Below are 141520 nucleotides of genomic sequence, written 5' to 3'. Positions count from 1 at the left end.
TCTTGGCAGAGCCAAAATTCTTGTCTGCACTCGAACCCTGGCTTCTTCCCTGGAATCCAGTCCTACGGTGCCACTCCCCCCCGGAGCCTATCTTCTGAGAAGCCCCACTTCGCTGATCAGCACATCCAATTGGAGGAAGGTACTGCTGACCTGATAGCATTGGCTGTTGAGTCTTCGATGAAGGGCCTGAAGTCCGACTGCCAGTTGTTGTGCCAGTTTCCCCGATACTGCTGCTCTCACTGCCACCAGTAACAGTAGTTCTTGTTGAGGTTTTGGTAGTGTTTGACACTTCCCTATTGTTGCCACTTGCAGGGTTGTATGAAGGCCCAACGGTTTGGGCATTGGAATTACTGGAAGTCGGTTGTTCCACCAGACCCAACTCGCCTGAGAATTCTGAGGTGGTAGAACTTTGAACTGGGATGTTCCTAGTGCCATCATCCAGCATTGATGAGCGAGGCTCATGAAACTTGTTATTTCCGTTAGATGCCTCAACTGGCAAACTATGGTTATACTGCAAAGGCAACCCACCCTCTACATGATGCAGCTGTAGCGGCATGGACAGTGGAACAGAGTGGAGTGGTGGAGCAGGTACATGAGACCAGCGAGCTTGCATTGGTATGTCGGCAGATGGCTGGAAAGACGACATGTTTAATTCAAAGTCAAATTCATGCAACCTAAAAAAAATAATTAACAGAGAATACAACACACTGACAAATGATGGGAAAAAAAAAAGATTCTAGTCATCGGCATTATTAAATTGATGGTACAGATACCTAAAAAATGGCAGCATTATGATTTGACTCCTTAACATCCCTAGTATATATAACATGTGTTTTCTTCTTTAACCCTGCATTAAGGAATGATACATAATCCTTGTGAAACATGCTACACGTCCACTCTAGACTGTTTATGTTATGACTGTGTGCATTGTGCGTGTGTATGTTGGGAGAGTCACTGCTATCAGAATATGGAAGTACATATATGAAACAATTATAAGTCTCATCAGTCTCTTAACTCTCAATCCAAACCTCTTAACCCATATACCAACGCTCATATCACAAGCTTAATTTCATCCACCTTGAGTTGGCTTTTAGTACTTCCCTTGGATATACTTACTTGATAGAGGTTCATATTCTCCATCATTACACGCATTTCTCAAATCCGTTCTCAGCACTTCCACTCACAACTTCCTTGATCTCTAGCTTCTTAGACCTAATCGAGATACTAACCCCCCATACGTGCCTCAATGACAATGATCTCACCACATTGCACCATTGAGCAATGCTACCTAGAAAAAGTTCATGATATGGAACGTGTATACTTCTGTCCACCTCACTCCATCTTTCTACAATTAACTTGATAGCAAATAGCTAGCCAAAAATGATTTACATCCCTTTCACAGCTATAATAGCTACAGTTTTGCTTTTTCTTTAGAAAAACATACCTGAAATGGGGTGATGTCGAACATAGTCAAAGGAGAAGCCATTGGCATGAGAGGTGATCCTGGGCCCAGATGCTGAAGAGGAGTAGGCATGCTGTGTGAGGTGCACTGACCAGAAACAAAACTCAGATTATTCAGGTTGCCCTCAGAATCACCAACTGTGGAAGATGCTGGGTTGTGCTTCCAGTCGGGTTGTTTTCCAGTAGGAATATAAGTAGTACCCATAAAACTTAGGCCTACTTGCCCAAACTGTCCAACTGGAGCAAAATGGTTGTAGACAACCATATGAGGAGGGCCTTGAACACCAGGGATTCCTCCAGGACTGATGAAAGGACCAGCAAACCCTGCTGGAGGGCCATAAAAGGAATCCACACCAGAAGGGCATTGCGGCCAAGGCCCAACTGGACCAGAACCTAATGCAGTACTTCTTTGTGATTGTCCCTGGGTGCCACCCAACTCATCATGGGATCCAAAGGCAAAAATACGCCCCCCCAACATTGGGTTCATCTCTAAGCAAGGGAAATGAGAAGGTGGAGCTCCAGGGAAATGTGAAAGCATCGGTCCAGAACTTTGTGGGCTGGGTAAAGGAGGCCACAACGAGAGTGGAGTATCAACAGAAAGATCTGCTGGCAGAGCAACAGTCAAGGACTCTTCGCCAGCTGATTGACCAGTTACTTCTCGATTCATTGTCACACCTGTTGCAAAGTTTAATGCTCAATCATTATTGTGCAAAAGTGTGGACACTTTATATAATGCACAATTTTGGATTGAGAAGCAAAAAGATTGATTTATCACCTCCTGCAGCTAATCCAGTGATATCTGCACTACTGAAGCTTTTGGTGTCTGAAGCAGAAGCTGAGCATGCACCGATCCCAGATCCAACCATCTCATCATTAGTGATAGCAGCCACAGCAACTGCAGAAGCAGCTGCTTCAGCTTCAGCCTCCGGATCTTCTAAATTTGGACAATGTTCGTTAGGATGCTTCTCTTCATCAAAGAACATGTTGCAATCATTGTTAGCTGCAGGTAAGTTGCGATCAATGTTCACGTCCAACCTACATGAACCTGGAGGCCTAAGTCCATTAGAGATAGTTCTGCTCCCAGGAGGTAGAATGGTTGGTGATGTAACAGCTCCTGAACTCAGTGGAAATATGCTTTGAAAGTCAAACAGCATGACCAACAAAATTATATATAAGTGAAAATTCAACAGAAAATTGCTTACCAAATTGAATTTTCTCCCCTGCAAGGAGGGAGTTAATGGGACTTGTCGATGAACACACAGGTTTTTCTTGAGTCATGACAGATGCTGTGGGTTTATGTGGCTCTAGAACCATGCTAGAAGCCACATGTGAATCAAATTGAGCTGGCTTCATAGCTTCATCAAGTTGAGTCTGGGTCAAGGCCATCACCTGAAAAACTTGATATCGATAGGTTAGAAAGTGCATGACCACAGAAATCATAAGACATCAAACATTAGCTAAACCACATAAAAAACTTAATATGCCAACTTCTGAAAGTAAAATCTATTTAAATATGGCTAGATATCAAAATCGGCCAGCCCAAACACCTATCCAGGCCTAATTTTGTATTGTTTTGGGATGGGTTTTCAAGATGGGCCTATTGAAAATTTTTTATCAGACTTGGCATCTGTAAATACAGACAAAAATAAATGCTCCCCTTCTACATGATCATCTCTTAAAGCTTGTCTCATGACAGACCCAATTCCATCCAACCAGACCAATAGGCTAAAGTTTTTAAACAAGCTTTTAGTTACAAAGGCTAAAGGCAACAAAATGTAGAAAATCTAGGTGATGCATCATTAGCAGAATAACCAGTTTTCTCATAGCAGCCAGCAGAGCTGCAATTATTGCAGCTACCCTGGTAAAACTCAAGTTTAACCAAATGCAGATGGTCAAACTTGAATCCGTTAAACATGTGCCATATTCATGTGAGATATTTAACAGACAAATAAACATTTGTTTGTGCATATAATCATTAAGGCTGACAAATACTAAAAATGGATGGCTCGTGGCCTTCCACAAATAGTAAAATCATTCAAATCATACAATTTCTCTCTCTTTTCTTCTCTTTCTTTCTCCTCCTCCTCCGGTGACGGCATTTCGGTTTCTTTGTTGGAACCGTCCTAGTAAGCCGTCGGTACGGCTCGAGACACCCCGAACCAGGCGGTTCCGCCAACCTTGACTGAGACCATTTAAGTGAGACACATTGTCATTGGAAACGAGGGTTGTTCCACCTTGCAACCCAACACCATATCCATATCTTCCAATCCCTTTCAACTCTCCATAGTGGTAGCCTAGTGGGAGCGTGGCCTTACTTCCAACCAAGTGGTTCCGAGTTCGAAACGCACGGGCGTCGATTAAATTGTGGAGATCGGATGCTCCTTGCTCGGACACGGGGTCTGGAAGGGCGTATCGCTCTGCTGATAACCTCTGTGGTGCCAAGTGTGACGTACTCACACGTGGTATTCGTGCCGGAGCCCAGAGGGATAACCGAGCCGGGCCCACGGGTGGGGAGGGTATGAGTAAAACCGGCCGGGGTGCCCAACACACGGTCATTTCTGCCCGCATCGAACATTCTCCAGGCGGGGTGGGGGCTGCTACGCGGGGGTGGGCTTGTCCCTTCCTCCCTCCCTTCCTCTTTTGTTTAGCAAAAAAAAATAAAAATAAAGCAAGCACAAATATCAAATCCAAGCATTAGCTGCGAAAATATCCAACCCCTTAATGATTTAACTAACTTGTGCCCCAGTTGTGTGACAGGACCACAAGAATATCTGCAGCTATGAGGCCGCTCTATCAAACCTAACTATCCAAAAAGGAAGAAATGATTTAATCAGAAAGCCACATTCCATACCAATCAGAAAACAATTTAGCAAAAAACTCCATCATGGAATAAATCTTATGTTACTAGCACTGTCTCTGCATTCTCCAGTATACAGTGCCAGCCATTTCGAAAACTACAAACATTATTGGTACTACACCTATTCCACAAATCCATAACTAAGTGGTTGCAATTGGCAGCACAAAGTTAGGGAGAAACCAATCAAACTGAATATGCCATGATTATGTTACAAATATTTTTCGCTATTGCTGATAACATACAAAACTTATCCTGGATACTTGGATTAGCTTGCAAACTGCTGTTCTCTCGCGAACCCTTAGTCGCCAGTTTTAATAGCAAATCATTCCGATTAAAGCTTTTTCTTCAATATTTTTCTTCAAAGTTTCATACAAGTTATACAAGATCTTGGCTCCTGTTTTCTAAATCCTAACCCTTCAGTACAAGGCCAAACCTGTGTTTTAACTATCAAAATGAGTATATTAATATGCAGAAACTGTATATAATGATGATAAACTGATAGGAATCAACTGACACAGATGTAGACATGCTCATCAAAGATTTGAGGGTCAATTACAGCCTTTATGTCATCAAATCAAACCCACCAGTTGTCAAGAAATTTACAATTCCAAATTCATGTGCCTAATGAATGCAGAATCATGTAACAAAGGAAATCACTCAAGCATGACATAAAAACTGCCCGTGCACAACTCCAGCTACTGTTGGATATACAAGCACTATTGCTACCACACTTACCTCAGAAATATGCACGAAGATGCTAAATAAATTGTTGCAACTGATAGCGAACATGTAGAGAATTTTCTCAAACTGAAAATGGATTTTTTTTGTAAGAATTATCTGACAGCATTAGCAATGATACAGAAGGTCACAAGTCTCAACCCATATACTTGGATTAGTTCCATGAACCTCCTTTGACATTATTCCTATTAATAGTCAATACTATAAAGGCAGGTCTACTCATTTTTCTTCTCACAACCTCCATTCCACTCTTCCTAATTCCTAAACCTTCGGAACAAAGTCAAAGATCATACTAATTGAGTTTCAAGAATGTGCAATAATTGCATCTAATGAGGATATGGTGACGCTACCATCGCATACAGTAGACATGTTCGACAAAGATTCGAGGAATCACTTATATATTCAACTTTCAGGACATGAAATCAAAACTAGTTTCTATATTTGCCAATATACCGTTCCAGCCATCTTTGAAGTTGCAAATAAGCCCAATTCAGATGTTAGCACTAAATAATGTGCCACAGAAACAGCTGCAATCAACATCAAACAGTTATAGTGAGTCTGCTATAGTGTAATCATATTTGCAGACATGTCAGTATTAACAACAATACAGAAATCTTAGCCAAAAACATACGGATTCAAACTAAGAAACATCCTTCTCTAACTATTCCTATTAATAGTTACCTCTGCAGATGCAAGTTCATCTCCATTTTTTCTCACAAATTCCATCAAAATAAGTCACCCGTATTTTAACGTATCAAGATGAGTATATTAAAAACTGTGCAGGAATAGTATTTAATGAGGACAAGCAGTGGAGACCAAATGAGATGGTATGGCTATGCGCATCTAAAATTTGAAGGAGCCCAAATAAGAAGTGGCACCTGTCTTCCAGAAGATCAACCAGAAAGATGAAATGGCAAGGAAAAAGTCATGTTCAAAAGCTGAGGAATAGAAGATCTAGCAAGGGAAGATAAAAGAATGAAGTTAAATTTTGGGAAGAAGGATCAAAAACTGTAGGATTTGCAGCAATTAAGGTGTAAATGTGCAGAATTTACTGGGATTGCATGCTCAAGTACAACAAGAACATCTGAATGTTAGTATATGATTGGATAAAGCAAGACACAGAAACATTTAGGTGCAAGGAGGCAAAGTCTAACAAAAGATGATAGAAGGTGCCTCAGACACAATTTTATGCCTGAGAGCATTTTTTTTAAAAAAAAATATTAGTTTTTTAAACAGATTTCAAATAACTATGCTGAAAAGGTAGCAATAATAGAAGTAGCTATTTGACTTTAGATTCTTGATGGAGCGGTAGTAGCAGTGGCAAGCGGTAAAACCATTACAAAAATGAAAAACAACTGGAAATTACAAACAGGCAAGTTGCAAGAAAATAACAAGGATTCATTATTTTACGAAATAGAATAACTCATTATCTAAGTGCAATAAATATAACAAGGATCTGTAGAATAAATGTTTCTTTGGAAAAAGGAAAGAATATCTGATGAAAATGATCAACAAAAAGAAAATGTCGGTTTCTGTCCATGAATAGATCCATTGTTACAAATTCATGATATAAGTAGCTATTGGAAAATTGAGCTTTTCCAGAGCATAATAGCAACATGCTTATGAGCAACTATCATCAGCAGGTTTCAAACAAAACCATATCCAATATTTACAACATCCTGATAGCTCAGAAACCAAACAGAATTTACCTCAAAATTAACACCATCACGAAGAAATTAACACCATATCCAATTGTATGAAGTAACTATATAAAAAAACAAAAATATAAAATAGAAATACAAAGATAGAGAAATGGTAGACACCCAATCACGAAAGAACAAAGTAAGAATTAAGTCAAACCTTATTTAAGTTTGCACTGTCCCAGGAACCCAAAGGCAATGAAGCATTGTCTGGAGCTACATTCTTGCTAGCAAAGAGCAAGCCTGGAACAAGATTTGCCCCAGCACTAGATATGACAGGGGCAGGGACTGTCTGATTAGACCTGTGAAAGACTATGTGAATAAAGGCCCTAACATGCATAAGTGAAAACATAAATTGTCCAAGTAACAAGGAATACTTCAAAATTGTTGGACCTTGTTTCGGAATCAATATTCACTGAAGGAGTGCCAATTGGTGGTAGAGCCTGAGATGCTGTGCTGGCCATGAATACAAGTGATGGCTCAACACTAGCAAATCCCCTTCCTTCTGTGACAACAAGGTCAGACCGAACACTGTCTGCAGCATCTCCGCCCAAAGAGGCTGCTGCTTTATTTGAGTTGGATGTCGCGGCGCTATTTTGAGGAATGGAATGTTGTTTGCGAGGCGCCTTGTATTAGATCATGCAAAAGAAACAAACATGAAGCATATTTTTCAGCAGCATGTGAAGGATAACAGTGAGATGAAATCATGAATATAAGGAAATCTCAGAATCGAACATTACCTTCTGCACCCTAGACCGGGACTTAATTTCTTTTTCCCTCTGTTCTCGCCTGTCATTCAACATCTGCCTCTTGGACCTTACCTCAATAAAGTTATCCTCATCACTAGGAGCTTCAATGCCTGGCTGCTTGAAAATGCGGACAACTCCACTCTGCATAGGAGCATCAACATCCTCCCCGGAAGTCCCATTTGTCTTCAAAGTTCCTTTTGGACCATGAGACTTGTCAGCAAAAGTTATACTCTTTGGCACAGCTTCTTTTCCGGTGGCCTTATCTGTCTTGCTCTCAGAATTCACAACTTGTGAACTGGAAGCACCTGAGTTTAAGTTATCTGCTTCATTCATCATCCTGGTCAACCTATTGGACATAACATCTTTCTTACCTGCATTCCTTACAGAAATCCCTGAGGCCCTCCCATTAAGAGATGGCCTCTCATCCTGCCTGGCATGGTAAAATGACTCTGTGCCCTGTGCTTGCTTCCTCTGAAAATTCTCTCTAACTCTAAACTCAGTTCTCCTGTTGTTCCTCCGGTTCCTCTGAAAGCCACCTGCATCAGTGTCTAAGGTTTCTGCTCCTGAAAATGATAATTTTGAACCGGCATTCTTCACAGAATAGGCAAATCTTCTGCCTCTGCCACCTGATACATTTCCAGGAGCCTTTGACACAGTGGAAGCCTTCCCTCCTGAAGGGAACCTGGAAGATTGTGGTTCAGTATTTAGCTGATTTTGAGATTCTCTATTAGCAATTGGTCTATAATTCTTCTTTGAAGTGCCATCTTGATTACTATGACGGTCAATTTGGGAAGCTGATTCACCTGTAGCTTTCTTGCCAACATAGGACAATCGATCTGTATGATTCATTAGTGCTAGTACTCCTTTCTTTGGAGAATCTGACAAAGCATTCAGCTGCTCAGAATTTAAGGTCCCTGGAGATGGATCAAGAATCTTTTGTGCAAGACTAGCCTGGTTATCTACAGAAGGCATTCCGTCCCCTAAGTTGTTCTGGGAAGAGTTTTGAGGCCCTTGGTTGAGTAGATGGCCTGAAGGATTCTGGTTCAAAGAATAGGATTCTGGAGTAGGAAGCTGAACAAAGGGCAAAGTCTGAGGGCCAAGAGGTAAAACACTCTGAGAAATAGGTGGTGAATACCTCAGCTGGCCAAATTGGAATACTGGAGACTGTGAAGGGTGTATTGGAGCTAGAGAATGGCCAACCTGAGTATGTAGATGGATTGGCATCTGAATAGAACCAATTTGAATGGCTGGAACAGGAGATGGTATTAAAGAAGGGCCAGAAAACAGACCAAACTGAAGTTTGACAGGTACTTCATCCTGAGTAGCAACAGTAGATGCTGAGGGCAAGACTGGTGGGATTATGGATGTAGACGGCATTGGCAAGCTTAAAGGAGATATTATTGGATTTTGAGCTGGCATTCCGGAGCTACTAGATGCCTCAACACTCTCATGAGGATAAACGGAGGATGCTACTGGATCAAGAATCAAATCTTGCAGTGCCTTCTCTGTTTCATTTATGATTTTTGAAGAGTTGCTTGCAGACACCTCCAGAAGAGCATTGTCTGTCTTTAATCTATCTACACCATTACTAATCATTTCTTCCATAGAACCTGGGTAATCCACCTGTTTGGTTGCCTTTTCACTGTTCCTAGGAGTCATTTCAAACTCATCATTACTAGCAATTTTAACTTCGACACCTTCATTGAAACCTAGAATAACCTGGTCCATCTCCCCAGATTTATTCTGCACACCTGATTGCAAATGTTTGAACTCCTGGCCCAAGTCAAGATTTTCATTATCACCTTCAGCGACTTCATCTATTTCCTGGTAATTATTATCTTCCTCATACTCTTCTTGCTCCTGCATTTCTTCATTGTTTTCAATAGCCCATTCATCATCTTCTCCACGAGAGACTGAACTCGAAGTTGTCGTTGTATTAAGATTACCTGCCTCCAGTGCTGATTCAATGTGCTCATTGTCAGATGACACAGTCCGTTCCCCATCAGCAGATGGTGGCAATGCTGGAGAATCTCCAGAAACATCCATTTCATCATGTGAAGGATGCATTGGCGAAGCAAGTGGACTTGAAACAGAAAGAGAGGATTGTGAGTCACATCTTGGGCCATTATTGTCCTCATTATGATCTAAATGGATACCATTCTCTTCAACTAATACTGTTGTTCCAGGTTCTCTAATGTTTTCCTGATAGACTCTGTCATATCCTGTCTGCCTACTTTGTTGCTCAATTCTACTTGCATGGTGGTAGCATGTTTCTCTGTCCATAAATGATGATGAGCCAGGGTGATCTGCGGGTCTGTAGGAACTTCTGCGCATTGATGTCATAGATGGAGGTGGGGGCACATGGGGCTGTTTCAAAGAATGACGAACTCTTGTGAAGGAGGACAAGCCATCAATCTCAGAATTCTGAAACACTCGTTCTTCTGCATACGGAGAATGCGGACGTCCATGAGAATTACTAGGTCCCCATCCAACATCACCAAACTTATCATTATCAAGAAAATCAGCATCAACATCCGAGCTCCTGTTGAAATGATCACCATCTTTGCTACTGCTCCATCGTTGCCCTCTTGCATGGCGGAAATCGTCTTGCATCTGTGAATGTTCGACATTCCCCCCTTTAGAAGAAGGCCTCACAGACATTATCCCAGAACCACCATTAAGCTCTTTCTTAGGGAAGCCCCTCCTAGGACCAAATGAATCTCGTTTTGGACTTCTGTAAATATTCTCTTGATTATGAAAAGGAAGTGATGAGCTGTTTCCACAATTCCAGTGATATGCATGTTTTCCTCTATCTGTAAATGCAGGATTTCCATCACTCGATGAGTCAGGCCTAGAAACTGGATCAAAATATCTGTTCATACTTGAGGAATCAGACGATGCAAAGCTAGTAATGCATTCAACCATTCTCTCACCTTCCTCCCAGTCCCCAACATCTGCAACCCTTGGAGCATCTCTCTCCTTCACCAGGCCAGGCACCCGTTCATCAGCAGCAGCAGAGGGAAGTCTATCATCATTTGGATTAGCTTCAGACTGCCTTCTTGCAATCCTGGCCTCCAATTCCAAGAGCTTCTGCCGTGCAGCTTCTTTCCTTCTTTCCTCCTCCACAAGAATTCTCCTCTTTTCCTCTTCTCTCGCAATCCTTTGATCCTCTGCTGTTCTCGCAGCCTCAAGCCTCTCTTGCTCTGCCCTCCGAGCAGCCTCCCTTGCCTCTTCTTCAAGCAACCGCCTCCTTTCTTCCTCCTCCCTGGCCAGCCTCTCTCTCTCCTCTTCTTCCTTCCGAGCAAGCTCAAGTGTTCTAGCTTGCTCTTCCATTACACGTTCACGCTCCTGCTCTTGCATCCTCAGAATCCTCTCCAGCTCCGCTTCAAATGATTCCCTGACAGGGTCATGGAAATCAGCCTGATTTGGTGCGTCTTTCTTCCTCTTGAATAATTTAACATTTACATCTCCAATGCCCCCAGAAAATGGATCCTTGCTGTCAAGACCAGCATGATCAATGTATTCCTTCCCGCTGTTCACAGCCAGCCGTTTCTCTCTTCCAAGATTCCGTATTGGATCATTCAAAGAAAGCCCTTTACCCCCAGAAGAGAACGAGCTCTTAGGAATCAGGTTATTCTGAAATGAATTTCCTCTGTTCCAGTTGCTGGGAAAATCACCCTGCCAGCCACGAGTATTCTGCTCCGTACTCTTTCCACTGAAAGCTTCTGCTACACTTCTCCCATTTCGAGTGTTTATTCCTGAGCCCTGATCCTTCCTAGCGTACCAAGAATCCAGAGTCCCGCCATCTCGAGCATCATCCCTGAAATGCGACCGGCCATTATTAGTATCTCTACCCATTTCTCTGCTTGCGCTAAAAGGCCTGATATCAGCTCTATCTCCATCAACTCCCAATTCCTGGGTACCCAACCTATCTCTCTGCTGCAGTGGTGCCCTCCATGAGCCAACATCCCGACCTTCTTTATTAGAAGGCACTACGTCCCTCCCCAAAGAAACCCCTCTGAAAAAGTCCCTTGATGAAGCACCACCAGCTTCGGCATCACGTGGCCCCCTTCCATCATATAGGTCATGGACCTGAACCGACTCCAACCTTGAATTCCCACGATCCCTGTCCCTTTCAGGAATACTGAGGCCCGTGTCTCGCTCATCATCAGCCCAATCAGATGTGTGATGCAGCCGGACAAGCGGGAGCAACCCAGGCAAGTACCTATCTTGCTTCCGAGACTGTTCCGAAGAAGCACCGGACGGCCGGCTCAAGCCCCCATCACCATCCAACACAATATTGGTACTGGCACGAGAGGATCTCATCTGGGGGCGCATTTCAAGAGGTACCTGTGACTCGAATCTCTCCGCCCGCCCCTCCAAATGTTCCTCGCCCGCTTGCTTCTGCCTCTGCTTCTGATTCAAGGCCTCCCTCTGTTTTGGAACCGACATGGCAGTGGCTTGCAGGGAAGGGAAATCCTCGCCTCTCAAGATTACAGCTTTCTCGGAAAAACCTTGAGCTGGAGAGACCGGTACCGGCTGCCCGGCAGACCGGGAACTAGGAGGCATGTAAGGGCTGCCGGCCCGCTGATCCCCAGTCATCACTGATCTGCCAGACTGAGCCTGGCCTCCGGCGCCGATTTCCTTGTCTTGGAAAGCCGGCGGGAGGGCCGGCTTGCTCCACCCCGTCGTGGAAGGGCCCGACCCAGATCTGAGCCCGGAGATCCCATGGGCGGCGGAGGTCCCGGAGGAGGAGGGCTCGAAGCGCTCGTGCTCCTTCCTCAGGGACGGAAGGTTCAGGGGGGCCGGAACGGACAACCTCGGCGTCGTCTTCTGCCCCGCCGAAGCCGAGCTCCGGGACCGGGAAAGGACCACCATCCCACCACCGCCGGAGCGAGGCCGGCCATGGCCGGCGACGGAAGAGGAGGAAGGCTGACCGTAGGACTTATTGAGATTAACAGAGACAAATTTGCTTTGATGGGTCATCGCTAGAGGAGTTTCCAGCCGACGCCGAGCTCCCAAACCGCATGAAGAAACCCTAACCCTAGGATCGATCGATCGCCAGAGCTCTCTCTCGCTCTAGGGTTAGGGTTTTCAACGGGGGGGGGGGGGGGGAGGAGAGAGGTGGCGGTGAGGAAGCGGGTCGAGCTAAGGGCGGTTACCTCTTGACGGGGAGCGGCGGACGGGGAGTAAGCGGGCGCCGCGGAGAAGCGGAAACGGGAAGCCCTAACACAAGCCAGCAAAAGCTCCGAGAGAGGAAGAGTACGATCACAGAGAATCCTTTTTTGCCATGTGTTTGCTGGGGCTAAGCCAAACGGCAAGGCTGAAATCCCAAATCTAGAGGATTTGAGCATGCCAATTTCACGTGCTGTTTGCATTTGGATCCATGAATGGTTTGTGATGAAACTGTAATTTGACAAGAATGTTCATGGTTATGTGATGGGTCATGTGATGTTATTCATCTAATCGATCTTGTTGCTGGTTAAATTTATAAAGAGAGATCACAAGGATAAAATCTGACAATAATACAAAGTGTATGTAGTTCAAAGAAAAATGAGAAATTACTAGAATTTTAGCATATATTCGAAATTGAAAAAATAATATATATATATATATATTATAAAATAAATATAGAAGAGTAAGGGAAAAATAAAAGTAGCAATATTATCATAAACAACAGCAGATAACATCAATAAATATAATATGTGAGTGTTTCATGAGTAATGTACAAAAATAATGCGAAATACACAAATCACTGAATTTTTTTTTATTATTATTATAACAAGCAGCAGAGAATAACTTAAATTTGATTATTGGCTACAAAACAATTGGTATTATGAATGTTATTAAGTGAAATATCATTTTAACTATGGAAAAGCCTTTAATGCTGACGGTTTTAGATAAGAAAGACTGTAGAGATTTTTCGATAGCACTATCATTATAAATTGGTCAACTATTTTGGTGTGCAGCTCAAGTCCATTTGATGAGCCAAAATTAAATTAAAACCATCACAAACCCCCTTAGATCGATGTTAAGTGTTATTAAACTAGTAGTTGGATATTGATTTATTTGAAAACAAATAATGTCTTGAAAACTATAGATCTTTTGTTGAGCTAAAAATCTCTCTCTTATATGTTTATATAAGGGCATTATGTACTATTTTCTTCGTATGGACAGCAATTGATATCGAGCATCTTGGTGATAAAGTTAAGAGGAAAAGCAAACAAAACAAAGACTACTTGAAATTATAAAACTAAATTATATGTTATAACTTTAACAAACAACTCCCTTGCCTTGTAGATATAGGCTCTTGGGAGCTTGACATAGTTTGCATCTTCGTTTTTCATGTCTTTATGACACCAACAACTATCCTCGTATGTTGTCCAAAAATGTTACATATCATGCTATTTATACCTAATATTTTTCTTTTGACACTCTTTCTAATTATCTGAACTTATTTAGGCAAATTTGAACAACTATATCTTCTTCAAGAACATTTAATTTCTTTTTTCTTTCCAACTATATTTTTTTTACATGCGTTCATGTATATACATACATACATACACACACACACACACACACACACACACACACACACACATATATATATATATATGCACGAATTGATATGTTTATATAAATAAAATAACGGTAAGCTAACTTAAAATCTATTGTGGAGTGTTTGTTATGAAAATTAGTCATAGTTTTATTTGTCATCGGCGAATATTCACAAAGACATCCATGTTTAATTTGGACTCGGGTTATTTCTTTCACATCAAAGAAAGATTCATATTTCGTTGTGTTAATCCACTGTTGGATCATCCACATATGCTTTAAGATTTATACAAGTAGATAAATGATGAAGTCCAGAGTATTTTGAGATTTGCATGGTGGGCGATCCAATGATGGATTCACATGAAAGACGGTGAATCCTTCTTTTGCATGAATGATACAACCCGAATCCATTTAACTTCAAGTTTTTAGCAATTTTGATGCCCTATGATCAATTATTTTATTTTTTATTTTTATTGGGCATAGTTTAATACATATATTGCAATTTCATGTGCTTGAATACTTGTTCTGAAGATGGCTTTGACTTAAACTTTCAGTAAAAGATTAGAGTTGAATTTCAATCAACTTGGTAAAAGCTTTTTGTGGCTTCAAGGTGGATTGAAGAATTTTATATAGTATATTTGAGTTGAATTTCAATCAAATTGGTAAAATCTTTTTGTGGCTTCGAGGTGTATTGAAGAATATTATATAGTATATTTTAGTTGAGAAGTGCTTTAGAGACATCATATTTGGTTCATGACTCATTCCAGTAGAAAAGTCGTGAATCCTAATTTACTATATTGTTGTTTTTTATTCTTCAATAAAAATATATCGTTGACTGGGATCCCGACATCCCCATTAATTTATGAGGCCTTTGTTCTCCCCCCACATGTGAGAAATTTCCACGGCAAATTTTTTCCTTTCCACCGCCGTCCCATCCACTCCTTCGCATACAAATTTCTGTACAGATAGATAGATCCACCGTCCGTTTCCCCTGATACCAAGACTCTAAACGGCAGATTCTTAACGCATAAAAATATTACGCGGACAGTTAGAGATCGGTTGGGATTTGGGTTTTTGAGAGGAAGCGGTGAGGCGGCGCCTCCGCCACCCCCTGTCACATTTGTCAGCCTTCACTTTCATTTCTTTTATAAATTTTTTTCTACATATCGAGAAAAAAAACTGAAGCCTATATTTTTGAAGTAACAAAAGATGGTGTAAGAATTATTTTGTTGTAAAGATATAAATAAAAATCAAATGAGGAAGGGTGGGGTGGCGGGGGTCAGAGCTTACTGAAGGGAGACATGGTTCGGGACTGTGAAGAGGTCCGGTCCTCGCGCACGTGCATCGCTGCTATCTCGCTCTCTCGGCCCCAAAAAGTCTTTGCAATCCTTCGTTTTCTCGGAGGGATAGAGGTCTTCTGGAGGGCTTGGCTCAGAAAGAATTACGAGTAAGTATTGCTTTTATTTCTTCTTTCTGAGAAAATACTTTGATTTATATTTCTTTCATCTGCATGGATTCAGTTAAGAATTGTTGATGAATATTAGGGAAATTGAACTTGAAAGATACGGCCTTTTTTCTTTTTGTGTGTGTGTGAATTGACTGGTTGCTTGAAGCTTAGATGCTTAGATTCGATGTGAATCTGCGGATTAAAGTTTGGGTTTCCTTCTTAATTGTGGAATCTGTGGGTGGTAAAGCATAGGTCTTGCTTAAAAATTTCGAAGAAAACCCATTTTGTTGCATCGCTATTTCTTCCTTCCTTATTTTCTTCCTTTTATATTTTTTTTTTGTGGTTAGAATTTCCTCTGAAGAAGCTGGCATCAAGAGTTGAGGTAACTTGAATTTGCTGTTAGTAGTGTTTCTTTAGTGTTCTCTCTGATTTGGAGATAGATGATGAAACGATTAGTACGTTCCTTGTTTCCTGCTGCAGTTTGAACTTTTAGTTCAATCCTATATATAGGCTTCTTTTGGTGAATGGTGATTTGCATCCCTCATTCTCGAGCCTTATTTCTTTTTTGTCGTTCTAATTGGGTTGTGGATTTGGGTTGGCATCCTCCTCTCTTTAGATTTGCTCTACTGATTCCAAAGGTACAATTTCTTAAGAGTCTTCTTTTTTTTGAATTTTTCTCACTGCAGACTGCCAATATCAGTGGCATATCTGCAAATATCTTTCAATTTATGATGTAACTTGATACATATCTGCAGTAAGAAGCTAAGCATCCGATGTCTCTCTCTTTTTCCTCCTTTGTTAAGTGATTTGTCTTAGTCTGAATGGAGACTGTAGACTGTTTTGTTCTCATACTAGCTAAGCAAGATCGCAAGTTAATATCAAGAACAAAGTTTGAATGGATATTAAAAAAAATTTAGGATACTTCACAAGCCATACTTCTATGCTAGTCTCTTCTTTTCACTGTAAATTATACATTGTTTGTTCTCCCATCAGCTTTGATTTGTTTATAGTTTAAAATATTATATGCTTTTGGTATATTTCTATCCTTACTCCTGCTTTTTCTCATTTCAACCATTTGGTTCTCTTTGTGCATCGATTTTCACTTTACTTCCTTTCTGTTGCTGCATCAGTTTGTGCTTACACCTGCTTTTCCTGTATATATGAGAGAATGCAAATGCCAATTATCTGTTAGATTAGAATAGTTGGACAAATTAGATAGTTTTTTCATATTTTCCAACCATAATACTTTCAATTATAACCTGCTTGCAAAGTGAATTTATTGAAAATATGGCAAAGACGACAGTGACACAGGTCAAAAGCAGAAATATTATGGGAACAAAATTTGTGCAAAGTAAAGAGCCACTAGAATTGGAATAAGGAAATATTTGATATAAATAACGCTTCTAATTTCTGTGACATGCATGCATACATGTCTTTATATATGTAGGCTAACAATGGTAAGGTCAACTATTTGAGACCAGATCCGATTAGGACACAATTATAGATGGGGCTTTAAAAGGAAAACCTAAACCATAAGATATGATCTACTTCTTCTAAAGCAACGATTAAATGCCTTTGACGTGAGGCTTGCTGGCCAGTAATTGGTACAGCATGTGTTATTCTAAGCTGAAACAAAAACAAGGACTTAGGAGCCCCTTTGGCTGTATCAACCCATGCCGAGTTGTCATTGGTCAAATATGGGCGAACAACACCAACTAGTTCAACTGGTATGTAGAATCAACTGAATGTTGAGTGCTAGTACTGGCCTAGTATAGGCTGACACTTGGAACAATGGTTGAATTACCTTTAAACTAGAAACTTATATTTTCCAGACCCCTCGTCCCTGTATCATCTAGAAATGGGCAGTTCAAATAGCACAAATGTAATATATAGGCAGACCAAGATTCGTTGTTTCGGTACCGGACCTCGTACCGATGCCACACTAGCAAAGTGTCGGTATTGTATGGTACGAAATTTTTTTGGTGTACCGAGTATTGGTACGCCACCCGTATCAGGTACCGATATCGAACATGTATGGTATGGTATGCCCCGTACTGCTTTGCTCGGGCTGGTACGGCATACTATGAGGCAGACTATGATAAGGCTAACCAGCTTTGTCCACATATCAAGTCAAATTCAAAGATGGAGGTTTTTAAAGTGAAGAATTGAATGGCTGGATATGATATACTACGTCTAGAATGCCTATAAATAGAAAATTATTTTTGTTGGAGGCCTCTTGCCTGTGCATAAAGTTGTTTGACATGAACGATTTAAATAGCACACCACTATGTTTTGATTTGATTCATCTCAAACGCATCAAAAACAGTTGAAATTTGGTTTCCATATGTTTTAAGACCTCTAGATCAAATCAAAACAGGGTGCAAAGGGAGGGGCTCAAAACCGCTGAATGAGCTAAAAAACCTTTATCTCCCTATACTTGAAATTTGAAAAATAATGATGGTATTCTTATAATCTAATTGGGCATTAACATTAAAAATGCCATCATGTACCATGTAAGTGACTTCTTTAGCTGCATTTAATTCTTAGTTGAATTACAAGAATGGTCTTATCCTTTTTCAAGTGCTTGAAAATAGAAGAAAGATCGTTGACTTATTTGGCGGCATGTATAAAATCTTTCTTCTCACCTTTTTTGTATGCTAACCCTTCCTTCTATGTTTGTGTGCGTGTGCATGCTGTCTATGCATGTGTATTCATGTAAACACATTCATATTAGGAATGCTTTAATTTTATTGGCACATAACTATTTTGGTAACATCTCGTGCCAACATGTATGGTGAGTCATCCAAGTCAACGATTCTCACAATTCAATGAACTCTACATACTTTAAGTTACTTGTGGACCAAAATTTGATTGGTTCAGTGGTCCTAGTTATAGATGAAACAAGTCTGTTATTCAATGTTTGGTAAACCTTCCATTTAGTGAATTCTTGATAATAGGTCAGGTCTCCAAAAAAATTTTGTTCAAGTACTTTGGTTGTATAGGATCATGATGAACAATGTTCAAGTACTTTGGACAGGTACTGCATTTCAGATGTTGTAGAGCATGTCTAATGATACGTCTTTCTAATTTAGATGTTCCCTTCTTGATCTTGCCCTAATAAAATTGAGCCTTCAATCCTCATGCTATGATTTTGGTTCAACTGTATCTATCTACATGCATACGCATGTATAGTGAGTATACATAACATACCATTACCATAACCATAACCATTAAGCCTTGTCCCAACGGTTGGAGGTTGACTTTTTGAATTGTCCCAACGGTTGGAGGTTGACTTATTATGGGCTATCTGTGGTGTTATTCAAAGTTTTTCAAATCCTTTGTCGGAACATTCGTCCATGTTGCCTTAGGTCTTTCCATCCTTGCCAATATGCTTTGACACATGCTAATATCTCAACTTATGAGAGCCACAGAATCTTCTGCCCTGTATGTTTGCACCATCACAATGTGTTCTCTGTTTGTCCTCAGTCAATGTAAGTCCTGAATCATATATGCAAATGCATATAAATGCATGCATCCATACAAAATAAAAGGTCTAGACCTAGAGTATAGTTGAAAGTCTCAACTAAAATTTTCAGATTTTCAAGTAAAAGAATTGACTTCAAAATTGGACTGTTTTGAGGTCATCTCAGGCATTTCATGCGGTTGTATTGTGTTTCTCTCAAAGGTTCTATTTTGCGCTAAGCATCACTGGTTTTGCAAAATGCGATATGAAATGAATATTTTGGTTTTGTCCAATTTTGGCTATTTGGGTTTTGAACTGAAGCTAACTAACAGACTTTGGGTCACCTCTGACCAAAACATAGACTATCAAAGTGACATGTCAATTGTTTGAGTTAAATAATCTGAACAACTGTTTGATTTTGGCTAGTTTCAGCAGTTCTCCTTTTGTCCAAAGCTTATATTTTGGTTACAGCCTATCGAACATAACAAAAGCTGAACCTTGGTTGCAAAGGAACCAAAGGTTATATAGGATAAAATTGGCATACTCTAAAATTAAGGGATAAGGGTTACATGTAATTTTGATGGTAAAGTGTCCATATGCTCCTTTTTCTCAAGTTTAGTTTCCTTTTGGGGAATATATCAGTAAGATGCTCATCTTTATTAAAATTTGTTCAGTTCTATAAATGTTGTTAGTGTACTCAACTACTAATGTATATTGTTTGAGAAATCATCTTTCTTTCTTGTTTCTATAGATCTTACAGTTTCATTTGCCACCTATAGTTCCAAAAATAAAAAGAAATAAATGAAACATGTTGATCTTTGAACTAAACATGCAAGGTTTGCCCCAGTATGAGGGGCGTACCAAGTCTCAGTATTCCAATCATAACATCCCATACTGGGGCTACTCTAGACGAGGCTCACCATATCGGTGCATACTGCCCCATGCTGGGTGTATTGTACCGTACCAGTACTGAACTAAGACTCAATATGAGGGGCGTACCAAGTCTTAGTATGCCGAACCAACCCCTATGCTGGGAGTTCGACACTGTATCAACATGGTACCGATATGAGGTCTAGTATTGAGATTGCAAACTTTAACGGAAACAATTGGTAACAATAAGAATAAAAAGGAAAAAATAAAAACAATCATGTCATGGGTTTTCTCGATCCTTCCCGACCATCTTGGTGCGTCCCAAGTGTCAGGATGCAAGAGGGATGGTTTGGATACCCTGGTTCAAGAGAGAATTGGTGTCCCACACCCCTCAGGGTCCTATTTTCTTGTCGAAATGGCATGACCAAGGATGCCATCCTATTCCATTAGGATCTAAATCCTTGGTATGTGGCGTTACTAATATCATTTTAAGCTTAATTGTTCTCTATGAATTTGTAAAAGATCTATGATGTAAGTATTGCCTAAGACCCCAAGAAAAATCCCTGTTCATCTTCCCTTTTCTTTGGAATTGTTACATGTATACCTTGTGCATCTTCAACAGCCTTGACTTGCAAAAGTAAATCTTTAAATAACTTCCCTTGTTAGTATCCTTTACCACCTTTCATCTATATCTTTCTTTCGTCATATTAGAGTTACTAGATTAAGCTATCATTCATAAGTTGCTTTTTCTTTTTATGCCAGATGTTTTTATTTTTTTTGCCTCTTGTATCCCTTTTCTGACTTATGTTTTGCTGAAGCACTGAAGTTAATGACTATGGTGAATGGATCTTGTATGTTTTGATGTCGGGTGTTGGTTGCTGCTTGTTATAATTCAAATTATTTAGTGATACTAGGAGGCTACTTGACCATGCAATTGGAGGAAACCCTGTGAGCTTGAAATTTTAACCTGATAGAAATGTAGTTATTTGGAGCCTTAATTTGAATTCTGCTTCCTAATAGATTAACATGAGGCGACTTACCTAAGTTTTTGATGAACTAATTTTGATTAACTTTTCTAACTCATTGGTGCCCATCTTATCTTAGATTATCTTAGATGAAATGAGTGGAGGTTTGATGCTAGATTGTTATACAATTTTTAGAGAAGAACTAACTCTACAATTAGTCATAGGTTGCAACTTTTTTTTTAAAAAAAAATAGATATTGAAATTTTTAGTTATGTACTTGGTTGAAAAAAGAAAAAAATTACCTGAAGGAATAATTGAAGATGGACGAGAGTGAAGACCTTGTGTACTGAATTTTTTATTGAAAGTAAAATGTTTCAATGTCATCACTGTAGGCATTTTATCATTTTTTTACAATATTTTGTACAAAAAATAAAAACATGTAATTCCAGAGAATTAACATAAACATAAAATATCATGATTTTATAATACATCCAAAGTTCTTTTCCTTTAAGGTTTTGCTTGCTAGATAGATTAAAAGTTTGTGATAAAAACTTTCAAGACAAAGACTTCTCTAGTTGACATGTGTGCAAGAGATATTTGGTGTTGGTCCATTGTATAATTTGTTAATGGATGGTAATAGTCATTAGCCAGGTGTGGGTTGAGAAATGTTTGGTGGGTGGTTTTGATTATCACGGTATAGAGGTGGTTTTGCATTGATGACTATGATATCATGCTATATCATGTGCAGGGTGCGGGTTAGGTGTCTGTTTGGTAGTTGTGGATGGCAGTTATCACCAGAGCACAAAAATAATGGTGAGATGGTTGTTAGCGGGAAATTGCAAATATTACTTGAGAGCAAGAAGAGCATGGATATGTGATCACTTATGAACAATCAGTGCTTGAGTCTCTTCGCCTATGATGAAATGGGTAGTTGTCATTTGTAGACTTGCAGAAGAGATAGAGATAAGTGGAGGGAATTCTTTTTGGACTGCAGAAACACCAATACCTGTAATGACGTGAATTGAGGAATTTAAAGTTGGAGTCGTATGAATGGTAATTGGATGCATTTTTGCTCACCATTTTTGGTTTAAGCATAGGTTGAAAGAAGAAAAAGGTGAAGACTAGATGTTTGGTAGCGCTCAGCAAAAGATAAAATTAATTCCAAGAAAATTATAATTATTCTCCTTGCTACTTGTTTACTCAAGGACAGAGTTCCCATGCTTGGTGAAATAATGGTTGTTGGATATGGTTACAGGATGAGGGTGGGCGTGATGTCTGAGCATGAGAGATATCTTGTCCGAGCCCTACATGAAACTAAATGAATGGATGTTCATTTTCTGCATTAAGGCACAGGAGAATGAGCGTGATGGGGGTTTATGTCTGATTATGACAAGGGAATTTGTGTCCTATGAGATTGGTGCATTAGTATGTGGACAACTGTAACTATAATATGAGATGAGATATGATATTTCTGATCTTGTGATCTTTCTAAAAGAGAGGGTGGATGGATGGTTATATTCACATAAAATAGAAGCTGTGAAGTGGATGAATATCCTTTCGTGGTGGTGATCTAAATAACTGGGAAGGAAAAGTAATCATGTTAGTTAAGGTCATTCTCTAAGACTGGTGAAAGTATTAGCATGAGTTTGAGGCACTGCCTGAACCATTGCTGTTTGTGTAATACGCTGGTATAACAGGTTTAGAGAGCTCAACGGAGTTCTGTTTCTAACTTTAAAGCAAGACTGCTAGAGTGCCGGCATATAATTGGATTTACTGTTCATCCATCTCTTTTATGCATACTCAAAATTCCTCATCCTATCTTTCTACTTTTCCCTACCCATTAGTCAAAGTGAGAGCTCTTTGGCTTCTATATTATGCACTCAATCAATCTGGCCTACTTGTATCTAGGGGTGGCAAAATCTAACCCGGACCTGCCTGCACAAACTCACCTGACACAAATGGGTTTTGATGGGCCTTTTTGTAATCAGGTTGATTTCGGGTCGATCCAATACCAACCCAGTTAGAAATGTGTGGGTTGGGTGATGGATCACCTAGGGTGATCTGGTCAGGAACCGGACCTAACATAGTTGATTGTCTCTAATTTTTCTCATATAGTTTGGCTCACATAAAAAAAAAGTTATAGTGAGTGACGGACAAGGTGGCCACGGGATTTTAGGATGTGTGGCTATATTTTTGCTAGTTTTAGCCTTAATTAGTTCACGATTGTCATATACTATAAATTTCTAAATTTATTATGATTATGATGATATACTTGAAGTTCAATTTACTTTTTTTGTTTATGATCTTTGAATACCATGCTTTGCTTTATTTTTTAATTTTATATATATATATATATATATATATATATATATATATATATATGATTGATGAGAAAAACTTAAATGGGTTGGTGGGTGGGTATGGATTTATGTCAAATAAATTAGTTGGGTATGAGGTTGCAATTTCCGACCCAGTTAGAAATGGGTTGGGCATGGATTGAGAGTTTTTTTGACTTGGACCCAGTGCACCCTGACCCAAGCCCAATCTGACCGGACCCATTGCCAACCCTACCTGTATCAAACCATCGTATAGGGGCACTGTACACACAGTTGAATTTGGATGGGTACCTCTTTTATCTAAAAAGTTGTTCTTTACTCTGTGAGATGCACTAGATGTTCAATTGACAATCTGAGTATTAATTGATATAAAAGGATCATGCAGGTTTGTAGTAGTTTTGATAAGATAGCAATTTATCTTGTAAATGAATGTTAAATGGTCTTTACAATCTGCAGATAATATTAGCATAAAAAAAAAAGATTAGGTAAAGCAAATATTTTGAAACATTAATTGGGCACTAATTGTAAATGCTGTAATGGATTGTATATGACCTTAGTATCAGTACACAGTGTTTGCCTATGTATATGGAATTATGGATGGGTGAATTTTATTTTATTTTTTTTGAAACATCTTTACCTTTTTTCGGAAGTGGACTATAGTTTTGAGGGTTGTATGATACACTGCTCACTCTATGAAATTTTGTGCTGTTTTTTGTGTTCTTTTGTTTTTTTTTTTGGTATATAGAGAGAGGGTATTGAAGTCAAGAACCTACTAATTGTGGGATGCAAGAATCAAAGGCCAATGAAGACAATCACTGTGGAGAATCCTCTCTGACCACATCGTTGCCTTCACCAGAATGTCTGCCAACTTCCCTGCAATCCCTGACTTCCCCAGTTATTGATGAAAAAACTGACACTGATCATCAGCAGAGAATGATGGTAAAGGATCCTGAGACTCTAGTTCAGCAAGATGTTCCTAATTGCTCATCATTGGATCACAATACACCAAATTCATTGGAGAAGTCAAATGTATCAGGGGCTACCAGCTACGATGCTGCAGTTGTGTCATCAGAAGTGCTTAGTCATCCAGTACCTCATTCATTGGATATGTTGGGAGAACTGGAAGACATACCACATCAGCTTGAAGATAGGGTTTCTGATAGAGTTGCCGATGTTCAGAACAGTCTTGACTCTAGTGCCACAGTTGAAATAAAGAAGGCAGAAGAGATGCCCCATGTTGTGCAGAACAACCATGATTCTACTGCATCTATTGAAATGAAAAATACTCAAGAGATGCCCCCTGATGTGATCACTCATGATTTTAAGACTCCCCATGATGTTCAACCCAGTCATGATTCTACAGCCACTGTTGCAATAAAAAATACTGAAGAGATGCCCCAAGATAGTCAGATCATCCATGATTCTACTGTCACGATTGAAATAAAAAGGACAGAAGAGACAAACCATGATGCTCAGAGCAACAATTATTCTACTCCTTCTGTTGAAATGGAAAAGACAAAAGAGAGGCCTGATGTGCTGCACGATATGCTTGATCACCATGTGGAGATTGGAAGTACACACAAGATGTCAGAATCAGCTAATTCTTCTAAACATGTAAAACATGAGTATGCAAACAGAGGCCTTGTCGACACTGCAGCACCTTTTGAATCTGTCAAGGAGGCTGTTGCCAAGTTTGGAGGAATTGTTGATTGGAAAGCTCACAAAGCACAGAATTTAGAGGTAATACAGATTCTCTTTGAAGACTTATTCCTCCCTTCTAAGAAGCATATGATATGCTTTGCGTCCTTCATGCCCTATGTGGTCATATATTTCTTCACATTTCCTTCCATTTTATTTCCTTTTTCCTTTTCCTGTCAAGGTTACTGTTGCCTTTAAGAGCCAAAGCACATTTGAGTTGTCGTTGTGCTTTTCGTGCAGGTGGAAGCTGGACAATTTCATTTGAACTCAAATGGAAGAAAAGAATATTATGTAACATGTTTTCCAAAAATAGTATTATCATTATTTATTTCATAAATACTCCCAATTTGGATTTCATAAAAGCTTGGTAGGTCTTTTTAGCTGACTTCCATTTGGTCTCTTTATTCCTGGCTTGGCTTACAGTTTTCAGAACAAGAATCTTCCTCCTACAACCTAGAGTGTGAACTTCTAATATTGCTTCAAAAGAATCTGTGTTCATGACTTCAGATAGTTTCTCCAATTCTTATGAGATCTCATGACATCTCAATTTTTGTAGAGAGGTTTCTAAATTTATTGATTTGGTTAATGCAGCGAGGACAGCATGTCCAACTGGAGCTTGAGAAGGTACAAGAAGAAATTCCAGAATACAAAAACCAATCAGAAGTTGCAGAGGAGGCTAAAGCACAAGTACTGAAGGAGCTAGACAGCACTAAGAGACTTGTAGAAGAACTAAAGCTGAACATGGAGAAGGCGCAAACTGAAGAGGCCCAGGGGAGACAGGACTTGGAACTTGCCCAACTCAGGGTCAAAGAAATGGAGCAAGGAATTGCTGATGGAGCTAGTGTTGCAGCCAAGGCACAAATAGGGGTTGCCAAAGCAAGGCATGAAGCAGCAGTTGCAGAATTGAAGTCTGTGAAATCGGAGTTGAAAATACTGCAAGAAGAGTATGTTATATTAATTAGTGAAAGGGACATGGCAATCAAAAAGGCTGAAGAGGCTGTTTCTGCATCCAAGGGGATTGAGAAGACTGTTGAGGAACTGACTCTAGAACTGATAGTAACAAAGGAATCACTAGAATCAGCTCACGCCGCACATCTTGAAGCAGAAGAACATAGAATTGGTGTGGCCTTGGCAAGAGAACAAGATTGTCTTACTTGGGAGAAAGAATTGAAGCAAGCTGAATTGGAGGTGCAACAGCTAAATGAACAGCTTTTGTTGGCAAAGGATCTCAAGTCAAAATTAGATACAGCGTCAACTCTCTTTCTCAATCTCAAGGCTGAACTAGCAGCATATATGGAAGCAAAGCTGAGCCAAGAGTCCAAGGGAATAGAGGAAGAGAAACTGACAGATGATGCAGAAGAAACAAAGAACATTGGGAGATCCACTCAAGAAGCATTAGCTTCTACAAGAGAGCTTGAGGAAGTAAAAGCAAAGATTGAGAAAGCTAAGGATGAAGTTAATCGTTTAAGAGTTGCAGCTTCATCCCTCAAGTCGAAGCTTGAAAATGAAAAAGCAGCCCTCACCAACTTGCAACAGAGGGAGGGGATGGCATCTATAGCAGTGTCTTCTCTTGAAGCTGAGCTCGATAGAACAAAACAAGAAATAGAAATAATTCGGACGAAGGAGAAAAAAGCCAGAGAGAAGATGGTGGAGATACCCAAGTGTCTGCAGCAAGCAGCTCAGGAAGCGGATCATGCTAAGTCAGTTGCTCAGTTGGCAGGAGAAGAGCTAAGAAAGGTCAAGGAAGAAGCAGAACAAGCCAAGGCTGGTGCAAGCACCACAGAGATCAGATTGAATGCAGCTTTGAAGGAAATAGAGGCAGCTAAAGCATCAGAAAGGCTGGCGCTTGCAGCAGTCAAAGCATTGCAAGAGAGTGAGCAGGCTGCAGGTGTTGGGAGTGATGACTCTCCTAGCGGAGTGACTCTTGCATTGGATGAATACCTCATTCTTACTAGGAGAGCTCATGAAGCCGAGGAGCTTTCCCACGAGCGGGTGACATCTGCCATTGCTCAAATTGAGGTGGCTAAGGAGTCTGAGTCAAGGAATTTAGCAAAACTGGAGGAAGCATATAGGGTGATGGGTGAAAGGAAGCAAGCAAAGAGAGTTGCAATGGAGAGGGCTGAGAAGGCCAAGGAAGGGAAACTGGCTGTGGAACAGGAGTTGAGGAAATGGAGAGCCATACATGAACAGCAAAGGAGAGCTAATGATGCTGCCAAAGGTGCTGTTAATCCTTCAAGGATTCCCCCCAGAGGTTTTGAGCATAGCGAACCAAAAAGCTTTAGTAAGGAAGAAGCTGATGTTCTGGTCCATCCCGTGTCCGTTCCGAGGGTATACATGTCAGATGATAGCCCCGAGAACTCTGTGCCAGGGTCCAAGGTAAGGAAGAAGAAAAAATCTCTTCTTCCTCGAATTGTCACGTCCCTTGCCAGAAGAAGTGCTCAATAGCTCAGCTTGTATCTACAAATTTTCATTCATCTTTGTTGAACATGTATAATAAGATAATTTGTTCTTAATAAGCTGATATGATGCAAATTTGTAATTTATTTGTATAGGCTTTTGGGGAACAGGTCGAGTATGTTTATATGAATTTTGCTATGGTTGAAGTCTAAAATGGTAAATTGTGTTGGCATTGCATGGTAAAATACGTGCATATAGTCATTTTGATTACAGAGGGATGATATCGGCAATTATTTGCAATCTCCATAGTCCATTAGTATTTGTTGTATGGTTTCATTTAGTATGTAGTTTGTTCTTGAATCTATCTCGCAGAACTGTATCAAAATACTGCAGTAATGCCTAAAAAATCCCATGGCTTGGGACTCTATCATGGCCTTTATTCTGGCAATGACCCTCCATCGGGTTTTGGTTGAACCGAGATTGTACTTAAGATCTGTATATCGCTTTAGTAGAGGTCTAATATATGTCTTCGGAATGTGATTGATGGTGCATATCATGATTCATGCTGCTGCCCTTGGTTTATCAGGAATAGCACAGATACAGATATACTTCAAAGCCACTTACTGCAGGAAGTGGAATCGCTAATGCGAAGAAAACAGGTGCGGCAGAGACTTGAGACTCTGCGCCGAAGGTGATTGCCAAGCCTCCGGCGATGGGCAGTCTCTAGCGTCTGAAACTGGGGCCTAATAGCTTGTTAACTCGAATGTAGTATGAAGTGTCAAAAACATGTTCAATTAGCTGTTTGGTCCGGTTCAAGTTTGAGCACTGAATGTAGGGGTGGCAATCGGGTCGGGTCAGGCATAAACAGATTAGGTCAGATACAAATCGGATCAAAAAATAATAAATCTGAACCCGACCTGTTTATTAAACAGATCAGGAATTACAACCTAAATCCGACCTGTTTAATAAACAGGTCACCTGACCCGACCCATTTAAGACCCGTTTAAGAGAAGAAAAAAGAAGATGGGGGCCGACGGGATGGGAGGGGAAGAGACGAGAGAGAGAGAGAGAGAGAGAGAGAGAGAGAGAGAGAGGCAGAAAAGTAAAGGAGAAAAAAAATATTAACTGCTCATCTTCTTCCCCGATCGGCCTCCCTCGCCACGGCTGCGCCCGAGCCGCCACCCCGCACCGCCCGCGGCCTCCCTCGCCATGGCTGCGCCCGAGCCATGGGATTGGCGAGTCGGGTCATATTTTGCTACCCCTAACTGAATGTGATAAGTATTTGATTTTTGACCATTATTGAGTTCACATTTGGACATGGATATCGTGCCACCCTTTGGGCAGACTTTTCTGCAATACAGACCTGTACTGATAAATGTCATTGCCACATCCAAGGATTTGAGCAGCGTAGTGATCCAAATTACAGAACTAGCAGAAAGGTTGGAGATTATGAATCGTCTCACACCATACTCCTGGATGAATTATCAAATTTCAGGCATTTAGTTGATCATGGAACATATAGTGCGAACGTAGGTTAATAATAACAAACAGCACAAAAAAGAACTAAAACAAAACTCAACAGTTTAACATGAATTTACCATGATGGTCAAATTTCGAAGAGGGATATATTTTATTTCTATATCAAATTTAAAGAATACATATTTTATTTTTATTTTATTTCTAAAACTCTAAGCCCTAAACCCTAAGTGGCACTAAGGATGATTTCTTGAGTTGAAAGACCAATTTGAACTTAATTCCACTATTTACGAGGAAAAGAATTATAGAACCAGAAAGCAGAAATTAAAAAGTTGAGAACAAGAGGGCTAACCGTTCGAGTTGGTAAAGGTCATTGGGTGTTGGATGGTAATGATCTAAGTTGAAGCCTATTGTCACTCAATTTCAATTGGGTTTGTCCTGTCCTAGCTCTCAAATTGTTCTTAAGTTTCAAAAGATTGGAATGCCTTACCTTTACGTATAAGTGCCATGATGACATGAAACCCGAAAAAAACCTAGATTTAATTTGAAACATTAATTCAGCCATTGAACTAAAATCCGATAAAAGAAAAGGAAAAAGAAAAGAAAAAGAAGGTCCTGGCCAACTAGATCCAATCTTGAGGTGCTCGGGCTCCAGGGTTTGATCACAGAACCAAGCTATTTGATTTGACGTATATTAGGTTTCAAAGGCGGTGGCCCTGGGTGCCGGGGAATGTAATCCCTGCTCCTTCCAGAGCCCGGCCGGCTTCTCTTTGTGCGAGGCGAGGGCGAGGAGCCATGAGGGGAACGGCGATAGACCTCCCGGAAGTGCTCCCCTCTCCATCCCCTCCTTCTTCTTCCTCCCATTTCAGGTCTCTCTCTCTCACCCTCCCCCTCCCTCCCTATGTTGTCTCTATTTTACTGATTCTATGTACAAAATTAACAGCCCTGGGCGCCATTACTACGTCGCTGTCGATCGGCTTCAGTTCAAGATGGTAACCTTCTTCAAGTTCTTGGTCGTAGTTACGATATTGATCAATTTGAGTGAACAAAAGGGGGTGATTTCTGATTGTAGGAGACACTAGTGGATCTGCTGGGGGTGGCGGGACGGCGCCGGTCGCTGCCGATGGTGATATGCTGCAGCTCGCGAGACGAGCTAGACGCCGTCTGCGCCTCGGTCTCCAACCTTTCCTTCATCTCGCTTTCCTCCCTGGTGGGTGGCTTTGACTACTCTCTTTCTATATGCTCAATTATGTTATTGTTTTAGGGACAAATGTTGGATCTTGGGGGTGTTTTATAGGATGAAGAAAGGCTTGTGAACTCTTGGTGTGGGACTGACTCCGTGGTAATATAATTCAGTTTTTCCCCAATCAATTCCTTCATGCATATATAAAAGGGCATTCAGAATTAGGTTGTGCAAATGTTCTACATATTTGTGGCTGGGAAAGGAAGTGCAAGTTGAGAGATGCTTTCCTCCTCTCTGTGTGTGAGGGTGTTTACATTCATCTGTTGAATGCTTTATGCAATCAAGAACTTGGGAACCACTCAAACTAGGGCAATGGATTCATTAGGTTTGTTCGTCGTGGAAACAAGTGATGCAACTGAGCTAATCTCTTGTTTTGGGGTCACTCAACTTTAAGGGAAGAATCATTAACCTTTTCATATGCTGATGAGGATGTCAGAATGCTGATATTAAATATAAAGAGTATCTGCTTTTTATTTCTCATGCCACAAAGGCAGTAGAGGAAAACCTGGAAGGCTCACTTTATTGTAAATTGCAAAATAATTTTTTGTGGTTTTCCAAAGGATTTATTGAGAAAATTGTTACATGATTGACCTTTAGACTTTCCAAAAGATTTAATTTTTAATTATTGACTATTGTGGAGGAAAACAAAGTTCAAAAGACTATAGACCGCCCTTAGAGTTGAGCAGGGAAGTGAGAAGCCAGAGTATGTGCAAATGTAGAAGTCATATGAGACCATTTGTTGGATGAGGAAGGTTGGGTATATGGGTTAGGTAATTGTAAAATTGCACCTGCATTATCTTCAATGCATTGGCTTTGTGATTTATCCTTTGTATCATATTTTACAAGGATGCAATTCTCCTATCTCGTTCTTGCATTTATATTCTGCTAATTTGTCGTCCTAAGATAGTAGAAGAGCTCTAATAGTTGACTGAAGGTAAGGACTAATAATATTTTAGGTAGATTGGACAAGGCTTCTTGGTTTAGACAAATGTTTCACCCTGTTCTTTCTGGGAAACAGATGGCTGGTAAGGGTGAGAGATTTCTTTCCCTGCTAACGTGGTGTAGTTTGGGTCATCATCATGGATTGGCTGCTGATGCAGAGTACTTAGTCTACTACATGGATTCAAATGCTGGCTAGTAATGGTTCATGCCTGCAGGTCCAATGGTTCCTAGTGAACCAGTACCTTTTAGGTACACTGAGAGAGCTTATATGCACCAGGTCATTACCCGTTGAATCAACCTCTGACTGGGTATTTTTTGTGAGCTTATATCATCGTGGACTATTATAATTTTGTTGCTGTTAGCCTTATAGTTCATCTTGAAGCTGGAATTCTGCAAGTAAACTGCCTTTGTTCATCATATTTTATATATACTTTCGATTTCACCCGAAATTGTCCTCTTTTAGTGACCTGTTCTTTGCTAGTTCTATTTTTAACTGCTCTTTTAGTATATAGTTTACAATTATCCCTTTTTGTGCAGTACAGTGACCTGGCTGAATCTGAACGTGTGCTGGTACTAGAAAAGTTCCGTCAGTCAACAGCAGAATGGAGTCAAATCAATAATGCTTGTCCTGGTGATGACCTTGAATGTGGAAATGTAGCTCACAAGTCATGGATGATAGTTGTAACAGATGCCTGTCTGCCACTTGTTGCTTCAGGAGAGGCACCTCTTTTAGCTCGTGTTTTAATAAACTATGAGTTACCAACAAAGAAGGTGCATCTATGTACTTGACAACTCAAATATTCTCTTTCCATTTTTCTTTTGCTCTCTCTAATCTAATTGTAGTTTGAAATGTCTCATGGTTCAATATTGAATCGGATTGAAATTGATTTAGCCTATTCTGATGCAACTGTTGATATATATTTGGGCAAAAATCTAATTTTGTTTTATATTTTATTTTCAATTTCTTTGATAAATTATTATTTGTAATTTTGTGACTTTATGTGGCAATTCTAAGTAAGGAGACATACAAAATTCAGGTTAAAGGCTCTGCCCTGGAACCCCTAGATGGGTTCAGGCCTTCCATGATGATACTTCAGGTGTAATGCGGTGCAGCCCTTGCAGTGGGCCACAGCCTCTGAACTGGAGGCCTGAAGAGATGCCCCATGCCTATATACCCTCTAATACAAGACGCAGCATCACAAGACATTCAAACCCTTGGATTGCTAAAATACATATATTGTGGCTGTGGAATTTAACAAACAGTGAAGGGAGAGACAAGTGTGGTGAAAGAAGAAGCGTGAGTTGGCATGACAACTGAAATTTTACATCAGTCTCATACACCTTCACATTATAGTTATGCAATACAACCCAAGAAGACTATTACTTTCTAAACCTACGCCGAGGCTAGGAGCTTTTACCTCCTTAATATTTTAGTTGATAATTTGATCTATTAAAACTTTGAAATATCATCTGGGTACTCTTGTTAGAAGTGTTGACATTAAGGGCTTGTTTGGGTTAATCTTGCAGGATCTGGTGGGATTGCTGGAGAGGGAGGGGGAGAGAGTGTGAGCTCGCTCGGGGGGTTGGGGGTTGGGGGGGAGAGAGCAGGGGAGGAAGGGATATTGAGAGAGAGCATGGGATTGTGGAGCCCGATTACCACGGGATTAAGAAAATGACCTCTCTCCAGCCCATGACACCGGATACTACAGGATTAACCCAAACAGCCTTAATAGGAGATCAAAACTAGGGAAAGTTGTTTTACTTCTGGTTGTGTGAGTATGCCTTCACGTATGTTGACTACATGTTTACTTGGACTCTGCTGATGCAATAAACATATGTTCAACATGGAGCTATCACAGTCTTTGGTGTGATCTTCTACATGGAACTATATGTGATCTTTGGGATCGTACTCTCATTTGCTACTTCAAACTTTTTGGACCTAGGTACAGACCCAGGATGCTTGATAAAGAAGAGTAGTAGTAAATGAAGATACACTCTGCAGGATGTCTTAGCATTTCGTTAGCTTTTCGGGTTCAAATAGGGTTAATGTAATATTTGTGGTTGTTATGCATCATGTATATTTCTTCCTTATTTTTTGTTTTGCACTTCAGCTGCCTTGTAAAGCTAGAGGCTGTTCCTTCTTTTATGGGTGTAAAAGAGGCCACATCATATGCCATATTCACAACTTTGAGCTTTCAAACGAAAAAAATAAAGGTGTTGATGTTTAACAACATGATTTCCAGCTGTTAATATATTTCTTACTCTTCAATTTTGAAATTGAACTTCTTTGTATGCTATTTAGAGACAATTATCTCCTTCCCCATCAACTACCATGTTTCAAAATTTACCTATATAATTAAATGTGTACGACACTAATAGCATGAAGGGCTTCTTCTTATCAAACTATGTTATCTTCATCACAAGTTGGATTCTTATTTTTTTGTAAGACTGCCATCTGCAGCAAGATTGCACCTACTTGGGAGGAGAGGATGCAGTACGTTCAACCTTACTACCAAAAATTTAGGTTGTGAATTGGCTCTCTTTTGGATGCTATGAGCTTCATAACTTTTTGATTTGTTTGTGGTATATACATAATATGCCACCATCTCAGCAACTGGAAACCTTCAAACTTGCCCAATGAAACATCTCTAAACACAAACATCTGTTTAACTTTTCAAGTCAAAGTTTCTCATGATACTCATTGCTTGGTCAATTCCTTGGTGAGGTTGGTGGGGTTCATTAAAAAGAGATTTAGCTTGATCCAGAACTACGTACAGAATTGGAGGTTCTGTTTTGGAAATGCAATTTGTTAGACGTCATGATTTGTCTTAACAATTCTATCTTAAATTTGTTCCCTGGATATAGTCATAGTGAGGCAATAGGTTCAAGCAGGATAGTCAGCAGTTCTGAGATGCACTTGTCCGCAGTTAGGATTTCATTGTAATTGCATAATTTCTCAATGTAATCTCACCAAGCAAAAGGGACCTTCTATTGATGTTACAATTTGCTTTCAGGAAACATACTTGAGGCGCATGTCAACTTGTTTAGCAGCAGGTTCTCTTTTACCATCCACTTAAACTTTCGAGATATGCTACCCAGCTTCATACAAATGATTATATGATGATGTCCTGCAGATGGAATTGTGATAAACATGGTTGTTGGAGGTGAAGTGGTGGCCCTGAAAGGACTTGAGGAGAGCAGTGGTCTTGTCATTGCAGAGATGCCCATCAATGTGAGTTTAATGTTATATTTGTACTGTTGATCGTGTATGGAGTTTGACTGACTTGCAGCGGATCATGATGCAGATCTCTGAAATCTTATGAAGATATTATTGTCATCTGCATCTATGGAAGGATTCGTTTGTAGAATTTACTAGAACTGGTGATCTGTTGGCTGCACCATGGAAGACCCCACCAGTTTAAACATATTCAGACAATGATAGTTTGAATCATTATGCCTGGTATCGCTATTACACTCTTGGGAAATATTTTTCTATGTGAATTTGAGTATACTTCGACCGAACTGGGAAAAAAAGTGGTTTCTCCTAGATACCTTAGCAGATAATAATTTTGCTTACTCAAATAATTTTTAATAATAATCAAGGGTGAGTTGATAAATTTTCACCTTGATTATCATTTATTTTACATCCTTATGTCATTCATAATTTATATTATGCTTCCCGTTGGAGCAAAATATTGATATTCTTGATAATCTCTTGCCAGAAGGCTGTGCTGTTAAATTTGATGTTTAACAAAGCATATACTAATCCAGATTCATGCTTTATTATCTGCTACCTTAGCTAATATTCTCTATGAAATCTATGTATGTTTGGAGAATCGTGGCCTAAACTTTGTAGGTCCAATTGCTTTTAGGTTGTTCCTGCTGCTCTTTGAGGTACAGGGGGACCCTTAGCTTGCATCACTTGACATTTTTTAGCTTAAGATGTTTTTTATATCCTACAAAACCGTCGAGGGCCAGATAGGCTCACTGCACACTGAAGATGTCAATGCCAGGATTAGCTGGAGAAAGATTAAACACAGTCAAGTAACATCTAGTATCTCAAAGCAAAATTGACATCACTACATAGTTTCACTGCCTAACCCAAAACAAGATTCCTGACAACTCCCATTCTAGCACCCCATGTACTTTAAAGCCCAAATACTAGACTGCCAACAACATTAACCCACCCTCCAACGAGCTGCAACTAAGAAATCTATGGCAAGATGCTCTAGCACTCCAATGCCACCTTATTACCATGATACCTCCAGTGATCATCCAGGAACCCTCCAAACACCATATTAAACATTTTCTCCTAGCTTTGCAACTCTGGAGCTCGGTCTCAAGCCTCCTGTTCCTTCTGAAAACTCTATTGTTGACCTCTAAGATGCATGGTCATGCCAAGTGAAGGAGCCACATCCCAAATAAGATAAAACTAGAACACTAAAACTGAGACTGGAAAGCATAGTGAGGTCTTCAACGTACCCATATATGGAGCAACCAAAGAAGCACCAACCTTGGTTTGCAACCATCTACAAAGGCTAGGGTGGAGCTCTTCTTCCACGGTAGCATAGATGGACGAGATTGCTTGAGGACGCAATGCTGATAACAATAGGAAATGCAAACAAGGTTGATCTTTTTATCTATTAAAAAATTTCCCTCTGAAATCAATATCTTAAATATAAATACATCAACCTGCATCTTTGTGGTGGTTCACTTCCCTGAAAAGAAAAAAATATAACTGTTGCAGGATTCAATTGTCATATAGGGTCTATGCCCGTTTTTTTTTTTGGCTGATGATTCATATAATTCTAGCATAGACACAACAAAAAAAGGTCAAAAGACAACAAATTCTGCATCCTTTTAGGCAGCTCCTTCTTCGTAACCCAAAGGCAATCTCCGAAGTGGTTGGTCATATACGATGTCACTCAGTCTAGAGCTCCATTGGCCTCTCTGTACACACGCTTGGCCTGTAAGGTTACATCGTCACAGATCATGATCCAGATATCTCGAAGCAAGGTGGGGCACCTACACATACCGCCGATGCTACTCTGGATCCAGCCAATAACCGTAGCCAATTACCCTCAAGCCGTACTGCTCTAGCCTGCAACACACGGTGAGCATGACCCAATCTGGCCCATGCCGTCCTTAGCTCAGCCTCCAAGACTAAGATGTTGAAGATCTGACAACCACCAGCCACAACCATCTTGAAATCTAGGCCTCTAAGATAAAGCCCACCTCTCTCCTATAGAGTCTATGCGTTTGCTGAGCAATGGATGAGCGAACAAGATGGCAGATGCACAAAAGGCGGTGATTCCAATTGAAACAATTTCTTTTACCTCATCATGTAATGTTTGATCGCTGATCTCCAGGTCCATTATCTCTCATGAACGATCAGCGATGCTCCACAAATGATTGCTACCATGTTCCCTGTTTCTCTGCAGACTATGTATCATCACAAATTCCAATCATTGTTGATCTCCAGGTCCATTGTCTCTCATGAACGGTCATCGATGCTCCATAAAGGATTGCTACCATGTTGCCCGTTTCTCTGCAAACTATATATGTATCATCACAAATTCCAACCATTTGATATAACAGCATCATGCAATGTAAATTCCTCTTGCTTATATCCTTGTGCACGCATGCCACATTCTTCTTTTTCCTGTATGAGACGCACATGTCCATTCTCTTGGTAACGTTTAAAGGCTTGCTGCATTTGAACTCTTTCCTTCATTCCTTGTCATTTATAGCCTAGTAGTTGCGACGTGCGTTTCATGGCAAGAGGCTGTGGGAGGCACAACTTTGGACCGCTCTATGATGGTCGACATATGTTATACATGAACGAAATGCTGAGGCTTAGAGTCATCCCATGGGGGTTGAAAGATGAGTTTCGGTGCTCGTTTTGTTCTTATTTTTGGGTGAGGGAGAGGGACAAATCGATTCCAAAAGCATCAGCTGTAGCCACTTTCCGTGCTCATTTGAAAACCCCAACTGCATCTAGTTTTGTTCCTCTGTCGCTCTTAAAGACCAACCATGGATGATAATGATAATGATTCCAAATTTTTTGTAGTGGAATGATGCTTTACCTCCCAACAACTTGTCACCATGAATATGTAATGGCTAGCTAGTTGGCAATCCAATAGCTACTGCGACAATTGCGTCACACTGAATGTGCAATGGTAAGATGCCTTATATGCATGATAGCCCTTGGGTTGCACTCACTTGCTGGACACTACACTCATGACGGCTACAGTATTGCAGCTTCCTACAACCTAAAACACCGAACAATTTCCTTAGCTATAATGGTTTGTCGGACATTATAAGTTTTAATGAACCAGATCCTCTACGGTGCGATCCATGCACCAAAAAGTGCTGTGCATCTTTGGATGGTTGATTGCCTTAGCTATGATAGTTTGTCAGTTGCTACAATTTTTAATCAACCAAATCCTCCGCGGTGCGGTCCATGCACCGCAGAGTGCTGTGCATCCTTAGATGGTTGCCATCAGAAGATATTTATGGCATGGCACACACCTGTGGAGTACCTTATTTGATAGTTGTTTAATTATCTCTTGATGTCGGCTGCACAAGACTCTTCAGTGCTGTGCGTGCACCATAGAGGATCTGTGCTCATTTTCAATCACTAATACTAAAAGAATACCTAGCAACCCTAGATGGTAACATTGCAAAAACAATGCCTGCATGTCTTAAAAATTCACTAGAAATAACCTGTAATATCTCATCTACAATAGATAAGCCAGCTGCCTCATTTAGGTAACTCTTAAAAGAATTCTTTGATTCTGCAAACATGTCATATCTTCCCACCACTAGTAGAAGTTATATATATAAATACACACACACACACACTTCTAACAAAACAATTAAGGGAGTATTATTGGTTAGAATTATTGGAATGAAATACTTGGAAGAAAGTCTTCTAGTTTAAAGTCAAAATTGGCAAAACAAGAAGAGAATATCTCACCATATTTTATTGCAAGAAAACAAGATAGAAATATGATGTAGTAACCCTTTCTTTGAAATTAGATGGGGCTAATCTCCACCTTTCTATCCTACACCCACCCTACCACTCAAGGGTTGACCACAACCAGAATCAAATCTTTATTATTCTATCTAAGTAGCAAGAGGTGATACAGTTCACAAACACTAGCTAATGAGTGGTAATACGCCCTTATAGAATTGTAGCTCCCTAAATAATTAAATATTATCTTTTCAAGGAGCCATTAGGTGCCAACCAAGGCCTTGACTTTCATCTGCCTTCCAATGTAAAAGGCATAAGGAAACCAGCTAGAATGTATCTTTTTGTGGATTTGCAAATGAGCTGCTTGCCATATTACAGGGTGATCATATGACAAAATTAACTAGGCACATCATATCAACGTGTTCCACGATATAAGGTAGATAAAATGGACGAGACAGCCACTTGATTGATGAACTATCACCCATTCCGTTATTGAAAGTCTCTAACACGTCTCACAAGATCGAGATTGAACGATTCAGCAGTCGTGATCATCTATCAATCGATGCTTCAAGGACCAGTTGATTCCAAGTAGGAATCCGAAGGAGACAATACACCAAATTGCTACACCAAATGCTTGTGTGGCGACTTATCAAGCTTCCTCTTGCCTAACTAAAAGGCAAGATCGTATTAAATTTGGTAGGTTGTGATATCTAATGAAGCATTTAGCACAATAAAGAAGCTAGCAAGGTAGTTGTAGGGGTTGCTCTCACGTCTTGGTGGTCACAAAGTTGGCTCCCTCTTCTCTCTATATCTTTTTTAATTTTTTCTCTGGAGGATTTGGACTCTGCACCCAACTTGGATGGGCATCAAAGCCAAATGACCATGGTGAGTTCCTCCGTGGAATATATTTCTAGAATGCCCTTCCATCATATGTAATTAGATTCCGCGTCTATATATCTGACAGATATACAGAGTTAAGAAAGAAGTATGAGTACACATGGTCCTGTTACATTCCATGAAACCATGCATTGTATTCTCTTTGCATCTTCATTTGCTTCGTAATTAATGACAATCTTTGTTTCTGTAGATGAAATCATTGGTCGTCAAGTGATTACATGGATGAAGATGAATAGTAAATAATTGATAAGAGCTGATAGAAGAGAGAGAGAGAGCGCTATTATTATTATTTTTTTGCTATAACAGATGGCTCATATACTTCTATTATGGATACACGTTACGGAGTGCTTCAGGCAACTTTCTTTTCTCAACCCATAGGAAGAAAGCTATTATCTAGTAGTGAGATTTAGAAATTATTTTTTTAATGGCAAGAATAGAACTTTTATGTATTTTGATGTTAACCTTACAGACCTAGGTATTTGCAACTACAAATATGAACTTCTATGCATTTTTCTCTCGGGCACCAAAATATATGACCTATGCAGTTTTAGGACGGCCAATATAACATTGTATATGGGAAAAAATTACAATACTGTCATTCTTTAATATAATGATGCAATACTTATTTTTTGTTGGAATACAATGATGTAGTATAGTTCCTCACAAAAGGGCACCCGGTAGCAATTCCACCAACAGTATTATGAGAGCAAATAATGGGAAAGAAACCTCCTAAGGACAAAGCGCAGCAGCAAGCTAGGGAAAGAAGCCTTACTTGCCCCCATCCCATCTATGTCCGGCTAACCCAAGGGTACACCTAAATCAAAAGCAAATGACACATGGACCAGTCTTAATGCTCCCCCTCTATCTCTCTCTGTCTACATCCCAACCGCTTCGAAGCAAATACTTACGGTTCACATATGAACAAACGTACATTGCAAGCATAAAAGGATTTTAAAAACCAGGAGGCTTAGTTCCTCGCATGATCACATAGGGTGGCCAAGGACAAAGTCACTTCAGAGGATGGGCTTGGGAGGGGACGTGATGAAGGCCGCCGCGTCGAAAGCTCTGGTCATCAAGATCAACCTTGCCTTCCTTGCCTTCTTCCTTCTCGCCTACATTGCTCTCCTCTTCCAACCATCTATTCTCGGCCATGAGAATGCTGCCTCTCTCGTCCGGTGCTCCTTTCGCGATTGCCACACGAAGAAGGTAAGGTGAGTGCTGGTCCTAAGTTGTTTCACTTTCCAAATTAAAGCTGAGAGAGCTTTTGCTCGTATTTCTGGGAAAAAATCCTTTAGAATTTAAGTAAACATGCAATCTTTATAGAAGAATATTTGCGAATTTTGTTGTTGTTTACAAATTTTCTGGTCAATCTGCTGCCTGATTCGTTTCATTTCATCTCCTCATGAAATAAGTTGATGGGCAATAGTCTTCCTCTTTCTCAAAAAAAAAGAGGATTCACTGATTTGAACTCAAAAATATGAAACTCTCTCTCATTTATTATTTTGTTTGCCAGAGCAGCTCCACAAAGTAAACAATTCAGATCAGAATAATTAACTGATATCCATTCAATGAAAAGTTACAAACTAGAACTCGAATCTCAAAATTTGCAGGTGGAAAAAGAGATCAGTAAGAAGACAGCCGGAGAGAAGCGAGCAGCACTGAAGAAGGCTCCAAGTTTCCTCCAAGGATTGCATGGCAACGTGACTATCGGCTTGGTGAACATGGAAGATGATGAAGTGATTGATTGGGGTGCCTTGGGGAGAACTACAAAAGCAGATTTTGAGCAGGTATCCGAATTGTTTGAATGGAAGGACTTGTTCCCGGAGTGGGTCGATGAGGAGGAGGAGAATGAGGGGCCCGCATGTCCTGAGATCCCGATGCCGGACTTTTCGATGTACGATGAGATGGACGTGGTGGTGGCCGAGTTGCCATGCCGACGACCGGAGGATGGTTGGGTCCGGAATGTCTTCAGGCTGCAAGTTCACCTGGTCGTCGCGAACTTGGCGGTGAGGAGGGGAAGGAGGGACGGGCGAGGGATGGTGAAGGTGGCGTTCCTTGGTGCATGCCAGCCGATGATGGAGCTATTCCGGTGCGACGATTTGGTGGGGAGGGAGGGAGAGTGGTGGATATATGAAGCTCCGGCAGGGAGATTGGAGGAGAAGGTGGCGTTGCCGGTGGGCTCTTGCAAGCTGGCCTTGCCATTGTGGAGAGAAGGTAACCCCTCCTTTTCTCTAATTATTTGTTCAGTGTCCCTTTCTTCCTTTAGTTTTGGGTCCCTTGGGAATTTTTTTTTAGCTGGATGTTCAGATACCGCACACACGTCTCCGGTAGGGTTCTTCCAGTATATTTATTAAATCACTGGAACTTAATTGCGGTGCATGCATGGAGTTCAACCCAGTGTGGACTCCTCCATGTTCGATGGAAAGGAGTGGATTTGGGTCATAAAGAGTTTGTGAGGAGTCGAGTCAATAAAATTGTGGAAGAAGGGGCGTAAAACAAATAGTTTACTGAACTCCAAATTACAATGAAATAGTCGGCGGCATGAAAGGAAAAAATTGTCACTTATACTGCACACTAGGTTTTATATATAAAATTTTAGCGCTTGGTATGGGGTCATCCATCAGCCAGGACATGTTCTGCATCTATTTGGTAAAAGGTCATGATCAAGAGGATTCTTTCAGGACCAATGAATTGCTCGGCAGTTTGCATGTAAGTATTAAAAAAATCTTATAGAATTATACATAATTATAGTTGCCCAAATATCATTTGTCTTGAGAAAAAAAAAATGCACGTTTGAGCCACATTTGGAGAGAGCCCAATAGATAGGGATGGGGATGGAGACTAGTGTCGTAGGATAAATCAATTATGCCATCATATACTTGGTGATGAAAACCAAATTTATGTTAGTTTTAGTGTTGGGAGCTGCATTCATGCAAAGAAAAACTTATAGACTAATGACATAGGACTGTTTCTTGTCTTTTTTTATTGACATATTATTTTATTTCAGTTGTAACTCAATAATTCAAAGATCACATTTTTTTTATATTTAATTCGAAGCCAGGACCCATTAGTTTTGTCACGAACCTCTGTGGTTTGAAAATCTTTGGCTAAGCACATGTTTTCTAGACTTGCAATTGCCAGCAAAACTGAGGATTGTACGATATCACTATCTAATTAAAGCTTTTGCATCTTTTTTTTCAATTTTTTAAACTTAGCAAAAGAAATATCCAATTAATTACTTTTCTTTGATGATTCAAAGATCGCGCTTTTCCATAAGTTAGCTGGACTCATTAGTGCTGTCATGCCACGTACCTCTCCCCTGGCTTGAAAATTTTTGGCTAAGCACATGCATTCATTCGATACCTGTAATTGCCAGGAACACTTACACGGTTCAAGAGCTTTTTATGTCCTTTTTTTAAAATTTATTTTAAACTGAAAAAAAGAAATATCCAATTAGTTTTCTTTTTACATGCAAAGGATCAGTTGGTAAAATGTTATACCATTATTAAAATTTAAATCACAATGAATCCTTGAAAAACTGCATCGATCACCAACATCCACCCTCTTTTATTATGGAGTTAGTAAGCAGAAATTATTAGTAAGACTAAGGCCAGCTTAAAAGCAAAGACATCACACGGTAGTTAGGTGTGGAAGATTTGGCTTTTCGTCCAAATCAAAAGGTACTTGTCTCCTTTCTTCTAGTAGAAGCATCCATTACTTAACCCTATCCTCTCTAATAAATTAGAACTACTTCGAACGAGACCTCCCATTATTAGTTCAACAACTAGTACTGCACGAGGCGGTGCCAAGACTTCCAATTGGATCTTTTAAAAAAAACGGGCACATGCACTCAAAGTTAGGTGCCACAATTATTCCCCCGTGGACCGGATCAAAAGCCTGATGCAGTATATGTAATCTTCTTAGCATCACCGTTGCATTTTAGTATTGCATTAAAATTTGTGCAGGGACCAACGAGGAGTACGACGTGTCGAAGTTGGCCGTTCCGGTGAACCCCCACCGGCGGGAGGCCTACGCGACGGTCCTCCACTCCTCCGACAGCTACGTCTGCGGCGCGATCACCCTCGCCCAGAGCATCCTCAAGACCGGCTCCACCCGCGACCTCGTCCTCCTCCACGACAAGTCCATCTCCCAGCCCAAGCTCCAGGCGCTTGTCGCCGCCGGCTGGACCCTCCGGGAGATCGAGCGCATCCGCAACCCCCGCGCCGAGAAGGACTCCTACAACGAGTACAACTACAGCAAGCTCCGACTCTGGCAGCTTACCGAGTACCATAAGGTCGTCTTCGTCGACTCCGATATCATCGTCCTCCGCAACCTCGACCTCCTCTTCCACTTCCCGCAGATGTCCGCCACCGGCAACGACGGCGTCATGTTCAACTCCGGCATCATGGTCATCGAGCCGTCGAACTGCACCTTCAGAACCCTAATGGGACGCCGGAAGGACGTCGTCTCGTACAACGGCGGAGACCAGGGGTTCCTCAACGAGGTGTTCGTCTGGTGGCACCGCCTGCCGAGGAGGGTGAACTTCTTGAAGAACTTCTGGGCGAACACCACGCTGGAGGCCAGCATGAAGAACCACCTCTTCGCCGCCGAGCCGCCGAAGCTGTATTCGATACATTATCTCGGGCTGAAGCCATGGCTGTGCTATCGAGACTACGACTGTAACTGGAACATCGAGGACCAGCGGGTGTACGCGAGCGACGTGGCGCACCGGCGGTGGTGGAGGCTGCACGACGAGATGGATGAGGGGCTGCGGGCGTTCTGCGGGCTCTCGCCGCAGAGGAGGATTGACCTGGACTGGGACCGGAAGACTGCGGCGGAGATGGGGTTCCCGGACGGCCACTGGAAGCTCCACATCTCGGACTGGAGGCAGAATGTGTGAAGATGTGGGAGAAGAAGGATAGATCGCGAAAAACACAAACTCTGTTGCTGTTAGCTGACATCAGTTGGAGTTCGTTTTGTTTGAGTTCGTTGGTGCATAGAATACTTTGTATCTTTTGAAAGATTCATCTTTGAAGGGTCGGGGCTTGGGACGGTTTCCATTTTGCATTGGGCTGCACGTAAAGCCTCACATTGATGCAGGAAATGACAGGAGAAAGTTCAGAATAAACAGTTTCATCAATTCTGACAATTTTAGGAAGATGAGAATGGGTCTCATACCACGCTAGCTCTTTTTGATAGATCAAGGATGTTGATTCATTAGCCCTTTCTCTGTTACTCCCTTGACTCATAGTTCAGTTATTTTACCTGGTCTCAAGCTATTAGTAGGGCTGTTAAACGAGCTTCCTGCCCCGGCCAGCTCGTGTTCGGCTCGAAATTTGGCTCGAAGTTATGCCTGCTAGACTAGCAAAGGAGCTGAGCTAGAACTAGGCTTAGCTCATTTGACGTCAACTTGGTTATATATATATATATATTCATAAATATATACCTACATATACACACACACACACACACACACACACACACACACACACACACACATATATATATATATATATAATATTTAGGTTATAAATATCTAATATACATTAATATAATTTATATAGAATGAAATATATTTTAACTTTAGAATTAAGATATAATGGAGATAATTAGCTTAATTGAATTATATAAATAAAAGTGATTAAGATTTATGTAGTCATGTACTCATCAAATCGATTAAATGAGTTGTTTGTGAGCAAAATTAAGATATAATTAAATAAAATTAAGATATAATTAAATAAAAGTAAATCTATCAAATCTATTGAACAAAATTAAGATATAATTGAGATAATGGCTTGATTATAAAGTAGCTAAATTTAGGTTAGGCTTGGCCTGCTCATATTCCGCTCGTTTATGTTCTTGGCTATTAGAGTTCGCCCGATCAAATTCCCACCTAAATTGATTATTGGATTGGATTGCTAGAATCTAGCTTTCAACTGAACTTATGGAGAACTAAACAATAATGTTGTGTTTGATTCTTGAATAGTTTTAATCAATATATTTGAATAGATACTTATTTCTCATTAATTAGCTTAAATTGTCTGGCTTCTTCTTCCAAAGTTTTAAAAATTAAACTACTACCAATAACTATCTAGATTTTGTTTGAGAGCGGAAAAAGTTTTTTGGCTAAATAAATTTGAATAAAGTTGAGAAACTGAACTTTATTTAATTTTTTTTCATGTTTACCGAGGAACCAAATTTCAATCTAAGTTGAAAACCTGATCGGGCGTTTAGATGGATAAATGGTTCTACTCCATCAAGTTATTTTGAAAAATTTGTTCATGAAAATTAAGTTTTGCCAATCATTTATCTACAAAATTTCTTCCTATGATTTAATGATCTTCAGTTTTTCAAAATATTTGTTTTTTGAGAAACGTAAAATGTTTTCAACTATATATTTCCTATTCAGGTATAACCAGCTATTCTCACCTTATGAGTCGGAGATCGATGTGATTGACAGCACATGGATACCAGAAATTTGGGATAACTGACATGCCACCACATCTAGAGGGGCCAATTTCTCTCAAAACAAGAAAAAAAAAGTAAAAAAAAAAAGTTAATTAATTAGTAGACTGATTGGATAGAATGATAGCTAGGTATCCATAAATATACTTTTCAAAGTCAATAACTTGGGATTGGAAGTGCCTGCTAACCATTTTCACTTCTATCATTGGACCTCCTCATTGTATTTAATAAAATATGATTCATTTCCTTTTGTTAGCCTGATTTTTATTATCAAATTAATTTTTATCCTTTTCAATATATATTTCTGTATGTGGGCCTGTAGCTTGATCTTATTCATTGGTTATGCATGAGATTTGATTTCTATCGACATCATTCAACTTTTATTTTGTTTAAATCATGTCATAAAAATTAAAATTCTTTTATCAGTCTTTTCCTTCTTTATATTTTTGCAACTTATTAACTAAGACAAGATTGAAAATTCAGAAACTTATTATTGTCTCCTTATAATATGTCAAAATTGTAATTTTAAATTAATTTTATATAATTGTAAACTAATTTCTTATAATCAAACCATTACTTATAATGTATAACATGTATCGTGCATTGCACATATTTTTGGCTTGTCGACATAGATATTGTATCTATCAGCAATTCTTTGTACACTGAATCAAATGTATCCTCATGAGGTATACCTTTCTCTTCCAATGTTCATCATAGCCAAAGGTGACATGTTGGGCTCCTTTCCTGGCAAGCAGCATTTGGCAGTCCGTGGGATCACACCCGTTTATCAATTATATACCTCTTCCTCTGCTGCGATCACAGCCATCCATTGCATACCTTTCACCACTCACGTGTGGCGTTCACGTGCCAAGCGAGAAAGATGGTAGTCGCCCATGTCTCATGTTTGACCAGGTCCATCCATGCTTTATTTAGACCCCACCAAAACCAACATCTCTCCACATGTCAAAACTACAGGCATGACATGAAAGAAATCCTCTTCTTTGGGGTCTCCTTCCACAGCCCCGTCCTTCCTCTTGGCCCATACGACGCTTGTTTGCTCGGCCGGGGCCTCCCTTCTCGGCCCCTCGTTGTTATGAATGATGTCTCTCTCCGCCCTCCTCGTCCTCCTCCTATGCCTTCTCACGTCCGTCCCTCCCTCTCTCCCTGATGCCACTTCTCCTCCTAGAGGTAACAAAATAACAATACCCTTCCTCAGCTGAGAGATGAAGTACTTCTCTGCTCGCTACCTTCTTGTTTGGTTTCTTTGTGCTTCTTGTCCCTGTGGAGATTGTGGAAATCTCACCTCGTCTCCTGTGCTAATATTGGTCATAATATTAGCCTCTGCGTGGGCTGCTGGCATAATCCTCAATTGACCACCACCTTAGAATTTTATGCCTTCCTTTCTGAGCAGCCTTTCTGTTAGATTGGTGCTTTCATGGCTAACCATGTCTACATGGAGCAAGGCTTGACTATTAACATTCAAACAAAACAGTGATGAGAACAAAACCATGCATGTTGATTTGCTAAAAGAAACATATGTGGGAATTTTATCTTTGTTAGCAACAAAAGCCATCTTTCTTCTCTTGGCAAAAGAAAAGGCTGCACCACCCACCTAGCTGAGCAGGGGATTGACCCTTTCCCCCTGCAACAGGCCAGTTCCAGTCCTTTATAGCTGGATTACAAATTGGATCTCAGGACAGGATTCAGCCCCACTCCTTTGTCATTCTCTTGCTTGGCCAAATAGTCGGCTTCTTTGTTGTCACATAGTATTGTAAGAGGCGACAGATGTTTTGGATTGTTATCATGCCAGTTTATTGGTTGTCACCTTCAAACAAATACATACGCATAGCCTTGGTTTCAAGCTTTCGCAGATCTTGTCCAATTCATTCAGCAACATAATTCTACTTCTGCTTGTTTTCATTCTTATATGTGGCTAAGGATTATCCCAAAAGAACCGTATATGAATCCTTCTAATTCTTCTTTGTCGATAGTTTTTATTAACAAGAAGGTTTACGCTGTTGGTTGTGCTTGCATTCAGCCCCATGTTATGATCCACAGGTTACTTCATCAACTGTGGCGCGTCCAAGGAGGAGACGTTAAGTGGAATCCGATGGACATCAGACACAGAATTTATAAGTGTCGGGAATGTATCCGAGATCAAAGTTGCAGGTGTTGTGCCCATACTTTCTCAAGTAAGGTATTTCCCCGACAAGTCGGCTCGAAAGTACTGCTTTGTGTTCCCCGTCAACAAAGAAGGCAAGTACTTGGTCCGAACAACATACTACTATGGAGGCTTCGATGGTGGCTCGGAGCCCCCGGTGTTCGATCAAATCATTGAAGGTACGAAATGGAGCACCGTTAACACGAGTGCACACTATGCCAATGGTCTCACCTCCTACTACGAGATCATTGTGGTAGCACAAGGGAAGACATTAAGCGTGTGCTTGGCTAGGAATAATCACACAGTCTCAAGCCCGTTCATCTCCGCCGTCGAGTTGGTGAATTTAGAGGATTCCATGTACAACTCAACCAGTTTCTCAAAGTATGCACTAAGTACGGTTGCCCGCCACTGCTTTGGCTCCTACGGTCGAATCATGAGGTATGGAATTTATTCCTGCTGATTTACGTCCATCATTAGTCAATGGTTCGAGCTCTTGGATCGTTATCATCGATTGCAAAGAATTCGATGCCCAGCCTAACATGCATGGTGATCAAAACAATGTGGATTTCGTAACTAGCCATCCAGATGATCCATTCAACCGATACTGGGAGCCTTTTGAAGATGAAAATCCAGTGGTCGACTGCCATTCGAATGTGTCGTCGAAGGACTTTTGGAACTTCCCACCGGCGAAGGCGATGCAGAAAGCTCTCACAACCAGCAGGGGGAAGGAACTCGTCGTCAAATGGCCGGCTGCAGCACTCCCTAGTGCTATCTACTATGTGGCACTCTACTTCCAGGACAACCGAACCCCGAGCCCGTTCAGCTGGAGGACGTTCGACGTGTCGGTGAACGGCAAGGACTTCTACAAAGGCCTCAATGTTTCTACTGCAGGTGTCATGGTCTTCGGGACACGGTGGCCGCTCTCGGGGCAGACCCAAATCACGTTGACACCTCATGGGAATTCCCCTGTTGGGCCACTCATCAATGCCGGAGAGATTCTTCAGGTGGTGCCTCTTGGTGGGAGGACTCGCACTAGAGATGGTAATCAGCTCCATCTACTCATATGATTGTTTTTTCTCTTTATCTCTCTCTCTCTCTCTCTCTCTCTCTCTCTCTCTCTCTCTCTTCCAATCATCCATGGTAATGCTCCATTATGATCGATCAATGTAGTCCCATATTTGGAAGACCATAAATTAAATCCAAACAGGTTGCTAAGAATTGATCACCTTTGAAGTAAGCATGCACTTGGTGCTAGAATTTGATTCAGCTGTCGAAGTCGAGCATATCTTTGTCTTCTGCAGTGATTGCGATGGAGGAGCTTGCAAGAAGGTTTGACAAACCACCGCCGGATTGGAGAGGAGATCCTTGCTTGCCATCTTCGCATTCATGGACCGGAGTGTATTGTGTGGGATCCGATATTCTCCGAGTAGTCAAGCTGTGAGTTCAAAACATCAAACCAGAAGATACTGATCAAAAGTTTCCTGTCATTCAACTTAAGATCTGTTAGAGTTTGACACTCGAGCTTTCATCATTGTCCAGTTAGTGCAGATCATGATAGCATGACTTCGCATTGGCTCCGTTGCAGGGACTTGACAGACCATGGCATTTCAGGGACGCTGCCTGACGTCATTAACGACTTAACGGCACTGACGCACATGTAAGAACGCTTCCTCGAATGCCTTCGCACTACGCTTCTGAATTCCTTTGATGATGCCATATGAATTCATTTTTGTTATGTAATGAATTCTTGATGCTGAGATGAACTGACTGAAAGACTGGCGCTTGTAGTTGGCTCGGTGGGAACAAACTCTCTGGTTCCATCCCGGACATGACCAATCTAAATAACTTGGTTTCCTTGTAAGCTCAGACAACCTCAATATTACCTGTTTGCTTTGATGATTCACTAACTCAAGGCCTTTCTCTCTGCTTGATGGTGTTCTTGGGTTTTACCAATGGAAGGCGCTTGTCAAAAAATGAGTTCACTGGAGAAATCCCTCCATGGCTCGGAAAGCTCGAAAGCCTTAAAGAGTTGTGAGTATTGAAATTCCTGTGATTTGCATGAAGAATTATACTATGAACTTCAAATATTCCATGTGCTCCACAAGATTGCATACTATGCAAGCTCTTGAGTGTTTGCTTTCTCTTTATATTCCCTCGGCCGCAGGCACCTCCAAGAGAATAAGTTTACAGGCAAGGCTCCTGAGAGCCTGAGAGGCAGGAGTGGACTAGATCTGCAGTAAGTGCAGTCCTTAACTTTTTAGCTATTTGTCTGGACAAATCTCTTAGTTTTCGTGACTTGTCATGGTAATGCAGGCTTAGTTCAGAAAATCAATTTGACAAGAGCTAATCAAAGATGGATGATCCCGGGAGTGCCGAAATGTTCTCAAACTCTTCTTGCTCATGCTAAGCTTGAGACTGATTTTTTCCTTCAAACACTTCAGGTTGGTCTCAAGGCAGGAAGAGAGTGGAATGAGGACACTATACTTGCATTTGTAATTATGAAGTGCTCTTCTTGAAACCCTTTGCTTTGTTAATTAGTTGAATGCAATCTGAAAATCCGGTGCACCATATAATCGCCCAATATATGTATGTATTAATATAAGTAATGCAACTTTCTTTTGTAGTGTCTCTCAAAAGAATTTTTTGCTCTCTCAGAAACCTTTTTGGAGAGGAAAGAGATTATCTCTTTCCCTGGAAATTCTATTACTTTCTTTTAATTGTTTTAAAGAAATATGCTGTCTCCTGTGTAAAGTGTATATTTTTTTCCCCTTATCTTCCTTATTCAACCATGCATAACCCCCACTGTGATAGAATCATCTGCTTTGGGCACTGATATGTGCCTTTACAGGTCAGTTGTGAGGAGATAAAGAAGTTTCCTAGTCAAGATAATTAAGAGAAAGGACTAGTAGAAAGATTTTAGGAGAAAAGCTGGATAAGTAATAATTGAATTTATTAAATCAATCTAGCATAAATGCATCCATGAGCCTTAGAAAATAAAATATCTAATAATTCAGACTGAGTAACCACCACAATCATCTATAAAGGTACGACTTTTTCATTTCTATCATTCTATGCTTTAGAACTTTCCTTCAATGTTTGCTCTAAAATGAAATCAAATCTATTATACAAGGTTGCTTTTTTTTTCTGCTAGCTAGCTTCTGATGAAACCCAAGCCTATAGAATAGGGCCCACATATCTAGTCAGCAGAATATTAGGCATTTCCAACAGCAGATAAGACTCTAGAGTCCAAGCATTTGCTTAATGAAACTTGTACTCAATCTCCCCCTCTCTTTGTAATCTCCTTCTGCCAACTATTACTTGCTCTGCAACCTTTCATTTATTTCTAATAAAGTATGGGCGAAGTTTCTCACTTCCTCCATATTTCATCAAAAAAAAAAACTTCAAATATGCTTTAGTAATTATAGGCACGAGACATGTTGAAACAATTGTTAATATGCTCTGATCTCTTTATCTGAAACTTCCTACCATTGTCGACTTCTCCAGAACTTCTAAAGTTAAAAAGAGTTCAAATCTTATTCTCAAAACGGATTATATTCAACAAAGATAGGTAGACAAAGACCTCGAGCAAACTTTAAGCCACTACAACATGATCCACGTCACACTCTTCTGATTTAAGCCATGATGTATCTTATCCCATCCTGTTTTTCCATGTGCAGCAAACTTGCACTTTATATGATTCTATTCCTCCTTATGACCCACAGCAGGCCCAGTTCATCTCCTTTTAGACTAGGCACCAGAATTTGGAGGCCACTTGTTCAAAGATTCCATAGGTTCGGCCTTTCAATGATTTAAGCTTTAGACTCATATTAGTTGTGTACTTTTTAATTGCAACCTAAAAAATCATCTAGTATCTCGGTGGAAAACATAATCCTTAACAGTTCTCTTCACTTGAAAGCCACCTACCCACCCGCTGCTGAGAGACATCTGGGCCATGATTTGTGATGGAATGGTGATCTAGACAAGGCATGTGTTTAGGAAGGCCAATAGGCTACGGATTGGGTGGTTTTCTTTGTTGCTGACCACTCATGAGACCACCTATGGATGGACGACGCGGAGTTGTCTAGTACTCTCCGTGATGTATTACTTTTAATTTTTTTTTTTTGATGTATCCGTACACGTTATGTATGATACTTTCGTTTTAGCAAAAAAAAAAAACAAACAAACAAACAAACAAAACAAAACGAAACAAAACAAAAAAAAGCCACCTACCAAATAGAACGGATGCAAGAAGTTAGGCATGAAGAAGATTCCTCCATAGACTAGACTGTAAAAGCATAGAACAGTGAAATAAGTTTGCAAATTGCCCATGCCCTTCATGCTTACATGACCTCAATCACTTTGTGACACTTAATAATGCAGTCAAGAAATTTGATCAGATCTGCCGAACTAGAAATGCAAACTAGTCTTATTAATTTAGCAAAAAATAACGCATGTCTAATACTTGATGACTTTCTAGATAACGAGGAATAAAGGGAACCAGAAAGATGGCGACAGTCGATGCTTTGTAAAAAAAGATCACGCCGAAATACTTTTTAGGTAACGAAAGTTGCACCACCGAGGATCTGAACTTTATAAATAAGCTAGACTTAATTGTGAGCAGCAGATGCACATTGCCTTCCAAATTGCGACATATTTAGCTATCATGGCTATCAAGCATACGCGTTCTGCCAACGGGGAGATGACAGTGGAAGACTTCAAGGAGTGGCTAAAGAACTTCGACAAAGATAAGGATGGACGCATTAGTAGAGATGAACTACGTGATGCCATCCGTAGCAAAGGAGGGAGGTTCACCACCTGGAAGAGCAGTCGTGGGATCCGGCATGCCGACTCGAATCGCAACGGGTTCATCGATGATGCCGAGATTGATAACCTTGTCGCGTTTGCACAGAAACACTTGGGCATGAAGATCGTCCCATATTAGCTCCTGGACCAGATAGTTTGATTGCTATATAAACTAGTATGGTCTTATCTACCAGTTGGACAGTATGTTTTAGTTGCATACTAGTATTGTGATCATATGTTTTCCACTCCAAACGTGACTTGTGTGGCATGGTATTGTGAAAGGCATTGCATCATATTTGTCAATGATTTTTCTTAATTTTTATATAAAAGGGTGCAGATGGTAGGTGGGAAGAATATATGACTTTGTATAATGTAATTTGCTTTCGTTCTTGTGTGTTTCTTCTGATTGTGTGTTGTTTAAAGTAATGTTATGTCTCAAGAACTGTTTGATGCTGTGTTTCAGCGTTGGATCCTAGAGTTGGCTACAAGAGGGACATAATTAATAAGCGAAAAAATTAGGGGGAGAAAAGGTAAGTCTCAGTAAAGGGGGAGACGAGGCAGAAGATAAGAAGATTGTTTTCTTTTCTTTTTTTTTGGGATGTGATTGGGGGGTGGTACCCACCTGATTTTATTGAAGAGTGTGTGGTATGGAAGATAAGAAGATTGTTTTGCACCGTCTTTCCTACGATACCATCCTTTTCAGTTCTTTCATCCAGCTTGAAAACAAGTTTGCTTGGATTATTAGGAACATTAGCTTGCACCCTTACAGATGCTTACCTGATAATAATGGCTTCTATTGATTTAAAAACCTCTCCGGAAGGGCATAAAGTTCTGCTAAAACCAACTTTAAACTTAAACTAGTGGGCATCTCTCTGTGTACAATTTGACAAACTGCAATATTTATCACTCTGTCAATCATGCGCCACCCCACTAAATTAGTGTTACTGGATTGAGCACTGATCTGCCTTCACCTCATGATATTTCTGCATATCTCCATGTTTTTAGGATGCATGTTTTATATTATTTTCCCTGAAAAAAACATCCAGGCATATGTCAGATGCTGACAAACTTAACAAGATGCAAGATGTTATTTTATAAGAAGGGGTTTTAGATGAAAGAAGAGATTTCTGGTGCTAGAGCACACACAATATCACTATATCTCAAAACTATTTCAATCTTTTAATAAAGGTTTAAAAATATTCTGAGAAAAATCCAATATTACTGATCTGCACATAGGTCCATTCCACAACATCTTAAGACTATTACAATCTGTTAACCAAAGTTTAAAAACTCTAAAAAGGTAAAATAAGTACCTAATATGTGGTTAGGTCTGTTCCACAATGTCTTAAAGATGGTAACACTACAATCTTTTAAGCCAGAGTAGTGATAGCGCACCGCAGCTTTCATACTACAAAGTTACACAGCTGATGGGACTCCTACAGCTCCATTCACTGACAATGTCATCAAGTGGAGCCATAGGACCCATCAAACTTCAGCTATTAACTCGATTTTGAGAGATTGCTGCATTACGTTCTCTTTTAACTAATTAGATTACATCGTCTGCTGCTCTTTGGACCTTATTTTGAGTGCTCGAATCAAGCTTACAACAGGAAGAGGCAGAAAGAAGACGAACACCCTAGATGAACTTGAGTCATCTTAGTTCATCAAGATCTGACAAAGTTGTTTTATACAAGATTTTTAGTAAGCCAAAGAACAACCATTGAGTTAATACCAATGTCATAAAAATTAAAAGATAACATCAACCTGTACACTGCTTTCACTAGATCTAAAGCACATTGACATTTGATGTACTAAAAGCTAACACATGAATGATGGCTAATAAGAATGGAATTGACATTACATTTATTTGCAACTATTCTGTTTTTTCTTTTCATACAATAACTAATGAATGAAAAAGAGCGGTTACATTACTTGTATGACCTTACGGTGCAAGTGTACAAATCCATCAGGTAAAATACGTCTGTCTCCATAATCCATTAATGTGTATGTACAATGTCCAGCTGACAATCTATCATGCTTTTACCATACCCAACCAGTGATTAGCCTGTGAAAGTGAATAGCATTTAAGGAATCTTACATAATATATGCTACTCAACCAGATAGAGGAACGAGTGTTAGAACCAAAATTATCCAAAATCAGTGAAGGAATAAAACAATGTTCAAGCATAATATTAATACATGGTCGAACGGCCTATTGTCTGTCTTGAAATGGAGCATTATAACTGTACATAGGTTGACTTACCAAGCTCCAGTCACATTAGCTATTTATTTCTAATACTAAAGATGAGAGAGTTTCCATCTCATCAATCAAGATAGCACATATTTTAACATACACAGATCCATCATGCATCCATACATTATAGAATCATGCATATATCCATAAATACACAGATAGCGGTTGATAAATCATTTCATTGCAAGGGCAAGCTGCATGTGTGCTTCCTCTCTCGAGGATTGCTAAGCTAATAAATTATTATCGTTACATCAGATTTACATAACAAGCAACTTAATAACTTTACCTGAAGGTTCTCAAGTGATGCTTGCAGGCACTCTCCAGCTTCACGCTCCACGTGGTTAGTTCAACTCCTCTTGCAAGGACATAGATAGGTTCAAACATCAATTTCAGGAAGAGGCAACTTCCAGTAATTCCAGGAATTATAGTCCTCCTAAAGCCAAAAATTTCAAATGAAAGCACACAAAATTAATTTAAGCATACTAAAGTAAAGAAATGAAAAGCCAACCACCCTTCACTAATGTAAGATAGTAATAGCTAGAAAAAGAATCATCCAATTCCAAGAAACATTACTCCCAAGATCAGGCATTAAATATATTACTAAATATTATGATCCAAAGTGATTTTACCAAAAATGTGAGGTATAGGAATATAGGATTAACCTGCTCAGCTGAGGACATGGGAGGAAACATTCCATTGACTAAAGCATGAAGGGAAGTATATGACTTTGTATCAACTCGACGGTTCACTGTAACTTCACCCTAGCCATTTAAAATAACGAACTTCAATTGATTTAAACCATTGATGATTGTTGCAGTTTCTTTAATACCATCAAAATCTAAAAATCTTACCTTGGGATTGATTATGAAGATCTTTCCTATAGGAATTCCAACTTTAAGGTAGCTAATCTCATCCGTGTCTCTGTTTCCGAAGCCAGCATAGAATGGGTTGCAATCAGAAGGAAATAATGCCCTGATTTCCTGCAAAATATCATAGAAGTAAGAGCTTGCATAGAATGTGTTGCAATCAGAAAGAAATAATATGCCTTTAGAACAAGGTTTCGAATATCGTGGGATGGGACTGTATTTGTTTTTCTATGGAATGGAATGCCACCCATCCTCACACTCAAGACTGTGGATATCTCGTCCCACCCTGGTCTATTTTCCAACTTGTCCCATTCTGACACTTGGGATGGTGCCCCATCCAGACACTTGAGACGGTGGGATGCCCCATCATCCCATTGGTATTTAAAACCTTTCCTTGAAATTATATCTTTCCAAGAAAACAAAAACCTTCTGAAATGTATAGACAAAACCTTTCTAGTGTGACACGTTGAAGCAAAAGAAAAAGAAGCCGGCATATATCAAACATAACCAAGCACATTTAATAAATTGGTACAGTAAAGTTAAGACATGCCTGAGCTTTAACATATGTATATGGAATTTTTGGCCATTTTGTGAGCTAGAACCATATGTTCACTATCAGCTCCAGAGAAAGCTAAAATGCTTTATCCATGAATGTTGACCACCTTTGTCACAAGTACTCCTTGGCCCAACATTGTAAACCAAGCAAACAAAGAAATCATTACAAGAAAAAAAATGCAAGAGCTATTAACCTTTCACTGTTGCATTTCTGTAGTGAAGGGGCAAAGGCCGTAATTTTATATCTGCATCAAAATATATAAATGTTTAGCGCAATGTCCCAGCGAAAATTTTCATTCCTTTTGACTTGGTAATGGAAAGCCTATCTATGGTCCCCATGCACCACATAAGTGTGGTGCTTACTCGTAATAGTTTGATTCTTTTTATTGCATATATTTAGATCAATACCTTGTGGGAGTATTGCCTTCACTCTTGCACCTCCCTCAAGTAAAGAATATCAGAGCCCTGTATCACTATTCCAGAACTTTTCCAGAAGCTTTGGAGACAACAGTAACTCACTGCCAAACACCACTGTAGGATCGATTGACACACCAAAACTGGAACAAACCAAAAAGTTGGACCTGAATACTAACGGAAAACCCATCCACTACAAAATCACCTTATCACTCTTTGAGATCTGGAAAATAGAGACCTCCATGCAGATGGCAGCAGTTTTTTGCACAGTTGCTGTATTATTTGCCGACCCACGAACTTCAATGCTAGGATTATGCTAACGTTATTTGTACCTAGGAATCCTCTCTTAGAACATGTTTGGTTGCTTGTAAGTGGGAGGCTGACCACTCACTTCATCGAAGTGACTTTAAGTCACCACCAGCCGAAGTCACTTCATGCATTTTTAAGCTCGGTTCCTCTCGCAACGAGAAATCACTTCAGGCCACATCACGATAACCAAATGCCCAAAGTGACTTCATGCATACCTTAAGTGACTTTGAAGTCTGGAAAGCCTAACAGATCACCCCACGGTTAGCTCCTAGGCAACCACCACCAGTCAATCATCTTGCACACCCAAACTTATCTCAATCAGCTCATGAATAATCTTTAATTTTTCTTGCAGTAGGATCATAATGATTGTCACGCCCCCGCCTGCACGGGGCACGTGAGGCACCCAGTGCCCACGAGGGGGCCGCATGAGGGAGGAATATGGAGCTTCCCTGCCAGATATTGTCCGGTTCCAGGGCTTCACGCAAGCGTCCTTCACCCCTTTCCGGTTTTGTTTTCCATCCAAAACGCGTCTGCAGGATTTGGAGACACCCGCCTCATATGCCCAGGCTCTGGAACGAGTCCTTCCAATGTGGGACTATTGAGCCTCACACCCTTCCCACCATCGGACAAGAGCCGTCCTCGGCTCTGATACCAAATGTCATGCCCCCGCCTGCGCGGGGCATGTGAGGCACCCAGTGCCCACATGAGCCTGGGCATATGAGGCGAGTATCTCCAAATCCTGCAGACGCGTTTTGGATGGAAAACAAAATCGGAGAGGGGTGAAGGACGTTTGCGTGAAGCCCTGGAACCGGACAATATCTGGCAGGAGAGCCCCATGTTCCCCCCTCATGTAGCCCCCACGTGGGCACTGGGTGCCTCACGTGCCCCGCGCAGGCGGAGGCGTGACATTTGGTATCAGAGCTGAAGACGACTCTTGTCCAATGGTGGGAAGGGTGTGAGGCCCAATAGTCCCACATCGGAAAGACTCGTTCCAGAGCCTGGGCATATGAGATGGGTGTCTTCAGATCCTGTAGACGCGTTTTTGGTGGAAAACAAAACCGAGGAGGGGTGAAGGATGCTTGCATGAAGCCCTGGAACCGGACAATATCTGGCAGGGGAGTCCCGTGTTCCCTCATGTGGCCCCCACGTGGGCACTGGGTGCCTCACGTGTCCCGCGCAGGCGGGGGCATGACAGAAGGCTCATTGGATTGGTATCGGGGCTTCTACTGACTGGCGATCGGTTCGGTATGGTACATGTATGTACCTTACTAGTTCGAGACATATTGAACCAGTGGGAGGGAGAGAGAGAAGGAAAGGAAGGAAAAGAGAGGAGGGAGGGAGGGAGGGAGAGGAAGGAAGAGAGAGGGGGGCTTATGAAGAGGGGGGAGAGGGGGAAGGAGAGGGAGGAGGAGAGGAAAGAGATGGAAGGAGAGAGAGAGGGGGGGTCTTACTGAGGGAGGAAGAGAAAGGGAGTGAGGAAGAGGTAGGGGATGTCGAAAGTCCCAAACTGTGACCCTAACCCCAATCATCGATAAGGGCCAGAGATATCGGCAAGAGTATCCATGGCATCGATCAAGAGCGACAGTATTGTCTTTAGCATCAATCGAGGGCGACGACATTGAATAAAAAAGAATATACTCCTAGGAGAATCAGAAACTGGTTTAAGGTAGTAGTAAATAATTTTGAACTCTAGCAGGATTATGGTTTTCAGTCCAAGGATCATGTAATTGATTGTTCTTCATGTAATATCTGCAAAAAGAATATAATGTGTTGCTAAGGAAAATTGATTTTACAATAAGGGCCCAGCCATGTGTCATCAACAGGTGATAAACAAGAATAATGCAGAATAGAATAAAAAAGCTGTTTGTAATATTAGAGATCAGAATTATGGACCAGGTTTACAACCTATAAGAGGACAACCATTAATAAGTAAAAGTAGGAAGAAAAGTTAGTGGCTGAGGAAAACAAATGAATCCATCTTTAATCCTCAGTGACATCAAAAGATCTGGATACCATGTACAATAATAAGAAAATCACTTTATAGGAAGCTGACCGATTTGCACTGCTACACAAAGTAGACAACCAAAACTACCATTTTTTGCATGAGTTTCTTCATGATAATGGTAATATACAAACAAATTAGTAGAAGACACATTAATAGTCATATTTGATTGTTAAGTGCATTTAGAAATTCATGTTAACACCCACAAAAAGTCACAGCAGAAGTTTTCAGCTCATTTTCAAAATCCAATCTATTAGTTAGACGATTAAATAAAGATAAGATAACAATAATAAGGTTCAAGAAACAAGCACCTCTGAGAAAATCCAACATGCAAGAGCAGAACTCACCTCTAGGCATGAGATCTTGAATTCGTGAGGAGCTCTTCTGATAACTACAATTAATAAAGTTAAAGAACTCAATTTCACATTATTTTAAACATAGAACAAAGGCACAATAGCTTCAACATATTTCCTTCGGAGCAAAAGAATCAAGTTTTGTAGAACATATATGGAAAAAGGATTAAGCCAAACAATACTGTAAATAAAAAGAAAATGAAATACTTGTCTGGTTCAAAATGTCTCACATGGAACTCAAACTATTTCACTTCTGACTTTGCAGTGTCATAAATTGAAATAAAACTTCAAATAGAATGGTTAGAACTTAGAAGCTTCATTCAAACTCTCAACCCGAAACACAAATATCCAAGTTTCAAGTAGCATGGTCAAGGAATTTTGGCTAAAACTAGTTTATGGGATCAAAATTCTAAAGTTCATAGCTACTCTTGGTTGTTTTCTTCACAAGCTTTGAGAAAAATGAAACCATTGCATATGTTACAAAATTTAAAAAAAAAAATAGAGAAAACTAACTGCTTTGACAAGTTTTGGCTAAGTCCTAAAACTCAAGACTCATATGCACCTGAATAATCATATGCTAAATTTCCCTCAAACCGTAAAATGATGTGTTATACTCCAACCAGAATTTTTTAACAATATATTTAAAAATATATATTCTTTTGATATCTCAATGCTAAAGCACCCAAGATGATACATCCAAGGGTCCCAACTCCCAAATAATATTATGTACTTTAAATTAAAAGTAAATTATTATCATGACTTGTTTTATTTTTCATAATTTTATTTGACATTTTTCTATACAATTTTTTCAATCAGGATGCTGAAAATAAAACCAAAACTACCAAAGCCACTGCAATTGTCAAAATAGAAATTCATTTCATCCAGTCAAAACTCAAAACTGAAACCTAAAATTGCATTTTTAAACCTTGTCTAGTAGAATATAAAAATACCAAAAAGCAAGGAATCCTTGCACCTAAAAAATCAGAAACAAAGACCATAAGCTGTTAGGAGCTGGCCCTTTGCCTAACGAGTTTAGCTTTTTGGGTCTAGTGGTAAGTTATCATAAGCAACCATCTAGAAGATGAATCAAGACCAACTAAATTTAAATAATTTTCAGTATAATCTGAATTAGCAAGTCCCTATATGAGAAAATGAATAATTAGAACATTTAGAATTACTTAGACCACCCACTGACATAGGCACATATTGGCATATGCTTTCATAAGACACAGAAATGAAGTTAGGTGCTTTTCATATAATCTCATATCTCCTATGGGAAAAACAAATTGTTTTACATTTTACTTCTTTCCTTTGGTCCACATCTCTTTAGCCTTCTATACCTCTTTCACCTCCTTCCACTCATTTTACCTTCCTTTTCTTTGATCCAGGAATTTCAGACTTTCCCTAAATTTTATAGCCCCATTCTTTCTTTGGTGGCCTCAATAGCAACTTCTACTAATTTTCTTGGTGGCTTCACAAGTAACTAATAACATCACATTATTAGCCTTTATGATGGTACACCTTATAAGACAAGATTTACAGGTTTTATTTCTGGCATTCTTTTAATGGCAATCATCATGCCACTAAGATTCATCCAAGTGTGTGAAATGTGAATTCTCTAAGAAGCTCATGACACAAACGTCAATTACAAACTTTTATCATTAACAATCTATAAATTTTGTTTATGTTTTCTGTTTGGGCTCTCATGAGTTCAATTGATAAATCTTTTAAGATACATGATGCAGGTAGCAGAAATCTGTTGAACTGTATTGGGGCATCCAACTGAACACAAACATCAAGTTTCAAGTATGCATGAGGGTAAATAGTGCCTCCCTATAGGTTACTCGTGTAATATGAATCCTCAATAATCCACAAGAAATAACATGGAGATGCAACAAGAGTCTAATTTAAAGTGAGAACTATAATTAGCATAGCTTAAGTAAGAGTCTGAAGTACATCAGCATATATTCTAGCACACGTTGATGCCTCTAACTCAAAATATAGGTAATCTCTAAGACTGAACATAACAAAATATATTTTACATGCAACTCTTCCAATATCGATAGCAAAATCAAAAGCAAAAAAAAAAGAAGAAAGAAAGAAAATTACAATAACCACCTTCTCTGTAAAGTGAAGGAAATAGTCCATCTGGAGATATAACAACTGGACCATCAGGAAGCACTTTCCCGTCCTGCAAATTACAACATATTTACATCTCTAGGAAATGAGAGTATGTCTTCGTCACTACCTTCATGGTTATATTTAGAAATGAAGATAACATAGAAAGGACAACTTTATAATGCTGATAACAGAATTGAGAATTGGTTCTCTATATGTGACCTGTTTAAGGTTGAAAAGGAACTGCCTTGTTAGATGCGCCTGTGAAATTGCACGTGCACTGAGAAAGAGCAGTTGATATCCATTCTCCTATAACAAACTCAAATATGCTTACAAAGATGACATGGTGCAATATCCTAGATCTCATTGGGCATAAGCAAGAGAAAAAGGATGCAATTATAAAGACAATGCACTATGGTACAAGTGATTCAGTTTTTAACTGCATATCAAATGGACACAGAATATCATCTACTACCTTTCCTCAAAAACCTAGTTCAAAATATGAGCAGGTATGAATTCCAAGAGTTCAAGCAACAACAACATACATAGCAAGCTAATTTGTAAGCCTGCTGAAAATATCAGGAAATATGCAAGAGAACTTATAGATCAAGTGTCCGAACAAACAGGTATGAAGTTCAAGAGTCGAAGCAATAACAACAAACATAAGATGATAAGAAGCTAATTTGTAAGCCCACTGAAAATATCAAAAACATGCAAGTTTTTCTCAATAATATATTCGTCAAGACTTCAGGGTTGTTCCTAATTTTTGGCTTAATTCTCTTCGAATTTGGACCATGAAGGTATTCATCACATATTTTGTTGACCTTTTTGACAAAATATGATTCAATAATTAATGAGTCAACTTGACAAGACACAATTAAAAGCTATCAACATTAGTGCTCTATGTCAATTTATTGAATGATTTCTTTAACTACCGCATGATTAATCTCCTAACAACCATGAGTCATCTGTCTTGATCACTTTATGGTTTGTTTCTCTGATCTCAACTTGTCTTTTAATAAGATCTTCAAATAACAAAAGACCCTCTCTTCTAACTGTACCCTAAAAATACACAATTAATCGTATTATGCTGGCTACAGAAAGAAGCATACTCTAACATGAGTCTTTTTGGTTTTTCATCACATAAACTAAAATGTATAGTTTCTTGTTAGGATGTCCAATAAATGCACGCATTTGTGACTTAAGGGTAACTCCGAAAATGGCAACAGGGATCAGATAATTACATGGTTCAAAAGATTGGGAATTAAGAAGTTCTGAGCATGTAAGATGACCAAAACAAAGATTAGAACGTTGAGATGGATTTGGGGCAACTCTAGGAAGGATACAAAAAGAAGCGAACACAAGAGGTGAAGTGCAAAACTTCTAGAAATTGAATGGGTACATGCATATTAAATGAAGATCTAATAAAGCTCTGTTTGATGAGATATCGGATTTCCTTGTAGGGATAGAAAGAAAAGTAAATGGCCTAGGATAACAAAAATAAAAGTCATGTAGAGCAAAAGCTTTTTTGAATAACTCTCAATAAACTAAGAACTTAAGGCAAGGGTTAATTGTAGGAAATATATTGTAGTTCTGCTGTTACCAGATTATTTTAAATTGTTTAGAAGAGCAAAATGCTTCTAAGTTTCATCAAGTCAATCTTCACTAAGGAGATTAATTATCTCATTCAATCCATGTTTTATAAGTCTCTGATAAAGTTTAAACATCTCTGTGCAGGTTAATATGAGTTTGTGGTTTGCAGCAACCAGAGTCATGAAAATCTTATCAGATAAGCTTAATTGGATGAGGGTAGTAGTTTAGGCATGCAATTCACACTTAACTGGGTAAGTTTCGAAAAATAGACCATATTGCAGTACATAAAGTCTTATGCTCTAGTATGTACTAATACATCTCATGTTCCATATTGTCTTGTATCAAACAAATCATGAGTAGATGGATATAAGGGTATACCATAGTATATACCATGTTGATATGTGATCAATAAGACCAATACCGTGGGTGTTTCGCATGGTTGCAAAAACCATAGAAGCGGGATGATATAACCAGTTCCGTACCATTCCAAGATGAAACTGGCACCAGCAATGGCTGCCGAAATGCTAAAATAGTCGTATTAGTATGGACTAGCCATACCAATCTATATCAGTCTGTATCGATGTGCACTTGCAGTACTAAACCAACCATACCAGTCAATATCGATGGTTTTTCTTTTTTTTTTTCTTGAAAGAGCTCAGTTTCCGTACATACCATCCATACCGCTACCATATCAATACTATAGCGTTCCGATGGAAAAACATTATAGTATTTGGTACCAGTATTTAAAATCTTGGTGTTACAAACCGTGCTGGGAAATCAAGTCATTTGTGAATGGGAAGTAAATATTCAATTGTAGCAATTCAACTCAAGGATGTCCATTAGGTGTCCCTATGAGCATACAGGAAGACAAAAATCATATAAAATGTCCAGACTCCTTTAGCCATTTTGAAATATTTTGTGCTTCTATATCCATTTTGACAAATAGAGAGAGGATCAAGAAAAGCAAAAAGTGACACCAGATGTAGCCTTTTATAGGATAATTAGCAAAGAAAATACATATGCCAAATTCAAATAAATGGAACAAGGCTTGGTGATTAAGATTACAGTTATGATCTGTATTTAATACATAAAGTCTCATCCACAATGCGTTATTGAACTTACCAAGTGCAATGATAACTTTATAATCTCCATTAAACCAAATCCATAGCTTAATACGGATAAAAGAAGTGACCGTTTACTAAAGTTTTATTCGTAAAAACGTTTAATGTTAAGTTGCCACTATCGCAAATGTGGAAACTTGTAGCGAACCTTAATTGCAGAAAATAGATGTGCAACACCAGTCTGGGACCAATCTACACCAACTAGAGGCATGAACTGTCCAAGAACATCTGATCTGTAAAATCAGCAAAAAGATATAGCAAAATCAGCAAAACCAAGACCTTCAAAAGATAAAGCAATTCCCCAGTCCGGAACTACACACAAACATAGAGACAGAAAAATTTCCATGCAAAAGAAGTTCTCCACTGCCCTATTTAAAGTATAAAATTCTTACCTATGATCTAAAGAGGAATAAAATAGAACAGCTTATTGCACATCTACAACAGTAGAGCTCAGATCATCCGTTTGCAATCAAAAAAGTTTTGTACGTAAAGGCTGCCAAAGTCGACAAAATCTATACAAGTGGCTACTCAGAGAAAATTTAATACAAAGATATTTGTCTCATATTGAGTTTTTAAGCAACCAGATATAATGATGCCAAACAGTGTGGAAGTTGCAAATACATTCAATGCTCCTAACTAGCATGCTTTTGCCTAAATAACTCCAGGATAACAAGAGTGGGTAAGAGATATTACTTGGAATGATCAGCAGGCTGATGCAATACGATGAGACACAAAGAGGATATGCCGGTTCATCAGTGGAAGCCGACAGGGAACATCATCTTTAGTGTGCTTTGGTTGCTCATGAAATGGAAATAAAACAAGAGGTATAGTAGTATACAAAAGATAAGATGACAGCCTCAACTCCTATATCCATAGAGCCATGCCAAATCTTATGCTTTTCTGCTTCCATGAATTGCACTTCCCAGACTTCAATTTCACTTGGATTACATCCATATGGACTTCTTACCCAAGGTACGCGGTACCGACCGTACCGACGTACCGGTGGGCATCGGTACCGGTACGGTGCCAAACCAAACCGAGCCGAACCGGTACTGTACCGATGGGGCTAAAAACCAAAAAAAATTTGGAGCCGGTATGGACCGGTTCGGTTCGGGCCGGTACCGGTTCGGTACGGGCCGGTACCGAGTCGGTTTGGGTCAGTACCGATCGGTACGGGCCAGTACGCGTCGGTACCCGGTCGGTACGGGCTGGTACGGTTCGGTACCGAAATATATAGATGTACCGTACCGGTAGGATCCGGTACCGGTATGTACCGGCCGGTACCGGCCCGTATCGGACGGTACCGGCAGACTATGTTCTTACCATTATTTAATCCTATGCCCTTAAAAGACTTCCCATGTGATGCAGGAGCATTTTTGGGGTCCAAATCCATGCCATAGGACTGTTACCCTTTTGGTGTTTAAACAATTAATGATGTTTTATTAAATGTTTTCTATTTACAAAGGGGAACTATTATTCAGCACTGTTCCCACTACAGTAGCCAACAGCAATGACAACTGTTGAGAACTTTAATTTTAAGAGTTTTTAGCTGTCCATCAAGTGTCCAGTTGGCATATCTTACATAATTTTTAGATACTTTAATTGGAGTTAAATTAGTGAGAAAAAAGGAGGTGGTTGCTGATTTGTTTAGGAGATTCACTTTCCAATTTTAGTGATTCTTTTTGCTGTCAAACCATGCGGAAAGCATTCTACAGTCATTATACGAGTCCTTTCTTGAGTAAGAAGCAAAGTCTGCCGTATTGGCCCATACCGTACCGGAAGAAAATTGGTACGAAATACATTCAAGTCGGTACAAGTCCCATACCGGGGTGTTCCGACATGTGCCGAGGTGTGTACCGGTCCATACCGAGGCATATCGAGATGAAATTGAGAAAATGGGTAAGAAAACTATTTCGGCACAAAGGTGTATCGTACTGCACCGTACCGAATCAATAAAATACCGATACAGTATCCGGTACCGAGATTGCGGACCTTGATAAGAAGAAATATTTTCTAGTCAATTTAGTCCATATAAATAAGTCTATGTGAACTCCTTTATCTATTTCAGTTATAAAATTTCTATTTTTTAATACGTTTCTATGTAGAACTTGGGCTGTGCCTATCTTACTTTCAGTTTGATTGGAAAATTGATCTTATTTGATCCCTTTTACCATAGCAATTAAAACTTTCCTCTTCTTCCCTATTCCTGAAAATTGGACAGCAAGCTAGATATTTGTTTTTAGGGCCTTCCATACATCAACATGTATGAAAGATTGATGCCAAAGCATTGATTGTCTGGAAATTAAAAGACTAAAAGCCATCAAAAATACATGAAGCTCAATGACGTAAAAAGTCTACAACAACAATGGAGAGGAAATCAAGATTTTAATCATTGGATGGCTGAAAATCTGAGAGTAGCTGCTAAACCTTTTGATGATCGATATAAATGTTAAAATCAAAGAAATGAGATCTTGCTGCAATTGAACTACTATTACTACTGAATATAGGTGATTTAATTTGAATTCATCACCATTCACAAGTGGTCATTAAGCCATTGAGGCTCCTTGCATTCTTTCTCCTGAGTTAATTCTGGCATGGTCTTACCCGCTATTGGGGTCCAGTTCAACCGTTCACCAGTTGGATCAGTTAGAAACATTATAAAAAAGTTATATCGACCAGCCTGCAACATTTTCAAGTAACCTGAGTTTCTACTACATATTTAGGTAGTTTGACTATCAAAGGGTCGAAAATCACTTTTTGAGTACTGGAGACCAATCAAACTGGTTATAGCTTTGAAGTGCTTTGTACCGTAACTAAAAATAGTAAGGTTTTATGTATCTTCGTTTCTGTATCAGCCAACTACGATATACATATCATTTTTTTCGCAGTGATGGCACTCAGCAAGAATCAACATGAAAAGATAGGAAGACCTGTCTATACATCTATGATCACATACAAAGATGCACCAGGAAAATTCATAGCTATCTAACATATATCATGTTAGATAGTTTTTAGTGATAATAATACATGTTCCAGATCTTATAACATACATATTTGACTCTTAGAGGCACAAGTACATTATAAACTTCTTTGGTAGACAAGTCATTTTCATTGAACACCACTGTAAACTCACATGCTAATAAATATATGTAACAATATTAAATAAAAACCACATTATTTGAAAAGAAAAAAACAAGTGTTACAAAAGAAAATTCAATTAAGCAAGTCTAACAGATGTCAGAAAAATGCCTACATTATGTAAATTGAATCGGCACTTCAAAAGCTTGCAAAGGCATAGGTGACAGAATCTTGGATCAACATAATGAAAATAGCAGACCAAGCTTACTTTCTGGGACCATAGATCCATAAGTCAGGAGGACTCTAGGAAGAGTATGGAATTTGCTATGTTATTTAGATATTGATGGAATATCAAGACAATACTACACTAAGAGCCTTCTTTATTAGTAATAATAAATACGAAAGTAAACCAAATTGCATGATTTATCATGGATCATGCTTCCCTGTCTCATCCCAGAAAGCAACCAGCTCTTTTATTTATACTTATTAGAAAATGAGTGGTAAAGAAGGCGGACACCTCAACTTTTGTCAGTGGGCTAGAACACACAAGGAATTGCAGTTTTATGACCAGATCTGACAACCTATGGGCATAGTGCTTCTTCCAATCATTACTTCCCAAATCAGAATGCAAGGCTGGCCATTGTCTGAGATGAAACAGCTGCACCTGCTGGCCATCCTAAATAAACAAAGTCATCTTAAATGTACGTCTTGAAAGAGCAAGTAGAGAACTCACTTAGTAATTGTTCCATCAACATCAGAGATAACTATGTGAGTATTCCATTTCCATAGATATATACTAGCATCCACCTGTTGAATGTAAAAATGCATTAGGTAATAGACTTACAACTTAAAATATGTCTATAATGGGTAAAGCTATGAAAACAATAACCTGTTGCCGCCCAAGCATCGCAGTGGAGAAACTAAATGTTATGATATTCCGACCCTCCTTAAGATTTAAGGAAGCAAGCTGTTCGGAAGTCGGAGCAAGTGATTGCACCTTCTTCCTCATACTCCTGGCGTTCAGCATGTCATTTTCCCCAGTCAGGTTTTTAGTCTTCTCAGAAGCGGAATCTACATCTATTTCACTAAGACCTTCATGGGCTGCGTGCACGGTGCTTATGGTTCTAGATCTTTTAAAGTTGAACGGCCAAAGCCTCCAGCTAACCCCAGGTGGTACTGTGCCACTTGAATTATCCCCTTGAAGCTTTTTCTCTTCTCGATCCACAGGTATCATACCTTCAGTTTTGAATATTTGTTCCTGACCAAAAGAAACCATTCCCAAAATGATTGGTGCAGCTGCATCCCACGGATAATAATGATCACCAATTTTGACAACTAGCTTATCATTCTTCACAAGCGATGGGCCCAATGCACAAAATTTCTCTAAATTCACTTTTTCAGAATTAAATGCTTGACAAGCTGCAGAAGCCCCCATCCCTTCATATAACAAGTGTTTGCAGAGGGAAAACTCTGTGTAGAAGTACATAATATATAAAAACTCCAAATTTAGTTCAAAAATATGCATGTGTCCAATATTCTAATCATGTATAACCCAGATCTGAAGAGGCATGATAATTTGCAAAGGCTTTGCTGATATACAATTCAAGATGCATCTGTTCAGCAGAATATTTTGGTGCAACCTTTAAAAGTAGAATTTACCAAAGAACCACTAGGCAAAGTAATATATATAGCTTTGCTAGACTTATATACATACAGAAGCAGCGGGAAAAAGATTCATTCACTCACCAACAGCAGGGTTGATTGGAGTGCCGTTCTGCTCTCCCTTATTTTCGACATCAACGACTGTAGCAACATGTTCAGGTCTAACTTGACCTTGCTCTTCACTGCTGTGAGAGTCTGCCTCCGATTTTGAAGAGCTCGAACATTCCTTCTCAAGTACATCCAGCACATCAATTGTAGATTTTAAATTCAGTGAGCAACTTAGTGGTTGAAGAAGATTGGATCCTTCAAGATCATGAATGTCAGAACGGATATTGGGTAAAGATCTTGCTGACAGTTCATTTCCGGCCTTATTTGTCCAGCTTCCAGGAATATTTATTGGACTGGCATGAGGTCTTGACACATTAGAAAAGCCTTCAAAAAACTGCTTATTTTCTATGTCTTTCAATTCATGCTCCTTGAGGTCAGCTTCTGCAGTGACCATTTGGTGATCTTCTGTTTCCACTGCTGTGTCATCAAGCGATAACTCAGGGTCAATTTCTTTAGCAGCAAAGCTGTGAGGGTCACTGAATGGGAACTGATCATCCTCTGAGCCCTCAGGGGACAGGGCATTGGCTTTCATTTCTTCCACAGATTCAGAAGCAATACCATATTCTTGAGCATTACTATCACCATTCAAGATACAAGATTCATTCACATTAACTCCCTTCCAAACATTTTCTATCCCTTCTACTTGATAGGTAGAGTCAAGTCGCTTGATCTCAATGAGGTCTGTAGTTTCTCCCGCCTCCATCTGAGTTTCATTCCCAAAGTAATCACATTGGTTACTACTTGTTTGCTTCACCTGAGTCAATTCCTCAATTACTCCGTTAGGTGAAGAACGAAGGCCACTCAAAATTTGTTCAGAAGCCATAATGGAAGAAGAGTCAGCATTGCTTGGACAGTCACATTGATCATTTTGAGCGATAGAAGAAACCTCAACTCTGGAAATCTCCGAAGTCTGGTCATGACATCCACTCAAATTTTCTTTGCTTGGGCAAGCACCTGATTCTAGTTGTGACCTTACTGCAGAGATTGGCTCACTTGTGTCACACTGAGTTTCACAACTTATCTTTCCCTGTCCAACCCCACCTGAAAAGAGGTCCGCAGCATGAGGAGCTTGGTTCATGGAAACATTGAGCCTGCGGATTGAGCTTTCTAGAGTTTCACAGTAGCTGAAAGAAGAAATTTCCTTCTCTTCATTTTCAAGAACAGAAAAATCATTGGTTGAACCTGTGCACATTGCACTCAATGACTGTACTGAATCATGAGAAAGAGCATCCAAACCAGGACTTTGAACGTTAATTTGATTCGATTCTATTCTTACTAATTCAAAGACTGCCTCATTCTTATCAGCTGTATTGCTGGTCTCTGAAGTGTAAACATTTACAACGTCCTCATGGGAAGTTATCTCTCCAAAATCCTTTTTGTTTATCATATCATTTCCAAAACTGTCACCCAATCGGTCCCTATGGGAACCAGTTGAATCATTAAAAGAATCACAACTTTGGCTATTAGCGTCAGGATCCTTGGATTCTGAAGTCACTTCATCAGAGATGAACTCGCACCTATCAGCTACATTGTCATTCTCAGAAGTGCAAATCTCTATAACCTCCTCATCATCTCTCATACATGGAGAATCATGCTTAACTATCTCTTCCAAATGATTTTTACTTGCAGTACTGCTTCCAAAATTATCATCGAGGTCCTCACCATGAGAATTAACCATTTCATCATGATCAGGGCCTTTCTTCAAAGAAGGTGTATGTGTACTTTGTTCTTTTTCAATAACATTCACATCTTTATCGTCACTTTCAGATGGTTTTCCAAGAGAATTATCAGCCCTCCGATCACTGGTCGGGAGATTGGTCGACCACTTCACTTCCAAGAGGTCAGCTGCAATCTCTGCACGCTCCAACGAACTCACCCTCTCTGCATTGCTCCCCTCATCTTTATCCTTCATCGACTTCCGTCCAAACATACGACCCAAAATTGTTGAGTGCCTTGAACTTGTTCGCTTGACAATCTTCCCATTCCCCATATCCATGTGGCTAATCGTCTCTCCCCGACCACCATCAAAATCACAGCTCTGAATCTTCTTCAATTGTCCATTTGGCATCTTCTCATCTATCTCGTCTCCAGAGGATGTGGGAGACACAAGGAAGTCTCCTTCTTCGGCATCAGACTCCATGAGGAAATAGGCTTCACCTTTATGATCCAAGAACATGTGGAATCCAGCTTCGACTCCATTGACAGATATGTTGACAACTTTCTCCTTCGTCTTCAGCACACCTTGAAATTTCCCGAACCGAACATACCACGGCGAGGTCTTGAAGCTCCCATCCTGCTGCTGAACCACAATTATGTCCACAGCTCCTCCAAACGGGTGGAAAGGCCCCGAGACGGTGTTCGCCCCCCGGGTGATGTAGCTGCTCAACTTCTCCACCGCATACATCTTCCCCAAATTCCCACCTTTCCGATGTCCCAGATCATAAAACCGCTACAGGATTCACGCTTCACCAAGATCCAATCCCTAGAAGCCCTCCAGCTTCAGAAGACACCGCCTGGAACATAACCAATGATACCCCAAACAGACGGACATCGAAGCCTCAAAAACCTACCAAGATCGCTGTTTTTCTTCAAATTATCGGACAACCAGGTCGGAAAACCTCAGATTTCTCCGAAAAAATCCGAATCAAAACGAAAAAAAAAAGAAGCAAGGAATGTAAACACCGAAGCCGGATCGAAAGAACAAAATCTCGCCAAAACGCGATCTTCATTCTTTACATTTTACAAACACCCAGATCAGAAAAACCTTCCCAAATGCCGAACCTCGAAGGCAGATCCCATCAAGAACCGCAGAAAGGAAAAAACCGATGCCGAATTACCGATCCAAATCTCAGATCGCGAATCCCTCCTCGACCGACCGTTCGGGATCCAGGAGAAGGAGAAGCCGCCGAGGAGGAAGAGGAAGTTGAAGGAGAAAGGCCTAAGGAAGAGGCGGAAGGCAGCGGAATCGAAGCATATTCAAATTAAAATTCGGGGAATAAGCCAGAGTATCAAATCATCGGGACCGAAAGCGCCTTGCAGCGGAGAAAAGCGGTATTTTTCGGGCTAGAGAGACGTTGGAGTGCGAACCCTCGAGACAGGAGAAAAAATAGTTGAACGCGAAGGGCGGCCAGCCAACTTGGCATTTCCTCGTTGGAAGGGATCGCGTTCTCCGCCTCAAGGTCCCCTCCTTCGCTACGCCCTTGGCTAACGACGGTGGATATTTGCTGAAAGTTCCACGTGTCTCCGTTCCGGCAATGGGAGCGATGGAATGGAGAGCGGGTGAAAGGTGCTTATGATACTTCTGTGAGGGTGACGGGTTCTTGCGTTTGATTTCCCGTCGCCACGTCAGATGTGTCGGGAGACAGGGGTATGGCAGGGGACGGGGTTGTATCTTTCACGCGAAAGAAGGATTCACCTTCCTTCGCGCGAATTCACCGTTGGATCGCGCAATGGTCTCCTCGAGATTTGTGCAGGCAGAGTTTTAACGCTTTGATAGCTGTGCATAATAAGATCCAACGGCCAACATTGCGAAAGAAGTTCAATCATCCTCTCGCATGAAAGATATAACCCAAACCCGAATGGGAGCTCCACGCTAGATGCTGAGATGTGAAAGAGATGTTAAACTAGGTCGGTTCGGTGGCTTTTCTTTTCTGGTTTTTTGTTTATTTGTTTATTTGTTTGGAGGAATGCTGGGACTTGTTTGCACCGAAACTTTTGCATTTTAAGTAAAATAAATTGATTGCAGGCTCGTGGAGTGCGCATGGCTTGTTTATATGAAACAGGAAATATTTGATGGTCTGTTTTGATCTCTTTGATTGGAAGCAGATATCATATATTCTATTGAAAAAGAGGACTTAGTTAACTATTTTGATTCTAATTTAGATGCCATCTTTCTTTCTCTTTGTTAGCCATCAATTGGAGAACAAAGGCGAGTAGGTGCATTTGTAATTGAATTGTAAATTCATGACCAAGACATGCCCCTAATTTGCATGCTGGGAACAAAAAGGGATGTATCTATGACCATGAGGTCCGAGCCCCCAGCTTCTAGAGAAGACATATGGATAAAGAGAAAAGGGAAAAGATAAATGCATGTGAAAGGAAGTATGGATGGCTATGAGATTCGATCTTATAGAGAGGACACACAAAGAGAAAAACGATGGTGATTGTAAATTTAATCAATAAAGGTGCCGACAACAAGATCCCATGCTTCAATTTAGCACAAAAATCTTCAGTGACCACTAGTAATATATGACATGAGTGGATGTCCTAATCCAAGGATCCACTAAAGTAAAAATTGATGGTAGACATCCGATTTCTAGTAGAAAGCAAGCATCGAGCCATTGTGGTGTCTAGATGTGATAGCATCTAAATGGAATAGGTATAGAAGAGGAGGAGATGAAGAGAGGAGACAAGTTCTCAATACATTTTTCTCACTCTAAGACCTGGTGTTGTTTGAAGCTGGCCAAGCACTAGGTTGTACAAAGAGATTCAGCTCGGTCCAAACCAATATGGACCAGTTCAGCTTATATACCAAATCGAACTTTAAAACATTACTGCTACCTTGCCTGTATGATATGGTGAATACAAGCCAGTATGTCAGACCTTGGCTCCATGGAAGGAATGAGTAGATTTTAGGAGTGGTTGTTAGTCTAGTTTCAACCTTTTGGAAGAAAAGGGCTAAATTCGGGGCTATCGCAGATAAAGGCAAGAGTGGCCTGCCATAAAACCTATATTCCAGTTGGGGGTGGGAGTGCGGGGGGCAAATAGATCTACCTTATTGGTCACATTTTAAGCTCATGAACCAAGGAAAGCTACAAGGATACCTCTAGACGTGCGAAAACTCTAGATGAAGGATTAAGATAACTTTTGATGCAGGGAGCTGTGCGTTCATCCGAAAGTCACATGAGCCAGAGAGTCAAATGAAATGAAGTCCCAAAACATTATAGCTAAGTATGTATACTGATACTCATTATGAATAACTTCATCTACTCAATGTCCCAGGACAGATATTCTGTTATTTTCTTTTTGGTCAAGGATGGAGCAAGTCCTGCGCTCTCTCTCTCCCCTCCCTCTCCCTTGGGTCAAGCCAAACCCAGCTCACGCCCACCGATTCCAGTGGAAAAAATAATCTCCACTGAGGAGTCCAAGCATATATTCAAAGAAGCTAATGGGGCAGCCGACTGGGTGGCTGCCCATGCGGCCCACCACTCAGGGTAAACTCTTTGGTCATGAGAGGGGAAGCTGCCACTAGCACTCCGCGAGTTGTTGTATTTTGACTTTCACGGATGTATTTGTACACGCACTATATGAAGCACCCGCTTTAAGCAAAAAAAAGAAGAAATTAATCTCCACTTTATTCGCTCTCCTAATTTTCTAATCTAAGATTGGTTTAAATATAGGTGGCCAACGGTTTGAGTCCATTAATATAAGATCAGCACAAAGACTCTCTCCGGCCTACTAATTGAGGTAAAACCTAGTCTATCAATTTTTTAAATTAATCAATTGTTATCATGATAGGAATCGGGTTAAGAAATTAGATTTTAGAAAATTTGAAAAGATTAGAGCATAATTCTTTAAATCGTAAGTATGTTCTCGCCATAAGCAGGAATGTGGTATAAATCTAGGTATGGCCTTACCATGGGCAGAAACATGGTATCTAACATTAAGTATGACTAGTCACAAATAGGAGCGTGGTCGTGAACCATTCAAATGACTTTTGATTGTCAAAAAGTCAAATATCATACAGAATAATCACATTATGATAATAATACTAATAATGGTAACAATAGTTAAAATAATGATAATACCGGCCGTAACAGTAAGTTCAATGGAAATTCTGACTAATTGGAACCGTTGATCCAGTAATGCACGAGAAGCATATCAGAAATTGCTATTTTAATGGTATGCTGTATACATTTGAGTTGTCATATTTACAAAGCTTAATGTACATACAAATATTATTATTGGGATTGTCATTCCATGTCCATTAAGTTCTATTCATCTTAGTTTAATTATTGACTCTCAGGACAGATATTCTATTATTTTCTTTTGAGAAACAGGTTTTTTCTTATTTTCTTTACCATGAAGAGCTCACAGTTACTCTACATATTTAGGAACCATAGGCATACAAAATTAAGGAGATTTGAACCACCACACTAAAGAAGTTGGCCGGACTGGTGCTTCTTCCTTTGAGACATTCTTCCGCCTTCAGGGATTCAAGAGCCATATGAGATAGTGTTCTTGTGGTAATCACAAGGTGGAACAGAGTGATCGCATCGCCAATTATATTTGTTGGGAACTATCTGGTGGTCCTCTTGAAGTCAAGGACTTGCATGCATGCCATCAAGTTTTTGCCAGTCGCTGGAGTCTATTGAACAACAAAATCATTGTAACAAGGCTAGGCTGGTCACGTAGGTTGGGCAATCTGGAATAATAGAAGTGCTTCACATTGCATGCCATCAAGTGTTTGTCAATCTCCATTTCATTGTGGATGATCCAATACTTTCTTAGAAGGTAGAAATCCTAGCTATTTAACTCGGGATTATGGATTCATTTGGTTTACAGGAGAAGAAGAAAAAAAAAATGGTCAACGACGGAAAAACAAAAAAAAAAATCTCTTATTTGATTAAAGTTTTAGAAAAAAAATTCTATATTTTATGAAAACAACTACTTCTCTGATGGTTAGAAATTGAGATTTTTTTTTTTCAAAACTATTCTTAAACCATCAAAATCTATGAATAATATTTTTATTAAAAATATAATATATATTTTATATTTTTTTAAAAAATAAATGTTCAACCGAATTTCTTATAATTAATTTTATTTAAAATATCGTTTATTTAAAAAAAATAATTATTTTTTTAAAAAAAATTGGTGAGAAAAAAATTTTCGTGGGATCCAAACGAGTGAGGATAATGGCCTATCTCATTTATGCTTGATCGGGTGCCATCCCTACCGTCCGTCAGAAGAAAAGGATCTGATATCCGCTCGACCGCTCGATATTGCGACGACTTGCAATCAAGAGTGGAGGGATAAGGGGCGGCGATGGGAATCGAGCCGGGAATGAAGGTGGTGGTGACGGGGGCGTCCGGGTACCTGGGCGGCAGGCTCTGCCGCCGGCTGGTGGCGGAGGGCCACGCCGTGCGGGCGTTCGTGCGGCGGAGCAGCGATCTCAGCTCCCTCCCTCCCTCCCTCGAACTCGCTTACGGCGATGTCACCGACCTCCCCTCCCTCATCGCCGCCTGCTCCGGCTGCGACCTCCTCTTCCACACCGCTGCCCTCGTCGAACCCTGGCTCCCCGATCCATCTCGATTCTTCGCCGTGAGCCCTGGATTGGATCATTCTATTCCCCAAAAAATTTTGTTTCCTTAAATGGTGTATGATGGATTTGTTCGATCCTCTTTCCGTTTCTACTCCAGGTCAACGTCGGAGGGTTGAAGAATGTGCTGCAAGCTTTCAGAGAGACCGAGACGCTGCAGAGGATAATATATACGTCGTCATTTTTCGCTCTCGGTCCTACTGATGGATATGTTGCAGACGAGAAGCAGGTGAATCAAATTCTTTGAATTTGATGCAACAATTTCATCCTTTATGTTATACTTTCTGTCCATGATTGTATGATTTCTAGTGCTCATAAATCATAATGGAAGTCATGACTTGTAAGAATCTAGATAATAGTTGTCTGGTTGGAGAATGGAGCAGTGTCTGCTGCTAATATGATTTATCAATTCTTGCACGCGCTTGCCTCCCTGTATACAGCAATAACAGAAAGAAAGGATCGAATTCTAAAGATGAAAACTTAATTGGAAACCACATGATTGCTGATAGATGGTAAAGTGATATGCAAGCCTAATCAATGTACAAAATAAGAACAAAAAAGACCAGAAAGTCGAAGATTAAGTTCAAATGAATTAATTCGTGTAAAAAAACAAATTTCCTGTCAATCTACATGAGAAGCTAAGCAAACTTGGATTTCTTATTTTTGTGTCTGATTATCTTTAGCTCTAATATGCATTTTCTTTTCCTTGATAGACTAATGTGCATAACTTATCTTTAGATTTGCCTCATAGGTTTCAAAGTTTTGTTGTCGCTAATTTCTGTTACAAACTTTCAGGCTATTGTTTATTTTTGAGATTTTGCAATATGCACTCACTAATTACAAGCTAAGACTGAAAGATGCAAGGCTCAAGGTTTATCATATCTTTTTTTATGAATGAAAAATGAATCAAATTTGAGTTTCATATGCCATCTCCCAGTCAGGTTCGCGGAGTTGAGTCTGGGCATACATTTTGATAACACCCTCCAATCTGAGCAGTTCTTATTGGCAAATTGGTGCTTTTTCTAGCATCTTATCATGGATGTTTTTTTTCTTCCATTTTTTGATCACCTGGACAAAAATGATTATATCCTGTAGATATTTTTTTCCTAATCAGTCATGGTTCCTTGCTCTTGTAGTTTGCCAAAGTAACTGCTAATTAACAAATGTTGTCACTTCTACTTCTTTTATTCAATATATTACAGATGCATCAGGGGAAGGTATTCTGCACAGAATATGAAAAATCCAAGGCTATGGCTGATAGGATTGCATTGCAGGCTGCAGCAGATGGGATACCAGTTGTTCTTCTCTATCCAGGAGTCATTTATGGTCCTGGAAAAATTACAACTGGAAATATTGTTGCACGAATCGTAAGAGTTTTAGTATTTTATTTTACCATTTTGATGATCTGGTTGGAATCAGATAGCGTTTCATACATTTAAGTGAGTCTTGAAGCATGAGATCTTCATTTTCTAAATGACCTATCATTTCCACTAAATAGTGTTAAAAGTAGATAAATAATATAGCATAATGATGTACAATTTTTAAATTCTTTACCTTGCTTCATTTAGAGTTTTCACCATGTTATCTCAAACTAACTCCTTTTCGCATTATACTTTGTCCTGATTCATGGTCTCATGATCTCCTGTTGGTGGGTCTTTTTGACACTGCCATACTTTTGCTTGCTTGAATTAGCAGGGGAAAATTCGTACATTGGGCATTCCAGTTTTTCAGAAAGGCATGCTTTTGTAAAACCTGATTTCCAATTTGGTATTTAAGCTCCTAGCAATAGAGAATGAAAACAAAGATTGTGTTGGTTAATAGGGAACGTAATGACTGATCATTATAAGGAATTCAACCATAACCATAATCATCAAGCCTTGTCCCAACTACTTGAGGTTGTCTTTATGAATCATCATTTGCCAATTATTCCTATTAAGGGCTACCTCTTATGTTATTGCTATCTTTTGCAAATGCTTCCTCACAACTTCCATCCATGTTTCCTTGAACCTTTCCCTCCTTTTGCTAAATCCTGCTCAAAGATTTGAGTACCTTCTCTACTAGTCTTCCATCACTTTGTCCTCAATTGTTGCAACTCCTACAGCCCCTCCAGTATATCATTCTTCATTTTATCCTTTCTAATTTTACTGTTGACCTTCCACAAAGAATATCTTGATATAAAATTAAATAAATAATGCAAAATTGATGCTACTGTCAACTGTGCCAAGATATGGATCTACATCTGCTGGTTTTGTATCTCATTTAGGGTTATCTGGATACATTTAACTTGATCCAAGGATGGTATAACATTCTCCAATTGTGGTATGCAAGCTAATAACCAATTCTTCACAGGGTCATAATTTTGAACATCTCAAGGCATATCAAGGATGCCAACTGGTTGAGTTGGCAAAGTCGCTGAGTGTTGGATATCATGACCTAGGTTCAAGCTTGCCTTCAACCCAAATTTGCTAGGGCTTCCTATCATCCTAGTTTTTTTAAAAAATAAAAACATCAAAGCAAATCAGAAAATTGATTAAAATGATTTTCACATGATAGGAAAGTACTTTGTTTTCCACTATTAGTTTTGTTGACTTTATTAAGATGCTCCCTTGTGCTTCTGTTATTTTGGCCTTTTGTTATTTTTGTATTCTGAATGGTATTACTATTTTCATATCTTAATGTACACTTTTTTGGAGCAATAATAATGAAACGATGCATTAGTTGTAGGTGCCACCATATTCATATTGCCTTTTACTTTTGTTTTTGTAGCTGATTGAACGTTTCAATGGACGCTTACCTGGTTATATAGGCAGTGGGAGTGATAGGACATCATTTTGCCATGTTGAAGATGTTGTCAGCGGACATATAGCAGCAATGCATAAGGGAAGAGTAGGTGAAAGGTACCTTCTGGCTGGAGAAAATGCATCTTTCAAACATGTTTTTGACATAGCTGCGCTCATCACGAAAAGAAAGAGGCCGTGGTTTCACATCCCTCTATGGGTGATAGAAATCTATGGATGGATATCAGTTTTCTTTTCTCGAATCACAGGAAAACTCCCACTTATCAGTTATCCAGTATGTCTCCATTGGTTCCCTTTGTATTTCTGTATTTTTGCTTTATCAGGGTCCTTTGTTTAGTTCAATATGATTTTTTTTGTGCTCCGGATTGCAGACTGTGCGAGTATTGGGACATCAATGGGCATATTCCTGTGAGAAGGCCAAAGAAGAGTTAGGTTATAGTCCTAGAAGCTTGAATGAGGGTTTGACCGAGATCCTCCTATGGCTCAAGAGCTTGGGATTGATACAATACTAAATCTGGTATTTTGTTTTCTTTATAATTCCTGCATTTGCCCTATAATTATCTGTGCTTGGTAAGCTTAAATGCTGTTTCTTAGGCCTTTTAAGCAAGCATATCTTAACAAGTGCAAGAAGAGTACATAGATCTCTATGTTATACTTATTCTGTTGAATGCTGTGTTGAACCATATCCATCAGAAACAGAATTACTGTTGTGTAATTATGTGACCATATGAAATGAAAAGCAAAGTAAAGGTTTCGAAATCTGCAATTAGATATATAAATATAGCATACAAGATACAAGTATTGTTTAAATTTGTATATCTATTTTCTGTCTTCTTTTGTTTTTCTTTTGGCCTTTTTTTCTGTGGGTGGGTTGGGAGGAAAGATTTGCTAGCATTGTTTGAAGATGCATATGTGGATTCCCCCCCTTTTTTTTAAATACGAAAAATGGATTCATCTCCCAATAGTTGCTTGATATCAAAGCTGGCTCCACTGACAGGTGTTCTGAGTCAGATAGGAGAACCAGCAGTCATGGTAAGGCCATGAGGGAAATATGAGAAAGTAGTTGCAGGGCTTCGTCGGTGTCCATCGGGACTGTGGAAGAGCTTAAGCTGCCTCTAAGAGGTATGAGCGGATATCATTCCATGCAGAAAGAACAATCTGCTGAGAACATGATGACAAACATGAGAACCAGGAAGAGGAACCATTCACCCTTACGCTAGGATTGGCATTTGGCACTTGTGAAGCATGTGACTGGTTCATGGATGCCTATGGTTTCATCACTGGTATCATATATAACTGATAGGAGTATTTGATGAACGGTAGGATGTCATGATTCTTATAGGCGAGCTTGATGCCTCAGTTGCGGCTTGGTTCGAAAGAATTAGAGATGGAAGATACGTGAAGCTAGAAGCAGTGGCGTCAGCTCTAAGAGTACATGAAGTGGGTTTTTTTCTGTCTTAGAATAATGTTACATGATTAAGGTACAGTATCTACTTAGATAAATTAAAGTCTATGAAGTGGGTTTTTCTTGTCTTATATTAATTTTATATGATTGAGGTATGGTACCTAATATGAGAAATGAACAAGACTGCCTATTGATTACTAGTTTACTACCCTGCCAAATGGGGAGGCAGTGTACTAGTAGTGGAAATTCAAATAAGTTGCCAGGCAAGTATGCCCAAGTGGATGCTATGCTAGAATTCTCTCACTACATAACCATTGGGCCTTTCATTTAGTTAATTTTATCCTATGGTTTTTTGTGAGTTAAATTTTTCCTATTATATTGAAAAAAATAAAATAATGTGGCATGTAATTCAGTGGATATCTGAAATCCCAGTACATGTGGACCTTAATTTAGGGTAAGTCGTTGAGGCAAGTGTTCCTTTTGTACAGGAGCATGGATAAACCACATAAAGAGTTGCTCTCACTTTCCTTTTTATCTTTTCTTCTCTTTCATCTTTCTTTTCTTCTTGTACCCACTCTCTTGTACATAATCTGGTCACTTTTCTTTAGTAAATTAGGGGAAGCGTCTAACTTCCTCCATTAACACTTTGCTCTCCCTTCATAACGTAATTCTGTACAAAAAATAAAGTGCGGTTCATCTTCTTTTTTTTTTGTTGTTTTTTTTTCACTTTATACCTCTCATCTGTTATTCCAGGATTCAGATCATATGCACATCCCGCCCTTCTACGTTCTTTGGAACACAAACGTCAGAAAGGATGTGGCCCAGAACAACACCAAGAGCTTTGATGCTGTGTACATTCTGCATAAATGATCGGTTGGATCGATTCTGACTCTTCTCAAGCTCTCATTTGAGCTTATTGCTGTCTTACAGAGACTGCAAACAGGTTCGGATATTTTGTTGGAATGAGGAGGCTATCTCAACTTTTATCCTGAGGAACGTCAACGGTGGAGCATGACAGATGGCTTCAGAAACGAATTTAGGAACTGATCCATATGATTCTCATGACAAATAACTGAGTGTATGGGCATGAATCACTCAAATAAATGCATCATGAGTTAGGACATTTAAGTATTTTTTGCTTGTGTGGGTCAAAATTAGGTATTTGATGTATGATGATGATGCAGGACTCATGCATCAAAGTGTCATGCTTTATCTCATAAAAGATTGGGAAGCATGCAACTCATAAACTCAAAGATGATGCGATCTTTACGAATGAGTACATAGATATTTCTATGCAAACAATATTAGATATTTCTATGCAAACAATATATTTATTTTCCACATTGACCATACATACATCTAGATTTGCATTTGTGATGTTAGCTTCTTGTCATTATCTCACAGTAGGGGTGGCAATGAGTTGTGTTGGGTGAGATATGATCATCTCAAGATGTGGGTTGGCTTCAATACTTCTGAACCTGAATCTAACCAGTTATTAAACATATCAAACATCCAAAACGGAAACGACCTCTTTATTAAATATGGAGCTGGAACCCCTTTAATAATCAAGTTAAATAGATTAAATAGATTTGAAGTAAATTAAATGGGTCTTAAATAATATAAATGAATTAAATGGATCAAACAAGTAGGGTGACTAGATCCAATTTTTAAACAAGTCGGAATGGCTTACACAGGTTAGCATTGTGAACCTAAATCCAATCTATTTATTAAGCAGGTTAAGTTAGATCGACCCGTTTACAATCAAGGTCCATTTACACCAAATCCTAACCCGCTTATTTTGAATTTGTTGCAGGTCTATTGATATGTCAGGCCACAAAATAGTTTTACGGATAACTTAATTGATTGTATGGCCATCTGTTTTCAATAAATAATCAATTGTCATGGTTAAGTGCTTTTAGTTCTGCCGATCTCCATGTTACAAATAAATTCCTCCACAACTGGATATGCAATGTAGAAGAAGGGGGGAACACTCACTCTAGCATTATTGTGGATTGGTCTGTGGGTGCTTCTTTCAAATATTTGTGTATGTCAAATTTCTAGATTGATATTTTGTGTTCGATATTTTCACATCCTTTCCTTTCAATTTTTAGCAACTTGCAATACATCCAACGGCTGTTGTAATGGTGATGATGATTATCATGATGATCAATGGTGAAGGAGCAGAAGAAGTTGATACCACTTGGCTGTTGACACCAGCCAAAAGTCTCACATTTCCCATTGTTCAAAAACATGCAACATAATGCCAATAAAAATAAATCCAAGTAAATTTCACATTTACAGCTATCATATCCATGATATTGTACAATAAATCGGAGTCAAATAAAGCAACTTAAAGTGAGTCGATTTCACAGACCCCGTCGACCATAAATCCATAATGCCACATAAAAATTGTCAGTACTGCTAGCTTTTTCTCGACACGATGTCATACAAAAATTATTAGTCGCTTTCCAAATTAAACTGTCGCAACAAAACCATACCCTGAGTTATATGCAGTGCCAAGCGGGGGTCAAGGATTGGGACATAGTCCTGAAGTTTCCATACAGTCGTGCACGTCCCGAACTTTTTTCCATGGACTAAACGGCTGAAGTCTCCGAACACGGTTGAATAATTAATGAATACTTTTTGCCCTCCTACCTCGCCTATCCTCTCGCTTCACTTGGCAAGGAACGTTACCCAGCTCCATGACCTTTCTAAGAGCACGGTTGATTCGCAAAAAAAAAAAAAATAAATAAATAAATAAATGGTCAACAAAAAAATAAAAAGATACTTCTTGTTTGATTAAAGTTTTTAAAGAAGAGAGAGGAAAAAATTATATTCTCGTAGAATATGATTTTCATATTTCGGGCTCATTTGGTTCATAGGAAAAGAAGGAGAAAAAATGTGATCAACGAAAAAGTAAGGGTATGCTTCTTGTTTTGTTGGAGTTTTCAAAAGAGAGAAATGGAAAAGTTGTATTTTCGTGGGAATATGATTCACATGTTTTATTGAAAAGTCTTTTTCATGAGAAACATGAGAAAGTTACTATTCCGTGAGCCGGAAATCGAAAAATTTTTATTTTTATTTTCAAAAAAGCCCTTTACCTATCGTTATTTGATCTAAAGCATTAAAAACTTAATTTTTATTAAAGAAATAATAGGAATTACACATAACTTTTTCAGAAAAATGGATAGTCAACCAAATAGAAGCATTTTGAAAATTTGTCACTTTTTCATGGTCAACCAAACATGCCAAAAGTACTTTTTTAGGCATCCTCTTTCCAAAAATCTGCTTTCCAGGAATCATAATCCTATGAGGAAAAATGCTTTCTGCGAACCAAACGAGCCCTTCATGGAAAAGTCTTTCCCATGAGAAACATGGACAAGTTACTTCCGTGAGCCGAAAATCGAAATATTTTTATTTTTTTTCAAAAAGGCCCTTCAAGGATCCTTATTTGATCCAAAGCATTAAAGACCTAATTTTTATTAAGGGTATAATAGGAATTACACATAACTTTTCTAAGAAAGTGGATGGTCAACCAAACATAAACACTCTGAAAATCTGTCACTTTCTCATGATCAACCAAATATGCTAAAAGTACTTTTCCAGACATTCTCTTTTTAGGAATCTGTTTTCTAAAAATCATATTTCTATGAGAAAAAATGCTTTCCGTGAACTAAACGAGTCTTAAAAGTCCGACACTCCCCAACTCTCACGACTTACAACCCTTAACGGAAGACAGTAACTGATTGAGGCTGATTCGGCTATGATTATTGGGGCGGTAGGTATGGATATCACCTCTTGCTTCGAGATATTTAAATCATAGTCTGTAATGGCCAAACATATGTACAAAGAGGCCAACCGAGTTTCGGAACGGATGGCATCATATGTGGCTAACCATTTCGGAAATATTCTTTAAGTTTGGAAAAGGGAGCTGCGTAATGTATTTCGAAACTTATTCTTTTTTGACTTTTTTAGATATATCCGTATTAGAATTACATGCATGAATCATCCGTTTTAGTAAAAAGGAATAGTTTACATATTCCTTAGTTGTTCTTCTTGCCCACCGCACATATCTCATGCTGCTTTCTAAAAACATTATATCCTACATGTTGGGCAAACGATGCATGCCATCAATCACAACTACTCTTTTTTTTTTTTTTTAATAGATCTCATTTATTAAATAATTATCTTGATACATCGCTACAAAGATATACGGCGGTGATTGACATGCATGGGCACCTGTTGTAGGCTGTGCATAATATGATTTCACCTACTTCCTAGGTATTTTTCTATTGTTCCACCCTCTTGTACTCGCTCGCATATTAAATATTAGTAATGAGAGCAATGACGTTCGTAACGATAACATTGGTGGCCATAATTATTATCATATTCATTAATCACGTAGTTTATATAGCACACTCATCCATGAATAAAATGAGGAAACGATTTAGATATCTCCATCACCCTCCAAATCTCCCTTCATGACAAAATCCAAGGTGTCAACTCTTATAATTCAACACGGCTCTGCATGTCACTCCACATCCCAGGTATGATTCTTGAGATTGGTGTGATGCACATGAGAGGCATTTAGTATCCAGACGAAAAAAAAATACTGAATATAATATATGATGTACTAACGCCCGTACAACTAATGGGTAAAAATTGCAGCTTTTATGCTGCTTAGACACCTACAGCAAGTAAATATAACAGACAATGACATATATTCAATTGTTATATAGTGAGTGTTAAATAATTAGAATCAATCTGATTAAAATCGCTATTTTTAATCTACGAGGCATATGCTTTGCATGTTATATATAAAAGTACTTTATAATTTATTTTTTATTACTATATTTATTTTATTATTTTTTATTAATTATTTTATGACGAGGGTTCGAGGAGGAGGACCACGGCATCTCACCATGTGCACAGTCGCCTTCCATGCCACTTTCCCCTTATTTTATTCGGCTCCCGGCACCGGACTGGTGTCGCGTCACCGCCCTCTCCTCCTGCTCCCGCCCACCTCGAGCCATGCCGTTATCAGCCACGTCAACTTCGTTCCCTCCGCAGCAACGGATAAATCCAAAAACATAATAACAACAATAACAATAAGTAAGAGGAAAAATCATAACCGCCGTCCGATCCGACGACGGCAGACCAAAAACCCAATTCAAAGGGAAAATTAAAGAAAAAAAAAAGTTACCGTGACACAGAGGGAGGAATGGACGAAAATTTAGAGCGAAGCATTTCGACTGAAGAAAACAAGAAAGGAGAGAGAGAGAGGGCTCTGGCTTTCAGTTCAGAAGCTTCTCCGAATAAAATCGTACAGAGAAAGGGGTTGTTTCTTACAGAAGAGAAGGCGGTGGATACGAGAACTGTACATTAATTTTTGAAAATTAGAGGGGAAAAAAAGGAAAAGAAATTTTGCAAAGCCCTTTTTCCATTTTCTTTTTTTTCCTTCCGGATTTTTTTTTTTGTTTTTTCACTTCATGGGATACGGATCCACTCGTACCGGCCCTCCACCGGGGCGTCGTCGACGATATCGTAGTTGTACCTGCGACGACGAGAAGAAGAGAAAAAGGAGGCTCAGGTTAGGATCTCTGCCAATGATTTTGCTATCGTGAGCCGCGAGGGCCGGGAACTTACTTGGCGGCGAATCGCTGCCGCTCGTCTCTCTCCGCCACCGCGAAGAACTCCTCGATCTCTGCCTCCGACGGCATCATCTCCGCTCTCCATCGCCTCCTCGATGTCCTCTCCACCGTCGGTTCCAGATCGCTCCATTCCTCTACTCGGCTACTCGACAGCGTCGTCTCCTTCCTATGGAATTTAAGCAATCATTTTTTAAAAAAGAAATATATAAGATGTTTATTTCTCCCTGAGAAATGTGTTTTTGTAGTAACGCATACACAGAGAGAGGAAGAGAGAGGGGGGGAGAGAGAGAGAGAAAAAGCGAGGAAACCCGTCACTGCTGCACCCGGAGTAACGCGCCGCGGTGTCCAGAACCTCGCAGTCCTGAGAAGAAGACAAGAACGTAAAATTCGTAAAAAAAAAAATGAAAGAGCTCGAATTCCAGCAGAATGTCGCGTAGGGCTTACCTCCGGGTCACCGGACGGCGAAGGGGGCTCCTCTGGGGCGGCCTCGCAGGAGACGTTGCTAGAGTGCCGGGAGATCAGGCCGACCTCGGAGCTCGGGCACCGCCGGCTGCCGGAATTCGCCGTGGATGTCGTGATCCGAGGTTTCATGACGAGTCTCCGGCTCCGGAGCTGGAGGTACGAGATCTGGATCTCTCCCGACCCCACCACGGCCTTCCTCCTCTTCGAGCTTCTGCCCCTCCCCGCCGCCGCCGCCGCAGCAGCAGCAGCAGCCGCAGCTGCAAGGGCCGTCCTCCGCGCCCGCGTCCTCACCTCCATCACTGCGACATCTCCGATCTCTTTGCACTTCCTCATATCTCTCCCTCCCTCCCACCCTCTCTCACGGGGGAATTGAAAACTGGAAAAAGGAAGAGTAGAGCGAATGGGTCTCTTTCTCTCCCTCTTGCGGCGGAACTGAAAACTGGAGAAGGAAAGAGTGGAGTGGGAGCTGATCAGATCCGGTTTGACGGCGGGATCGTGCTTTTAAGGTGGTGCGTAACGCCTTCCCGTTAACGGGGACGGAATCATAGACAGGGACGTTAACCAGATCTGGCCGTTGCGGGAGAGGAGCTCGGGCGGTCGAATCGTAACGCGACGGGTCCGTTAACCGGCTGGCCCGGTAGAAATCACCGTTGCCGGTTACTGCACCGCCACCAGCCCAGCACCGAACCGGCGCGGGGTTAGTTACGTCCGGTCTCCGTTTGGTGGGAAGCATAATGGTCGGAATGTAATAATTGTGCTTCACACGAATTTACCATCCTACCACTAATTTTCGTCCAAGTTACGATGTTGCCCCCGTCCGGCCGCAGTTGAGCTAATGAGACATCACCATCCGATCCTGATCGATCGGCAGAAAAGTTCTGAAATCATTCATATCGTCCGTTTTAATGTGATCAAAATGACACGAATTCTGCCGCCACTGAACACAATGATTGCAAACAGGTGTACGGACCTCGCGTCCTGGATCATGATACCACCTCACAACCCTCTGATCATGATCCATCGGCTAGAGCGTTCAGTAGTAATAAAGATTTAAACAAACGTAACGTCCGTACGATTTCTCCCATCACTCAACGTAATGATTACTCCCATGTGTAAATGAACCTACCGCCAGAGCAGCATTATGATCAGAACGGCAGCACGAAGAAGATCAGACCGCCTAAGTGAACAGGAGGGTCCAAAGCCAAACTAATGGGTTGGTACAAAAAAAACACATGATGTCGTACCCCAGTGGTGGTACACTGAAACCAGGGAAGGGGAACACTTAGTGCAGGTGCGAGGTTGATGCCGAGAATCTTCTTTTTTTGGGAAATTATTATTTGATCAAAAAGGAGCTGATGCGACCGGGGTAGTTGGGCGCCCGTTCGCCCACGGCCGAGAAGGGTCCACTGGTGAGGGTCATGGATCAGAGGGCTGGCGCCGCTTGTCGCGGCCGGCGGACGATCCGGTGGAAACCTTGTTTGTCTTTTTCTCTCGCTCTTGATTTACGGGGGGACTGTAGGCTAGCTACCGTGAAGGCGGTGGGATCGTGGACGGACGTACGAACTGAGGGACGTCGGGCTCCGATGAGTGAAGCCGACGGAGGCACGGAAGGTTCGCCTTAGATGCGTTCATACATGCAAGGCGGCACGCTACGGGCCCATGAATGACACGTCACCCCATGCAAAGCTTGCGAACGCTGGGTGGGGAGGGCTTTTTTTTTTTTAATGCATGAATTGCATGATTAAAAACATTTTTGATTATCCACTAGTTGTGTTGGAAAATTTTATTAAAACCATATTTAATAATCTCATATTAGATCTTTAAATATAATTGTGCTTATGTTTATTGAAGCCAAAGAGTTCCTGATCCAAATGAATGACTAGCATAGATAGGCCATTGAGGTTTTTATAGGCCTTTTCATGTATTTACTTAATCAAAGCATGTATGTACTAGTTTCCTTTTTCTGAAATACATGCCTTGTTCCAAACACGCCTTATAGATTCCTTTTATTATTTAATTTTATAATTATTTATAAATTTATTTGATGTGGTTATTACTAATTTCTACAAAATAGTATCCAAAATCTAAGAACGAATTCCAGATTATCTTAATAATTGCTAATATTTGCATGCTTGAAAAAGCCAAGCGTAATAATATAGATTTATCATCGAATATTGCAATTATGCAGTTTGCCAAATAGTATCTTCAATTATTAAAAATAAGAAGTTTTACATTAGTTTTAGTTGAAAGATCCTTTAAATCCTTTGCAAAATCAGTTTTTCAAGACTAGCAAAACATTGCTATGAAATCTGTGCAGAAAACTTAGTTCAATTTTAATATAAAATCCTCAAAATCTGCTAGGTACTTTGAAATTCATGTATAAATCATTGAAATAGTCTTAAAGCAAGATCTTCTTTCTGATGCTTAAAAAATAGTGCAAAAATAACTATCCAAATTTAAAAATAAATTATTTCACTGCCCCAATAATCGTCCCAAAGTGTAATTTTTAGTTCAAGGATGAATATTGCTTTCCCCCGATTCAAGGATAGGTTCCCTGCCATGAGCTGGTTATACTCCTATTACAATAGTAATTAAGGGTGACTTGCTAACTAGCTACCTTATGATGCATTCTCCTCTTCTAGGTATGGGAAACCAGCTGCTTTGGGTACCTCCTTCGAATTAGCCATAGCCAAAAGGGTAACCTAGACTGCTAGCTATTGGAATCTGTTATGCACAATGGTTCCATTACTAAACATCAGCACATTGATTATTTGATTATGGCTGAGGCTCACTATTTGACCAGTAACTATTTTCGGTATGCTCAATTTGTACTAACCTACTTAATTAAACCATTATTAATACGTAATAGAAGTATACCCTACCCCATGTCAGGCAACTAAAATTAGTAAAAAAGATATATGGAAGGATAATAGATAAATAAAAGAATTAAGGGGAGAAATTATTTCTATTCTCCTTTTGTTAATGCACCCTTTTTCTTTAATTTCATGTAAAAATAGTTTTTCTTTATAAATAAGAATAGAGGAAAATATGGCTCGATTTGAAGAATCAATCCGTAACAAAAAGAAGATCAATGCAACCCCTAGAAAGAGGCGAAGCAAGAATACCTATTATGTGTGTTCTTCCTTTCATCAATTTATCTATCCCATCGCTTTAAGATAGCTCTCCACTACCTATTCTAAGCAATAAAATACCAATAGGCTATCACATCCCTTAGTGTATTAGAACATTTAACGATATATATATATATATATATATATATATATATATATATATATATATATATATATATATATATATATATATATATATATATATATATATATATATATATATATATATAGAGTGAAGGGCAAAATAGTCAATTTATAAATTATTGCTATGCGAGTATCGCAAACTTTGCCTTAAATTCTTGTGACAAGAGTTAACTAAAATCAATTATAGGCCATTCAAATTAAAGATTCAAACTGTTGAATATAATCTATACTACAAAAATACTAAACAAATAAAATTCAAATATAAAATAGTCATCCATGTATCAAATCCACATAAAAATGAGCATTATCAATTGTAGTAAAATGTAAAATATATGATAGGGGATATAAATTAAAATTTCACTTTATAGATCATGATGTATATATTTTAAAATGTATATAGATTTAAAATCAATAAATTTTGTAATTAAATCACAATAAAAAAAATCATGCTACAAAAATTATCCATTTTGACACATACTTGATGATTAGGTTAAGGACCGCCAAAACATATGAATTTTGGTTTTTAGATATTCATGACATCGTAGATCATGTTCGATATTTTGAATCTTGAAATTGATTATGAATCATTAACTCTTTTTCCGAGGAGTTAACTTGTGTGCATATATTTTTACATACACAGAGAGAGAGAGAGAGAGAGAGAGAGAGAGAGAGAGAGTTTTCAGCTGGTTGATATAAGGATCAACTCCATTTTTCCCTTGGAAATCTCCTCAGCTTGAATTATGCTCTGTACCTAATTCCACATTATTAAGAAAAGGCCAGAATTTATCCATTTTATACATTTAGTGCGAAAAGCCAACTTTAATTAGTTACACAGAGCGCTCTGAAATTTAAGCCTCAACCGGCATCCAGCTTCGACAAGAAACCGATGAGCAGACCGAGGGGCTCACCACCTTGGCTTGCCTGGGAAGTGGTGGACCAACAACTACCCAAAAGGTCGCTCCAATATGGACTGGTAGGCCAAATCTGAATCAAAAGACCTCCGGTCAGCACTGTTCGTGAGATGAAATTTTTACATAGAAAGGAAGAACAAAGAGAAGAGATTCTTCCCGGGTAAAGGGAACTTCAGGCTAGGGAGCGCATGGACCCAAGCGTGTAATAGTAGCGTACAAACAAGGTCAAATAACCCTCGCTCAGGAGAGGTCCAAATTTTTTCTTAGATTCTTTTTTTTTTACATGCATGCAATGAGGTAAATGACGTGGAGGACGACGTTAAGACCAAGTATTCCATGCAGGGAGTTTCATAGTCTGAGAAAAAGCCTGCTCTCCTTTCTCTTCTTTACTGTCTTCCTTTTTTTCGCTGGGAAAGATAATTTGGGATTGATGTAGGCGCAGGACTTCCTTGTAGGCTTTTAGTTAGGCTAGGATGGACTCCCCCCATAGCATGAGCCCTAGAATGTCCTTCAATCAACAACCCTTGCAATCAACAATCTTCACGCGTCTCCATCATTCTTGTTCAACCATTGTTGGACCAAACCTAGAGATACCTCACTCTAGCTAAGTCCCAAACAAATTTAATGAGGCAAGAAGGTGCCATCTTCTGCCATCAAATGTGGGGCATGCCAAAACATATAAGGAAAAAAACGAGTGAAAAGAACAGATCGGATGTTATTTGGTAGTGTTGCAGCAAAGTTTGATCATATTTGGTTAAATGTCATGGTAATCACTATGCATGGCAATCTACCCAGAAAAGTTATCCATCTTCTTCCTCTAGATCTTTTACGTCATCCATTCATTTCTCACATTTCTCACAAACTAACTAAAATATATGACAGTGGAAACCTCAACTAGATTGATAAGTCATGGTGTAACCTATATCTAATTTCATTTTATTTTTTGATCGCACATTTCATCTTGAATAAAATTGTTAACTATGAGATTAAGAGCCCATTTGGATTTTTCAACAGGATTGAGCTGAAAATCCTGTAGGATTTGTGGACTGCACCAGTACAACCAGCAAGATCACTGACTATAAGCTTGACTAGGCAAAATATCCAAAAATGTCTTTGAAATAGGTCAGTACGAATCCCATAGAAAGAAAAAGAAAACCTCAACATATCTCTTTTTCTTTCATATGGAATTTGGGTTTGGCTCACTCTAAAACTTTTTTTGGGTACCTTATGAATACAAGCCTAACCCAGTATATTCACTACAGGAAAAGATAGATTTTCCGACGCTAGGGAAAAGCATCGGGATAGTTTTGATCAGCGCCAAATTTTACCGACGCTTTTAAAAAGCGTCGGTACATCTTTAGAATTGACGACGCTTTTTAAGCGTCGCTGTAAGCTGGACCTACGACGACGCTTATAAGCGTCGTCGTAGGCCAAATCCTTTCCAACCCTCCCGATTGATGCCCTAGTTGCCTTAAAAAGTCTCGTCTCCTCTCCTCTCATTCAAAAGGGTCCCTGAGCTCCGATCGCCTCTCCATCTCGCTTCCCGAGCTCCGATCGGCGTCCTCGAGCACAACCCCGACCTCCGCCACTCCGCCTTCAAGCCCACCTCGCCTGCCGCCAAGGCGGTCGTCGACCAACTCCTCCGGATCGCCGACAAGGGCATCCTCGACGATCTTCTGATTTCCAGCATCACCGCTCTCGGCTGCCTGTCGAAGACCTTCCGGGCGACGGAGACGCGGATCATCGGGCCTCTGGTGCGGCTGCTGGACGAGAGGAAAGCCATCGTGTCGAGGGAGGCGGTGATTGCCCTGACCAAGTTCGTGTGCAAGGAGAATTTCCTTTGCGTCGAGCATTCCAAGGCCATCATCGAAGCCGAAGGGGCCAAGCACCTCGTCCAGCTGGTGTATTTTGGGGAGCAGCTCCAGACCGAGGCGTTGATTCTCTTGTGTTACGTCTCCCTCAACGTGCTGGAGAGTGAGGATCTCGCACAGGCAGGGGTCCTTGCGGTCCTCGCCTGGGCTTCGAAGCAGGGGCACTTGGTGCAGGACTCCAGGGTGGACTCCTCCTTGCCGGAGGCCAGAGGTCGGATGGAGCTCTATCAATCAAGAAGATCTCGATGATCGATGACATTGATGCAGGGCGAGATTTCTTCTTGGCAATCCAAAACCAGAGGGTTGATTTTTGGGGGTTTTTGCAGATCCCTTTCCTTTCTTGGTGATTGCAGGTGCTTCCGGGCGCTTCCTTACAGAGAGGAGTTCTTCTTCTGTAATTGCAGGTACTCCATCTTCTGCAGCGCGGCCAACTCTCCTTCTAGGCCGGCAAGTGCCATGCCCTGGTTCCTCTCTCTCTCATCCTCATCAATCGACCGTTCCCAGGTTCATCTTTGCTTTATGGTTCCTTTAGATCTTTGCTTTATGGTTCCTTTATGGTTCATCTTTGCCCTGGTTCCTTTAGATCTTTGATAGATTCAATTTGTATTGGTTCCTCTTTCATGGAATCTTTGTAAAATTTCTCCTTCCATGCCATGAACCATCAGCTCTCCTTCCAGGCCGACGAGCGCCATGCCCTGGTTCCCCTCTTTCTTTTTTTATTTTTTTTTTAAAAACAGGTGGCTAACGCCGACGCTTATAAGTGTCGGCTTTGAGTCTTTTAGCGGCGCTTTTAAGCGTCGCTAAAAAGTGTCGTTCAAAAACTGCCCTTTTAGCGACAATTATAAGCGTCGGCGTTGAGTCTTTTAGCGACGACGCTTTTATTAGCATCGGAAAAGCTCTGTTTTTGCCGACGCTTTCTCTTAGCGTCGGCAAAAACTGGACCAACGCCCACCTGCCCGACGTCTGACCCACGCTTTGGGGTGCGTGGGCTGGATATTCGCCGACGCTTAAAAGCGTCGGTAGAGACCAAAAAAACCGCCGGGAGATATCCTTTCTTTTGTAGTGGTTGCATGTGATCTTGCTAATTACGTTAGCTCAATTCATAAATCCTACAGAATTTTCCACCCAATTTTGTAGAAAAATCCAAACAAGTCCTAAATATGTCCCTCTATGTTTTTCCTTGCTGTAGAGGCAAAAGTTTTTTGGAATCAATTTGCCTAGTATTTAATGACAAAACAATCGCACCTCAGTTGCGACTCTCTCTCTCTCTCTCTCTCTCTCTCTCTCTCTCTCTCTCTCTCTGGCTCTCTGCCAATAAAGTAACTTTTTATACACTATTAACATTATATAATTTCGTCTTGGATCATCTTGAGGGACCATTGCATCCATTTCTCCAATTGGTTCCTTCCATAAACTTAGTCATATAAGATAAAACTTTCTTAGGTGAGAAAACACAATATGAAATTGGTTATGCATGATGATTGGCCATGGGAATTAGTATAGCCGACAACAAAGACAAAAACCAACTAAATTCCTATCACCCGCATTGGCCAAGATCACGCGATCTAACACAATCTTACCATATTTTATGTTACCATTGTGTAATCGCAATGTCACTCTACGTCGTGAATCATCCTATAGGCCCTCCCTCTGTCCATTCCAATTAATTAGTGTCCGTGAGATTGGAGGCCCGGACTTCCTCTCCTGTGGTCCATTGGAAGTAATTACACACTGACTTTTTAGTGCTTCACTGGTGAATGGGGCAGAGAATTCCCTAGGCGGCCATCCAGTGTAAAAAGAAGGGGGGCGCTCCACTCCTGCATGGCCATAAGCAGCATTATTGGGGAAAAGAAAAAGGAGTGGGGGATAAAAAGTAGCCAAGGAATCTAAGCTTTTCAATGAGTGAGAGAGAGAAGCCAAGGGATTGGTTCCCTTCCATGCCCATAAGACAAAAATGTCCTTAGGGAGCCTTTACGCTTTCAACGTCCTTCCATGCCAAAAGGCTCTACTCAAAAGTTTCCAATATGTTCTGCAGAAAGCCCAAAAAAAAAGGGAGGGGGGAAAAGTTTCACAGGCCGAGCAGAAAACATTCAAACAGATGGAACAAGCCGAGCAGAAGAGTTTCTCTTCCCATGCAGTCACATGATATCGCAATTACTCGCAATATCTTCGAATGGTAATAATAAATAGTCTGACGACCAATTGAACTTGGCTTGCTTGGTAGAGCATGAATTCCGTGAGTGTCTCTCGCGTAGCTATAGTTAGGCTAGGTGGTTACCTTTTTATGGAGTTGGGCAATTGGATTTTTTTTTTTTTTTTTTTTTTGAGACGGATAATTCATACAGATCTAATACGGATACATCTAATAAAATTAGAAAATAACAAATTCCAAAGTGCTCTAGGCAACTCTCCTTCTCCAACCAATAAGGCGTTTCTGGAGTGACTGGCCACATACGAAGCTAATCCATCTGTAGCCCCATTTACCTTTTTGAATATATGTTTGGCTTAGAATGCCACATCGCCACTCATCATGACCTAAATGTCTCGAAGCAAGGGGTAGCCCTTGCCACCACCGCTGGTGTCACCCTGAATATATTCAAGCACAGTGGCCTAGTCACCTTCAATTAGGACTGAGCTAGCCCGCAGCACTCACCAAAAATGGCCTAGGGCGGCCTATGCCGTCCTCCGCTCTCCTCTGAGAACTGAGGTGTCAAAAATCTGACAGCCTCTAGCAATCACCATCTTAGAGTCCGGGCTTCTGATGACGAAGCCAGCACCCCCCTTCCTACCACCATCAAGCATGAGGGAAGGCAATTGGAACTCCTCGTAGTTTAGAGTTTTTCCGATCAAAGAAAACCCCATAACTAGGAAACTAATTTCCTCAACAGAACACCGAGGAATCTAAGTCATGCGCAATTGATTGAAATTAGATCTTCTAAAGTTTAGACAATCTGGACATTTTCACTGGCCTATATGGGTGCAATGGCCACTCACGGAGAGCTTCTACTTTAGGAAATGGAGTCGAACAGAAGAAGCAGCCTTTTTTTTTTTTGTTGGTCGGTCATAACTCATAAGGATAAATAATGGTTCTTTGTCTAAATTTCCATCATATTTATACTAAGTGGTCATCGATAAGTGTCAAACTGTCACGACCATTTCATCGGATAAGTAAATCATCTCTACCTTATCCAAAGGGAGATGCTGTCATTTTACCTACATTCCAAAACTCTCCTATAAAGAGACCAGGTTGGGTTTGGGCTGGGTCAAGATCCAATATCACCATTAAAAAGCTAGGCCCAAACCTGGCCAGTCCGACCTCGTCTCTGCAAATTGAAGCTCGAGCCCAGTCCAATCACTAAAACCCTTAGCCCAACTCTCACGAGAATCAGACTAGGTTGGGCTAGCCCAGGCTCATGTTCGCGGCCTACCTATGGAGGCATCGAATGCCTATAATAACATGATTTCATCCAAAGTTATAAAAAAAAAAAAAAAGAAGAAATTTCAAAATCACCGAAGTTGAAAATAAAGTAAATTACCCATCAAAAATTCCCTCTGCCACTTGATACAAGGATTTAGTAGAACTCATGCTCACTGGTGCCATCCATCATGAATGGTTAAATGTTGAGTTGCCATTTGCCAAGCCAACATTCTATGGGTCTTTCCCTTTTCCTTGCAATCATCACCCATTTACACTCCCTCCCCTATGCTGCTTCAATCCAACTATAACCCGACGGCTTCACCAGCTCTCTTTTCTCCATCATTCTCCTCACCTTCTTGGCTTCCTCCCACTGGCCTGCCCTGGTATATATATTTGACATCGTTACATAATTCCCTGGGTTTTCCGGCTCGAGCAGGACCAACTGCTCAAAGGCCAACCGTCCGAACTCCACATTCTGGTGCGTTCGGCACGCCGCTAGCAGCGCCCCCCACACGCTCTTGCTCGGCCTTACCGCCATCCTCTCGATAAACCCTGCCGCTTCCTCGAACCTCCCGGCACGTGCGAGCAAATCCACCACGCAGGCGTACTGCTCCATTGTCGGCGCCGAGCCGCAGCTCCGAGTCAAGCTCTCAAACAGCTCCAGCCCCTCGTCCACCATCCCGCCATGGCTGCACGCCACGAGAGCATTCGTGAACGTTATAGCATTGGGCTTGGGCCCCAGCCCCTTCATCAAGTCCATGAACTCGAGTGCTTCCTTCCCCAGCCCATGTGACCCATAAGCTCCAATCATCGTGTTCCACGAGACCACATCCCGTGAAACCATGCGAGAGAACACCAGATAAGCATCCTTGATGCACCCTGATCTTGAGTACATGTTCATCAGTGCATTCCACACGAGGGCGGAGGATCCGGCATAGCGCCGTGCCGCGTGCGCATGGATTTGCTTGCCTAGGTTCAGATCGCACGCCGGAAGGATGGTGGCGACCGTGGTCTCGTCACTTCGGATGCCTCGCGACTGCATGGCTCTAAAGTGTTCCAGCGCCGTGTGATCCAATCCACAATGGGCGAATCCGAGGATCACCGCATTCCACGCCACCACATCGGCGGGGTCCATCATCAGAAAAACCTGTTCGGCCGTCGAGAGCTTACCGCAGCTAGCGTACATCGTAATTAACGCTGCTCCTGCGGAACTATAGAACGCGTCCGCGGCCATGGTCTTCAGGCCGTAGGCGTGCGCCTCTCGGCCGTTAGCTAAACGTGCCACGTTGCGGCAGCAGGAGATGACGCAGGACAGAGTATCCTGGTCCGGCGGAACAGTTGCCGCACCCGTCATCCTTCTAAAAATCGCCAGCGCCGCCTCTTGATTCCCGCAACGAGAATAGCACGAGATCAGCGTGGTCCACGAGACCACGTTCGGATCAGATATTTGATCAAAGATCTTAAGCGCCTCGTCGCAGCGGCCCGCGCGACTGTAGCCATCCATTACTATGTTCCACGTCACGAGATCGGGTTCGCAGCCGTCTGATTCCACGGACGTCAGCAGGTCCAGCGCCAATCCGACGTACCCGGCGTTGACGTAAGCGCTGATCATCGAGTTCCAGGAGACCAGATCACGGCCGTCCGTCAGATCGAAGACGCGGCGAGCGCTGGCGGTGTCCCCGACCTTGGAGTAGGCGTCGATGAGGGCGTTGCGGACGGGGAGGACGGCGTCGGACCCGAACTTGACGGCGTCGGCGTGGACGGCGGACGGGTGGGCGGCTGCGGCGGACGAGCGGAGGACGGAGGGGAAGACGTAGCCGTCGGGAGGGACGGCGGCGGAGCGCATGGCGGCGTAGGTGGCGAGGCAGCGGAGATGGTCGCCGGAGCGGGAGAGGAGGGCGAGGATGGGGGTCCAGGCGAAGACGGAGGGGCAGGGGAGGGCGGCGAAAAGGCGGAGGGCGGAGGGGAGGTCGCCGGCGTCGGCGTAGAGCTGGAGGAGCTTGGTGGCGCGGAAGGGGGCGGCGGCGAGGCCGCGGACGAGAAGGTGCTGGTGGAGCTGGGCTATCTGGGGGAGGGATCCGCTGGTGGACAGGGCTTGGAGGAGGGATTCGAGAGAGGAGAAGGCGGCGGCAGCTCTCCATCTCATTTGGGATCGATCGGAAACATCGGGGCGGCACCAGAGCGACGGCTACGGTCGGGGGCGAGCCAGAGAGGACATGTGCTTCGGTTTGAAATTAGGGCATCACTGAACTGGGCCTGAAACGGGCCTTTAAAAAACTAAGGGGCTGCAAGCCCAAAACAAGGCCCACGTCACTAATAAAACTAAGGGGCTGTTTGAAATCCCGTACTGGAACTGCACTTAAGCCAAGCTGAAATCCTTGATGAATTTCTTGCGGCTCCATCTGTAGGGCTGTGTCTCCCTTATTTGGATAGAGACGAGGAGTGGTGGAGGGAGGAAGGAGAAAGAAGGATTGGGGGGAGGAATGGAAGTGGGAAATTTAACCCGGTGGTGCTAGCTTACCCAAACAAGCACTTAAAGTTTGTATGTATATTCCTACAAGAATATCCTGTAGGAATCGAGCATGTTAGACTAACTAGGCTGCATCTTCTAAAGATCCGCCAAAGTTCTAGCCTAAATCTCAACCTGTGGTCTCATTAGTTTGCTGGAAGGAAAAAAAAGCTCTTGAATATCTTTTTTCTTCCCATCGAATTCAAGTTGGAGGTGTTGCATCGATATGGGCTGTGCTTAAATAAGCTGCCCAATTCACGAATTCATTAAAAATATCAGCCCAATTTTGCTGGATTACCCAAAAATACCCTTAAGATCATCAAACAACAGGAAATCTAACCAAGGTGTCATCTCTTAACATCTCTACCTGGGATCACTATATATTAATGTTATTTTGTGAAAATTTAAATATAAGCTGCAGACATGCTATGTTTTTTTTTTTATCTTAGTATGAAATTTTTTCTTGTTCTCTAAACTGCTGTACGTGTTCAGTTACATTATTGCGATTATAAAAGAAGCAGTTTGTAGGCACGGAATGTTAAGAGAACGGTTCAAGCCCATTGGAAACAAAGTTAGAAACGCTTAGTATCTTCCAATGGAATGTGTTACCATGATGAATTAAAATAGACTGCCATCTAAATCAAATTTACTTGAGATTACAGGTCTATCAAAAGCCGAGGAAGTGCTTATAGTTCTTGGATAACTTCAGCAAGCAAGAAGTCAGAAAATGTTAGAACGGTGAAGGGTGGGATTGATGCAATTTGAAGACCGCACGTTCTTACTTCTCACTTCCAATCAAATGGAGGATTCCCGGAGACTAGTCTCGGGATGGACAGATAGTAGCAGATATTTAGATAGCCAAAATACTTTTCTATCATACCTTAGTCTTTGAAGGCTACTCTCGGGATGGACAGATTCCATTTATTTCTCCATCAAAAAGTCGAAAGTCGAGCCCTTCCAATCGTCACAATCGATATAAAAATCATCATCATGGAGAAAATGCATCTCTCGATAGCAAATGCTTGAAAGAAACTTATATAAAATAAAACCAGATAAAATATAAATAGGAAAAATCCTTAAAAGTCAAGTGCGTATTAAACTAAGTCCTCAATTCTTCTTCAGAATCTAAATAAGATTTGGAACAGTCTCGAGTCTATCGCTGTCTGCCGGCTTATTTTCCATCCCTTGGATATGACGCCTAAACAAACCAGCCCATGGTCACCGGCTCCGATCCCAATTTCCTTGATGGGAATATGTTTTTTTTTTTCTTTCTAAAAATGAATGATCCATATAATTCTATTACGAATATATCCAAAAAGATCAAAATACAGTACCTCTCAGAGCGCTCTAGGCAGCTCTCTCTCCTCGACCCATAAGACACTTTTAGAGTAATTGGCCACATACGAGGCTACCCAATCCGCAGCTCCGTTGCTTTTCTGTATATATATTTAGCTTGGACAACCACGCCATCACTAACTACGGCCCGAATATCTCGAAGCGGGTATGAAACCCATATATACTGTCTGTATATCTCTGACCTACTGGAGCTGAGTCACCCTCAAGCAAATCTACCCTGGTCTCTAGCACACGCTAGGCATAACCCAAATTGGGCCCATTGTCTCAATGGTTCAGATGCCATAACACTGGACGCTATGATGATGGGCCAGGCCCACGTCCTGGCTCCCTTCACCGCCGACCACATCATGTGGTGGCCCATGTGGGGTGTGGGCTCTTCTCGCGAGACCGTCTCGTTGTCCGTACCCGCACTGCCACGCTCCGCGTCACCACCGCGACGAACTGATTCCTCATTGATCGAATCGAACGGCTCTTAACGGTGGTGGTCGGACCCGGAGCTCGGTTCCAAATATAAACGGACGGCTCTGCGAGCAGGGGACGAGGGACCACTGAAAAGTAGTACCCCGGGATCCACGGCTGTACGATAATGATGCTCCTTGGGCTTCAAGCTAGCATGGGGATGCGGGACACGGAACTGTCAGCGTCTGACTAAAAATTAGGACCATAGCTGCGAGTTTGTCCTTGGGCTTTGGCTTTTCCGTCGAGCCCAAAGGCGTTTCACCACCCCTTTGTATTTGACCCCCTTTTTTTTTAGTCTTTTCTTTTTTAAAAAAAATTATAATTAAAATATAATTTAAAAATATCAGAATTAACTATTATTATCATTGTTTTTGTTGTCGTTGTGGGGCTTTAAAGTACGTAGGGCCCACTCCTATCACTTACCAAATTATTTCGGAGGTGCCTTGAGATAGAAGTGATGGCTATTAAAGGATAGCTCCACTATAGTTGGCTGCATAAGCAATGACCCGATCAACGTCACTTTTTATTTTTATTTAAATATTTTTGTCAATAAAGAAGGTGAGAATCGAGATAAGCCTTAAGTTATCCACTAGCAAGGAGTGAGGGTCCTTTTTTTGATCCATCTAGCTATTGGTTCAGGAAATTACTGTTTTGAAATTTCCTTCCAAGATTGTATATCCAGTCCTTAAAATAGTTATGGCATAGATTAGCCTCTTCCATGTAGCTCTTAGCTCAACTAACAACATTATAATATCACATAGTCATGTCCTGCCCATAGCCATTAAGGACAATGAACAAATCTCGCTTTAGCATTCTGCCCTCTATTCTTCATATTACTCTCAAAGTTGATTTTGAGAAAGTTAAGAGGTGGAAGCTCTAGGTGAGATGAATAACTCAAGAAGGCTAAGATTTTGTTTTGATATAAAAGACCCAAGCTTTTTTTATTTTGTTTGGTCAGTAACTACAAATAATAACTAATAATTATTGATTGTTGAGAATTATTCTTTGATTTAAACTGAGAATATATTTTTCGTGATGATTTCGAAATATACAATCCCCATTACTCTTTTCTCGATAATTTTATCTATATCTACATTAATCCATATAAAAAAAAAGTTTGAATTCAATTAGGAATGTATCATATACAAGAAAAAGTGACGACCACGGGCAGAAACTGCAAACGTAAAATCTCGAATTTTCCTAGCTATCAATGATCCTTCTCACATCTTGACATGCATGAATTGTGAGACATGGGGCTTAGCTATATTTTCAATTTTTATTTCACTAGGGCGCCATTAGCTGACAACTCTACCAGTTGTATGTGCGAGTGGGTTGAACCAACTATAATTTTTGAGCGAGGAGATCTTTTCTTTTCTTCTGTTTTCTCTCTCTATTTTTTAAAAAAATTATCTAGCTATCTTTATTCCTAGTTTCTCTCCCAAGCTAGGAATCTAGATAACTAGTCACCTTGAGGTTACTTACAAGGGGGAGGGTTGGGTTCTTGACATACTAGTGTCGAGTATGTCTTGAATTTGCAAGCTCTAAAAAGGCAAAAAGAATAATTAGTTGGGTACAAAGAATATTGTCTCACTCACTCTCCTCTGCAAAAAGAGCCCCTCTACCGACATACTTGTCCTATTTGAGCCGCATGAATAGTTAGCCGGGGTGCGGGGATGGAGCGCCGTAGGTCAGACTGACCTGATTATTGTAGGATACTAGTTCGAGTCCAGATCAACCATCTACTATATGCATCTCTTGTAACCATAAAAGAAGAATGCAATTGAGTGTTCTAGAAATTGGATATATTGAGGGCTAAGGTTTGTGAGAAAATCTTATATTCTATAATTTTCAGTTTTTACAGCGGAAACTTTTGCATCAACTTTGCCTGTAGACATAAGTTAATAGGCCGAACTATATAAATATTGTGTACTATTATTTTTTTTCTGTTTTTTCTTCTTATTTCATTATTTTTTTTACTTGTCGCAACAACTACAATGCCACTTCACTTTCATTGTTTGTTAGTACCATATTTAAAACCATTAGTTATTCATCATCATCACTGGTTGCAAGACTCCTATTATAGAACTTCAATAGTTGCTTGCTATTATAATTTTTATGGAGTAGAGAGATATAGAGATTTCAAATTCTTTGAAAGGAAAAAGAAAAAAAAAAAAGGCACCTTAATCTCCTTTGTCCTACCCAATCTCAAAATACTTTTTTTCAAAATTATATATATATACACACACATATGTGCATGTGTATATGTGTGTGTTGTAGCACATTTTTTTTAATCACTAGGATAAAATAGTCCATCTTGTTCAACTAATTATTGATTTGATGGATTGCCATCTATTAAACGATGATCATGCTCTAGTTTTTTTATTTTTAGATTGCAAACCACACGAACTCTTCATTCTTTTCTTTTCTTTTCTTTTAAAAGCATGTATTTTAAAAATAAAAAATAGATAAAAAATCATTGCTAAATAGATAACAATCAACAAAATCAGTCATTAGTTTAGTTACATGACTATTTTGTACTAATAACCCAAAAAATGTGCTATGTATATATATTTTAGAAAAAAGAGATCATCTTTTTGGGATTTTGACATTCACTCTAAACAATCACCCAAGCAATAGACATTCTTAACACCAAATACAATTAAACAATAATTCTTAAAATTTAATTTATACCTTTTGAGATAGAAAAGTTAGTCCATAAAATATATCCATTACTGCCCATATAACATAAATTTGTTTCATCTCTCTTCCTTACCTTCTGAATAGAAAGTCATATACGGTCGAAAAGAAAAGAAGTCATTGTTGCAACTAAGAGCCAAAATAAATTTGTCAATTTAGATAAAATATTTAATTATATAACATTAATTGCTTGTCAATTTAAAGCGTTTGACGTGGAAGACCGAGAAATTCTAAAACTTGATGAACAGTATACGTAATCTACCTTTTACCCAAAAAAAACTATGTAATCTATCACTACAAAATCTCATAACCAAATTTAAACCATAATCAAACTCTCTTTGCCGTCATGTATTAATATATTCCCTCTGCCTGTTAACTTTCTCAGCGCTCTCGCCGGCTCGCTCGCTCGTTCGCTCCATCTCTGTTTAAAGACGCGACGCAATGGGAGAGGTCGAGAAAGGTGGAAAGATTTGATTTTGAACAAGAAAACGAACGGAGATTCGAGATAGAAGCGAATCCGAGCGAAAGGAAAAGGGGGCGGAGAAGAGAGAGGAGAGCGTGGGAGGCGTTTGATGGCAATAATGCTGGGTCGGGAGAGCGTTTTAACAAGGTGGGAAAAGGCCGAGCCTAGCTGTGGGTTTTGATTTCTTAGCTCCGCGCCTCCGTTCCACTCCCTAAAAGAGCCTCCTTTGCCAAAAGAAGAAGAAGAGGAGGGTATAGTCAAAAGAAAGTATTTTTGAGAGATAAACAGAGGGAGGCAACAAGAGGAAGAGGATTAGAAAAAGGTAAGGGGAAGAAAGCTGAGAGAAAGAAGAGTGGCAAGCTCTTCTTTCTATGCCCTTTTCCTTGAAGGATCGACAAAAGGCCGAAATAAAAGCAAAAGATGGCAGAAGATTGCTGTTCCTTCAATAAGGTGATTTCTTTTCTTCTCTCTTTTTTCTTGTCTAATGCCATTAGATATCTCGCTCTGGTTTTGATTCCATGAGGGGTTCAAAAAGTTGGAATTTTGATGTTGTCTAGTGGAGATACGAGTGTCTGTTTTGTTGGTAGAAACTTTTTTAGGACACTGTTCTTTTCTTGGAATTCTAAGTTTCATCTTAATATGCTTTGATCTGAGGTTTATTTAATTCACATTTCCTTGTTTGGCCACAGTTACTCTTCTTTTAACTTTGTGAACTTTTACTGTAATTGAATAAATAATAGTATATTTTGGTTTTTGTCTCTTTTCTTTTTCTTTACTGCTTGTATATCTTAAAAGCTCCTTTCTTTTCTCCTTATTAGGGTTTCTTGGTGATTTTCAAGATCTTTGTATCCGATTAATGCACTGGCTTGAACAATCCTCTGTGCCTGTGGACTTCGAAGCATCTCATAGCTTGTGGTTTACCCCGATATTCTGGCGCCTTGCATTTGAAAAAAATATTTCTTAGATCAGGATTTTTTTGGGTGAATTGTGGTATGAATTACTGGTCTGGGATTCATTAACTTCCACGGACTTTGCATGTTCTTCTTCTTCTGGTCATCAACTAGTTGAGTGATTTGGGTAGAGAAAAAAACAGTTCTTTTGCTTTGCTACTTTACCTGGTCATTGAATTTCTTTTCTTTTGTTTTTTTTTTCTAGAAATTCGATCAGGAAAAATAGCAAAGCAAAAGATTTGTTTTTTCTCGACCCAAATCACTCAACTAGCTGATGAGCTTATTACAATTCTTTTGCTTTGCTATTTTTCCTGGACATATTCATCAAAACAATTCTTTAACACCTCTGCATCTCATTTATCTTGTACATTCTTTTCTCCATTCAATAAATTCTGTGGGGGGAAGTTCCTCACTTCCTCCAGTTTACAGTCAAAAAAAAAAAAAAAACAAGGAAGTTTGATCAGTTCAAGTTTTCCTTACTGATTAATTCATTGGTTTGGACCTCCTATACCATGTGGTTTCCCTTTTGTTTTCTTTGCGTGGCATTCAAAATATCATAACTGAGCTTATTACTATCTCGGCATCAGGTAGAGCAAATATGAAACCTTCTTGTGTGCCTATCAAGTTCCTCGCATGCTAAGTGAAATCTTTGTTAGAATTATATTTACATTTGTATCTGGTCGCAATGGGACTACCAGGGCATTTGCTTAGCTATGTTTCCTCGCATCACTTACCATATTAAATACTTGCTTTCCTTTCATCTCAAACAGGACTCACTCAATATAAAGCCTCCAAAGAAATCACCGCTTGTATTGAGGACGGTTGTCTTAGTTGCTGTTATGATCTGTGTTGTTTATATTTTCTCTGTGTGTTTAGAGCTAATAGGGAATCACAGAGAGCCTAGAATAATAAAGATTGAACTAGCAGAACAGCCTTGTCATAATCCTGGTATTCCACAAGCTGAGATTCCTTATGTGCACTATCCGGAACCTTCCACTTATAGCAGGTAAAGAGGCTTTTTTGAATATTATTGACTTTGATTTTACGATGACCATGCATAAAAACTCTCTTAACTTGTCAGGGAAGAATGTGCATGCACACCAGTTCGATACTTCGCTATATTGTCAATGCAGAGGTCCGGAAGCGGATGGTTTGAGACTTTATTAAATAGCCATATTAACATTAGCTCTAATGGGGAAATATTTTCTGCCAAAGAAAGGAGAAGTAATATATCCGCTATCACAAAGACATTGGATAAAGTTTACAATCTAGATTGGTACAGTAGTGCTTCAAAAAATGAATGCACAGCTGCCATTGGCTTTAAGTGGATGCTTAATCAGGTAAAGCTAAGAAAATTATTGTTATGTGTTCTGTATTTAGTATGGTATGTACTATGGTTCTAGTCATGCATTTGTTAATGTTGGATCTAACTAAGTAGTTCTAAGGTATTTATGTATGTTTTGTTTTAATTTTGAATGAGCACTTATGTCAGAAAGAATTACTTTTGAATTTGATTTATTTCTAAGCATGGAGTTGTTTCATGATCTTTTCTGTGAAAAATAAGGAGATTTGTGTGAGATTAGCTTGTCCATTCTTCATTTCCCTGTTGGATTGGATCATCTTGTGTTACTTCGAATGCCTAAACCTTAGCTAGACTGAACCGGCTCAGCATTACTGGAACTTGATGACTTGTCACGTATAAGTCACCATAGACTAGATTTTGCGACAATTTGCTTCTTATACTTGGTATTCTACTAGCAAATTGACAGTCATATTAGAGACCTTACTAGATGATGCTTCAATCTAGAAATATAGTTGCTTGGTTATGATATTATGCAATCAATTGCATTATCAATTGCCTTCTTGCTTCCCTTGTCATTCCTTGTTCTCATTCATTCAAATGAGTAGTACGTTTGTCATTCCCTCTGATAATCTTGTTCCCATTCCTTCTAATACTCTCTCTATGCTTTTGCTCTTCCAATGGGTAAGAAGTGATCCATTTTTAAAGATCATGTCTACTTGGTCATCTGACTAGTTTACCCTTTTCCTTTAGTTAGTGAGTCTAGCACGTGCCATGCATGTGCCACGAGGTAGATTATAGTTTTGGTTATTTATTTCTGTTCGCGGAGCCTTTCAGCGACTTCTTTAAATTTAATCATATGTATAAATATATCCAAATATCACAACAAATTACAACTGGTTTAAGTACTTTAGCAATTATTTTTTCTATAGTAGATAATTTTTAATAATACATATATAATGCATTCATGAAGTTTCTTTTCTCTCTCTTTTCTTTTCCTTTTTATACATATGTGTACACATATTTAATAGTAGGGTGGTTTTGGGAATTAAGATATCTAAATTTGAAGTTTTTTTCCTCTCTTTTCTTTTTCCTTTTGTACATGTGTGCACATTGATTAATAGGACTTGGTTCTGGGTATTAAGAGATTTAAATTCGATCCTTAGATATTCTAACAATTATATGTGTTATTTTATAATTGGACTGTTTTGATTGTTTTATTGGCCATTCCCCCTCTTCCTCCTCTCTTTCAAATTCTGAACGATGAGAGTAAACAAAAGCAACATTGAAAATAAAGAATCAAGAGTCAAGAGTGTATCTTTTTCTTTTTTTTGTTTGTTGGGGTGGGGGGCAGGGTGGGTGGGCAATAAAAGGAACTAAAAGAAGCTTTTTCCCCCTTCTAAATCCTAATCTTCATTCTAAGCCCATCAGAGGCCAGGAGAGAGCTGAAGCTTTAGGTGATTTAGAGTATGCAGTGGTCTAGATCAAGCAGCAAGTATATGAGGGAGATCAAGTTGGGCTTGAGGACCTTACAAGGTGTGGATGGGGGGTTGGAGCGATTGGAGGAAGAAGAGGGTGCTTGTGATTGTTGGAGGTGAATGATCACTTGAATATCTTTAAGTTTTCAGTGCTGATGGGGATGCTATGGCTTCATTAGCAAGGCTAGGAAGGAGTAAACTGAAGAAGAGAGGGAAAATGAATAATTAAATAATTAAAAATAAAGAAGCTGGTCTGGTTTGTTTCTGGAATTTCTGTAACCTTTGGACAAAAAAGGACAACAAAAATAGGGTGAAGGATAGGAAAAAGCTCTTTGTTTGAGAGGCCATCATTAGGATAGTTTGTTTGCCTTAAAATTAATGGTAAATAGGGGCTTATCGCCGTGGTCACATTGCTCTAGCTAACAAACAAACTACGTTTGAGTCTTGGATGGTCCTTCCTAGGTTCTTGGGCGTGGGTAACTATATTTGGTGGGTCTACCTCCCTTTCTCTAAAAAAACTAAAAAAAAGTTCTTGCTTTAAAAATAATGAATTTCCTTAAAATGAAAACTAATCTTCTCTCTTTGTTCATGTAAGGTACCTTCTTGGCTGCATGAGCTTAAGCTATGTGATCTGACGATATATTGCCCTTAAGTACCAATTTATCATCCTGGTAGTGTGATAGATTGCTTGCTTGCTTGCTGATCATTATTTGCTAAAAATCTGGCACTAATTTGCAAACATGGCATCATGTTGATCGCTATTCAAAATAGTTCTGAAAAATTGAGGGATCATACTGTGATCTATAAGTTGACGTTATATTAATCACATTGCACTTTCACATTAAGGCTAGCATATCTGATAAGGAATTTTTAATCCCATCATTTTTTTAAAAAAAATTCCAGTCCAATATAGTTCAAGTTTATCTTTTGTCTTTTGTCTGTGACCAGTCAAATATAGCATGTAGTGGTGGGGCTGCGCAGCTGAAGGTGGGATTGGGAGTGAGTCTTAGACTCTTACCGTTCCGTACTTAGATTTGGTTAGGATGACATGATAGTTGATGCGGTGGATCTCCACTGATGTTGTTTAGTAGGTTGGAACTTGGGCCTCGATGGAGTGACATCGAGCAGTGCTGGAGCTCGACAGACGAAGGCTAGCTTGAGGATAAGATTAAGGCATTCCAAATGGAGGAGGAGAAAGGGGAGAGGAGAGGGGAGGACAGAAGGGATAGTAGTGGAGGAGACAGGTAAGAGGGGAGAGGGAGGAGAAGTGAGGACCAGACAGTGGCTGGTTTGGACATGATTGTGTCTGCCTGTGTTTCTTTTTATTTATGTATTTTTTTGAAAAGTTTGGGCATTATATATTTCCGTGGTGTTAATATATATTGGGTTCTTACCTGCCGGTGATAACCCTACAACCAAAACCTAACCTGACCTGCCAGCGGGTCAGGTTTGTTGGACCCATACCTAAGCCATGATATCACCATATTAAAATTTCAGTTAGTCATTCTTCTTTTCTGGATATGTTTATTCACATTAGTCATTCTTCTTTTCTAGTAATGTTTATTCACGTACTCACGTTCCCCATTGTGCTCTTATTTCTGGTTACTTATGATGTATCGTGCAATTCCTCAGCTACTAATCATATTTCATGCAATTCCTCTCAATAGTATCTTAGCTCGTCTAGAACATTCCTCACAAGTAGCATCAGACCTTACTAAACTTCTATTACCAGTTGCTTCAGCATCCATGGTAGTGTGTGTTTGATCATCATCTCTAGTTATCATTTGGAGTCAGTTATTGGCCACTTTTCATTGTTGTTATTATAACTTTCACTGAGCTCTCCCTTCCCAATTGTTAGGTGTTACCATTGCCTTCTGGTCAGTCTTCCTTATGGGTAACTTGGTAACAATCCACTATGGTTATTAGTACTTAGCAAGCAACGCCTGGAAGTGAAAATTGAGCCAAGATCTCAGTTATGATAATTGATAAATAATATTTGGAATGAATCCTCAAGGCTGTTCTCATGCATGTCTGGTTATCAAAGTAGTAGAGTCATCGTTTTTGCTCATTTACATGCACTTTTGACTACAATTTACGCCCATCTGCAACTTGTTATTACATTAATATTTCCCCCTATCTTATATTCTGTATTAACAATTGATGTCTAAGAAGACTTGCTGCAGAGTTCTTCTTTTCTAACATCTTGCTTTATAAAGCGAAGTTTTGACTCTGGAGTTTTCCAATTTTTCTAGCTCTTTCACTTGCAGCTGTTGTTTGTCTAAAGCAAAGTTTTTAAAATGGTTAAATGGTCCTTAAACTCTCTCCAGTCCTTAAGGGTATAATCAGTTAATATGGACCATGAAATGACTGTGAGTTTTATGGAATATTAGAAGTATGTGATTTAGATAAAATTAATATCTAAAACTTATAAAATATAACGACTTTCCTAGATGAGTTGTTATTTAATAAATCTGGTGTCCTTTTTATCAACTTTAGGAGTAAAACCAGGAACTGTGCATAGTAATTCGTATAAAATTACAAAACAGGGTTATTGTTGGTGGAAGCAGAATAAAATGAGAATTAGTAGAAGAGTTTTTGTTCCAACAATTTTGAGAAGGGAGCATCTAAAGATTATAAAAAAAAAAAAAAACAGATTTAGTTATAGAGAGGAAGGAGAGAAGAAAGTTTCCCTAATATAAAGGTTATCAGAAATTGCTGCTTGTTGTCAGAATAAATGCTAAGGTGCAGGTGAATCGGAAAATTACTTCTCTCTCATTAAAAAATAATTATAGTGTACTTGCATGAAGCTTCTAGGCTGCTTGATGACTAAAAGACAGCATCAAAAAAATGCATATTATAATCATGTCATGTCGATGAGATATTTTAGTTCGGTCTTAAAATTAATAATCATGTTAAGACTAAATGGTTCTTAAATATTTAAACTAAGGTTTTTAATGATGGTATCGAACCCTGTATATTTTTTTTATTGGAATAGTTCATACGGTCACCACTGTCAATGGTACGCATCAAAATTGGTAGCATCAAAAGAATCAAAAACCATCGATACCAATGGGCATGGTCGGTATGGTATCATTGGTACGCACTAATACAAATTGATACGGCCGGTACATACTCGCGTGGATGGTGTCGGCATCCCGGCACTTGTATCGGTGCCCATTTCTCATCGGAATGATAAAATACCAAATGGTACCATCTCATTCCGGCAATTTTTGAATCCGTGATTAAACAGATACTACCGAAGTGTTTAGTCATTTAAGCAGCTGCTTAAGCACTTTAGGTGGCCATTTTGATGATGTTTCTCTAAAGTGATTTCTCTCCATCATTGCAAGTCTCTTGTCATTCCTTCAAGAAATGTTTTAAACATGTTAAGAAAGGATTCTTTAAGAGGCAATTTGTGCTCCATTTGAGAATACCAATCAGAAAAAAAGGTTTAATGAAAAAGACAATTTAACACATCATTTTTCTTTCTAGGCCTACACTGGCCTCTATTTTCGTCTTATTTGCTCTTTGAGAATATGGGAAGTTTACTCTTGCCATCACCATTATATTTGACTCTTTGCCATTGGTCAACTATGAAAGACAAAGATATGGGATATGGATACAAATACATGCTGATATCACAAATCTGGAAAAAGATTTTTCCATTTATGACAACACACAAATATTTTTCTTAATATATAATTGTATCATGTATGACCACTACTAATTTTTATTTCATTTATTGAAACTTCTATACTTTTAGACCTATCACTCTCATTTTATAGTCTCTCTTTCAGTCTCAGTCTAGGCCTTTTATTTCTAAATATCAATTATTGGGACTGTACCAATCCATGATCGCTGCCGTATACACCATACCATGTATTGCCCCAATTGTGCACTGGCCGGTATGAGGTTGGCTCAAATTAGAAGGAAAAAATAGAGCATGCTGAGTGGTATCCCTGGGGGGAGGTATGGTTGGTATAGGATGATTTGGAAGCGATGTGGATTGGTACAGGGTCTGTTTTCAGTCTGCTGGTATATTGGGGGTATCATATACCATTCTTTGATACACTATATACCAACCAGTATAGAGCCATTACATGAGTGGTATTACCGTATTACAATCCTTGACTTCGGACACACATTACAATGAAAGCTGAAAGGGGTTTTACTTACCATGATGGAATGTTTATCTGGGTGTCAAACTGGCTTGGCCTAAACCAATAACCTGATATTCTCAAAAAGTATCTAGAATGTGTGGGAAATAATTGGATCATATCCTTGTTTTCTTTTGTACCAGTTTCCTTTAGAAAATAGATGGACGTTCGTGGAAGTGCCAGACATGTATCAGGCTGTCTTTAAGGTGCATCTATGTCCATATCTATTGGATACTGGTATAGCTACTTTAAAGAAGTACTTGTGCTTCAAAATTTGCCAATCATGAGGAAGAGGATGGAGATTAAAATTGTTGGTGGTTCATTCATCTGGCTTTCTCCATACGAAACCTATCATAAGCAGTCTCCTAACTCAATTATTGCTACTGTTGGCATTATGTGAATCTTCTCTCTGAATTATTGATATTGCATTTCATCAATTAAATTTTTAAGACCATTTTCTTGTTGGTTTCATATTTCTTGCAGTGGTTTGTTGAATGTATGTAGATCACAACAGAAAGAACATGTTCTCATAAGTTACATTGTCATATTTTCACTTATTTGATGTGTTCAATTCTCTCAGAGGTCTTTTACTCTTAATATGAGCTATCCTCCTTTTTCTTCTTTTGGATAGGATGGGATCAAATTATTGACTATCCTCAATTTGTGAAAGTTTATGGGTGCATGTGAGCAGGTATGTTGAGGGTGAAAGTTGTAACTATCAACCCTATTTGCTTGACCTTTAGGCTTGGATGCAACCCATAAACTAATGGGATGTCCCTTGGGAGAAATCGTCAATCCAATGGATGCGCTTTTTAAGAAAAGGTCCTAACTTTCCTATGGATATCTCTTCGGAAAAGTGACCAACTATTCAATGGATATGTATCTTGGAAACCCGTTACGACCAAGAGATGGCTTTTCTGAGGCAACTCCATTTAGAGGAACAGCATCAATCTGAAAGGATGTTTACATTCAGAGGAGAACTAAAACATAATTTAGCAAGACTTATAATTAAATTTGAATTGTAGAGAAATCAAAAATTTACTAACGTAATCTGACAAAGCATAGCTAAGAAAGTCCTACATTATGTAGATTGAGTAGCCTTGTATGGTGAACTGCTATATCCAAGAAGTGTTTTTGATGCGTCAACACATTATTTGTTCTAATGAAATTGCTGTTTGCAACAGTAAAGATTTATGTACTCTGTGATTAAATGAATAGGGTGATTGTTTGACAACAAGATATGAAGAAACCCTTTGATTTTGTGGATACATTATTTTCCTGATGAGAGAGAGGTTGCTAATTTTATTCCATGTAAAAGTTTGTCTTGGAAAACAAATTTTGTATCCCGCTCATTAATCTCTTTAACGGCATTGCATGGACACGGATTATAAGAATCGGATTTAGATGAGTATCAAGTGTCTAACTCGACAAGAAGGAAAAAAAGAGGAGATACATGGATACGTAGGATAAACTATAATTTTAACTAATATATGTATATGTGCCTTTAATATTATCTCTTTAAATGTTAAAAATAAATATTAAAAAGATATTGTTTGTTAAGGCCTTTGAATACATTTTCTCATCTAAACTTCTCAATTAACTTAATAACATTTTACACAGTTATTTCAATGCTTACATTCTTGGCATCACTAGAAAGAAGGAATACTCACTTCTAACATGGAAATGGAGGGTCAAACTTATTGTTGGAAGAGCTCAACTCTCAGCCAATATTTAAAAGTGGCAACGGGAGAACTTCATGGGTATCCAATTATCTGATAGATATATCCAACTAGCATACGTATTCGATATGGATTTTTAGAGTCCAGGTAACACAGCCATTTTTAGGCCTAAATAAGTTACTTTTTTATCATTAACTCTTCTGGACATTTACAGAAATTCTTCCAGATACTACCTCTGTAAGCTATTGGTGAACTTCTCACGCATATTGTCCATCATGTATTGTTCTATGTGATAAAAAAAAAATTGAGAAGGAATTCATCTCAATCACTGAAATTTAGCGGAGAAGAATGGAACAATAGATTGTTCTTGTGCAAATTTGCATGGTTGTGCATCTTTTACATTCAATCACCTATTCCATCTCTCTGTGTCTGTTTGGTTAAATGTTCCATCATCAGGGCCACTTGTTGTATAGCAGATAATGTCTTGTATATTAGTATTTGTTCTCTCGGTTTTTTCTTTCAAAATAGTTGCAGAATATGACGGTCTACCTGACATCCATGGTTTTATTGCTACTGCAGGGTCTTATGACATATCATGAAGAAATAGTTAATTACTTCAAGATAAGAGGGGTCTCTGCAATATTCCTCTTTAGAAGAAACTTGCTTCGCCAGATGGTTTCAATACTAGCGAACAATCATGATCGAAGTACCAAGCAGTTAAATGGCACACATAAAGCTCATGTGCACTCGAAAGATGAGGTCGCTCTCTCTTGTCATATGCTAGCACAGACTCCTAAAAATCAAAACAAAAATTCTAAGGCAGATTCTTTGTTTTTTCGTTGATAATTGCTTGCAGGCTTATGTGCTTGCACGATACAAGCCTATAATCGATGCAACATCATTGGTTCCAAATTTAAGAAACACAAGAGAGTCGGCCTCCAATATTCTCAGATACTTTAAGAGCACACGCCATATTGTTCTCTACTATGAGGATCTCATTCAGAACCATAATGTGAGTTCAATATTTCTCTGCCTTTAATTTTGAAAACATCTAAATTGTTTCTCAACCAGCCTCGCCATAGCTGCTTACTTTATTTTGCTCCAGAAAATGGTGGATATTCTGGACTTCCTTAAAGTGCCTCGGAGAAAGCTGGTCAGTCGTCATGTAAAAATACACACAAGGCCATTGTCGGAGCAGGTTCAGAAATGGAATGATGTCTACCATGCCCTTAAAGGAACTCAATATGAGAAATTCTTGACTGCTGACTACGAAATGTAGAGCGTGACCATGAGCTCAGTATGTGTAAATAACTTCCTCTCTTTTCTACCCCTTCCAGTGTCTGGCTTTGTTTATTCAATCTTAAGCCAGAAAGTTTTGGCCGTGGAAATAGCATTTGATGCTAAAAGAATTATTCCGAAAGCTTTCCCAAGTTTTTGGCTTCCCCAAGAAGATCATTCAAGGTATACAAAGTTGGTCCTATACACGGATTGTTCTTGTTTTCATGTTGTGTTGGCAAATTATCATTCTTGATCATTTTTTCGCTTGGTACCGGTCATTGATAGCAATGTACTTAAGATGTGATGATCTTGTTTAAAGTAGATGGGTTGGTTACAATGAGATCTGCTTGCAAGGAATAGACTGATCTCTTGTTCTAATAGTGCTTCCTCACTCTGTCTGGTATTATGTGCAATTCTTGAAATCGTTCTCACATTTCACATTATGCAGTATATTTTGGTGGTTCTCAACTCACTTGCAACCTTAGGACATCGCAGATTGGCATATCTCTTCTGCACGCCTTCCTGAGGATTGTTAGATTTTGTCCCTGTGGATTGCTGACATTTATTCATATGACTAAATTAATTATTTCTTTTCTTGAGGACTGACAAGGCAGCAGCAGTAGTAATAGGGAGGAAGGGCTCTAGCCCACCCATGGAGACTCCAATGCCAGATTTTTTTCATGTTTTGAGGCACTCAACTCGGAAACTGGTCAGATAGGCTTCCTCCTGTGCATTGCCCTTTTGGAAGGAATGTTCTTTAACATTAACCAACATAACGTCATAGTGGTCCGTAATGTTTCATAGCCATTACATATCGACTATCTTTTTTAAAGTTCAAACCAAGACCAGCTTCCGGTGGTTTTCAATGAAATTCTCTCTTTGCTACGAAGATATTAGACTGAATCTCGATTGTCTCTGGGTCCGGATTAGATTGGAAATATATAGTCTAACGTCAGCGATGCAGTCAATGTGGAAGCCGGCAACCTGATGGAGGCTTACTAACACCAGAATGTCAAATACTTCTGAGAAAATTATAGGATTCCTTGCATCTTGACCATGGTGATTGGCTCTCTCTCTCTCTCTCTCTCTCTCTCTCTCCCCCCCCCCCTGTGAGAAATACAAGGAGGTACCCATCACCATTCAGAAAAAAAACGTAGAATTATACAACGAGGTACCCGTCACCATCCGGGATGGAACCTAGAATCTCCCTACTAATGAGAGGGGTGTCGACCAGCTGACCTCAATCTAAACAAATTTATTCCAGCTTACCGAGAGCATATTAGTAACATAGCTTAGAGGCGAATGTTGTTAAAAATATCTCCAGTAGTCGCACCCGTCTGCCATTTGGAGGAGGTATGCATGTTGTCGAATATGTCTCTCCAACCTCTCATTTTCTCGTTGCGAGCTTGTAGCTAGTTCTTGGTAAACAAGATTGACAAATAGTTTCTCTTCTTTCCATGCGAGTTTTTGGACTTCCGCCTTGTCTATCTTGCTGTAACTCTTGTTTTATTTGGTATGCCGTACTACTTGTTTGAAGAATCCTTTCTAACAAGAGGAAATTGGCGACAGCTTTCACATAGTTTACCTCTCTGTGTATGACGTTCAGTTTACTTCAAGCCTTTTGTTCGCCTCAATTATTTTCAAGGAGGGAACGTGATAGACCAACTTGATGGCGATGGACGAGGCAAGTACTTGGGTTCTGAAGGTAAGGCAGTAAGCCGTCCTTCCGTTCATCATCACTTTAATGACCATCAATATATGAACTGGCAGTGATCTTTCCAACCCAACCATCCTCATTCCACATATAATAATTAATCCATCCGTATAAGAGGAAGAGAAAAGAAAGATAGGACAGCAATGATTTATCTACATTCATTAGAAGGCAAAACCTATTCCGATAATTTCGGAAGAACCAATTCAGGCCGTCATGGATGTCTCACCTTGGACTTAAAATGCTGGCCATCTTGACTCGAAATCAATTCGTGTGCCATTGGTGCACAGATGCAGCTCCTCATGGAACCATGGGGGTGTCGAACACAGCGCGCTGCAACTCTGCAGTTGCTCGTCATGTGATCCCCTTCGTCTCCATGTGCGCTCGCCTGACGGTAGATTCCAGGTTGTGATCCCCTTCGTCTCCATGTGCGCTCGCCTGACGGTAGATTCCAGGTTCAGTCCCCCAATACTAGGGGAATCTCCTGCGGTCCTGCCGACATACCAACTCTGGAACTTAGGAGATTCTCCACCAGTCTTGGTCGTTGACACTCTCCATCGTGCCCGTGATGCCATTATATGATACCGACCAGTGAAGAAAGACATCAAATGGGCCAGTAGATCTTTTACTTTATGATGACTTATTGACTCTTTACAGGTAGTTAAATGCGATGTAACCAGGAGCATACACTTGTCTCCTCCAATGCCTTGTATTAAATAAGACAATAGGATACCATAACCTTCTGCCGGAGCAAACACTCTTAAATCCTAATGCCATTTATACTAGTACAAATAAATCAAAGTTCCCTCCCTAGTCTAAGGAAAGCACTTTGATCCTCCCTACCCTCAAGAGAGGACTAAATTGAAGGAATCTTTCAAGCTTTTGGCTTCTAATGAAAGCATATACAACTTTCACTTAAAGGCTCCAATCTCAAAAGAACGGGCCTCTTGTTCAGAGGATTTCTAGTTGGAAAGCAGGCTTTGTCGACCAATACTATGCTTAGCTCTCGCAGGAACCGTCCAATTAAACGAGTTTATCTAAGCTTAGTGGGAAGGACAAGCGAATCCCTATCTTTTTGGTGCATGTGAATGGAGGGACCTTTAAGGGTTATCATCCCCGTGCCAACTTGTGCATGCCAACTTGTTCCTCAGCGCACTTTGGTTGGGAGATAAAATATGGATTCTGCACCATCCCCGTACAACATTATATACTAAGGCCTGCAGAGAATGAATCGCTGTGGTGGCATTTGGTTACCCAAATGGATCATCAAGGTAATCTTAGATCACTGATAATCTTCATCTCGAGGTAATCTCATCTTTGATGATTCAAGATCTTCACATTTAGTATGCTATATTTTAGTGATCGAAGATTTTTAATTATCCATAAGTAATCTATTTTGTATTCTCTGGGAATCCAAGATCATTCATCATTTAATATCAAAATTACCCCCAATATATTCCATAAAAATATATTTATTAATCATATAAAATATATTATAATAAAATATTAATATATTTATTTATGTTAGTTATTAATATATTTTGTCAAAAATATATTTATTAGTTCTATAAATTATTAATCCTATAAAGATATATTAATTGTCATTATAGTATTAAAATTTTTATTTATGCTTATAATATATTATGTTTAATGCTAATAATTATTTTGATTTGGAAAATAAGGCAAATAGAAGTAATATATCAAATACTTTTATTATATAAATATAAAGTACAATAATATATTTGTGCTATATTTTAAAATTATCATTGAATAATAATATGACTAATAATATATTATAACATAAATTATTATAAATATAATATATAAGATTAAAATAATATCATATCATATATATGATATTATTGATATACCAATTTTTTTGGTTGGACTGAGGGATATTTTTATCCTCAATTTTCAGCCAATGATCACTATCTTAGGATGATCTTGAATTTCCACCTTAAAGATGGGCATTTCGTCACTGGGCTGGATGGTGATTCAAGAGGTAGGGGTAATTTGGGATCAGTGCCACGTGCTATATAGGATCTCCGTGGTGCAACCAAATGCGGTAATCTCATCACCTCCACCCACATCATTTTTGATCTTGGGATTAACGCCCCATGCCAAATACTCTCTAAGATAGTGTTTGGATACCGATAACGAGGTGTAAGTCGATCCCATATTAATAGGAGATCGCTATTTTCTGCTATTTAGATTGTTGTAAGTTGAGCAAAATCCTTTTAAGTCAAACTCTATGTGAAGGTCCTTTTACAGTTAGTTAATTATAAGATAAACTACTGCAATTGGAAAAAGCATTAGAGACACCTTTACGATAGATTTAAGCCCCAACAATGATCGTGGATGATAAATACATGGTACGACCAAATATAATTATGATGCTTATTTTATGCAATTAAATATAAAATTTTACTTTAATTTACTGTAGCTGAAAACTCAAGGAACTAAATATAGGAAATGTAGTTAATTACAAATATAACAAACAAAATCACATATAAGCCCAACTATATATGTTCATTTTTCAACAAGAAAAATCCTAACGCACCTTAAACTTAGATAGGTGTGGACTGCATGCTCAGAAGTTGCGACACTTTGACTTGCCTATGGGCATATGGGAATTAAGCAAAAACAACCCGGATCTGGGCTTGTATCTTTCGCGCGACAGGAATATCCGCCTTTGTTGATGCGAATCCAGCACTTACCTAACAGCTCTCGGAGCATTCCGAACTTCTGTCATTCGTCTGCCTGCGGAGATCTCAAAGGTGGATTCGCCCTTCTTTTCGCGCCGAGATGAACCCCCGACCCGAACAACGCTAGGACTGTCTTTTGACCAGAAGCTTGACGTTGACTTACAACTCTTTCCATTTACGATGCCCCCATAATATCCCCCATAAGGTTACCCTTGGGGGGGGAAATGAATGGGAGCAGCATGGGTGATGTTAATTGCGATTCCAGAATGACAACTACCGTAGGATGTGGACATGCTCACTAGTTAGTGACCCACAAGGCCAACCTTAAAAAGAAACCCTCACGTACAGTAGATGAGACTTCAAGCACTTTGCGCATTTTTACTGGCGAGCAACGTGCAAGCTGGTACTCGACAAGACTAGGAATCTAGCTAATATAAAAGATTCCCATTCTGTGGTGGATGTGACTTTGTAGCCCAACAAGCATTTTTCAAGTATATATACAGTGTTCCCCAACTGCATTCTTAATTACATGGTGCTTGACGTACAATTCTTTAGAAATAAAATTAAGCACCCACTGGTCTTATAATTCTCTCTTTTAATTCCAGAGGGGTATCCCAACTACCAGGTAACGGTTAAGTATTACATTTGGGTCCGAAGAAGCACGTTTACGAACTTACATTTTTTTCGCGTGAAAGAAACAACCTGTGGTTGCATGGGATATGCAAAGGAATACTATGCCATACTCCTTTTTCTATGAAACGAGCCTTTCTTTTTTACTCTTTTTTGGACATTACAGAATGAGCATTTAATAATTGAGATATAGTTTATTATTTTCTCACTGCATGCACTACCATAGTGGTGGGAACTCTCCCAGGCCACTGGTGAGTACTACAAATACCCATCAGAGGAGAGGAACTATCGTCCCTCGCTCTCTTTCATTTTCCTTATCTCTCTCTCTCTCTCTCTCTCTCTCTCTCTCTCTCTCTCTCTCTCTCTCTCTCTGTCTTTAATGGCGGCCAACAAGCGCTTCTACCCGTGTGCACTTCTTATCATCATGGTCCTTGCCTCTGAAACTTTCACTTCTGAGGGAAGGACTTTAATGGAGGACAAGGCTAGGGTGTGCAGGAGATGCTTGGTGGAAAACACTAGTTTCAAAGGTTTGGTGGAAGGCCCGACTGTCCCACCCGCAGTCGATGGAGACAATGCACTTATGGCGGACACCGAGGATGCTAGACCCACGACTCCCGGGCACAGTCCCGGTGTTGGCCATTCTTTTAACGGCAAGGACGTGATCAACAAGGACGTTTAGGTTATATTTCTCTAGGGATCATGCTCCTGGTATCTAAGTACTTTGTGTGACGACTTATTCTACTATATTTCTAAAGAAGTTGGCCTTCAGCTTCTTATTTAGCATTTGTATGTACCGTGTTTGTGTATTAATCTATCTAATGAATGCTGTTTAAATTTTATGTACGATAATTCAAGCTTTCTCCCTCCCTCCCTCCTTCCCTCCCTCCTAGCTCTGTAAGAAAACAAACATCACCATATTCATTTTCTACACAGAAGGAATCCTAAAAGCAAACAATGTTCTTTGCATTTTTTAACGTAAAATGTATCCCAAACATAAAACAATATTTTGTATTTTCTTTTTTTGCTGTAAGAGTAACGGTCATAACGCCGCTAATCACTTTGTGAAAATTATGGAAAAATTGCATGCTCATGTCAAATACACGGGGAAAAGCTAGTCCATGCTATGTAGAAAGGGTCCTCATGGCGTTTAGATCCTCCAGTGGATCTTCGGCTTGACGTCATAATAAGTCGCATCATGGTCGGAGCCTAGTGATGATTGCAAGCACACCCTCCCGTTAAGCTCTAGGCGCCTAAGCGTCGAGCAACAGTTCTATTTTTCACATGATGATCATGTTACTCTTGTCTAATAATAAGGTGGCAAATACTCCTAGAATGCGTCTGGATCAAAATCAAAGTTGGAATTGAAATAGATTGAAATAAAAATTAAAATGGCCATATTGATCTCCAGTGCATTAATTCGTAATTGAAATTAGAATTGCAATCAACATTGGCAGAATAAAATTTAAATATTGAATCAATAGTTGGAATTTGGTTTTGGAGAATTGAAGTATTTCTATTTATATTTCAAAGCCCGAACTCCATCCAATCAAACACATTCTTTAAGGTGTCTTAGATTTGCGACCAATTGGAATGAAAATCGGAACGACTATATATTTTTTCGATGTATTTGGTTTGTAATTAGAATTAGAATTAGAATCAAAATGGAACTGGTCCAAAATTTAAAGTTTTGAAAAATCAATTAAAAAGAAGGTATTTTTGGAAAATCAATTTTAAAAAGTAAATCCGACAAGGGGAGAGTTAAGATTGAGTTCATTCTCATTCCAGAGCCCTACTTCCTCTAACCAGATACGTCAGGCAACGGGAGAAGCCCAGCGTCAAGAACGCAAAACTAACTGTTATGTAGGTAAAAATGATATTGTTCTAACGATTCAACACAGTCTGGCAATAGGATTAAAAGAAGGAAAGAACGGCTCATGATTCCAATTTTCAATTCTTTAAAAGACAGTAGGGCAGTTCCTCGACCCCAGGAGCCAACCCAGTGTGCTGGGAATCTCTGAAAGCAAAGTTACCATGGGGCGACCGCGATGGTGCACCCGAATGGCTTCTTAGACCTACTTATGCTTGCCTGGCAATTTCCTATTCGACCATCCCTGCTTGTTATTTGAGTTCCAGGACCAACGTGGCAGGAGAACCTTACTTGCGTGCAAGAAACGGGATCCCAGTAGATTGCTCCTCTGAAACTTCATTTCTCACACGGGTTTCAGATGGAGGCCCCACATGCCACTTCCGGGCCCCTCGTGGCTGACATTCCATTTGCCTCCGCTTTGCTTTGCGCAAAGCAGCAGCTAGCCGACTTTTCGTAAGACAAACACGAGTGGGAGTGGGTCCTTTTTCTTTGGAAGCCACACGTAGCATGAAAAGTGCTTAACTACTGCTCTAGCAAAAAAAAAAAAAAAAGTGCTTAACTACTTTGTGTTTTAGCCCATTTGGAAAAATTTTTGAAGGGCCACAAAAATACTTTCTGCCCCTTCAAAAATACTTTTAGATAAAATAGAAATATTTGATAAAAATTTTGAAAAACTGTTTTAGCTTTCTCAAAAAGTTAAAAGCAGCTTTTTGGGAGAATCTCCATTTTCGAGCTTTTCGAAAATGCACTTTTAGGTCCGGTTGGAAAATTATTTTTTGACTAACACTTTTTGTATTATTTTTGTATAATACTATGCAATGTCCTTTATGGTCATTTTGTCATACCAAAAGTACTTTCTCGGTTTGTTTACCAAATACATGTTAAAGTGCCATATCACTAATTGCTATATTATAATAATATTATAGTAATATTATACTATATCATATATTTATGTATTAATACATATTATATTTTATTATGCTATGTTGTATAATACTATGCAATGTCCTTTATGGTCATTTTGTCATACCAAAAGTACTTTCTCAGTTTGTTTACCTAATACATGTTAAAGTACCACATTACTTATTGCTATATTATAATAATATTATAGTAATATTATACTATATCATATATTTATGTATTAATACATATTATATTTTATTATGCTATGTTGCATAATACTATATAATGTTCTTTATGGTCATTTTGTCATACCAAAAATACTTTCTCAATTTATTTACCAAACATATATTAAAATGACATAACACTTTAGAAATATAGTTATCAAACAATAAACAGCTTTTTATAAAAGTTCTACTACCAACAGCTCCGCCAAACGGATCCTTACTATTCTCTCCATTGCGCATTACATGCACACTCACATGCGTGTGCGTGCATGCTGCATGCCAGATGCATGAACAAGAATTTATAAAATTGTTAGCTTTCGCATCTCATGAATTTTGTATAAATTAAATTTTTGCCCTGTATCAGTAAACCAAGATTGCCTCGGTTGCCATAACTCTTTGCTCAACAATCAAAAGTTCTACGGTCGCTTCTTAATTTCGATGGATCTTTCTCTTTTTCTCTTTTCAAACAAAAAATTAGTGCAGAAAATTTGTTCAAGTATATCTTTTCATTAGTATTGGTAAAATAACATAATTTTATTTATTTTATTTTTGAGATTAAGATATATATCTATCCGTGTTGAACTAAAGAGGCCTAGTTCTACGTCTCGAGCCATTTCTTTTTTGTAGGAAAAAATACCATGCTAAAAGTTTCTTACGAGGAACAAGAATACTAAATTTATACAAATAATGGTGTAAGTTAACTGCACTCTGACTCACAAATAATGGTTTGCAAATCAGCTTGTGGCTAGTCTAGTTGCAAGTTGACTTGATACGTACAAATAACTTGTCATATCTCCAAATCCCGCAGGTTAAGAAACTTACTATGAACCAAAACAGTGCTAAGAATCAGTTGCAAGTTAGAATCTTGCAAAGGGATGTTATTATAGGCCACAAAATAGTGCCTTAGTGTATTTTCAAAGTCCTCAAATTATAAAATCGATAATACCATTCAGACAATAGATTACAAAAAAATTATATTACAAGTAATTACTTGCTCACTCGTTGATAAATATGTGCATATCCCTAATGAAGTGGACAATTTGCCAAAGAAGTTATAATAGTGATCGACTTTTTAACTTGAGCTTTTCTTAGGTGAATTTAACCACCCGTCCTTCTTCATGAGTATTGTTGATTATTTTAAGTGAGCACATTATGGATTTCTAATACCTGCTTGATTAATGGTGATGTGATGAACAAATCCAAGCTTACTAAAAGTTAGATAAAAAGATTAAAAGTTTGATTAGGAAATTTTATTGCAAATGTTTTCTATGAGCAATTTAACTTGTTAAAACCATATGCATTCATACGATTAGGGATTTTATTATAATATTTAAATTCACAAGGGTTTAATGGGTCTAGCAACAAATGTTTTTTTGTTTAATGGGTCTAGCATCCTCATTTTCACCTTCCTACTCTCCACTGATTACTGTATGTGTCACGAACTTCATGAAATTGTAAAGGTGAAACAACACCAGCTGCAAAAGTTTTGTCAACATGAAAGAAATTGTAGATCTCAATCCAAAGTTTCAAATATAACTACTCAAAAAAGTATCAAACCGATCTAGAGAGACTTTGGAATTTGGCCTAGCGGATTTAGACAGGATGCTGTAGCAAGATTCACTATATCCGGTATTCGATCAAAAGCACAACTTTTGAAGCTCATAACTTTTTTAGCCAGTTTCTGTTTTTAGCATCCAAGCTCTTGACGAGTAATATGATGGTATAATCATCACTATAGGATTCGCCACACGTAACATTCAGGGACATATAATATTAATGATTGGATCTTCAAATAAGCCAGTCAAATTAAAATGTTATTTTTGGAGTAAGACTCAGGATGTAGCTCACAATCCAGAAAGAATTAAGCAATACGACTAAAAATAAAGTGGAAATATAGGAGTCAAGATCTAGTTCCGCAAGAATTTTAGTCTGTTCACGATTATTTCACCATTCACGGTTACTTCAGAAACATTATAACATAGGCAGAGAGATTTTGATTTATTTTATAATTAATAAGAGAAAAAAGAATAAAGGATCATACTTTCATAACTCTCGTATTCTGTAATTGCTTTTTGACAAGTTTCAGCTGGATTGTAAAGCTTGCTTCCTTCTTCCTCCGATCGGATCATAAATGGTGAATCATAAACTGAATCTCAAGTCAATAAATTATCGATACTCTTGAGTGCGTAACTCCGTATACCCACTAAAATAAATAAAAAAGAACTCTACATGGACGACATACTTTTTTTTTTTTTTTTTTTTGCTAAAACAAAAGAAGAGGAAGGGGAGGGAAATTAACCTTACCCGCATAGCAGCCCCCACTGAGCCCCCTTTCACTAGATGATGCAGATAGAAAATTTCTCATATTCTTCCCACCAGTACGGGCGAACCCGCGTGTAAGTACGTCACCCCAGTACCGCTTCAGTATCAGAGGTTCAGTAGCACTCCCAACGGGCAAACCAGATAGAGGGTATTCGGTTTCCGCATTTAATCAACGTCCGTACGTTTTAAACTTAGGTCACCCTATTAGAAACAAAGCTCCGTTCCAACATGGACCACGTACCTCGGCCTTTCTCAATTTATATAGTCCCTAACAACTACAGTAAATGGCCTTTCTCCATTCACAAAGCCCCTCATTAACAAATACATTTGTTGGAACTCTAAGATGGAATCTGTACTTCGACGTAATAAAAAAGATGCAAGTGGCGCTCAGATTAAGAATACTCAACCAAAGATTTTTTTAGAGCCGTTTGAGGTCCCACGTGTGTAAATATAGAAAGTGTGCCGTTGGGTTGCCCAAGAGCCAAGATCCTTCCTTCTGGACATCAGAATCGGACACAAAATCTAATGCAGAGGCAGCTCATGGCTTTTGTTGCACCCACGGCCTCACCTAATGATGCCTTTCTTTTAGCTACTTAGTACTTCTATTTAATCAAAATTAACAGTATTTGCGGTACGGAAGCATAAGATTCCGAGGGACCAGAGCTTGCTGAATACAACCTTGGTCTCGCATTGGGCAGAGCAACCACGTTCCGAGGTAATTGGAATCATTCCTCTTCCGGCTTTGAGCCCCAGCTAGCTTGCCCAATTCCTCCATTTACATACGGGATAGTGGGCTGGTATAATAGCTGTTATTCTTTTGAAAATGATGGTGGAATAAAAAAAAGGTGGCCATAATACTAGTGGAATAGTGCGTCGAACTCCTTTATCAGGGTTATGTTCATTATAATTATCATCCCAAAGGGATTATAAAGACCCTAGTAGCTAAAACAGGAAATAGATGCAGAAGACCATACAAGCAAGCCTAATGATTGTAATAAAATAGACGCAACTAAATAAAATAGGAGTTGCTCATTGACGTTGTTTACAGTTTAACAGCTATTGTTGGTGCTTCATCTCAAACTCGTTCATGCACGTGTCTTCGCCCGCTCTATCTCTTACCATCCTACAATCTAGTAAAAGACTAGTCGCGATGAGCTTACTATGGAATTTATATACCGTTACTAGGTGCATGGTTGGTCCAAATTGTGCCACATTGCATCAATACAGTAGAAAAGAACTTTAGTAACCGTTTAGGTGACCGTTGGTATGAGCAACTTTGTGGCGATGTTTTATTATACTTATTCAAATCTTGTTTATATTATAAAATATATTAATTTTAAATATATTATGGTATTTTATATTTTAATAAATAATTGCTTCACAAAAAATTTGATTCTCTTCCTTTTGAAGCAAGAATAATAAATGAATAGCTTCATTTTATTCTTTATAATATTTTGAAAGTATATTTATTTAAAATATTTAGAGACATCAATAATTATGATATATTTCTATGATCATATATGTTTTTTAAATTCTTTTAAAATTAAGTAGATAATTCATGATTCTTTTTATTCATGCTATAATTAAAAAGTAATTGTGTTTAATATAGAATACTTTTAATACATTTTTATTGATGAAATATTATCATCGTTAAAAATCCAAATCAGTCTAAAATGACACTAATTTGTCATAAAAATAATTTATAAATAATTAGCAACGAAAGTGTTAGCCGTACAATGACGTATAGGTGGACAAGTTTATTTGATCGACAAATGGTTGATATTCTAAATAAAACTATATACATAATTATTGCCAATTAAATTCTATTTAATCAGAAAATATTATCCTTACAAGATACCACCGCAATGTAATTAGCAGCATCTATAAATATTATACATTTACAATGATTTTTAAAACTACCACTAAAGAATATAATTTCTTGTAGGCATCATCGTTATATAATATTTTTTAGTAACACTCTGGACTAATTGCTACAATATTATGCATCTTTTATGATATTTCTTAAAATCATTACTAGAGAGCATTTATAGTAACACATTTTGCCGAATGCTACTAAAATTTCGTCACTATAGACTATTTTTTTGCTGTAGTGCATCTTGATCACACTAACCATCACTATTTATTTAAACAGGGCCTTGGAAGAACCTCATAGGATTTGGTCACAATGCTTCCTTGCAGGTAGCTTGAGAAGGGGTGCCTCCATGGACTTACTGCCCCAACGATTATGCAATTGCTATATGCAAAGATTGTTGAAATGAGGAGGGTGTTTGTTTTAAATTTTAACAGTTCACTAGCAGGGGAAAATAAACTATTAATAAATCATGCATTTCATAATTTTCTTTTATCTCAGGATAATTGTGGCTTAATTTGCTTTCATACGTAAAATACGATAAGGGACGGATTGATACTCAAGAATATTCTCAAACATTCACACGAATAAAAACCAAAGATATCACGTAATACCAAGTTAGATCATGCATGTTCCTGCAGAATAAAAGACCTCTTTTCCATAAATCGTTGGCTCTCATAATGGTGTCCTTTTGTTTATGCAATAGCAAGAAGAGGATGGTTTTACTTTAGGGCTCGTTTGGTTCGCAGGAAAAGGAGGGGGGAAAGTGTGGTCAACGGAAAAGTAATGAAATGCCTCTTGTTTGGTTGGAGTTTTCAAAGGAGAGAGATGGGAAAGTTGTATTCCCATGGGAATATGATTCCCACATTTCATGGGAAAGTCTTTCCCATGAGAAACATGGGAAAGTTACTTTCCCATGAGGTGGGAATCACTCCTTTTTTATTTTTTTCCCAAAAAGACCCTTCAGCATTAAAGAAGCATTAAAGAGGCATTAAAGACCTAATTTTTATTAAGGGCATAATAGAAATTATACATAACTTTCCTAGGAAAGTGGATGGTCAACCAAACATAAGCACTTTGGAAATTTGTCACTTTTCCATGGTTAACCAAACATGCCAAAAGTACTTTCCTAGGTATCCTCTTCCTAGGAATCTGATTCCCAGGAATCATATTCCTAGGAGGGAAAATACTTCCCGCAAACCAAACGAGCCCTTAGAGTCATTGATTGCGGATTCAACGTATCTAGGTACCTATACCATACAAGCATGAGTTAAAAAAAAAAAAAAGTCAAATGGCCTGAAGTCAAAATAATGTTTGAGTACACAAACTGACTATCTTCGTGAAGTGGAGACTTGACATCAGGGACAATATAATTTACGTAATACCACAATCCAAGAACAATCATGGCTCATGGGCTTGTTCAAACATGTGATCCAAAGGCTAGAGGGCTATAATTCTATTCCATGACTAACAACTAAAACAACTAGTTGTTATTTTAAAACATGGAAGAAATCATTCCAATTTGAGAGCCAACAGTAAGCTTGTTAAGTCAAATTAGTCAGAACCATACTCTTCCTCTCATTCATATTCTCCATTTTGATGATCCAACTAGTCCAATGCAAGCTCCATTTTCACCACTTGTGCAACCATTCCAAGTATACAAATGTCAGGAAACCAAAAAAAAGAGGTTTAGATTTTCACTATAGAGGCAAAATAATTTCTTTACCTGGCAAAATTCTAAAGCATAAACTATATGCAAAATGAATTTTTCCACCATTGCTTAAAAAACATCCAATGAACAAAAACAGATCTTTGTAGGGGCAATTAGAAAACTTTATAAATTACAAGTGCTAGGTAACACAAACAGATGTTGGAGAGTAAACATGGGTTTGGTAATTACTTCTCTTCTTCCAAAATCTCCTTCTCACTCATCTTTTCTTTATTTTCTTTTCAGCTGCCCTTCTTCTTTTCTTTCCTCACGTGCACTACACATGCCTTGCTTGTGAGCAGCTATGTCACTTTATATTACCAAATCCTAGCCCACAAAAGTTATATTTATACTAGTAAAGTCCATCTTACATAGTATAAGTTGAATTGCTCTTCTAGTTAAAAAGAAATGCAATGTTTCTAAAAGAAAAATGACTAATATAAATAATTATGAAAAATTAAAATTTTATAAAAAATGGATCTCGATTTTTACATCAATTTTGTCTTCAGTTGTTCTGCATAATTCTTCTCGAATTAAGAGGCATGCTAGTCAAAATCTTTTTTGAAAAAAATTACTTGCTTTAACAAACCTGTTTCGAAATCCAAATGATGAAATTTGATGTAATCACTTAGTGTGCTCAGCCCTCACAAGGTAACACTATATTATAAAGCTCGAAAAACTATCCAAATTTAAAAACTCCAATCCAGATAAGGAGAGACTGGTAGAGCATTGCAAACCCTAGTCTGGGTTCCCCCAAAGGCCTAACAGAAAGCCCAGCCCGGCCTGTTAACCGGCATCCTTTATCGCTTGATACGCATATCTCTATTTTGCAAACATTTTTAGTTTTTAGCAGGGCAGCCCAGAAAAAACCCGACATCCACGCGGATACGGCAGACAGCGGCAGGACCTCCCACGCTCTCCAATCAACGGCAGCCATCCCCCCCACCCCTTCGATCCGACGGCTGATATCAAACCTCGCCTCCAAGCCGCCTCCTATTAAAACCCACCCCATCACCCCAAATTCTCTCTCTCTCGGACCTCATCGAACCGGCGGCGATGATGCAACCAGTGGCCGGCGGAGATACCCAGCAGAAGCCGCTGCGGCCGCCGATGCGGCCGTGGGTGGCGGTGCAGTACCCGGCGGCGATGGCGATGCAGCACCAGATGATGGGGGCGGTGCCGCCGCCGCAGTACGCGCAGCTCTTCCTGCCGTACCCCCAACACTGTCTACCGCCGCCGCCGCCGCCGAACCAGCAGCACCACCAGCAGGGCTGGGCCGCGGCGTTGGCGTCGGATGAGAACAAGACGATTTGGGTGGGGGATCTCCATTACTGGATGGACGAGAGCTATATCCACAGCTGTTTCGGCCACACCGGCGAGGTTCGGGCTTCGCCTTCTCCAATCTTGACGCCTTCTTGTTGTTCTCCTTTATTGCGCTTCGTTTTCGCAATGAAATTGAGATTCTTGTTGAGAAGTTTCTTTTCTTTATTTACTAGTGGCAGAAGTTAAGTCTTTTGATCGTATATATTTATTCAATAACTGTCTTCAATCTGATTAATCTGTCATATTTATGAACAAATTCAAGAAAAAAATGTTTTTTTTTCAGTTGCATCTGCATTGAATATGCTGAAAGAAAGAGAGATGCAATTATAAGAGCTTCAACAATATTTGGACCTCTTAACTTAATTATTTTCAAGATCTTAAAGTGAGGAAATTGTTAATTGAAGGACAGGTTAGATACATGAGAGCAGCCTTTTCTCCTGAAAGTCACTGTTAATTGTAATAGAATAATGAAGGTTGTGCTACTGGCTTCATAAGCTGTCTTCCCATATCTGTTCACTGACCAATAGCAGTGGAACTTGAATTTTCAATTTTTAATCATTTTTTCTATTACACCTGCCTGTATCATCCTAAACTTTTTATTTGTTGTGACTCAAAGATTATATAAATGGTGATAGTTTGTTGAAAATTGCCTTCGGCGCAACATAGATCATGATGTGAGATTTGAAATGTCTGAATTGTCTGCAATCTGTTTACTGCTATATGATTAATGAATGGTGTTATATGCTCAGATGTTATACTATCACCTTCCTTTCGATTTATAGATGGATATCTATAAATAATCTAACAATTGGATCTATGAGATGAAATTCATAGGTACAACAGAGTTTCTTCAGATGAAAGAGAGAACAAGAATGTTTAATAAAATCCATGCCAAAAGTTGTAATCCACCATTCACACAAAAAAAGACAATTTTCGTAGCTTATTGTTTCAATACTATAATACACCAGATGGCTGGCCATTTTAAACTATAACCTTTTTGGATAAAAATTCTGTTATATTCAAAGTTCCACAAGAAAGTAGATGTAACTGCAATTTTAGTGATACAGACCCTATTTTAAGGAAAAATAATTGAAATAAGTTGGCTAAATTATTTTAATGAATTTTTGTGCTTGCAAATTAAGTTTTAGGCAATATTATTACTCCTTATGACTTTCTTAATCAATAACCCCTTTAGCACATGGTTGTGTCATTTGCTTACTCTTGAAGTACAATCCCCCCTCTTGAATGCAATCTTGTATCACAAGCTAGGGGTGTCAATGGGCCTAGTATGGCCTAGGCCTGAAGCAAGCTCGAAATTTGAACCTCAGGCTTGAGCTTGGTCCAACCTAGATTTGGCTCAAAGGTGTCAGGCCCAAGCCCGACGCAACATAGTATATGCTTTCAGGTTGGGCTAGGCTCAAAACTGGCCCCTATTAAATTTTTTCCATTTCTTTAGCTAGGATTGGCCCGAAATTGACCGGGCCTCAGTTTCCAGGTATGAGCTCAGCCCATGCTTTAAAACTTGAGATTGAGCCTGGTTTTTACCAGGTCAGGTCTTAGGGCCATTTGGGCCAACCCAATCCATTGATAGCCCTATGACAAGCAAATAGTGGATGGGTAGCCTCTAGTCGCCTGAAACGTTTTTGAAATATGAGAGAATAAATGCAATTTTCGTAACTAATGAAACTTTTGTGGCCATTCTTGCTATGAAAGAAAGCAAAATAGTAATCATCATGCTTAGAAACTTGGAAAAAAGTCTTATTATGAAATGTCACCTAAATCACCTATGTACAGGATTATAGGGCATGATGAAGAAAGATGTCGAACCAGTGCACAATGAACTGCCATGTCAAACCAAACATCATGAACATACAGAAAATTTTGGGAAGAAGTGCACATTTGAACAAGTCAAACACTACAACCTATTATTAATAAGTGATTGCAGTTGGTGATCTCTCCAATGATCACTAAGAAAAACTAGAATCAAATGAATGGTATCCAGAACAATTGATTATCTAAAGCCACCTCTTTGTTTTTGATGGTAAAATAAAAAAAATTCCAATTAAGGAAAAGCTTTAAATTGCTTAAGTTGTCAGCGTAATTTTCAGATATGCTAACACCTATATCATTTTTTACCATGTAAGGACTAAGGAATAGAATTAGCGCACTCTATTGAGGTGAGGTTGAGCCATAACCATCAAGCCATGTCTCATTTTCTTCATATTAATTTATGGGTTTTTTGAGTGTATACCCTTCTAAATATGCAAAATTGCATAAATACCCTCGCAAAGTTGCTATTTGCGCATATATCCTTTCTTTTTACATGTCTACTTGTTAAGGGTGTTTCAGTCATTTTAATTTTGAACCGTTTATTTCTTAACGGCGTTAGATGGCATGGGTATATATGCAAAGAAAAAAAGGGTATACATGCAAAGTAAGTGTTTTATGAGGCTATACATACGAATAACAATTTTGCGAGGGTATTCATATAATTTTGCATATAGGAGGGTATACATGCGAAGGAACCCCTAAATTTATTAACTTATTCTCCAGCTGTTTCTGTTAAAGTTAACATTTAATGTACTTATGTCTCTATAATCTCCATCCATGTTAGTTAGGTCTTACCTTATTTCTAGAGCAATTGACAGTCATGAGCATACTTCTTACCAGTACTTCCTTAAAACCTTTGTTGCTGGACAAAGACTCGGATGAAAAGTGGTGAAGTCAATTGTTAGACTCAAAAGGCAGTTCAAACTATATAGTTAATGTCAATTTATATATAGGCCCCCACCCCCCCCCCCCAAACAAAAAAAAAAAAAAAAAAAAAGAGAAAAGGAAAAAGGGTGGGTGGGAGGAGAGTATGCCCACTGCCTTTCATTTAGATTTGATACTTTACAACATTCTAGTTATCTCTTCAGTTATAACACTCCATGCGTAGCCATTTGAAGCCATCCAAATTCCGCACTGCAATTGTATATTAATATTTTTACACTGTGATTTCATGCAGGTTGTCTCTATTAAAGTTATTCGCAATAAGAAGACTGGACAATCAGAGGGATATGGATTTGTGGAGTTCTTCTCACATGCAGCAGCTGAGAAAGTTCTTCAGAACTTCAGTGGTTATGCGATGCCTAACACAGAACAGCCTTTTCGGTTGAACTGGGCATCATTTAGCATGGGTGATAAACGTTCAGATGCTGCTTCTGATCATTCTATATTTGTTGGTGATTTAACTTCTGATGTGACTGATGCCATGTTGCAAGAAACTTTTGCTAGTAGATATTCATCAGTAAAAGGTGCAAAAGTTGTTATCGATGCCAATACTGGCCGTTCAAAAGGTTATGGGTTTGTAAGGTTTGGAGATGATAATGAGAAAACCCGTGCCATGACTGAAATGAATGGTGTATTTTGCTCTAGTAGGCCCATGCGCCTTGGTCTTGCAACTCCTAGAAAGTCTTCTGGTATGTCATGGGTACCTTATTTTTGCACTTCCATCCTTGTATGTGAGATCTCAGTTTTTCCTAAAAAAATATTATTTGCTTAATAGAAATTGTTATTTCTAGTCAATTTTCTTGTTTTGCTTTGCATTCTGTAACTTGGGCATCATTAGTTGGTATTACAGTAAGCATGATATTTTCATTTTCATATCAAGAAAGATTGGATAGTATCTCTAACTAGCTTGACTTCATCTAGTCCTGATTGCAGCATTTAGTTTTTGTCTTATGGAACATGTCTGGTCTGTTTCTCTGTGGACAATCTGATTGGCCAACAAAGCATAGGTTGCACATTGTATGGGATGCATGGACATGATGTCAGTGCTTCATGGCTTTGGTGTTGACAATGCTTACTATGTGTGGGCCAAGCTGCTCTGAAAATTTAAGTTGTCCAATGGCATCTAACTTAACCCTTTCTTTTTTAGCCTTTTATTGTTGATCAGTTCTGCTGCCGGTTGACGTTTGAAAATCTTCTGACTTTGTTTATTTTCTATGCTTTAGTGCGACCTTGTGCTAATGTCTCAAGAATATCATCATAAGCATAAATGTCTTAGTTTCTTTCCTTTTCCGTGCTTTTTTCGCTTTTGCTTTCCTTATTAAGGCTTGGGTTTTTCCTGGGAGGTCAGAGCTTGCTTGCCTGTAGTAATTACGCAATTAATGTTAAGCATGTCTATTTCATGCAGTCATTGAATACATGAAGTGCTTGTCGTAATTACGCAATTAATGTTAAGCATGTCTATTTCATGCAGTCATTGAATACATGAAGTGCATGGACAGCTGAGCTTGATCGATATACTATAGTAACTTAACACGTGCATTTTTTACTTAACATATATTTGAATATTAAGAATGAGTTGTTTGTTAACTATATTTATGGAATTGTGTGCAATTTTTTCCTTAACTATGCTGAGCCCAGATAGTCAGGACAAGGCTAGATGCTTATGCTTATGGTTATTCGAAGTCAAACGTAAGGATCAGGGGCTCGTCTAGAATGTTATGTTTGTCAGGGTATCCTGCCACTTGTTAGGAGTTGGAGACCATGGATACCCAAGCATTCATTCTATACGTTCGTAATTAATTATTCTATATATGGATATAGGATAATATAGATTTACTGAAGATTTTATGTGGATGATTTTAATGGTTGTGTTCTTAGATGTTGAAAATGAAGGCCATTTATATAATATAATGTATAAGGGGTTGAGTTGAAGATTTTTATTTTTTTAATTTGTCCAAGTTGAATATTATGTGAACTTTTGTTCAGAATATGGCAACTTTTTTTTTTTTTTTTGGGGGGGGGGGGGGGTGGTGGGGTGGAGGGGAAAGGGGTATATGAGTATATTTGCTAGATCCTTACTCCTAACTTCCATTTAGGTTAGCTTTAATCCTTCCCTTAGCCTTTGGTTGGGGCATTGGTTGCATAAGATCCCACAAGGACCATTCTATTTCACCCACCTAAATTTTATTCTGTTAGATATCTCCTCATCTTTCTCTCCATTCTTTCATATGATCTATCCAAGATATTAAAACCAATGACACAGTATCTCTTGGTTATTCGTTCTGATTTTAGTCATATTAAGACCACTATCTCCAGTATCTGTTGGCTATTAATTTGGTTAGTGTCATATTAAAACCAATAGCACCATTTTCTCTGGAGTATTGATCTTGGTTAGTGTCTATTTTCATTTCAATTTCATTGACATTGCATTCAGTATACTTTCATTCTAATAAGGTTTAAGCTTTCATCCTCTAAGGGTTTGTCCAAGATTCCAACTTGACAATTAGCTTGCCCTCATCTGACCTATCATAATATTTATTTATTTTGGGTGAAATGAGTATTATCATACTTCTCCAATATTTGCTATGAGTCCATCCATGACCAAGGTAGATAATTATGGGCTCATAGATGACTCCTAGTGTAAGCTTGTTGAGACTAACTTTATATTTCATAACGGCATTTATAGAACTAACTTTCTAAGAGTACATATTATACTATCACATTATTATGAATATAATTAAGATCACTGGCTTTTTTCTCTGCGTGGCGCTTTTTAATCTTACAAACATGAGATTTCTGTATCTTCATTAAATCTCACTTCGTCTACCATAGTTAGTTTCTATTTGTGAATGGTACTTCTCTTTGTCTTGCCCTTTCTCTGCCAAATTTGGTTTGCAATCCTGAATTTGTGCTTAATAAGCTATGCTCTTCCTTATTTAATGCCATTCAATATGATAAAATCATGAATGCATACTAATTATATCACCTCTTATTCTACAACAACCATTCATCTCGAAATACCTTTAAGTCCTCTTTCACTTTTGTCAGGTACCCATCAATATATATTTATGTGCAAATGTTCCAACAAATTATAATCATTAGTTCTATTTTGATAAATTGTTAACTAAGGTATAGACTTTGGCTTTTGTTTCAACTTGTGCAATATTTTATTTTTTTTCATCATGTGCTACATGCCTGTGTGCTTGCACCACATCAACACAAGGCTCTCATAGGGTGGTCGAGACAATCCTTATAGCATTTTTCCTTAAAAAAGAAATTTTGTGGTATGGAAACTTAATGTTCATGCATTGTCACTTTGCTATGCAATTGCTGAGCTGAAAACAGTTCTATGAATATCATATTTTGGATAGGGGAAGACAGTGATATCTTTTCTGGATAATCTGCACATGTTACTCTCCGGTGGTGTGGTCCATCACATCTAATGGAACATGGCATGGAGCCAACAACTTCCACTTTAGATTAATGAATTATGGAAATTTTTTTGAATAGGACAGTAATTGGTGAGAACTTTGCCATGAAGAGGTATAGTTTGAGAGCAAACACTTCGCATCATGGAAGAAGAAAACACATTGTATCTCCTATCGAGTATCCTATTAAAGGATAAAAACTGTCAGTGTATTTGGAGTTTCTGTTCATTGTCTTTTAGTCCTTGGAAGTTTTCTATTGGTTATTGCAAACTGGAATGAAGTACATTTCCAGATCTAAGTAATGTTTGTTCAAGCTATATAGGTAATGTTTGTTTTTGGAATGGATTGGCTTGCACCCCTGTTATCAGTCAACATCAATGTGGAAGGTCTTCATAATTCACAGTTGAAGAGATACTAGTGGTTTTCTGAAGAAGACTTGTTCAAGTCTTCTCTTATGATGTCATAGTACATTACATGTTTCAGATGTTTTTAACTTCATGAGACATGGAGTTTCGTGGGGAAGATTGATTTTTCATAAACTCATTACAAATGCTATTACCAGGTAAGCTTCTCTGAATGTTTCAATTTGTGTATTTCTGGAAACAAACTGCTGCATGTCAAGGTGAATTCTTACATTTGACACTGAAACGGCAGGTTTAGAAAACCTAGGGAAAGATATTAGAGGTTGCTGACAAGGCTGAAAGCCTTAATATATTTTTATTGACTAACAAAATATAGGCATTTGCCATTCACTCAGAAGTAGGTTGCAAATGAATTAAGTGTTAGACAACATTCACCCAAAGTTGTCTCAAGCTGCTCTGATGCTAAACATTTGGATTAAACCTGCAATACACCATCCATATACTGCTGATGATAGTATATTAGCTTGGTTCAACCTGATCTATTCATTAAATAGGTCAGTTCTCAGTCAGCATTTTCAGATCAGCTCTAAATTAAGCCTACCATCTGGTGCAGAAAAGTCCATTTGCTGATCTTTCAGCAATTCTTGTTGCCCAGTCTTCTGCCATTAGCTGGTTATCAGCTCTTGACCTTTGAACTAGCAATGATATTGTAGGCCAACAGTATTGATTTGTTAACTGGATGATTTGGCTGTCTCATATCTGATATGTTTTTCTAAAAGAATGTTCCTTGGGCTTCTCATTCATTTCACTTTGACCTACAAGCATCTGGCAGAACTTTTCTTTTGGTGTTTGCCTGTGGTTATGCTGAACTGGCATGTCCTTTCACTTTTGCTGACTATCAGGGTTTTTTTTAAGGTGGTTTTGGGTCCAATGGTGCTTCTGCACAAAGCTTCCAGTCAGATGGGGATCCGACTAACACAACAGTGAGCAGGATTTTTACCTACATGGGTTTCAGGGTGGTGTATAATTGTATCATTTTGTTTAGAGGTTTTTTTCCTGCTGTAGGTTTTTGTTGGAGGGCTTGACCCAAATGTCAGCGAAGATGATTTGAAGCAAGCCTTTTCTCAATATGGTGAGGTTGCTTCTGTCAAAATTCCAGTTGGGAAGCAATGTGGTTTTGTGCAATTTGTCCACAGGTAAACCAATTAATATTTGCTTCTGGATATTGTGTTGGAATTAGCTTATCATAGTGCATCTTTTTTAGAGCCCCTACAGTGTACACTTCATAAATTTGGTTACTTTTGACAGAAACAATGCTGAAGAAGCATTGCAACAGTTAAATGGAACAGTAATTGGGAAGCAGTTGGTTCGCCTTTCATGGGGTCGCAACCCTACAAATAAACAGGTATGGGCTCTTTACAGTTTTGAAAATTCATACATGCACACTGCTCTTATTTGCAGAAAGAATTAGTGTTTCCCAAGGATGAGATTAACCTTGTAGTATATAAATGATTAGTTTGTTCATTGTCTTTTAGAGTTGAGATTGCTTACTCCCAGTTTGCAATCATCCTGGGTGAAAATAAGTCTGATGAAATCTGAGTTTGTATCTTCAGTTTGAATCCTAACCAATAAAAAGATCAGGCTAGTAAGACCCAACTACAGTTGGCATGCTTCCTAAAATTTATCTGAACTTGCTCAGAAAGTTGCAGACTGAAATAAAACTTTTGCAATGGTATATACCTATTGCAATCAAAATGATTAGGAGAAGACCATTGTTTGACCATGTAAAACATATGCGTCAGATGAAAGCAACTTGGAATTATCAAAATCAAATTAGCAAGTCCATACCAGATGAATGGCAACCTTAAAGATCAAGTTTGGACCAACCTTTTGGGGTGGACAAACCTATAAATGGTAATAATTACAATTTGAGAGGTGCTTCCTATCATAATTATAATCACATATCTATGTTTTTTGCTAAGTGGTCGTTGTATGCAGAGTCTACTTTCCTAAAATCAATGTTTTATAGCCAATGTTTCCTAAATTATCAAGTAAACTGCTGATATTCCTTATTTCTAAGTTCAAAAATGTTTTAATTTGACTCTGATTTCATCTGAAACTGACCACAAAGAAAACAAGCCTATATATTTTGGCCCAAGTTATGGACCAAGACATGCTCTGAGAAGCTGAAACGTGCTCAGAAAATGAATTGACTTTAAGAGATGCCCCTGTCAGTTTAGTGCATTTGATAATTGTACTAAAAAGAATATGTTCGCATCGGAAATCTAAACAAATGGCATCAGCTAATGAAAAAAATTATACATTCACAACTAATAAAATTTCTGACCTATCAAAGTCCTGATTAACTGAATGTTACATACAAATGACGAGCAACATAATTTCAGGCCATATTGTTTAATATATCTGTGTTTTGGACAGTTAAGAGCTCGTCCTGGCGGTCATTGGAATGGTGTATACCATGGAGGACAGGTTCACAATGGATATGGTTACGTCTTACCAGCTCATGATCCAAGCATGTACGCTGCAGCATATGGGGCTTATCCATTGTACGGTAATCAACAGCAAGTTAGTTAAAATGGAGTTTTATTGGATCCGGCAAAGCTATAGCGAGTTACTTACGTTGAAACAGGCTTAGTTTTAGCAAGTGACTGATAAAGAGCAAAAGGTTGCCAGTGAGTTGGTACAAAATACATGGTATGTAGTGTGTGTTCTTGTATACCTGAGGTCTTCGTAGTCATTTAAGATTCTGTCTGAATTAATCTTGCAATTTTTGTCTGCTAGCTGTAAGAAAGAGGAAAAACCTAGTTTGTTGCCGTGTGGAAATGGTTGTGCTATTCATTTAGGGTATCATTAATTTTTTATAATCAATTTATAGGCTTCTAAATTCTTATACATTTTGGTACGAAGCCGTATGCCTTAGTACGGGGCGGTATGGGGCTTGTACTGACTTAAAGTTAAGTTTCGTACTGGTTTTCTTCTGATATGGTATCATATGCTCCGTACGGGGCGGTATAGTGATTTGCAGGAGAGCTATTGTTGGGTATTAAGACTAAGATGTTCAAAATGCCTGTATGGCAGAAGCAGGCAATTTGATGCATATTTCATGTACGCTGGGCTGGAGCGAAAGTATGTCTGGCCCTTGGACCTGTGAAGATTCTTCTGGGCAGGATACTTCTATTGGCTACGTTTAGCATTGAGCGTTCATAGACAAAAAAGGGGATCGAATGGTGGTTATATCTTAAAGGAATTAACTGGTTTTGAATCTCTGGGAGGTGCAATTATTTGGCCTGGATAGCAGCGGAAAAAACTTGATTTTATACCAAAAGCGGATGAGAGGTTCCCATTATGAGCTCAATGGGTGATTGTGCACGGGATTACCTTGAATTTTCGCCATGTAATCACTGCTTCTGCTTCGGAATAAATTTGAAAACTTCTCAGGAATTCATTGCTTTATCTGAAAAATATTACTTTCGGATACATAAAAAATGTCAATTCAATTCTGAGATATAAATATATATTTGATTATGGCTGTCATTCCAACCTGCAAAGATGATATCCTGTCCCCAAAGCCGACCTGAGCCATGCGAATGGCTTGGGTATGGGTTGAAGGGCAAACCAGTTGAAACTTTTTGACTTGAGGCTTCTTTATCCAACCAAATCTGAAGAAGACCTAGACTTGCATGAATTACCAGATTTATTGCATATATATCTATACACACACATATCGATGCACATATGTACATGTATAATATTAGTTTTATTTATATCGCACACACATGCATGCACATATATACATATATAATATGGGTTTTATTTATATATACATGTATGATATTGGTTTTATTTATATATGCTTTAACTTCTAAACTCTTAGTACGTGAAACTTTATTATATAACTTAGAGAGGTATAAAGAATAAAAAACAATGTCATGTTGGAACATGTTTGAGTCTTTATTAGTAAAGTGTATCTTTTCAATTTTTAAGCAATAATCGCCGCATGGCTAACTATCGGGTGCTTGTTGTCAATGATTTTCATTTTTGTAAAATGCATTGGATGTTTCATTAGTAAAGTACTTAGATTCAAACTCGATCTCCAGCTGATGGGGTACCTTCAATAGGTTAGGTATGGAACAAAAGTTAGACCTAAAACATCAACAGATATACTTCTAGGTTTGATGATACCGCTCCTATGTATGGCATCAAAGGCGAGAAACATTATGATCATAAAACGGTTGTCATCAGAAATGTTTCCTGTGTAACTGGTTGGCCTTGTGGAAAGAGGAGATTGGTCACTGGCTTGGACATTTTAGCTTTCTTTCTTTGCAGTTTTCATTTGTTAATTACCAAGTCTTGTCCCAAGCAAATTATTAATTACCAAGTCTTGTGGCAAGCAAACGTACAAAAAAAACCCTCACATGACAGAATTTATTAAAATATCCAAAAAAATTATGAACAGGGTCGGTCCAACTCTTAGGTAACTAAAGCAGTCACCTAAGCCTCCGATCCAAAGAAGACCCACTACAGAAAAGACCTTAAAGACAAAATAAAAAGAGACAAAATAAAAAGAAAAAAAAGGTTCCTTTGTGGGTTCACCTTAGGCCGGCTCACTACAGAAAAGACCCCCAAATACATTGAGCCGCTTTTAATTATGAACTACTCATGCGAGCAGCGGCCATTCTCTCTTTGCTACCCTGCAGGGCTCAAGGAATGGAAGCCTCATCCATTTCGGACTTCCCTCGTATACCATCATCTAACTTATTATGTGGATAATAAAATATCACAATGAGCAGCATAAAGATCAGGCTATCCCAAGTTGAACACTGCATTTTGTAATTACATGTGCAACATTCCATAATCTTACGAAAAAAACTAGTCAAAATGTATTATATTGACTCTTTGGTTATGTATAATAATCCAATATCTATCCGATGCATAATTAACGCGGGACTAAATGCATGCCCACACGAATTCTCACGTACTCTATCGTATAAGTTCCGATGTTATCGCCAAGCTAAGAATATCAATTCATTTAAATCTAATCACAAGGATCACCATCAGTCCATATCAGCCTTAATAGATCCATACTGCAGTGCTCCATAGTCTATATTAGTCGTGAGCCTAGTCCGTATCTAACTACTTATGATATTCAGCATTTCACTGGAAATGCTAGTTCATAGATACTATTTTAAGTTCTTAGTTCTATATAAATATTTAAGACCAATATCCCAGCGATAGGGGTGGTCGTAATTTATGTAACACCGTCATGTCACTCGTAAGGGTTAAGGTATGTGTACTTGACGGCAGTATGCTGCCATCTGGCCATCTCCTATCATAATTACAATGCTGCAAAAGGGACGGCAAATCATTGTAACGGCTACTATTTTAAAACTATGCATCATACTGTTGGATATATACTATATGGTAGACTTTTTTTTCTTTCCTTTTTCAGGGGGATGTAGCGCGTTCCCCCATTGGAATCAAACACTTTCCGGCATGGTAGGATCTTTATCACAATTTTCTTTTTATTTTTTAATCACTTTTACCTGTACGAAATCATTGATCCAGGCAACGGTCCCACTCTTTCCACGTGCTATGCCGAACACGATG

The 141520-nt window shown here is 39.3% G+C and overlaps 13 protein-coding genes across 29 annotated transcripts in view; 9 read left to right on the top strand and 4 right to left on the bottom strand.

Annotated features, from left to right (window-relative positions):
* LOC103701813 overlaps window positions 1-12892 on the bottom strand; it is a 13571-nt gene extending 679 nt beyond the window's left edge. Inside the window, exons 1-8 of one of the 2 annotated variants that reach the window (XM_039130071.1) lie at window positions 10439-12891; window positions 7497-10318; window positions 7150-7382; window positions 6917-7058; window positions 2664-2850; window positions 2237-2575; window positions 1445-2136; window positions 1-631 (exon numbers count right to left, since the gene is read on the bottom strand). The exon at window positions 1-631 is cut by the window's left edge and continues 679 nt beyond it. In XM_039130071.1, coding sequence (XP_038985999.1) covers window positions 1-631; window positions 1445-2136; window positions 2237-2575; window positions 2664-2850; window positions 6917-7058; window positions 7150-7382; window positions 7497-10318; window positions 10439-12491 — 7099 coding nt within the window. In that variant the 5' untranslated portion in view covers window positions 12492-12891. Of the gene's footprint in view, window positions 632-1444; window positions 2137-2236; window positions 2576-2663; window positions 2851-6916; window positions 7059-7149; window positions 7383-7496 lie in introns of both variants that reach the window. The other variant, XM_017841510.3, reaches the window with a different exon arrangement.
* Window positions 12893-15214: 2322 nt separating this feature from the next.
* LOC120103751 (protein WEAK CHLOROPLAST MOVEMENT UNDER BLUE LIGHT 1-like) lies at window positions 15215-27481 on the top strand. The gene is made up of 3 exons (XM_039130069.1): window positions 15215-15507; window positions 23887-24881; window positions 25431-27481. The coding sequence occupies exons 2-3, from the start codon at window positions 23925-23927 to the stop codon at window positions 27282-27284; spliced, it is 2811 nt and encodes a 936-aa protein (XP_038985997.1). The 5' UTR covers window positions 15215-15507; window positions 23887-23924; the 3' UTR covers window positions 27285-27481.
* A 1762-nt stretch (window positions 27482-29243) lies between these two features.
* LOC103701901 (eukaryotic initiation factor 4A-7) lies at window positions 29244-34681 on the top strand. Of its 2 annotated transcripts, XR_005513311.1 has the most exons (8): window positions 29244-29581; window positions 29656-29704; window positions 29785-29922; window positions 31435-31668; window positions 33009-33111; window positions 33912-33951; window positions 34032-34129; window positions 34203-34681. XR_005513311.1 is itself a non-coding variant. In XM_039130068.1 (7 exons), exons 1-7 carry the CDS (start codon window positions 29508-29510, stop codon window positions 34218-34220), a joined length of 651 nt encoding a protein of 216 aa, XP_038985996.1. In that variant the 5' UTR covers window positions 29266-29507; the 3' UTR covers window positions 34221-34681. The 2 variants fall into 2 exon arrangements, 1 of the variants encoding a protein (XP_038985996.1); XM_039130068.1 differs by lacking the exon at window positions 33009-33111 and having other exon boundaries at window positions 29266-29581.
* A 4870-nt stretch (window positions 34682-39551) lies between these two features.
* On the top strand, window positions 39552-44005 carry LOC103701900 (UDP-glucuronate:xylan alpha-glucuronosyltransferase 2). Its single transcript, XM_008784118.4, has 3 exons — window positions 39552-39976; window positions 40381-40984; window positions 42736-44005. Exons 1-3 carry the CDS (start codon window positions 39791-39793, stop codon window positions 43668-43670), a joined length of 1725 nt encoding a protein of 574 aa, XP_008782340.2. The 5' UTR covers window positions 39552-39790; the 3' UTR covers window positions 43671-44005.
* Window positions 44006-46266: 2261 nt separating this feature from the next.
* On the top strand, window positions 46267-50127 carry LOC103701899 (probable LRR receptor-like serine/threonine-protein kinase At1g67720). The gene is made up of 9 exons (XM_008784117.3): window positions 46267-46423; window positions 47294-47834; window positions 47974-48437; window positions 48698-48833; window positions 48982-49053; window positions 49185-49253; window positions 49356-49427; window positions 49561-49632; window positions 49710-50127. The coding sequence occupies exons 1-9, from the start codon at window positions 46333-46335 to the stop codon at window positions 49741-49743; spliced, it is 1551 nt and encodes a 516-aa protein (XP_008782339.3). The 5' UTR covers window positions 46267-46332; the 3' UTR covers window positions 49744-50127.
* A 1883-nt stretch (window positions 50128-52010) lies between these two features.
* Window positions 52011-52589, top strand: LOC113462379 (calmodulin-1-like). Its single transcript, XM_026802508.2, has one exon. It carries the CDS (start codon window positions 52021-52023, stop codon window positions 52336-52338), a length of 318 nt encoding a protein of 105 aa, XP_026658309.2. The 5' UTR covers window positions 52011-52020; the 3' UTR covers window positions 52339-52589.
* A 327-nt stretch (window positions 52590-52916) lies between these two features.
* LOC103701810 (phosphatidate phosphatase PAH2-like) lies at window positions 52917-71725 on the bottom strand. 10 transcript variants are annotated; one of them, XM_039130063.1, is made up of 12 exons: window positions 68609-71725; window positions 67752-68332; window positions 67596-67669; window positions 63933-64017; window positions 61293-61379; window positions 61071-61143; window positions 58947-58990; window positions 55305-55433; window positions 55116-55214; window positions 54740-54886; window positions 54141-54264; window positions 52917-53228 (listed from the first exon to the last, which is right to left on the bottom strand). In XM_039130063.1, the coding sequence occupies exons 1-10, from the start codon at window positions 71034-71036 to the stop codon at window positions 54830-54832; spliced, it is 3657 nt and encodes a 1218-aa protein (XP_038985991.1). In that variant the 5' UTR covers window positions 71037-71725; the 3' UTR covers window positions 52917-53228; window positions 54141-54264; window positions 54740-54829. The 10 variants fall into 10 exon arrangements, with proteins under 10 accessions (XP_038985991.1, XP_038985992.1, XP_038985994.1 ...); XM_039130064.1 differs by lacking the exon at window positions 54141-54264; XM_039130066.1 differs by lacking the exon at window positions 54141-54264 and having other exon boundaries at window positions 54740-54808.
* A 3906-nt stretch (window positions 71726-75631) lies between these two features.
* LOC103701809 (putative dihydroflavonol 4-reductase) lies at window positions 75632-81509 on the top strand. Of its 2 annotated transcripts, XR_003384645.2 has the most exons (7): window positions 75632-75952; window positions 76051-76179; window positions 77153-77317; window positions 78717-79022; window positions 79120-79265; window positions 79746-80229; window positions 80907-81509. XR_003384645.2 is itself a non-coding variant. In XM_008783988.4 (6 exons), exons 1-5 carry the CDS (start codon window positions 75677-75679, stop codon window positions 79258-79260), a joined length of 1017 nt encoding a protein of 338 aa, XP_008782210.2. In that variant the 5' UTR covers window positions 75632-75676; the 3' UTR covers window positions 79261-79265; window positions 80907-81505. The 2 variants fall into 2 exon arrangements, 1 of the variants encoding a protein (XP_008782210.2); XM_008783988.4 differs by lacking the exon at window positions 79746-80229 and having other exon boundaries at window positions 80907-81505.
* Window positions 81510-84750: 3241 nt separating this feature from the next.
* LOC103701808 (cyclin-dependent kinase inhibitor 1-like) lies at window positions 84751-86731 on the bottom strand. 3 transcript variants are annotated; one of them, XR_005513309.1, is made up of 5 exons: window positions 86249-86731; window positions 86113-86165; window positions 85800-85970; window positions 85357-85707; window positions 84754-85206 (listed from the first exon to the last, which is right to left on the bottom strand). XR_005513309.1 is itself a non-coding variant. In XM_008783987.3 (4 exons), the coding sequence occupies exons 1-4, from the start codon at window positions 86597-86599 to the stop codon at window positions 85641-85643; spliced, it is 642 nt and encodes a 213-aa protein (XP_008782209.2). In that variant the 5' UTR covers window positions 86600-86731; the 3' UTR covers window positions 84754-85640. The 3 variants fall into 3 exon arrangements, 1 of the variants encoding a protein (XP_008782209.2); XR_005513310.1 differs by having other exon boundaries at window positions 84751-85707; window positions 86060-86165; XM_008783987.3 differs by having other exon boundaries at window positions 84754-85707.
* Window positions 86732-90744: 4013 nt separating this feature from the next.
* LOC120111994 lies at window positions 90745-92572 on the top strand. The gene is made up of 2 exons (XM_039130569.1): window positions 90745-90749; window positions 91960-92572. The coding sequence occupies exons 1-2, from the start codon at window positions 90745-90747 to the stop codon at window positions 92570-92572; spliced, it is 618 nt and encodes a 205-aa protein (XP_038986497.1).
* A 3452-nt stretch (window positions 92573-96024) lies between these two features.
* Window positions 96025-97887, bottom strand: LOC103701898 (pentatricopeptide repeat-containing protein DOT4, chloroplastic). Its single transcript, XM_008784116.3, has one exon. It carries the CDS (start codon window positions 97885-97887, stop codon window positions 96025-96027), a length of 1863 nt encoding a protein of 620 aa, XP_008782338.2.
* A 5240-nt stretch (window positions 97888-103127) lies between these two features.
* On the top strand, window positions 103128-114424 carry LOC103701807. Of its 3 annotated transcripts, XM_039130062.1 has the most exons (7): window positions 103129-103675; window positions 104044-104215; window positions 104946-105181; window positions 105257-105515; window positions 113369-113548; window positions 113646-113801; window positions 113895-114424. In XM_039130062.1, exons 3-7 carry the CDS (start codon window positions 105015-105017, stop codon window positions 114066-114068), a joined length of 936 nt encoding a protein of 311 aa, XP_038985990.1. In that variant the 5' UTR covers window positions 103129-103675; window positions 104044-104215; window positions 104946-105014; the 3' UTR covers window positions 114069-114424. The 3 variants fall into 3 exon arrangements, with proteins under 3 accessions (XP_008782208.2, XP_038985990.1, XP_008782207.2); XM_008783986.4 differs by lacking the exon at window positions 104044-104215 and having other exon boundaries at window positions 103128-103675; XM_008783985.4 differs by having other exon boundaries at window positions 104044-105181.
* A 14594-nt stretch (window positions 114425-129018) lies between these two features.
* LOC103701806 (polyadenylate-binding protein RBP47-like) lies at window positions 129019-138803 on the top strand. The gene is made up of 6 exons (XM_008783982.4): window positions 129019-129387; window positions 132338-132791; window positions 136808-136875; window positions 136958-137088; window positions 137201-137297; window positions 138332-138803. Exons 1-6 carry the CDS (start codon window positions 129064-129066, stop codon window positions 138485-138487), a joined length of 1230 nt encoding a protein of 409 aa, XP_008782204.2. The 5' UTR covers window positions 129019-129063; the 3' UTR covers window positions 138488-138803.
* The last annotated feature ends 2717 nt before the right edge of the window (window positions 138804-141520 follow it).

The sequence above is a fragment of the Phoenix dactylifera genome, chromosome 9 (genome assembly GCF_009389715.1).
Source record: "Phoenix dactylifera cultivar Barhee BC4 chromosome 9, palm_55x_up_171113_PBpolish2nd_filt_p, whole genome shotgun sequence".
In the NCBI taxonomy this organism is placed as follows: domain Eukaryota; kingdom Viridiplantae; phylum Streptophyta; class Magnoliopsida; order Arecales; family Arecaceae; genus Phoenix; species Phoenix dactylifera.
This window is presented reverse-complemented; position numbering and strand designations above follow the sequence as displayed.

Excerpts from the sequence above, each read along its gene's own strand:
- LOC120103751 (XM_039130069.1), top strand. The coding sequence starts at position 23,925 with ATGCAAGAATCAAAGGCCAATGAAGACAATCACTGTGGAGAATCCTCT. Across the intron at positions 24,882-25,430 it reads ACAAAGCACAGAATTTAGAG|CGAGGACAGCATGTCCAACT; the intron begins GTAATACAGATT and ends TGGTTAATGCAG.
- LOC103701901 (XM_039130068.1), top strand. The coding sequence starts at position 29,508 with ATGAGGGGAACGGCGATAGACCTCCCGGAAGTGCTCCCCTCTCCATCC. Across the intron at positions 29,923-31,434 it reads TCATCTCGCTTTCCTCCCTG|TACAGTGACCTGGCTGAATC; the intron begins GTGGGTGGCTTT and ends CTTTTTGTGCAG. Across the intron at positions 33,952-34,031 it reads GTCAACTTGTTTAGCAGCAG|ATGGAATTGTGATAAACATG; the intron begins GTTCTCTTTTAC and ends GATGTCCTGCAG.
- LOC103701900 (XM_008784118.4), top strand. The coding sequence starts at position 39,791 with ATGGGCTTGGGAGGGGACGTGATGAAGGCCGCCGCGTCGAAAGCTCTG. Across the intron at positions 39,977-40,380 it reads GCGATTGCCACACGAAGAAG|GTGGAAAAAGAGATCAGTAA; the intron begins GTAAGGTGAGTG and ends CAAAATTTGCAG. Across the intron at positions 40,985-42,735 it reads CTTGCCATTGTGGAGAGAAG|GGACCAACGAGGAGTACGAC; the intron begins GTAACCCCTCCT and ends AAATTTGTGCAG.
- LOC103701899 (XM_008784117.3), top strand. The coding sequence starts at position 46,333 with ATGATGTCTCTCTCCGCCCTCCTCGTCCTCCTCCTATGCCTTCTCACG. Across the intron at positions 49,054-49,184 it reads TTAACGGCACTGACGCACAT|TTGGCTCGGTGGGAACAAAC; the intron begins GTAAGAACGCTT and ends TGGCGCTTGTAG. Across the intron at positions 49,254-49,355 it reads CTAAATAACTTGGTTTCCTT|GCGCTTGTCAAAAAATGAGT; the intron begins GTAAGCTCAGAC and ends TACCAATGGAAG.
- LOC113462379 (XM_026802508.2), top strand. The coding sequence starts at position 52,021 with ATGCACATTGCCTTCCAAATTGCGACATATTTAGCTATCATGGCTATC.
- LOC103701810 (XM_039130063.1), bottom strand. The coding sequence starts at position 71,036 with ATGTATGCGGTGGAGAAGTTGAGCAGCTACATCACCCGGGGGGCGAAC. Across the intron at positions 61,380-63,932 it reads ATCTATTTTCTGCAATTAAG|GAGAATGGATATCAACTGCT; the intron begins GTTCGCTACAAG and ends AGTTTGTTATAG. Across the intron at positions 55,434-58,946 it reads TCAAGATCTCATGCCTAGAG|GAAATCAGGGCATTATTTCC; the intron begins GTGAGTTCTGCT and ends GATATTTTGCAG.
- LOC103701809 (XM_008783988.4), top strand. The coding sequence starts at position 75,677 with ATGGGAATCGAGCCGGGAATGAAGGTGGTGGTGACGGGGGCGTCCGGG. Across the intron at positions 75,953-76,050 it reads ATCCATCTCGATTCTTCGCC|GTCAACGTCGGAGGGTTGAA; the intron begins GTGAGCCCTGGA and ends TTTCTACTCCAG. Across the intron at positions 76,180-77,152 it reads ATGTTGCAGACGAGAAGCAG|ATGCATCAGGGGAAGGTATT; the intron begins GTGAATCAAATT and ends AATATATTACAG.
- LOC103701808 (XM_008783987.3), bottom strand. The coding sequence starts at position 86,599 with ATGAGGAAGTGCAAAGAGATCGGAGATGTCGCAGTGATGGAGGTGAGG. Across the intron at positions 86,166-86,248 it reads CGCCGTCCGGTGACCCGGAG|GACTGCGAGGTTCTGGACAC; the intron begins GTAAGCCCTACG and ends TCTTCTTCTCAG. Across the intron at positions 85,708-85,799 it reads CGGCAGCGATTCGCCGCCAA|GTACAACTACGATATCGTCG; the intron begins GTAAGTTCCCGG and ends TCGTCGTCGCAG.
- LOC103701898 (XM_008784116.3), bottom strand. The coding sequence starts at position 97,887 with ATGAGATGGAGAGCTGCCGCCGCCTTCTCCTCTCTCGAATCCCTCCTC.
- LOC103701807 (XM_008783985.4), top strand. The coding sequence starts at position 104,889 with ATGTTTCCTCGCATCACTTACCATATTAAATACTTGCTTTCCTTTCAT. Across the intron at positions 105,516-113,368 it reads TTAAGTGGATGCTTAATCAG|GGTCTTATGACATATCATGA; the intron begins GTAAAGCTAAGA and ends TTGCTACTGCAG. Across the intron at positions 113,802-113,894 it reads ATCTCATTCAGAACCATAAT|AAAATGGTGGATATTCTGGA; the intron begins GTGAGTTCAATA and ends ATTTTGCTCCAG.
- LOC103701806 (XM_008783982.4), top strand. The coding sequence starts at position 129,064 with ATGATGCAACCAGTGGCCGGCGGAGATACCCAGCAGAAGCCGCTGCGG. Across the intron at positions 132,792-136,807 it reads AACTCCTAGAAAGTCTTCTG|GTGGTTTTGGGTCCAATGGT; the intron begins GTATGTCATGGG and ends GTTTTTTTTAAG. Across the intron at positions 137,089-137,200 it reads TTTGTGCAATTTGTCCACAG|AAACAATGCTGAAGAAGCAT; the intron begins GTAAACCAATTA and ends TACTTTTGACAG.